This window comes from Delphinapterus leucas, chromosome 14, assembly GCF_059928025.1.
Source record: "Delphinapterus leucas isolate spDelLeu-1000000601 "Yukka" chromosome 14, BTC_Dleu_Yukka2, whole genome shotgun sequence".
Taxonomy (NCBI): Eukaryota; Metazoa; Chordata; class Mammalia; order Artiodactyla; family Monodontidae; genus Delphinapterus; species Delphinapterus leucas.
In genome coordinates, this window is record NC_143142.1 from 16,873,648 (window position 1) to 17,017,826 (window position 144,179).

General features: G+C 41.1%; 1 protein-coding gene across 8 annotated transcripts; it reads right to left on the reverse strand.

Moving 5' to 3' along the window:
- Window positions 1–1,354: 1,354 nt before the first annotated feature.
- SPPL3 (signal peptide peptidase like 3) lies at window positions 1,355–117,282 on the reverse strand. 8 transcript variants are annotated; one of them, XM_089894572.1, is made up of 13 exons: window positions 57,498–63,889; window positions 56,148–56,229; window positions 54,293–54,432; window positions 47,487–47,564; window positions 19,313–19,401; window positions 12,268–12,387; window positions 11,416–11,494; window positions 10,386–10,498; window positions 6,221–6,327; window positions 5,567–5,730; window positions 4,621–4,820; window positions 3,457–3,566; window positions 1,355–2,593 (listed from the first exon to the last, which is right to left on the reverse strand). In XM_089894572.1, the coding sequence occupies exons 3-13, from the start codon at window positions 54,343–54,345 to the stop codon at window positions 2,552–2,554; spliced, it is 1,155 nt and encodes a 384-aa protein (XP_089750698.1). In that variant the 5' UTR covers window positions 54,346–54,432; window positions 56,148–56,229; window positions 57,498–63,889; the 3' UTR covers window positions 1,355–2,551. The 8 variants fall into 8 exon arrangements, with proteins under 8 accessions (XP_089750698.1, XP_089750700.1, XP_089750699.1 ...); XM_089894574.1 differs by having other exon boundaries at window positions 1,355–2,497; window positions 3,398–3,566; XM_089894573.1 differs by having other exon boundaries at window positions 3,398–3,566.
- Between the last annotated feature and the right edge of the window lie 26,897 nt (window positions 117,283–144,179).

The window sequence follows — 144,179 nt, forward strand, 5'->3', positions numbered from 1 at the left end:
CTGAGAAACCAGGAAAAATAAGACCAGGACATAAGTATATGAAGCAGGGGAGAGAGGGAGGCTGTAGGAGAAACTGAGAGCATGTGCTTTAACTGCACACCCCACCCTCAACCTCTCCCCGTTAGAAGAGCCTGACACTTCCAGAACCGGGCAAATTCTAGCGTGTCTCCTGTGTTTAATTTAAAACAAAAGGAACATTTGCAGTTACTCTGCCGAAGTTTCAAGGGCTCTGAAGACTACAACTGGAATCCAGATTACATTCAGGAGTCCTGTATGGGTATTTTCCCCCAAAACCTGCACAAAAGCAATGACAAAAATTTACATTCTTTCTGTCTGGAATTTAGTTTTGTAATGAAAAGTTAGAAAAATTAAAATGACATACTGCCAGGATATTATTTTTAACTATTATTGGCACTTGCCGTTAATCAGTCATTCTGGAAGATTCCCCCCACCTCCTGCTCTGCTCCCTGTTTAAGCAGCCATTAGCATCCTTGAGGGCTAAGAAAGAAGTACAGCTGCTCAGCAGAGAGTATATGGGTGTACTTCTGGTCTTCACTAAACCCAGAGGCTGTTCTGAGTTCTGTGGACAGCAGAAGCCTCCGTTCTCTGACGTTTGTAGGCTGAACCAGAGCTGCAGGGGACCCCATCTGGAGACAGACAGGGGCTTCCTGAAGTCAGTCTCCTGAACAGGCAGAGCAGGTGGGAGGGGACGGGAGCTCCATTTGGTACCAACAACCAAAAGTGAAGATGAGGTAACAAAGGCTAGAAAGGAGTCATTTATTTATAAAAAAAAAAAAAACCAACAAAACAACAAAAAACATGCAGCCTTCAGCAGGATCTGAAGACATGACGGAGGAGCGCACCATCCTCACTGCCACGTGCACCACCTGTGAGTGCCACCCACCACGACCTCCAGCCATGGGGCCCACAGCGCCCCAGTTTATACACAGGTCACCTGCTTAAGGGAGAGCCCGGGAAACATGGGCCCTTCTCCAACCCCTGCTCTCAGGTGGGCAGGCCAATCCCCGGCTTCTCTCTGCCTCCAAACAACGGGCAATTTCCCCTCAGGCTGTGGACACCACTCCCACTAGTCACTGCTGGGACACTGGGTCTCCAGCCAAGGCCACAGCACACGGGCAGATTTAAGGGTCACAGCAGCTCATTCTTGCCACAATTCCTGGAACGTAGGGCCCATCTCCGGGGGTGTTTGACATTTGTCCCCAAAACCCAGTTGTCACAACAGGTAAACCAAGACTATAATCACAACAGCAAGGACAGGATCGTGTTGCTTTTTTCCTTTTTTTTTCTTAAAGGAGTGAGGGCATGGAAAATACAGCACACCAATGAAACAAAATGCCAAAAAAAAAAAAATAGAAAAATGTATTTACAAGTAGTACATTACTATGATCAGAAAGCACAAAGACACCTGCTGCTATAATACATGCACTGGTTCAAGAAGAAACTATCAAAAACCCTGCAAGGGAGAAGCCTGTAAAAATGAAAAAAGGGCCAAAAAAGTTGTAACTTTTCATCCCTAATTTGCTACACTGATCAAAAACCAAATGAGCATCCCCTAAAGTCCATGAGTATATCAGTACAAATACTATACTGTTTTTTAACTGCACGTTCAGTTGTGGAGGGAAAGACAGCCGCTTATCCATATACAAGGAAGCCAGAGTGAACTGCTCTACATGCTAAAAATTACAGCAAGCCCCTGTCTGCTATACAGCATGATCTTAGCAGGTTTTAATTTTGTTTATTCATATATATCCATGTGCATGTGTGTGTATGTACGTATAAAAACCGTGCCCTCGTTCACTGCCAACACAACATCTGGGTGGACGTGAACTCATTACAACAAATTCTTATGTGTATGTTGTAAGAAGTCACTCAGTGTCTGTGGATTTAATAAGTCACTTCACACCACAGAAAATATTTAATAAATCCAAAAAACGGAAAGAAGAATATAATGACAGAAGAGTTTCTGTCTCAGTTCTCTGAAACTGAGTCCCCCATAGGAAACTGGTCCCAAAAGTTCATGAGGGTTCACTGAGGAAACCAGGTTGCTAATGTTTTTCATCCTTTTAGTGTTCAAAGGTATAGAACGACTCCTTGCCCTTGTCAGTTTAAACAGTCACATCTCCATCCCCCAAAGGTTAACAGTCTGGTGCAGATCCATAAAAACGGGGGAGGGAGGAGTGCTGGGGAAGGCCTGTCACTTCAGGAGGGGCTCCACCTCTCCAATGGCAGGAAGAGAAGGAACCACGCAGGCTCCAGCACCTCGCTCCTGCAAATGCATAATCCGGTCACATGGCAGTCCTCAGACAGGTACATCTCCGAGTACCAGGCCAGCTCTAAGAGGAAACAAAACCACACGTGGACAGGAAAGGACTGAGAGGCCATTCTGGTCGCTCTCTGTGATCCATCATACTTCCAGGAATCGGGAGCTGCTGGACTTGGAGTGGAATGGCTCAGACCACATCCGCCGTAGGTCACCCTGGGAAAGAAGGAACTTCACTAAGTCACAGATTTCAACTCGAGGCATACATACCTACAAGTCCTTTCTGACTCCTGATCTCAGATCAGATTGCTTCTGTGGAGAATCAAAGAACATTCAAATTTTACTCACTGAAAAGTAACCCCTCATTCTTTGAAGAACTCCTAGAAGGGCTCTTAGGCCCCTTGAGTGGGTAAGGGCTTTTACCAGCTCCGCCCTGGTGGCAGTTTTATCACTTGATTCGGATGATCTAGGCAAGGTAATTAACCTCTGTGCCTGTTTCATCATCTGTAAAATGTGGATGATATAAATCTTGTAAATCAGATAATGCCCTTAGTTTTTACAATGCATTTCTTAATTATTTCCAATCTTTAATGCAGAGTATTAAAGGGCTATTAGGTGGCAACAGGGTGCTGTTCTTTTTTTTTTTTGTGGTACGCGGGCCTCTCACTGTTGTGGCCTGTCCCGTTGCGAAGCACAGGCTCCAGACGCGCAGGCCCAGTGGCCACGGCTCACGGGCCCAGACGCTCTGCAGCACGTGGGATCTTCCCAGACCGGGGCACGAACCCATGTCCCCTGCATCGGCAGGCGGACTCTCAACCACTGCGCCACCAGGGAGGCCCCAAGGTGCTGTTTTTTAAGAGAAGCAGGAAGTCTCTGTAGCGGGGCTTTAGGGATTTCAGTTAATTAATCCATGACCAGGTGGTAAGGGGTCTACTCATGAGTATTGTCAGCCAATGGCTGTAAGAACCTGAAAGAGGTTGCTAATATCAGGTTAGCAAAAAAAAGCAGGCAAACAAACAAAATCCTCCCCAAACAACAAAAACAAAAAGATCCCGCTCTCAAGATCAAGAGCTTAGGGTCTTAAGCAGAACCACCTCCAGTGAGGAGAATACATACCCAAGTCCAGGGTCAATGCCATGTTATTGCTTTCACTGGTTTATAACTGCCTCTCTCACCTTTAAATAGGCCATCGTGAGGAGTGGCAATAAGGTAAATGGCACCAAATAGAGAAGGGCGGGCTGGGCTGCTCGGTGAATTCGAGACGCCACAGTAGCAGTGAGTAGACCTGCGGGGAGACAGAAACATTCGTGAATAACTCCAAGGGGACAGCCCCGAGAGAGGAGAGCCGCTGTTACCTGGCTGCTGCTTGGCACAGTCCTGAGATTGTACAGCTGTAATGTGACACATTCCATTCAATGGTGGGGAGTGAAATGCCCAGCTTGAGCAGGTAAAGAAACAGGGAGCAGCACAGCTTTTAAAAGCGTAGGATTCTAAGGACCTGTGAGTAGCCCAAGTCCCACTCCATGCCCAGGTCCCTGGTTCCAGGCCTCATTTCAGCCCTGAGTGTGCCTGGTCTCCCTCTGTCTCCTGTGGTATATGATGACAGACTTGGAGGCAGAAGACCTGGGTTCAAGTTTCAACTCTGCTGCTTATGACAGCCATATAACCTTGGCTAAGGCCTTTCACGTCTTGAGCCTCAGCCTGCTCATCCGTCTAATGGGGATACCACAGTTGCCCTGCCCCCCTCAGAGCCAGTGGAGTTGAGTGGCAATGAACCCACACCTATGAGAGCACCATGGACTATGAGGTGCTCCTTCAGTAGGAGGCACAGAGGCAAAAAAGGTGCTCCTTTCCGTTCACTGTCATAGCTGTTGGAGTACAAACAGGTTACTAGCCCAATTACAACCGTCTCTTCCTGTCTGCCCGAATCAGAGCTGGCTAGAGAAAAGCTGGCTGAGGGAGAGTCAGAGGTGATGGAAATGTTAGAGCAGATGAAAGGAAGTATCTGTCTAATAAAGTAGGAAATAAACATGACATTCGTTAAACTCAAGCCGAAGATTTCATCGTGTGGTAGGTCTTCTCAACTTTGAGGCCTGACCACACTTTTCCTGCAATGTTCTTCAAACATATTATTGGATAGGAAACTAGGCTGCTGGCCAACACATAGAGCATCTTTCATCTCGTGGGTCAGTTTTTTTTCCTTTGTGGTTGTTTATAACAGCAACCAGAGTCACTGCTTTCCTTTCATCTGGCATCTGCAGCTAGAAGACCTGATTTAATTCCAGGGGTTGGAGGACAGCCAGAGAGGGGACTGCATGCAGTCTCTCTAGTTCTCTTACCTACGAAGTATCCAATGAGGGTGCAGTGAAAGTAGGAAACCTTCTGCATGCGTCCGGAGATGTTGGCGGGTCCAGAGGCACTGCAGGAGTCACCGTTGGCTTGCTTTTTGTAGTTGTCATAACGAAGGACAAAGCACAACAGGAGTCCAGGCATCACGATGTCTCCAATGCCCAACATAGAGAAGTGACTGCCAGTGGAGCTGGAACGTAGTGTCACATGTCAGGGGTGCCGCCTTTTACAACCCCATTTCTCCTCCTGCGCAAAGTCTGTTCACTTTCTAAGAAGTCAAAGAACTTATCTGAACGGTAGATGGCAATCTCTATGGGTTTAACAACACTAGTTTTTAAGAGTTCAGAGATTAAGAGCCACAAGAGTACTGGTGATTGAGGTCTTCAGCCCCACCCTCAGTGCTTCGGGAGAGCACCGCCTAAGTGACTGCCTGGAGCCATCTGCTTGAGCGCTGCCACCACTAGAAATGTCAAGCAGCTCACTATGTGTCACAAGTTCACTGCTAAGACTTCAAATAAGCACCTACTACTACCAGACATGGGAGATTAAAGCAGCACATTAATTTTTCCAAGATTATAGTTCCAGGAACTGTATAATTTTAGCATTAAGACATTTTTACAAATGTCTTAGAAGTAAAAAAGATCCAGATTCTCCCGTTAATTCCCTCTAGCCAACTTTAAACTACGGTAACAGGGGTAACACAGAGTTGTTTGATAACGTTATTCAATATTAAAAAGCTGCACCTGTATCACTTAATGATCAGTCTTTGCAAGTTAAGTCAGTATTCCTGACCCCATCTGTAAAATGGAGATGACTCACAACCCTTTTCCAGTCCAGCATCAGAATGCTGATGACAACAGACAAACCGGGGCACAGAGGGGCAGAGGAAGGCAGTGTCCTCACCATCATGAGATGAGGCCGACACGCCAGTCTTACCTGGGGAAGACCAGTTTTCCAGGCAGAGACAGGCGAGGAACATCGCGCCCAACATTGGGCCCCAGGTGGAGCTTCCGGGATAGAACGTCAAGGGGATTGTCAGCTGGCTGTGTGGCCACCTTCACCATGACGTTGCTATTAAAGATGTAGGCAGAGAAAAACACCTGCCGAGGGGAGAGTCACCTTTACCAGGGGAATTTGGAAGCACCAGCTGGAAGCACCCCGATCTCAGCACCAGCCCTCTTTGTTCTTAAGAGCAGAGTCTCAGTACTGCATCATCAAGCTTTTTAGACTGCACGCTTTGAGGAAAAAGAAAATCTTTGCTCCTGTGTGTACGTGCAGATTTTTTCCTCTCCACACCCACAGAGGAAGCCCTTACAGCAGAGCTGCCAGTGCTCCAGGGCAGAGAACCTAGCCTGCCTGCTCCCTTTTCCACCCCGAGAGTCACACGTGTACTCTCTAACGGGTCCCGACAAACACAGGCACGGAAAGCTGCCTGCTCACCTTTTAACAGGTACAGTGCAGGCCGGAGTGGTCTCAGACAGGAGGTACTCTGGCAAGCAAACTTTGGATATTTAGAGTTAAAATTTTCCGGAGTGAATGTTCCAATTAAACACAAAGGAGAGCAGCAGCTTTGGGGAAACAGACACTCACCCAAAAGACATCGTAGATTAAAAGCCCTGAGAGAAGCAGGCAGGAGACCTTGAGGCTGGGCAGGCGGACGAAGGCGATCATAGCGACACAGAGACCCATGGCCAGGGCTGGGGAGGAGACAGCAGTCAGTGTGGAACACAGGCTCAGCTTCTCTCCACAAGCTATTCAGCTCATAAACGTAACAGAGTTTGTAAGTCCCTCAAAAAATCAGGCAGCCCTAAACCCCAGTCTAAGATGTTTACACCCTACTAGTGCAAAGTGCCCACCGTTAGCCCACTGTGACCTGCTCGTATTTGGGGAAATCCCTTTTCTCATGCTATAGATGGTGCTCAACTGAGACCCAGGGGACTGTTCTGAATGCTAAAGCTCTAAGCCAAGCTCAGTTCCGGCCTCCCAGCTCTCATCTCCTGCCTCCCCCCATTACTTCAGATGCATCGCCCTTGCTCCTTTAAAGCCAATGCACACCCTGGATCACATCTTTTTCACTTACTTAAGGACACTGTTCCAGCCACTCATTTTATGCTCATCCTCCCCACCTGGGTCTAAACTAAACACAACTCAGAACTGCTCAATGACAGGATTCTCCATGACTCCACACAATGTCATTCTATCCCTAATCTTCCAAACAAGAAACTCTGGGTTCCTTTTCATCTTATCGTAACCTTCATCACGCACACTCAGGCTGCAACCACCCTGGGGTGCTCCTCTTGACTGTCACGGCACACCTCGGTCATGATTCCCATACTTCCTAGTGTGATGTGTGTATCCTTTCCCATTTTCTGTCTCTCTTCCCCACTTACTCTTCACTGCCATTGTCAAAAATCAGTTCACATCATTCCCTGCCTTAAATCACGAGGTCCCCTACTCTCTGATGAATCAAGTCCGACTGTAAAGGCATAACTCACACAGAATGGCGCTGCACCACACGCGCTTGGCCTCAAGCCTCTTCTTTTGCTCCTATGCCTCCACCTACTCCTTCTCTCTAAGTTGAGCGATAACCTCTTTCCAATCATGCCCACCAAGTCTCCCCACCGTACTCCATGTTTGAAGAGGCAGCATGCATCCCATCTGACTACTTCAGAGAAGGTTCTTAATACAAGCACGTTGAATGAGAATCACTCCCACCCCCAACTGAACAGTGCCACCAGCCATGTCACATCCCTGAAACACACGCTCAACTATTCATCCAGTTTGCCTCTCTTTTTCTTCATTCATCAGCTTTTGCAAACATACCCCACCACTTACTGGTCAAATTCTTTCAAGTCTTCCCAAATTTAAAAGATTAATTTGTAAGATGAAACTGAGTAGATAAAAAATTATAGATTTAGTTCAAAAAACTCTGAAGTACTTTCTTAATATTAATGCTTCTTGGTATAACTCTGAAAACATACTTCATGCCTCGCCCTTTAAAATAACCACATTTATCATTCTGTTTTCAGAAGAACATATTTCAGAATGTTACAGTCACGTGCTAGAAAGCTATCTTTTCTGTTAATAGCAGAAAACAAGTCAAACACACATCAAATACCAATCTGAGAAACAAACAACTAAAAAGCTCAAAGACTCTCTCCGTTTTTGTTTTTTTTTGAGGGAAAACTAAGCTTGGTCACAAGGGCAATGTAACTAGTGTAAACTGGTAAGAGATCCTTGGACAAGCAGATATTGGGAAGTAGCAACAATGACAGAAAACGATATAAAAGTTAAGGCCAGTAAGGGTTTGGGGAGCCTCCCTGAACACTCAATGACAGCACCACTGTAGCTGAGCCATCCTCAGAGCTGCCAGGGACACAGTGCCTGGAGAGGAGAGGAGCCCCTCAGACGTGGCACTGCCTCCAAAGAGCTCTGTTCCAAGGTCTGGATTAGCTTCATGGTTGCTTGGAATGGGTAACAGGAAAAAGTGTGATCCATACCCATAATCTCCGCTTTCCAAATTCCTCCCTTAAAAAAATTCTTTAGATAGTGTTACAAACAGTATAAAATTGACTTGTTTCAGCTTCCTTCCCTTCTGAAACACCAAGAAAGGAAAAGGTGAACAGACTTTGTGGGGCAGAGCAGTTAGATAAAATTTCATGCGATTAGTAAAGCAAACTATGAAAATAAGAGAAGTAATAAGGACTGAATGAAAAAAGAAGTGGAGATGGTTACAGGGTCTTAAATAAAAGTCTAACAATGTCTTAAGGGAGAGAACAGAAGAATAATGGCGGACTTTGAGAAATGTCCTTCTATCAAAACAACTATCAAGATGTTTTGATAGTAAGTATGAAATATACACAGGAGTTCTGTGACTGTGGTTAGTCACTTCTCAGAACCTGTTTCCTCTTCTGTAAAATAAGAACAATACTAGTACCTGCTTCAAAGAGCTGTATTCAGGATTACATGAGAAAGTCCATGTAAAACACCCAGCAGAGTGCCCAATGCATAAAAAGCACTCAATAAATGTTAGCTATTAGTACCTTTATAAAATGATATAGACATGTATTTATATTATTACACAAATCTCTATCATATACAACATATTATATGACATACATTATATATTCCACATATATTTATATATAATATGGATATTATATTACAGTATAATTCCATTTATATTAAGAAAGTATAGTCTACACAAAAATTTGTATTCCAATTTTCACAGTAGCATTATTCACAATAGCCAAAAAAGTGGAAACAACTGATGAATGGATAAATAAAATTGATGCATCTATACAATTAAACAGTATTTGGCCATAAAAAGGAATGGAGTACTGATACAAGTTACAACATGGATGAACCTTGAAAACATTATGCTGAGTGAAAGAAGGCAGACACAAAAGGTCATATGTAATTTTATTTATGCAAAATGTCCACAAGAGGCAAATTCACAGAGATAGAAAGTAGATTAGTGGATGCCTGGGGCTGGGGTGGGGGGAACGGGGAAGTGACTGCTACTGGGTGTGGGTTTTGGAGGGTGGGTGTGAAGATGCTCTAAAACTGATTGTAGGGGACATCCCTGGTGGCGCAGAGGATAAGACTCCGTGTTCCCAATGTAGGGGGCCCAGGTTCAATCCCTGGTCAGGGAACTATATCCCACATGCATGCCGCAACCAAGAGTTCACATGCCACAACTGAGGCGCCAGTGAGCCGCAACTAAGACCGAGCGCAACCGAAATAAATTTAAAAAACAAACAAACAACAAAACAAACCGGGGACTTCCCTGGGGGCACAGTGGTTAAGAAGCCACCTGCCAACGCACGGGACATGGGTTTGAGCCCTGGTCCAGGAAGATCCCACATGCCGTGGAGCAACTAAGCCCGTGCGCCACGACTACTTAGCCTGTGCTCTAGAGCCCATGAGCCACAACTACTGAGCCCACGTGCCACAACTACTGAAGCCCGCGTGCCTAGAGCCTGTGTTCTGCAACAAGAGAAGCCACCGCAATGAGAAGCCTGCACACTGCAACGAAGAGTAGCCCCCACTCAGCAACGAAGACCAGCCCCTGCTCAGCAACAAAGACCCAACGCAGCCAAAAGTAAAAAAAGAAACAATTAAAAAAACAAAAAAAAACCCAAACTGATTGTAGTGTAGGTTGCACAACTCTGCAAATATGCTAAAAACCACCGAATCGTACACTTTATTTTTTTAAAATAAGTTAATTAATTAATTTTGGCTGCACTGGGTCTTCAATGCTGCATGCAGGCTTTCTCAAGTTGCAGCGAGTGGGAGCTACTCTTCGTTGCAGTGCGCAGGCTTCTCACTATGGTGGCTTCTCTTTGTTGCAGAGCACGGCCTCTAGGCACATGGGCTTCAGTAGCTGTGGCTCGCGGGCTTCGCTGCTCCATAACATGTGGGATCTTCCCGGACCAGGGCTTGAACCGGAGTCCCCTGCATTGGCAGGCGGATTCTTAACCACTGCACCACCAGGGAAGTCCCCCGAATTGTACACTTTAAATAGGTAAATTGTATGATATGTGAATTACATCCCAAAAAAGCTGTTATTAAAAAAGATCTTAAGAATGTAGGTAAAAATAATTAAAAATTTGATACATAACACCATCTTTGGACACCTAATTTTCATGGTATCAGAGGTACCACTACTAAAACACAGAAAGTAGAGGAAGAGAGGACAAATTTAACCATAAATGATATTAAAATTTCAACTTGTCACATAGTAGTTACTTACCATCCATGAGAAGCCAATGGCCAGTGAGAACCCAGATGAGGACGAGCATGACAGACAGAGAGAATGATAGTAATTCAGCAGCAGTGAAACGCCCACAACAACCAAAGGAAATCCTGGAAAATACACAACATGTATTGGACTAATGGACAATAAATTATATTCAATAATCAAACTCTCCTTTGGTTCTTCATTATCAGAATTTGTGATGGCCAGATTAAAATAGTAGGCAATACCTAGATACCCAGAAATCCAAAATACCCAAATCTCTTTGGAAAAAACTACAGAAAGTTCAAAGGAATTATACTTCTGCATCCATTAGATAATGTACTTTTTATCCCAAGTTATCAACATGGGATGGGTATTGAGAAGTTTAAAGTGATAATGTCAATCTTTAGAAAATCTAAATGTAGGGGAAATTCTAATTCTTATGAGGAAAACAAAATGAAGAAAGTCAACAATTCAATTCATTAAGCAAAGATGAATAAAATTAAGATGGTGCTTCTATGGTTATCACTAATTCCTGGGAAAATCAGCCGCCCCAAGTGACTGATTTCCTAAGTGCATGCAGCATTCTCCATTAGCACAGCATTTTGTTTCCATGGAGCAACGGCTTTAAGAGCTAAAGTGTGAACATTGGGATTAAACCCAAGTGGCTGGTATATATTCTAGGTCATCAAAGACGAAAGGCAAAGAATGTTTGAGTCAAGCACTATTTTCATATTCCATTAACTAGTAAAGGAATGAAAACATTGCTTCAAAAGAAAACTCATCTTTCAATATAATCAAAGCAAGGAAGCATATTACAGTGACTCTGACTTCCTAAGGTTTATATTTCCTCTGCTACGAAAAGGTGCAAAAAGAAGTACTATCTTACAGTTTTAAAAAAATCAAACATTTCACTTTCCAGTCTGCTGGCATTTGTGTGCTTCAGTCAATACCAAAAATTTAGACCCTTAATACTGCTATCAAGTATGAGACAAAAACATACATATACAAGTTTACAATTTAGAGGAAAATCCCAAGTCCTTACTTGTTCTGAGGTGAACAGGGTCTTGTTAAATACTGGCACATCGGGAGAAGAAGAAAAGCAAAAGCTATCGTTGCAAGAACTAGAGAAAGAAAACGTATGGTTAATTTTTTTGTTGTTTATTATTTTACTAAGCATAAGAAAAATGGCATGACTTACGGAAACAATCATTGCCCAGAATACTTTTCTCGACAAGTGCATACAATAGTATTAATTAACTAGAGAAGAAAAGTATCTTTCTTTAGCACCGCAGAGACAACCTCTTAAAAAAAGATTACCTGATTTGAAGTATGGGTAGCATTGGTAGGTTTTCTCTTTCTCACCTATCTCAACAAGAAATGATAAACAGCGGGCCAGGGTATGATCTAACAAGTCTAGCATTTTGATGTTTCACACGTGTCCATCATCGCTCAGCTTGAAAACTGATCAGATAGCTGACAGTTGAATTGCTGTGATTAGCTATGAGTGTTTCTATCGGCAGAAACATGGGTAGGGGTTGCCAATGACTACTCTGCCAAACTGGACTTTCTGGTAACCTAGCAGACAAGGAGCCACAGCCAAAGCAATTCTGCTCTGGTGCCACAAAGCTCATGAATTTTCAACCCCTGGCCTTTCATTCAGATTGGGTTGGCAGGTCTGAATGGATGATACAGGTATCAAGTATCTTGTAGGACTGAACTGATGATACAGGTATCAAGTGGTTCAAGGAGGAGTTGGGGGAGAAAAAGCCAGACTTATGAAGAAAAACTTGCACGGTGCAGTGTATAAATCTTAATTTTTGAATGATGATTTTAAAAAAGCTTAAAAAATTTCCTTTCAGCTTAATGTTAAGATCAGATAGAGGAACTCATTTACCTGCTGTACATATTGTAAAAACTACTTGAACTGAGTCAAAGAAGAAGAACATTACTAGGAGAGAGACAGATGCTCCAATTGGAAGGAACAGGGCCTGGGTAGAGTCAATAGTTTGGATACCTGAAAGAGAAAAAGGGACATATCAACGACTTACCTAATAGACACTGTACCCATGTACTTCAGATACATTAACTATAAAATGCAGACAGTTCTAGGGATTAGTATATAAAATATAGATTATCTAGGCCCTTGGATTCTCTCCTTCCCAGTGAGACTGTGAGATCCTTGCTGTCCTCATAGTGCCTTTATTATAGTAGGTGCCCAAGAAATACTTGTTGAATTGACTTACTACCTCCTGGTGCTACCATCTGGATGACAGGGTGCCAAAACAAACAGCAAACAAGAACATTAAGAGGCAGTAAAAATTCATTTTAGTCAATTTGAGTACATCTGTGGTCCTGTATATATAGGTTTGGTAAAAGAGGTGGTTTAAACCCCCTGACTAAAATAATTTCTCATCATCTGTGGATTTAATGTACTCATGTTCATTCTTCCCCATTGTTGCTAAGAGTTGAGGACTGACTTTGGTGGGGGAGGGGGGAGAACAAGACATATCTGGAAACAGTAAATCAAAAACATTTCTTTGTGGGAACATTTTAAAGAGTAAATAGGAGATAAATGGGGGAACCAGAAGCTCTTGGGATAGAGCAGGATTTAGCACAGTGGTTCTCAAGTCTTGGCTGCTCATTAGAATCACCTGGACAGCTTTAAAAAAATCACAGTGCCCGGGCCCAACCCCAGAGCCAACTAAACTGAAATCTCAAGGGTTAGTAGGTCCAGGAAAAACTCCCCACAAGATTTTATTTTGGGGGCTTCCCTGGTGGCACAGTGGTTAAGAATCCACCTGCCAATGCAGGGGACACGGGTTCGAGCTCTGGTCCGGGAAGATCCCACATGCCGCGGAGCAACTAAGACCGTGCACCACAACTACTGAGCCTGCGCTCTAGAGCCTGTGAGCCACAACTACTGACCCCACGTGCCACAACTACTGAAGCCTGCACGCTTAGGGCCCATGCTTCCCAACAAGAGAAGCCACCACAATGAGAGGCTCGCGCACTGAAACGAAGAATAGTCCCTGCTCGCCACAGCTAGAGAAAGCCTGCGCGCATCAACGAAGACCCAGTGCAGCCAAAAATTAATAAATAAATTAAAAACAAAAACTGCTCATCAGTATTCAAATTTACCTGTCCTCAAGAAAGCTATTTAGGGATTTTTGTGAAATGAATATTAAATATTTCTACAAAACAAAATTGCTTCTTATTGGCTAGGTAGATGAGTCAAATAATTCACTAAGGAATAGGGCAATTCAATTTCAGAAGAGTGAGCCATGTGTCAAGACAAACAGAAATGATCTGGAGAAGAGTCTGACCTGAACTGCAGTCAAACCCATTCATCTTGGCCCATGGATAGGTTTTTTTTATTTTTTGGGGGGGGGGTGCATATCTTAAAGTCTTATGGGCATCTGTAAGGCAAAACTCTATGAAATCTCTAACTAAATTTCACCTAGTTTTTTTTATTTGAGTGCTCTACAATAGTTCAAAGAACTACTTGAGGAAGCTAGATTTCAGAAGCCTTTCACAACAGAAAATAACGTTTTCTCAAATAAATGATTATTTGTTATATAAGAAACAAATCTTTTTTAAAAAATCTATAAATCTGAAAATACACACCCACACCCCCCTCCTTCTGTAAAACAAAGCATCATATAGTCTACAGATTAATTATACTGGTTTAAAATATGAGAAGGAAAAAAATCAAATGACTGGCTAGAACAAAGACTGTTTACTAAGGCAGGCATATGAGAAGTATTTTTTTATAATCAATCTAAATTTTACAAGTTCAGTCTGCAATTAAAATGCGAAACAGAATACAAAGAACCTTTCTAGAATATTAGATAGACTGCACAGATTTTTGTTTTTTGAAAGCACAGATTTTAAACCAGTAAGTATTAGACGTTATTTCCATTAGTTTTACAGAAGGACTGCCCAAGAGAGTCTATCAAACAGCAATGTCACAGGGCAAGTGAAGCTCCTTTAGTTGCTTACAATATGTTACCAAAAATAATGTACACAACTTTAATACTGCACTTCCTAAAGGTCTGGAAATAATGGTCCTGAAGGGGAAGGAGCTAATTAATTAGAAATTTTAGCCAAACTCCAGTGACAAAACAAAACAGAGCAAAAGCAAAAGAGAGCAGCCATAAATGGGCGGACTTACTCAACTGCAGTGGCTTTACCTTTAAAGGCAAAATCAACGTAAGAAATAGGCATGATGAGGGAATTAAAAATTATGTACAGAGACATTATTTTTTGTATTTAGTGAACAGGTTGCAGAGCAATACACCAATGTAGTACTGATAACTGTTTATGAAAGTTACTGATTTTGCACCTCCATGAGAGAAGCAAGGATGTTTTTTTTTAAAACTCATTTCCAGAGCTTATGGGGTTTGCAGTCTAGGTGGGGAGATTAAGATGTGTTTCTCTATTAATGAAGAGAATTCTAACTGTACATCTCCATCAGTCTTCACAGTTCAAATAAATTATAGGGGAAGCCTAGTAAAGAACTTCAAGGTATCAGATAATTGGAGGTGGGGAGGGGTTGTTTTTGTTGTTGTTGTTTAAACCCTCTTAATGCTAATTAGATGAAGGAGTGGTGGGCCAGAAGGGGAAAATTTCTATATAGGTTTCCTGGGGCAGATTCAGGGATAAGATGGGAGCTAGAACAAGGTTAGGGAAAATCAGAGAGAACCTGGAAGGAACTCCCTCCCCTCCACTTTCTAACCGTCTTTACTGTAAAACATAACACACATACAGAAATGTACATGAAACAAAGATGTAGAGTTCACTGAATCATCACATGGCTAATACCACCCAGGTCAAGAAAGAGAACTTGCCAAGGCCAAAAGTCTTTCTTGTGTCCCTCCCAATCACTACTCTTTCTCTTTCCCCCAAAGGGAACTACTATTATATCCTGGCTTTTACGGTACTTTTTATTTGCTTTGTTTTCTACCAAGCATGCATCCTAAAATACTAATATTTATTTTGCCTGTTTTCTGAACTTACTATATACACTGAATTATGTAGTATGTATTTTTTTGTGTCTGGCTTCTTTCACTCAACATTGTTAGAAACATCCACGCTGTTATACATAGCTGTAGTTCACTAATTTTCATGTCTTTTTCACAAATTCCTTGATTCGTATTTTGGGAGTAGGCAACTGCAACTTTTAAAAAACATCTATCTACTTTCTTCTTCATTAATTAGTTCGTAACACTTGGCAAAATCTTAACACTAAAGTCATACCCTCCTTTTCTTAGAACTCCCCCCAATTCTTCTTGTTAATCTTCATTGTTAAGCATTTCAATCTCCTCAGCACTTACGTCATCTCATGTTTCTGTTCATTTTTCTCGCTATTATTATTTCTTTGATTTTTGATGACTGCATCCCGTTTTCCATGCCACCCCTTCAAACTGGAATGATACCATATTCCATAATCAAGTACTGGCCTTCTCTGCAATGGCCATTTCTTTCATTATGTTTTTCCTGATTATGTGGAAGTGGACTGCATTATGTCCTGGTCTGTGCTTATCCTTTTTGGTATCCATGGCCCAGATTAGGCACTGAAGAAACAACTTTTGTTGAGAATAATTTTAGCACAACACAAGAGGTAGATTCAAGGAAATTACCATTAAACAACCACCAACTACTCTTTAGATGCTGATTAACAATGAGAAATACAAAACTGATGTTACCAGGTAAATTCCTTCCACTGCACAGACTGACTTAACCATTTATTTGAGGATAAAAAGGTACTTAGATACATACTATTGATTTCTTTTAGGTTTGTGTGATGCAATGCACAACAGATTTGTAATCTGGTTTAAGTACATCATTTGTATATATGCTATATAACAGGAATTTAAAGGAGTTTCAAGTGTATGTAGTGATTTGGTTTAAACTATTGATAGAAGGTAAGCTGCTATGTAATAATTTAACCCTAAAATTGGATACTGACACTGGGTTTTACCTGGTTCCTGTGAAGTTACTGGTATGGTATTTTACTTAATATAAGGATCTGCGTCATAAGTTTTTGTGTGTGTGTGTCATAAGTTTAAGAAAAGGCTCATTATATTTAAATGATTCTACTTACTGTATTTGTCATGCCCACTTTACATTGCTGGGGACAATGAAACACATTTAACTCAGTGAAAATTGGGCAAGTATAATTTAGTTGATGGGGTATTATAATAACTAGAGAAAATGAAATAGATATTAAGTGATCTCTTTTCAATTTAGTTTCTAAGATCCTCCATCAATATTCTATTAAACTTTATGTTAGATCTCCAGTCTTTCCTCCCTATTAGGCGGTGACCTTGATTTGTCCTACAAGTCACGCTTATTCTCCTCCTCTGTGCCTGTATTATATGCTCTTCCCACCTGGAGGAACCTCTCCAGCAATCCAAGTTCACTGTTTCATGTCAAATTCACTTTCTCCAGGAGAGTCCCTTACTAAGTTGACCCACTGTTGCTCACTTTGGCTTGCCTTTCTCTTTTTTCTCTTTGTACATGGATGTCAAAATGACTTCCCTCTGGTGCTTACTCTGATCTATTGATAGTAGATTCTGAGGCTATGGTAAGGGTCCATGAGAAAAAGTACCTGCTCTAGGTATAGCGTGGAAAGTGGTATTTGCTCTGTCTTAGCACTTTATTAACACTTTGGGAAGTATTTTGGCCACACTGCCTGCGTGACAGCTTGAGTACCAGCTCTTGTACTTTCGCATCTTTCAAAATATCTAATAAATGCCAAGCGCGTGGTAGGTACCCAATATCAATCTCTTAGTATTATCAAATCAAGTCTCCTTACTTCTAAATTCAGTTCTCTTTCTATAATAAGCATTACCAATTTTCTAGTACAATTTACATACCATAAAAGTTACCCAGTTTAAGTGTGTAATTCAATACTTTTTTTTTTTGTAAGTTTACCAAGTGTGAAACCATCACTATAATCTAGTTTTAGAATATCTTCATCACCTCAAGAAGATCCCTCATGCCAGTTTACTGTTAATTCTCCTTCCCATCTCTTGCCCCAGGCAACCACGAATCTGTTTTCTGTCTCTATATAGTTGCCTTTTTGGAAATTTCATATAAATGGACTCATACAATATGTAGTTTTTCTATCTGGCTATTTTTGCTTAATTTTTTTAAAATTAATTTATTTAGTTAGTTATTTTTGGCTGCATTGGGTCTTTGTTGCTGCACGCGGGCTTTCTTTTTTCTAGTTGCGGCGAGCAGGGGCTACTCTTCCTTGCACTGCACAGGTCTCTCATTGCGGTGGCTTCTCTTGTTGTAGAGCACGGGCTCTAGGCGCACGGGCTTCATTAGTTGTGGCACGTGGGCTCAGTAGTTGTGGCTCACAGACTTTAGACCGCAGGCTCAGTAGTTGTGGCGCACGGGCTTAGTTGCTCTGCGGCATGTGGGGTCTTCCTGGACCAGGGCTCAAACCCGTGTCCCCTGCATTGGCAGGCGGATTCTTAACCACTGCGCCACCAGGGAAGCCCTACTTAACAATTTTTAAAAAAATTAATTTATTTTATTTTTGGTTGCATTGGGTCTTTGCTGCTGCGTGTGGGCTTTCTCTAGTTGCGGTGCGCGGGCTTCTCATCATGGTGGCTTCTCATCTCAGAGCACAGGCTCTAGGCACACAGGCTTCAGTAGTTGTTGCTCGCAGACTTAGTTGCTCCGCGGCACGTGGGATCTTCCCGGACCAGGGCTCGAACCTGTGTCCCCTGCGTTGGCAGGCGGATTCTTAACCACTGTGCCACCAGGGAAGCCCTTAACAGTGTTCTGAGGTTCATCTATGTTGGAGCATATTTCAGTAATTAACTTTTTTTAATGCTGAATAGTATTCCATTGTATGGACATACCATCTTTTGTTTATCCATTAACTAGTTTATTGATCTTTCAGTTGCTTCTACTTTTTGGCTATGATGAATAATGCTGCTGAATACTTGCCATATAGCACACTTCTGTTTTTTCAAAGCAAACATTCTTTAAAATCTTAAGTATCAGAAAAGATACCAATAGTTTTACTAGTACTTCAAGTAGCTATCTTTAAGAATCATTAAATGAATTTATGATCAACACCTACAAAATTATCAACCTCACCAAAGGATTTAAATGAAGTTATAAGCAGGCAGATACCCATCTATCCTGTTCGTCTTTAAGAAAATAAAGAGGGCTTCCCTGGTGGCGCAGTGGTTGGGAATCTGCCTGCCAATGCAGGGGACACAGGTTCAAGCCCTGGCCCGGGAAGATCCCACATGCCACGGAGCACCTAAGCCCGTGTGCCACAACTACTGAGCCTGTGCTCTAGAGCCCGCAAGCCACAACTAGTGAAGCCTGCGTGCCTAGAGCCCACGCTCCGCAACAAGAGAAGCCACCGCACCGCAACAAAGAGTAGCCCCCGCTCGCCACAACGAGAGAAAGCCCGCACACAGCAACGAAGACCCAACGCAGCCAAAAACAATAAATAAAGTAAAATAAATAAATTTATTTAAAAAAAGAAAATAGGGCTTCCCTGGTGACGCAGTGGTTGAGAGTCCGCCTGCCGATGCAGGGGACACGGGTTCGTGCCCTGTTCCGGGAGAATCCCACATGCCACGGAGCGGCTTGGACCTCTGAGCCATGGCCGCTGAGCCTGCGCTCCGCAGTGGGAGAGGCCACAACAGTGAGAGGCCCGCGTACCGCAAAAAAAAAAAAGAAAAAATCTTGGCAGCAAGCTTTTAGGCATGAATTAAAAGCAGTATACAAGAAATCCATAATTCAGGTTCAGAACATAAGACTTTAACAAATTATACCATACAGATTTAATTTTATTATTATACCAAACATAATCCTTGAACCCAGTAAATTATCTACTGGGGTTATAGAAAGAATCAAATTAAGACAACTACATGTAGAAAGCTAATTGTCATAAAATGCCTTACTATTATTGGTGCTGTTGCCATTGAAAGGCCCAGAAGAACTGTTACTGTCTTTCTCCTTATCTTGATTTTCAAAGTCCATATTAAGGGACCTGTGGGAAAAAATTATATAAGTAAGTTTTAGTTTTACTTAAGAAGCAGACCAGAAAAGTGAGTAATGAGACATACTTTTAAATGCTAAAGCATTAGGAAAGAAAGGAAGATCTCTTTTGAATAGCTCTGCAAAACACTTCTTGATGCCACATTTAAAAAAACAATCTACATTCCTTACAGTGTCAGTTCAAGAGTTTTCCTGACTGCAGGTAAAAGCATTCCATTGTGGCTGAATATTCCAGCCATATCTCTGTGTACAGCTTTAATTACTTCCTTATGCTAAATACCTAGGAGAAATATTGGGTCAAAAGGCAAGCACAATTTTGAGACTTTTACATACCACACAATTGCTTCCAAAAAGGGTGGACCAATTCACTCTCTGAGAACAGTGTATAAGAGCACTTGTTTCTCTACACCTTGCCAGCTCTCATTCAACAACATGGATTTGAGTTTTTGCTATATCTGGGAATATCCAAGGTATTGGAGAGACAATAAATAGTGAGTAAAATAGGCTCTCATGGATTTTACATTCGAAGAGGGGGGGAAACTGACAATAAACAAGAAAAATAAGTTAAATATAGGGTATGCTAATGGTAAGAGCTAAGGAGAAAAGGCAGGAAATGGAGAGGGTAGATCTGAAATTTTAAACAGGGTAGGCAAGGGAAGGCCGCACTGGTGTGATTTCTGAGTCAAGACCTGAAGGAAGTAGACACAGTCAATCTGGGGGACTAAAAATGCTGTCTCTGTCCTAATTTAGAATTCTTTAACTATTAAACAATTTTATGTACCTGAGCTTGCCCATTTCTCTTTCTGTGAACTAACTGTTCAAGTCCTTAGCTCATTTTCTACTACTGCGTTCCTTTAAAGTGTTTGTGCGTCCAAAAGAACTTCCTGTGATGGTGGAAATGTTCTGTACCTGCACTGACTTATTTGGTAGATATTAGCCACGTGAACACTTGAAATGTGGGAGCACAACTGAGGAACTGAATTCTACATTTTATTTCATTTTAATTAATTTAAATTTAAATAATTGGAGAGCTAAAACTATAAAACTTTAGACAAAATCTTTGTGACCTTGGATTTGGCAGTGGATTCTTACATATGACACCAAACACACAAGTGAAAATTTGATAAACTGGACTTCATCAAAATTAAAACCTTGTGTGCTGCAAAGAACACTTTCAAAAAAATGAAAACACAACCCAAAGGATGGGAGAAAATACGTGCTATTATGTATCTGATAAGGGCCTTACATTTAGAATACAGAAAGAACTCCTCCAATTCAATAAAAAAAAAGACAACCCAATTAAAAAGTGGGCAGACTCTGAATAAATATTTCTCCAAAGAAGATAAACAAATAGCCAATGAGCACATGAAAAGTTCTTTTTTTTGTTTTTTACACATATATACATGTACATGAAATATTTTTATTGTTGTTTTACAAAAACAGGGTCATACTATTCACATTTTCTGCATCTTGCTTTTTTTTTGTATTTTATTTTATTTACTTTTTTATACAGCAGGTTCTCATTAGTCATCCATTTTATACACATCAGTGTATACATGTCAATCCCAATCTCCCAATTCAGCATACCACCACACCCACCCCCTGCTGCTTTCCCCCCGTGGTGTCCATACGTTTGTCCTCTACATCTGCGTCTCTATTTCTGCCCTGCAGACCAATTCATCTGTACCATTTTTCTAGGTTCCACATATATATGTTAATATACGATATTTGTTTTCCTCTTTCTGACTTACTTCACTCTGTATGACAGTCTCTAGATTCATCCACGTCTCTACAAATGACCCAATTTCGTTCCTTTTTATGGCTGAGTAATATTCGACTGTATATATGTACCACAACTTCTTTACCCATTAGTCTGCTGATGGGCATTTAGGTTGCTTCCATGACCTGGCTATTGTAAATAGCACAGCAATGAACATAGGGGTGCATGTGTCTCTTTGAATTATGGTTTTCTCTGGGTATGTGCCCAGTAGCGGGATTGCTGGGTCATATGGTAATTCTATTTTTAGTTTTTTAAGCAACCTCCGTACTGTTCTCCATAGTGGCTGTATCAATTTACATTCCCACCAACAGTGCAAGAGGGTTCCCTTTTCTCCTCCACACCCTCTCCAGCATTTGTTGTTTGTAAATTTTCTGATGATGCCCATTCTAACTGGTGTGAGGTGATACCTCATTTTAGTTTTGATTTACATTTCTCTAATAATTAGTGATGTTGAGCAGTTTTTCATGTGCTTCTTGGCCAGCTGTATGTCCTCTCTTTGGAGAAATGTCTATTTAGGTCTTCCGCCCATTTTTGGATTGGGTTGTTTGTTTTTTTAATATTGAGCTGCATGAGCTGTTTATGTATTTTGGAGATTAATCCTTTATCCGTCGATTCATTTGCAAATACTTTTTCCCATTTTGAGGGTTGTCTTTTTTTTTTTTTTTTTTTTTTTTGCAGTACACGGGCCTCTCACTGTTGTGGCCTCTCCCGTTGCGGAGCACAGGCTCCGGACGCGCAGGCTCAGCGGCCATGGCTCACGGGCCTAGTCATTCTGTGGCATGTGGGATCTTCCCGGACCGGGGCACGAACCTGTGTCCCCTGCATCAGCAGGCGGACTCTCAACCACTGAGCCACCAGGGAAGACCTTCCTCTTTTTCTTAATGAGTCTGGCTAATGGTTTATCAATTTTGTTTATCTTCTCAAAGAACCAGCTTTTAGTTTTATTGATCTTTGCTATTGTTTTCTTTGTTTCTATTTCATTTATTTCTGCTGTGATCTTTTTCCTTCTGCCAACTTTGGGTTTTGTTTGTTCTTCGTTCTCTAGTTCCTTTATGTGTAAGGTTAGATTGTTTATTCGAGATTTTTCTTGCTTCTTGAGGTAGGCTTGTATAGCTATAAACTTCCCTCTTAGAACTGCTTTTGCTGCATCCCACAGGTTTTGGATCGTTGTGTTTTCATTGTCATTTGTCTCTAGTTATTTTTTGATTTCCTCTTTGATTTCTTCAGTGATCTCTTGGTTATTTAGTAACGTATTGTTTAGCCTCCATGTGTTTGTGTTTTTTTCCCTTGTAATTGATTTCTAATCTCATAGCACTGTGGTCAGAAAAGATGCTTGATGTGATTTCAATTTTCTTAAATTTACTGAGGCTTGATTTGTGACCCAAGATGTGATCTATCCTGGAGAATGTTCCATGCGCACTTGAGAAGAAAGTGTAATCTGCTGTTTTTGGATGGAATGTCCTATAAATATCAATTAAATCTATCTGGTCTACTTTGTGTCATTTAAAGCTTGTGTTTCCTTGTTAATTTTCGTTTTGCATGATCTGTCCATTGGTGTAAGTGAGGTGTTAAGGTCCCCCACTATTGTGTTACTGTCAATTTCCTATTTTATAGCTGTTAGCAGTTGCCTTATGTATTGAGGTGCTCCTATGTTGGGTGCATATATAATTGTTATATCTTCTTGGATTGATTCCTTGATCATTATGTAGTGTTCCTTCTTTGTCTCTTGTAATATTCTTTTTTTTTTTTTTTTGTGGTACGTGGGCCTAACTGTTGTGGCCTCTCCTGTTGCAGAGCAACAGGCTTTGGACGCGCAGGCTCAGCGGCCATGGCTCACGGGCACAGCCACTCCACGGCATGTGGGATCTTCCCGGACCAGGGCACGAACCCGTGTCCCCTGCATCGGCAGGCGGACTCTCAACCACTGCGCCACCAGGGAAGCCCTCTTGTAACATTCTTTATTTTAAAGTCTATTTTATCTGATATGAGTATTGCTACTCCAGCTTTCTTTTGATTTGCATTTGCATGGAATATCTTTTTCCATCCCCTCACTTTCTGTCTGAATGTGTCCCTAGGTCTGAAGTGGGTCTCTTGTAGACAGTATATATATGGGTCATGTTTTTGTATCCATTCAGCAAGCCTGTGTCTTTTGGTTGGAGCATTTAATCCATTCACGTTTAAGGTAATTATCGATATGTATGTTCCTATGACCATTTTCTGAATTGTTTTGGGTTTGTTTTTGTAGGTCCTTTTCTTCTCTTGTGTTTCCCACTTAGAGAAGTTCCTTTAGCATTTGTTGTAGAGCTGGTTTGGTGGTGCTGAATTCTCTAAGCTTTTGCTTGTCTGTAAAGCTTTTGATTTCTCCATCGAATCTAAATGAGATCCTTGCCGGGTAGAGTAATCTTGGTTGTAGGTTCTTCCCTTTCATCACTTTATCATGCCACTCCCTTCTGGCTTGTAGAGTTTCTGCTGAGAAACTCTGTTAACCTTATGTGAGTTCCCTTGTATGTTATTTGTTGCTTTTCCCTTGCTGCTTTCAATAATTTGTCTTTAATTTTTGCCAATTTGATTACTATGTGTCTCAGCGTGTTTCTCCTTGGGTTTATCCTGTATAGGACTCTCTGCGCTTCCTGGACTTGGGTGGCTATTTCCTTTCCCATGTTAGGGAAGTTTTCGACTATAATCTCTTGAAATATTTTCTCAGGTCCTTTCTCTCTTCTCTTTCTGGGACCCCTATAATGCGAATGTTGTTGTGTTTAATGTTGTCCCAGAGGTCTCTTAGGCTGCCTTCATTTCTTTTCGTTCTTTTTTCTTTATTCTGTTCCACAGCAGTGAATTCCACCATTCTGTCTTCCAGGTCACTTACCTGTTCTTCTGCCTCAGTTATTCTGTTATTGATTTCTTCTAGTGTATTTTTCATTTCAGTTATTGTACTATTCACCTCTATATGTTCTTTAATTCTTCTAGATCTTTGTTAAACATTTCTTGCATCTTCTTGATCTTTGCCTCCATTCTTTTTCCAAGGTCCTGGATCATCTTCACCATCATTATTCTGAATATTTTTTTTCTGGAAGGTTGCCCATCTCCACTTCATTCAGTTGTTTTTCTGGGGTTTTATCTTGTTCCTTCATCTGGTACATAGCCCTCTGCCTTTTCATCTTGTCTTTCTGTGAATGTGGTTTTTGTTCCATAGGCTGCAGGATTGTAGTTCTTCTTGCTTGTGCTGTCTGCCCTCTGGTGGATGAGGCTATCTAAGAGGCTTGTGCAAGTTTCCTGATGGGAGGGACTGGTGATGGGTAGAGCTGGCTGTTGCTTTGGTGGGCAGAGCTCAGTGAAAAGTTCTTAACAACACTAGTCATCAGGGAAATACAAATCAAAACCACAATGAGGTACCACTTCGTACCCACTAGGATGGCTGTAACCAAAAACTCAGATAATAACCAAGTGTTAGGAAGGCTGTAAAACTGAGACCATTACATGTTGCTGGTGGGAAATGCAAACTGGTGCAGCCACTTCGGAAAACAGTCTGGCAATTTTCAATTTCTTTAATAAGTATAGGGCTATTTGGGTTACCTATTTCTTCTTTTTTTTAAAAAAATTAATTAATTTATTTTTGGCTGTGTTAGGTCTTCATTGCTGTGCGCGGGCTTTTCTCTAGTTGCAGCCAGCGGGGTCTACTCTTCGTTGCAGTGTGTGGGCTTCTCATTGCAGTGGCTTCTCTTGTTGTGGAGCACGGGCTCTAGGCGCACGGGCTTCAGTAGTTGTGGTGCACAGGCTTAGTTGCTCCGTGGCATGTGGGATCTTTCCGGACCAGGGCTCGAACCCGTGTCCCGTGAATTGGCAGGCGGATTCTCAACCACTGTGCCACAAGGGTAGCCCTACCTATTTCTTCTTGAGTGAGCTTTGGTAGATTGTACCATTCAAAAAAATCTGTCCATTTCACCTAAGTCGTCAAATTTATTGGCATAAAGTTGTTTATAGTAGTCCCTTATTATCCTTTTAATATCTGTAGGCTCTAGTAATATCACCTCTCTTACCCCTGATATTAGGTTTGTGTCTTCTCTTTTTTTCCCCAGATTAGTCTGGCTAGAGGGTTACCAATTTTATTGATTCTTTAAAAAAACCAGCTTTTAGTTTCACTGATTTTTCTCCAGTAGAGGAAATCTATTTGATTTACTTTGGTTTTGATCTTTATTCTTTCCTTTTGTCTACTGAATTGGGTTTCATGTGCTCCTTTTTTCTAGTTTACTAAGAAAGGTAAAAGCTTAGATCATTGATACTTTTTGCTCTATTCTAATCCAGGCATTTGGAGCTACAGTTCCCTAAGTATTGCTTTTGCAGCATTCCATAAATTTGGTGTGTTGTGTTTTCACTTTGTTTTAATTCAAAGTATTTTCTAATTTCCTTCTTGATTTCTTATTTGATACATGGAAGTGTGTTATTTTTGTTTCCAAACATCCGGGAATTTTCCAGAGCTGTTTCTGCTCAATTCAATCGTGATTTGTTAGGAATTGAATGTTTGTGTCCCCCACAAAGTTCATTTGTTGAAGCCCTAACCCTCAACGTGATGGATGGTATCTGGTGATGGGGCCTTTGGGAGGTAATTTGGCTGAGGTCCTGAGGGAGGGGCCCTCACGATGGGATTAGTATCCTAAGAAGAGAAAGCAGAGTTTGCGTGTGCACTCTCGCGCTCTCTCCTTCTCTCTCCTGGTGCATGCACACACTGAAGAAAGACCATGTATGTGAGTACACAGTAAGAAGCAGGTCATCTGCAAGCCAGGAAGAGAATGCTCAACAGAACCCACCCATGCTGGCACCCTGACCTTGGGTTTCCAGCCTCCAGAACTTGAGAAAACAAATTTCTGTTGTTTAAGCCACCCAATCTGTGGTATTTTGTTATGGCAGCCCCAGCTGACTAACAGAAATCATACTTTGTATGCCTTGAATCCATTTACTGAGAATTTTTTTTTATGTCCCAAAATACATTCTATTCTGGTAAATGTTCCACATGCACTTGAGAAGAATGTGTATTCCACTGTTGAATGGAGTGTTCTATAAATGTCAATCAGGTCAAGCTGGTTGAGAATATTGTTTAAGTCACTATATCCTTACTGATTTTCTGACTACTTTGTTCTATCGATTACTGAGAGGTACTAAAATCTTCAGCTACATTTGTGGGTTTGTTTTACTTTTTCCTTGAAGTTATATCAGTTTTTGCTTCATGTATTTTGAAAATCTCCTATTAGATGCACAAACATTAAGGATTATTATGTCTTACTGCTTAACTGACCCCTTTATCATTATGAAACATGGTTTTTTGTCTGTGGTAATATTCCTTGCTCTGAAAGTTGCTTTGTCTGAATCAATATAGCCACTCCAGCTTTCTTTTGATGAGTATAAGGTGTATCTTCTCCCAACCTTTTACTTTAAATTTTTTCTGGCTTTATATCTATAGTGTGTTTTTTGTAAGCATCATGTAATTGGATCTTGCTTTTTAATTCAATCTGACAACTGCTGTCTTCTAACTGGAGTTTTTAGGCCAGTTTCATTTAATGTGACTATTGTTATGATCAGGTCTGAGACTATCATGTTTGTCCTATCTCTTCTGTTGTTGCTCCCCTTTACCTGCCCTCTTTTGGATTAACACAGTATTTTTTATGATTCTGTATTATTTCCTCTGTTGTCTTATTAGCTGTCTCTGCTCTTGTTTTAGTGGCTGTTGTACAGTTTATAGTATACATCTCTAATCAGCACAGCCTACCTTCAAGTTATATGGCAGTACTGCATATATAATATTAAAACCTGATAACAGTGTACATTTATTCCCCCTCAACCTTTGTACTATTATTACCATGCATTTTATTTTTACATGTTATGCTATGAACGCCATATTATATTACTGTTTTTGTTCATACAGTCAATTATCTTTTAAGGAGTTTTAAATAATAAGGGGGAAAAAACCCTTTTATATTTATCACTGTAGTCACCATTTATTTTTCTTTTCTTTTTTTTTTTTTGGCTATGTCCTGCACGGCTTGCAGGATCTTAGTTTCCTGGCCAGGGACTGAACCCAGGCCAGAGCAGTAAAAGCACTGAGCAAGCCCTAACCTCTGGACTGCCAGGGAGCTCCCATGTAGGCGTCATTTCTGGTGATCTTCATTCCTTTGTGTAGACCCAGACTTCCAACTGGTACCACTTTTAATCTGCTTGAAGTACTTCCTTTAACACTTCTTGTGGTGCAAGTTGGTTGGTGAAGAATTCTTTCAGGTTTTGTGTGTCTTAAAACATCTTTATTTTGCCTTTTCTTTGCATTGGCCATAGAATTCTATGTTGACAGTTTTTCTTTCTGTACCTTAAAGCTGTTGTTCCACTGTCTTCTCACTTATATTGTTTTCAGTGAGAAATCGGATTCCCTCCCACCTCCCATCCCCTCACCCCCTCGGCTGCTTTTTGGATTTTTTTAATCACTGGTTTTGAGCAATTTGATTATGATGTGCCTTGGTGTAGTTTTCTTCACGGTTCCTGTGCTACGGGTTTACTGAATCTGTGGGTTATAGTTTTCTTCAAGTTTGGAAAAATTTTGGCCATTCATTCTTCAAGCATTTTCCAGTCCCCCTCTTTCTTCTCTTCCTTTCAAGGATCCCAATTACCATATTAGGCCACTGGAGATTGCTCTTTGATTTCCAATGATAGCTCAATGACACTTTTCATTAAAAAAATTATTTTTTCTTCTCTAATTCTCTTTGGATAGTTTTTATTGCTGTGCCTTCAAGTTCATTCATCTTTTCTTCTGTAATGTCTAACTGCTCTTAATCTAACCCTATGTATTTTTGATCTCAGACATTGTTGTCTTCATGTCCATAAGTTTGATTTGGGTATTTAAAAATATCTTCTATGTACCTACCTAACTTCTTGTACATATGGAATAATATTACCATGGGTCACTATTACACAAAACAGAAATCTGGCTAAATGAGGTTGTGAGGCCCCATATATTTGCTCAAACATGGAAGATACATGCATTCCAGCTTTATAAAATGACATCCTGGACCTAAGTTTAGCAGATCCCAGGCTTCTATGACTGTGGTCTAGTAATGGTTACCCACACTGCATAGCTGACAGCAAACTTAAGCTGTTAAACAGAGCCTCTGTAGAAGACCCTGCCTCCTGAGCTATCCAGGGACCATTGTGAGTTATGGGCCTTTATCCCAACTTACTTGGCAATCTTTATTAACTCTCCAGATATGAAATTGCTTGGCTGGACCTAGAACAGTTTGTTCCATCTTCATAGAAGACTACCCTTCAATCCCCCAACCCCTGCCATCACAACCCTATTGTTATTACTATGCAATGACATATAATATATTTATACATCATAATGTTATTACTAGATATTCCACCCAGATTGTATCTTGGCTATCTGCTTAACAAACAGCAAGTCTAGGTTACTGAAATCAATGTTTATATGGTAACAAAAAGGTTGAGCTATGGCTGTTCCATCACAGACAACCATTTACCATTATGGAAAAAGCCATCTAAATTATAGCATATTATTTGCTATTTTCAATTTGTCTTTTCACCAACTATAACTAAACAGGAAAAAGTTACGGGTGTCAGTTGTAGGAGGCAGACAAATTTCCAATTATCGATGCTCATATAGACCTACATTAAGAACCTACTACTAAGAATCCAAGTAGAAGAGATGGTCTTCTGACTATGCAGCCGTGGATTAAAATATTTTTAATAGTTAACCTTTATTGAGCTTATACTTTCAGGCACTATGCTAGGAGCTCTGCAGTCAATATTTCTTTTGATTCATAGAATAACTATAATTAAAAATGTGACTGCATTTGGAGACAGAGCCTTCAGAGAGAGAATTAAATTAAAATGGGGTTGTTAAGGTGGACCCTAATCCAATATGACTGCTGTCCTTATAAGAAGAGGAGATTAAGACAGAGAGAGAGAGACAGATACACTAGACACATGCACACACAGAGAAAAGACCACAGGAAGGGCACCATCTACATGAGAAGATGGTCATCTATAAGCCATTTCAGAATGAAACCAACTCTGCCAATACCTCAATCTTGGACTTCTAGCCTCCAGAACTGTGAGGAAGTAAATTTCTGCTGTTTAAGTCACCCAGTCTGTGGCACTTTGTTATGGTAGCCCTAGCAAACTATACAGAGATGCTCTATTATTATCCCTATAGTAAGGAAACCAAGGTTCTTATTATACCACTCTGCCTTGGCTGTATCATCTCCCCTTACAAAACAACCAAACTTCTATATTTTTTTATGAAAAAGTAATATATATGATTATTTAAAAACTCAAACAATAGAGAATGGTACAAAAGACTCCTATAATCCCTATCTCCAGAGATATATATGTTTGGTATATATTTTGCCTTTTAAAAAAATGAGGATTAATATGTCATCTCACAAGTTAATTTTCATTCAGTAGTATGCCAAGACTACCTTTCCACATAAATACATACAACTCCTTTTCATTTAAAAACAACAACAAAAAAAGCTAAGACTATTTCTCCTTGGGTTAACTTGATCTGACATTATTTTTGGATGAACTGCATATATCCTGCCTTATTAGAAAGAAATAGTAAGAAAAGCAACCTTCTACAAGCAGATGATATGGTTTGATCTTGATGGGTGGGGTACAGCCCGACAACTGAGCCTGCTAGATAAGTAGTGTCAGAAAGAATGACAACTGATCAACATTTTTCAAATTTAAGTTGATGTATAAGTATAAACCCCAGGGTGCATTTTTTGGTCACTTTGATGTACATTTAACAAGTAGTTTATCACAGACAGTACATCAGGAAGTAGTTTAACATTCTCTGAGTGCTTTAATAAGGTTTTATTGTGGCTGAGATCTGGTTATATTTGCTCCAAATTTTTTTCAGGCTAAAACTAGTTCAGTTGTATTGTAAGGAACAGAACTTTAGGAAATCAACTATTAGTATCTTTAGGTACTAGACTGGATTATACAGGGTTTTCTGAGAAAGTCCTAGGCCCATGAGAACTTCCACTGCTTGCTGAGGACAAGGAGAAATATGGGCTTATAGTTAGGCCATTTTACGTTCCTTGGTTGTGATAAAAATGCACATGTGCTGTAAGAACAAAGAGGTCTGTATTCAGCCAGCCACGGAGTACACATCTGGACCGCTGCCCACATTTATCAAGAGATCAATATTCAGGAATAATCAGTTGAAGAATTAATAACCCATTAATTTCTCCAGGTATTGTACAATGTAACATTAGAGTAAGCTAGCAATCTAGACCACAGCTTTCTGTTGCTGGCTGTGTCTCCCCAGTTTTGGCAAAATTGCTTTTGCTGAAATCTATTTTCACAAAATGCTACCAGCTTATATTGAAGGGTACTATAATTCATTCAACAAACAATGAATGCCTATTATGGATGCTATGAAATTCAATGTTGCATCCTCTTTCTGAGGGTCTTTGGGATAAAGGTCTGTCTGATCTTAAGACCAAGAATAATTGCAATTCACCTGAACAACTGGGTTCTTTTTATTCAAGGACATTGTAAAGTTTTTCTTTCTTTCTTCTGAAGGTTGGCTGCTAGAAAGCTTACTGTGGTGTCCGTAGACCACCAGTAGTAAGGGTGCTGGCCAATATGGTATACACTTTTAGACTTATTTTTGACTCTACTTTGTCTCCACCCATACTTTTCTTTGGCCCCATTTTAATTTACCTTATCTCATCACAACTTGTAAAACTTAATAAATGGTCTGAAATCCTTTTGGACAGGGCAGAGCAAAAATAAACAACTGCAGGAAGCAAAATGGAGCTGAGAACACATTTACTGAAAGTTATACTTGTTCATCTGTTTGAATTCTGATAACAGAGTACAACTGTGAATACTGGAGGAGAAAGGAAAATTTAAATTTTTTATTTTAATATTTTAATTTAAGAGTACCATGTTTTTTGATCATTTCAGTTTTGGAAGCAAGCACAATGAAGGGGGAGAATTCACTTGGTGAAGGTAAACACTATATGGCTGAACTTGGCTTTACACTAAATGTGTGTTCCTAGAAAAGTTACAGTGATTTTTATAAATGGAACATTGAAAAAGGAACTGATAAAACTGTTAAATATATCAAGGAACTTGTCCATATACATATTTACAATGTACATAACCATTCCCTATATTATCTAATAAATTCAGATTTCTGTATGTTTTCTTAAAGTAGGACAGGTTATGAGAGGGCAAAAAGAACAATTCAAAAGATAAGCATATCACACATCAGTGTGTGATAAACACATCATGACATTCGTGAACCACAGTCAGACTTATTTTGGTTAACCTGATCTAACTTAATTACATGCATTTAGTATGAGGGGCAACACAATCATATAAAGTGCATTTCTTATCATCTCTGCGGTCTTATTAACCTGATGACTTTGTCTTCCTAGAGTAGGTTTGGGTATAAGCAAATAAACTATCCTCACCATTAAAGAAAGCACAGGTAGGTGCTTGCCTTAAAAAAAAGGTAGCAGTTACTCTATAAAAGTTCCATTATTCCTTTATATAGCAACTTCACATATACAGAGATATATGTATTATAATTATATATTATCTATTTGTCTATTGATCATAAAGTGTATCTTCCTTTTGATTTCCTTTTACATCTACTTCATTTTTTAAAAATTTAATTTATTTATTTTTGGCTGCATTGGGTCTTTGTTGCTGCGTGTGGGCTTTCTCTACTTGTGGCAAGGGGGGGCTACTCTTCATTGCAGTGCACAGGCTTCTCATTGTGGTGGCTTCTCTAGTTGTGGAGCACGGGCTCTAGGCACGCGGGCTTCAGTAGCTGTGGCACGCCGGCTCAGTAGTTGTGGTTTGCAGGCTCTAGAGCGCAGGCTCAGTAGTTGTGGTGCACGGGCTTAGTTGCTCTGCGGCATGTGGGATCTTCCCAGACCAGGGCTCGAACCCGTGTCCCCTGCATTGGCAGGCGGATTCTTAACCACTGCGCCACCAGGGAAGTCCCTACATCTACTTCCAACCTGTTATTTTTTTGTCTATGATTCCTGATGGGACAGAACTTAAGTGTCCTGACAGTAATAAGCTGCCTAAGAAATTCTAAACCATCCTCACATTGTGATTCTTGGGTCCATATGCCCATCAGGACAGTCCCTTTCTCCTCCTCTCTCCCCTCCATTAATGTTCTCCTGTTGATTTGTCAAAGGCTTTGGGGACATACATATTAGATGAGTAATTATGCTATTTTTTTTCCTGAGCAGCTGGAAAGATTGAGAGACAGCTGTCATCTTTAAGTAATATAGGAAGTCCAGCTAGCAAAGCTCAGCCAAGGGATGGCGAACGTTAAGGGTTCCTAAATCAAGGATTTGTTCTGGGCTTTAGAATCTCATTTTATTTGGCACAGTTTTCCCCTCTGTACTTTGAAATGTGAAAGCCTGGGGGTAAATAATCAGTACAATTCACAAATCTTTTATCCTGTATTTTATGATTTTCTCCATGTCATCCCAGCTCTAAACAAATAAAATGGAATAATTTAAATGAGCAAATAATATATTTTTATGGTCCCAAATCAGAGGAGATGAGAACATATTAATATTTGGCTAGGCATTTGGAGGGGCAATAGGGATAGGGCTAAACAAATTCAAGAAGCATTTTTTTGTGCATGTCCTATATGGAATGGAGCATGAAAGTGAATCATGGAAGCCAAGGGAGGAGAAATTTGCAATAGTAAGTGGTGGTAAACCATCAAGGCTTATCAAGGATGAGGACTGAGGGGAAACTTTTTTGATTTAGCAAAAAGAGAAACTCTGAGAACTTCAGGAGAACTTCAACAGAGTTGTAAAAGTTAAATAACATATCAGTGAATGGGTCAGTAAAATGCTACCAGCAATGAAGAACCAACAACTGAGTGTTAGGTAAGAGTTTATCAAAGTGTGTTGTGTAGGTCACCTGAATGAGGTGCTGGGCCCCCATCCTAAGCCTACTGAACAATCTTCCCCAGGTGATTTTTATGCACAATAAGGTCTGAGAACCACTGCTGAAGAAAAAAAATCATCAAAAAGGGGTTTTTAAGAAAGCTTCTCATTCCTTCTGACTTTACTACCAGATCAATTTATTTGCTTCATATTTAAAATTTTATTATTGTTCTCAATAGCCAGCAGCAGTAAAGTACTGCTTGAGTTTGAATCCCAGCTCTATCACTTATTACTTGGGTAAGCTACTTAACATTTCTGGGCCCTAGTTTCCTCATTTATAAAATGGGAATAACAATACCTATCCTGTTGAATTGATGTGAGGATTAGTGAGACTTTATGTAAAACACTTAGCACTGTACTTGGTACATAAATGTTCAGTAAAATGTCAGCTATTTTCTTCATCAGGTTTCTTTAATATATAGTCAAGGTCTAAGTAAAAAAAAAATTAAAATAGCCAATAAAAATCATACATCTCTACCCAATCCCCTCAGAGTAAGAAACAGAAGTCACTCACAACAATTGAGAGGCATCTAAGCTGGCAGAAGTGGTAGAAGTCAGAGAGCAAGATAGATTGGGAAGCATCATTCAGCACCCTAGGGTACCCAACTGGCTGTGTCTTAATGAAGAACTCCCTTAAGTATTTTCATCAAGGAATCCACAACCAAATAAGTAACAGATCAGTTCTTCATCTAGCTATCCCTTGTTCACATTAAAGCAAGAATCAAGGAAATTAACCTGATACCAGTTTTACCTCACTGACTACTGCAATTTTCATTTTGTTACCACAAAGAGATATTTTTGATAAGAGGCATTCCTAAAAGCCCCCACGTGATCACAGGTCAATGAGTAAAAAGAAACTATCAGTTGAACTACAATATCTAACAAGTTTTGACCTATCAAAACAGTAATTTCAGTATGGTTTGTTTATTAAATACTTAGATGTGAAAATCTGTTGTAAAACTATTTGGTTAAGTACTACTAAAACAATACACTTACAAATCACTCTGGAAAGCTTAAAGAGAGAGTGTATTACAAATCAGAATATAGTTAACACTATGCCACTATTGTTATAAATTATAGTTAAAGTACTCAAAATTAATGAAATAACAACTTTCAAGATATGGGTTCACAGAGGTTAAGTTACTTGCCCCAAATTAAACAGTGGCAAGAGCCAAACTAGAACCAATATCAGTCTCTTAACAAATTGTGTCTGCTTTGTGTATCAAGTTTCCATGAAAAATCTGCTTTTCTTAGAGCTTCCCATCTCAAAAATGGCACCATCACTGGGGGTCCAGCTGTTTCAGGCCATAAACCTTGGAGTCACCCTTGACTCTTCTCTCTCACACACTATATCCATTCCATCAGCAATCCTGTCCTAAATCTGCTGATATCTCACTCCACCATTATTAGCTTAGTTAAAGCACCATCATTTTTTGCCTATACTAGGGCAGCAGTCTCCCATGTTTCCCTTATTTCACTCTTCCCTCTTACTCAACAATCTATTTCCCATACAAAACCTAGACCAACCTTTCTAAAACACAAACCAGATAATATCACTCCCTGCTCTCAACACTCTGTTGTAGGTTGATTTTTCCAACTGCATATGGAATATTCTCCAGGACACATCATATGCTAGACCATAAAACAAGTCACAAATATTTAAAAGGATTGAAGCCATAAAAAGTATGTCTCTGAGCACAGCAGAACTGAGGCTGATGAAATTCTTTTAAATAACAGAGAGAATTTTGACAAATTCCAATTATTAGGAAAGTAAGCCACACACTTAAAAAGAACCCATAGGTCAAAGAAAAAAATCACCAGGAAAAATATCTTGAATTGAATGAAATGAAAATACAACATAACAAAATTTATGGGTTGCAGTTAAAGCAGTGTTTAGAGGGAAATTTGTAGCTTTAAATGCCTATGTTAAAAAAGAAGAAAGGAGGCTTCCCTGGTGGCACAGTGGTTGAGAGTCTGCCTGCCGATACAGGGGGACATGGGTTTGTGCCCCGGTCTGGGAAGATCCCACATGCTGCGGAATGGCTGGGCCTGTGAGCCATGGCTGCTGAGCCTGCGCATCCGGAGCCTGTGCTCCGCAACGGGAGAGGCCACAGCAGTGAGAGGCCCGCGTACCGCAAAAATAAATAAATTTTAAAAAATAAAAAAGAAGAAAGGTTTCAAATCAGAAACTTGAGCTTCTACCTTAAGGATTTAGAAAAAGAAGCAAAAATAAACTCAAAGCAAGCCGAAAGAAGGAAATGACAGACTGGAGTGGAAATCAATGAAAAGCGAAAATAGAAAAAAGAAAAAGAAAAATCAATGAAATCAAAAGTTGGTTTTTTGAAAAAGATGAAATTGACAAACCTTTAGCTAGACTAACAAAGAAAAAAAGACAGAAAACAAATGACTAAAATAGAAAATGGAAGCGGGAACATCACTACTGACGAACAGAAATTAGGAGGAGAAGGAAGGGGGGAGATCGGGAAGATGGCGTAAGAGTAAGACGCAGAGATCACCTTCCTCCCCACAGATACAACAGAAATACATCTACACGTGGAACAACTCCTACAGAAAACCTACTGAACACTGGCAGAAGACCTCAGACTTCCCAAAAGGCAAGAAACTCCTCACGTACCTGGGTAGGACAAAAGAAAAAACAGAGACAAAAGAATAGGGACGGGACCTGCACCAGTGGGAGGGAGCTGTGAAGGAGGAAAAGTTTCCACACACCGGGAAGCCCCTTCGTGGGCGGAGATTGCGGGTGGCAGAGCAGGAAGCTTCGGAGCCACAGAGGAGAGCGCAGCCACCGGGATGCAGAGGGCAAAGCGGAGAGATTCCCGCACAGAGGATCGGTGCCGACTGGCACTCACCAGCCCGAGAGGCTTGTCTGCTCAACCGCCACGGCGGTTGGGGCTGGGAGCTAGGGCTTCCGTCGGAGCGCAGGGAGAGGACTGGGGTTGGCGGCGTGAACACAGCCTGCAGGGGGTTAGTGCACCACGGCTAGCCAGGAGGGAGTCCTGGGAAAAGTCTGGAGCTGCCGAAGAGGCAAGAGACTTTTTCTTCCCTCTTTGTTTCCTGGTGCGCTAGAAGAGGGGATTAAGAGCGCTGCTTAAAGGAGCTCCAGAGACAGGCGCGAGCCGCGGCTAACAGTGCGGACCCCAGAGACGGGCATGAGACACTAAGGCTGCCGCTGCTGCCACCAAGAAGCCTGTGTGCGAGCACAGGTCACTATCCACACCTCCCTTCCGGGGAGCCTGTGCAGCCGCCACTGCCAGGTTCCCGGGATCCAGGGACAACTTCCCCGGGAGAACACTCGGCGCACCCTCAGGCTGGTGCAACGTCCTGCCGGTCTCTGCTGCCACAGGCTCGCCCCGCAACCGCAACCCTCCCTCCCCCACGTCTGAGTGAGCCAGAGTCCCCTAAGCAGCAGCTCCTTTAACCCCGTCCTGTCTGAGCGAAGAACAGACGCCCTCCGGTGACCTACACGCAGAGGCAGGGCCAAATCCAAAGTTGAGCCCAGGGAGCTGTGCGAACAAAGAAGAGAAAGGGAAATCTCTCCCAGCAGCCTCAGAAGCAGTGGATTAAAGTTCCACAATCAACTTGATGTACGCTGCATCTGTGGAATACATGAATAGACAACGAATCATCCCAAATTGAGGAGATGGACTTTGAGAGCAAGATTTATTATTTTTTCCCCTTTTCCTCTTTTTGTGAGTGTCTATGTGTATGCTTCTGTGTGAGATTTTGTCTGTATAGCTTTGCTGTCACCATTTGTCCTAGGGTTCTAGATCTATTTTTGTTTTTTTTCTTAAAAAATATTTTTCTTAATAATTCTTTTTTATTTTAATAACTTTTTAATTTTATCTTACTTTTTATTTTATCCTCTTTCCTCTTTCTTTCATTTCCTCCTTCATCCCTCCCTCCCTCCCTTTCTTTCTTTCTACTTTTTCACCCTTTTATTCTGAGCCGTGTGGATGAAAGGCTCTTGGTGCTGCAGCCAGCAGTCACTGCTGTGCCTCTGAGGTGGGAGAGCCAACTTCAGGACACTGGTCCACAAGAGACCTCCCAGCTCCACATAATATCAAACGGCAAAAATCTCCCAGAGATCTCCATCTCAACACCAGCACCCAGCTTCACTCAACAACCAGCAAGCTACAGTGCTGGACACCCTATGCCAAACAACTAGCAAGACAGGAACACAACCCCACACATTAGCAGAGAGGCTGCCTAAAATCATAATAAGTCCACAGACACCCCAAAACACACCACCAGACGTGGACCTGCCCACCAGAAAGACAAGATCCAGCCTCATCCACCAGAACACAGGCACTAGTCCCCTCCACCAGAACACAGGCACTAGTCCCCTCCACCAGGAAGCCTACACAACACACTGAAACAACTTTGGCCACTGGGGACAGACACCAAAAACAACGGGAACTACAAACCTGCAGCCTGCAAAAAGAAGACCCCAAACTCAGTAAGATAAGCAAAATGAGAAGACAGAAAAACACACAGCAGATGAAGGAGCAAGATAAAAACCCACCAGACCTAACAAATGAAGAGAAAATAGGCAGTCTATGTGAAAAAGAATTCAGAATACTGATAGTAAAGATGATCCAAAATCTTGGAAATAGAATAGAGAAAATGCAAGAAACATTTAACAAGGACCTAGAAGAACTAAAGATGAAACAAGCAACGATGAACAACACAATAAATGAAATTAAAAATTCTCTAGATGGGATCAATAGCAGAATAACTGAGGCAGAAGAACGGATAAATGACCTGGAAGATTAAATAGTGGAAATAACTACTGCAGAGCAGAATAAAGAAAAAAGAATGAAAAGAACTGAGGACAGTCTCAGAGACCTCTGGGACAACATTAAACACACCAACATTCAAATTATAGGGGTTCCAGAAGAAGAAGAGAAAAAGAAAGGGACTGAGAAGATACTTGAAGAGATTATAGTTGAAAACTTCCCTAATATGGGAAAGGAAATAGTTAATCAAGTCCAGGAAGCACAGAGAGTCCCATACAGGATAAATCCAAGGAGAAACATGCCAAGACACATATTAATCAAACTGTCAAAAATTAAATACAAAGAAAACATATTAAAAGCAGCAAAGGAAAAACAACAAATAACACACAAGGGAATCCCCATAAGGTTAACAGCTGATCTTTCAGCAGAAACTCTGCAAGCCAGAAGGGACTGGCAGGACATATTTAAACTGTGTTAAAAGGGAAAAACCTACAACCAAGATTACTCTACCCAGCAAGGATCTCATTCAGATATGACGGAGAAATTAAAACCTTTACAGACAAGCAAAAGCTGAGAGAGTTCAGCACCACCAAAACAGCTTTACAACAAATGCTAAAGGACCTTCTCTAGGCAAGAAACACAAGAGAAGGAAAAGACCTACAATAACAAACCCAAAACAATTAAAATGGGAATAGGAACATACATATCGATAATTACCTTAAATGTAAATGGATTAAATGCTCCAACCAAAAGACACAGACTGGCTGAAGGGATACAAAAACAAAACCCATATATATTCTGTCTACAAGAGACCCACTTCAGACCTACAGACACATACAGACTGAAAGGGAGGGGATGGAAAAAGATATCCCATGCAAATGGAAACCAAAAGAAAGCTGGAGTAGCAATTCTCATATCAGACAAAATAGACTTTAAGATAAAGACTATTAGAAGAGACAAAGAAGGACACTACATAATGATCAAGGGATCGATCCAAGAAGAGGATATAACAATTGTAAATATTTATGCACCCAACATAGGAGCACCTCAGTACATAAGGGAAATACTAACAGCCATAAAAGGGGAAATTGACAGTAACACATTCATAGTAGGAGACTTTAACACCCCACTTTCACCAATAGACAGATCACCCAGACAGAAAATTAATAAGGAAACACAAGCTTTAAATGATACATTAAACAAGATGGAGTTAATTGATATTTATAGGACATTCCATCCAAAAACAACAGAATACATATTCTTCTCAAGTGCTCATGGAACATTCTCCAGGATAGATCATATCTTGGGTCATAAATCAAGCCTTGGTAAATTTAAGAAAATTGAAATTGTATCAAGTATCTTTTCCAACCACAACGCTATGAGACTAGATATCAATTACAGGAAAAGATCTGTAAAAAATACAAACACATGGAGGCTAAACAATACTTAATAACGAAGTGATCACTGAAGAAATCAAAGAGGAAATAAAAAAATACCTAGAAACAAATGACAATGAAGACAAGATGACCCAAAACCTATGGGATGCAGCAAAAGCAGTTCTAAGAGGGAAGTTTATAGCAATACAATCCTACCTCAAGAAACAGGAAACATCTTGAATAAACAACCTAACCTTGCACCTAAAGCAATTAGAGAAAGAAGAACAAAAAAACACCAAAGTTATAGCACAGGGAAAGAAATCATAAAAATCAGATCAGAAATAAATGAAAAAGAAATGAAGGAAATGAGAGCAAAGATCAATAAAACTAAAAGCTGGTTCTTTGAGAAGATAAACAAAATTGATAAACCATTAGCCAGACTCATCAAGAAAAAAAGGGAGAAGACTCAAATCAACAGCATTAGAAATGAAAAAGGAGAAGTAACAACTGACACTGCAGAAATACAAAAGATCATGAGAGATTACTACAAGCAACTCTATGCCAATAAAATGGACAACTTGGAAGAAATGGACAAATTCTTAGAAAAGCACAACCTGCCAAGACTGAATCAGGAAGAAATAGAAAATATGAACAGACCAATCACAAGCACTGAAATTGAAACTGTGATTAAAAATCTTCCAACAAACAAAAGTCCAGGACCAGATGGCTTCACAGGCGAATTCTATCAAACATTTAGAGAAGAGCTAACATCTATCCTTCTCAAACTCTTCCAAAATATGGCAGAGGGAGGAACACTCCCAAACTCATTTTACGAGGCCACCATCACCCTGATACCAAAACCAGACAAGGATGTCACAAAGAAAGAAAACTACAGGCCAATATCACTGATGAACATAGATGCAAAAATCCTCAACAAAATACTAGCAAACAGAATCCAACAGCACATTAAAAGGATCATACACCATGATCAAGTGGGGTTTATTCCAGGAATGCAAGGATTCTTCAATATACGCAAATCAATCAACGTGATACACCATATTAACAAACTGAAGTAGAAAAACCATATGATCATCTCAATAGATGCAGAGAAAGCGTTCAACAAAATTCAACACCCATTTATGATAAAAACCCTGCAGAAAGCAGGCATAGAGGGAACTTTCCTCAACATAATAAAGGCCATATATGACAAACCCACAGCCAACGTCATCCTCAATGGTGAAAAACTGAAAGCATTTCCACTAAGATCAGGAAGAAGACAAGGTTGCCCACTCTCACCACTCTTATTCAACATAGTTTTGGAAGTTTTAGCCACAGCAATCAGAGAAGAAAAGGAAATAAAAGGAATCCAAATCAGAAAAGAAGAAGTAAAGCTGTCACTGTTTGCAGATGACATGATACTATACATAGAGAATCCTGAAGATGCTACCAGAAAACTACTAGAGCTAATCAATGAATTTGGTAAAGTAGCAGATACAAAATTAATGCACAGAAATCTCTGGCATTCCTATAAACTAATGATGAAAAATCTGAAAGTGAAATCAAGAAAACACTCCCATTTACCATTGCAACAAAAAGAATAAAATATCTAGGAATAAACCTACCTAAGGAGACAAAAGACCTGTATGCAGAAAATTATAAGACACTGATGAAAGAAATTAAAGATGATACAAATAGATGGAAAGATATACCATGTTCTTGGATTGGAAGAATCAACATTGTGAAAATGACTCTACTACCCAAAGCAACCTATAGATTCAATGCAATCCCTATCAAACTACCACTGGCATTTTTCACAGAACTAGAACAAAAAATTTCACAATTTGTATGGAAACACAAAAGACCCCGAATAGCCAAAGCAATCTTGAGAAAGAAAAACGGAGCTGGAGGAATCAGGCTCCCTGACTTCAGACTATACTACAGAACTACAGTAATCAAGACAGTATGTTACTGGTACAAAAACAGAAATATAGATCAATGGAACAAGATAGAAAGCCCAGGGATAAACCCACACACATACAGACACCCTATTTTTGATAAAGGAGGCAGGAATGTACAGTGGAGAAAAGACAGCCTCTTCAATAAGTGGTGCTGGGAAAACTGGACAGCTACATGTAAAAGAATGAAATTAGAACACTCCCTAACACTATATATAAAAATAAACTCAAAATGGATTAAAGACCTAAATGTAAGGCCAGACACTATCAAACTCTTAGAGGAAAACATAGGCAGAACACTCTATGACATAAATCACAGCAAGATCCTTTTTGACCCACCTCCTAGAGAAGTGGAAATAAAAACAAAAATAAACAAATGGGACCTAATGAAACTTCAAAGCTTTTGCACAGCAAAGGAAACCATAAACAAGACCAAAAGACAACCCACAGAATGGGAGAAAATATTTGCAAATGAAGCAACTGACAAAGGATTAATCTCCAAAATTTACAAGCAGCTCAATAACAAAAACACAAACAACCCAATCCAAAAATGGGCAGAAGACCTAAATAGACATTTCTCCAAAGAAGACATACAGACTGCCAACAAACACATGAAAGAATGCTCAACATCATTAATCATTAGAGAAATGCAAATCAAAACTACAATGAGATATCATCTCACACCAGTCAGAATGGCCACCATCAAAAAATCTAGAAACAATAAATGCTGGAGAGGGTGTGGAGAAAAGGGAACACTCTTGCACTGCTGGTGGGAATGTGAATTGGTACAGTCACTATGGAGAACAGTATGGAGGTTCCTTAAAAATCTACAAATAGAACTACCATATGCCCCAGCAATCCCACTACTGGGCATATACCCTGAGAAAACCAAAATTCAAAAAGAGTCATGTACCAAAATGTTCACTGCAGCTCTATTTACAATAGCTAGGAGATGGAAACACTCTAAGTGCCCATCATCGGATGAATGGATAAAGAAGATGTGGCACATATATACAATGGAATATTACTCAGCCATAAAAAGAAACGAAATTGAGCTATTTGTAATGAGGTGGATGGACCCAGAGTCTGTCATACAGAGTGAAGTAAGTCAGAAAGAGAAAGACAAATACTGTATGCTAAGACATATATATGGAATTTAAGAAAAAAAAATGTCATGAAGAACTCAGGGGTAAGACAGGAATAAAGACACAGACCTACTAGAGAATGGACTTGAGGATATGGGGAGGGGGAAGGGTAAGCTGTGACAGAGCGAGAGAGTGGCATGGACATATATACACTACCAAATGTAAAATAGATAGCTAGTGGGAAGCAGCTGCATAGCACAGGGAGATCAGCTTGGTGCTTTGTGACCACCTAGAGGGGTGGGATAGGGAGGGTGGGAGGGAGGGAGATGCAAGAGGGAAAAGACATGGGAACATATGTATATGTATAACTGATTCACTTTGTTATAAAGCAGAAACTAGCACACCACTGTAAAGCAATTATACTCCAATAAAGATGTAAAAAAAAAAAAAAGAGGAGGAGAAGGAGGAGGAAAGATTAAAGGCAGTCAGATTTTTTTTTTCCCAGAAAAAAAAATGTACTTATCTTTATCACACACGAAGAATGACAGAAAGCAACGGTAAAATGCTAACATTTGAGGAATCTGGGTAAAGAGTATATGAGAATTTTTTGTGCTAATTTTAAAACTTTTATGTCTGAAATTGTTTCAAAATAAATGTTTTAAAGAAATTAAAAATGAAATACCATCAAAAGAAAGCAGGTATAGCAATATTAATGTCAGACAAAGTAAAACTCAAAGCAAAAAGCATAAAACAGAAGAAAAAGGGCTACTGGATAATAATTTGAAAATACAGTCTACCAAGATATAATATCATAAACCTTTTTGTACTTAACAAAATAACTTTAAAAATGAATCAACAAAAATGTAAGGGAAAACAAATTCCAATCACAGTTGAATACTTTCAGCTATCCTAGAAATTAACAGATAAAATAAAAGGCATTCAGATTTGAAAGGAAGAAGCAAAGCTGTCTTTACTTGCAGGCTGCATTATCCTGCATGTAGGGAACTCCAAGAAATCCATACACAAAAAACTACTAGCACTAATAAATGAGTTCAGCAAAGCTATAGGATACCAGGTTAATATTTTAAAATCATTCATAGTTCTATATACTTAGCAATGAAAAATCTAAAAATAAATCAAGGAAAAATTCCATCAACAATAACATCGAAAATAATAAAATACTTAGGAATAAGTTTAACAGAAGTGGTGCAAACCTTGTACACTGAAAATTACAAAACATTAGTAAGAAAAATTAAAGATTATCTAAATAAATGGAGAGACATTCCAGGTCCCTGGATTGAAAGACTCAATATTATTAAGATAGCAATTCTCCCCAAACTGATCTATAGATACACAATACCTATCAAAATCCCAGAAGAATTTTTGTAGAAACAGACCAGCTGAACCTAAACTTAATATGGAAATACAGAGGATCCATAATAGCCATTATAACCATATAAATGTATAGCCATATAAGTGTTATCCATAATAACACTTTTGAAAAAGAAAAGAGCTGTAGGACTTAAACTACTAGATTTCAACATTTACTATAAAAGCAGTAGCAATTGGACTTCCCTGGTGGCGCAGCGGTTAAGAATCCACCTGCCAATGCAGTGGACATGGGTTCGAGCCCTGGTCCAGGAAGATCCCACATGCCACGGATCAACTAAGTCTGTATGCCACAACTACTGAGCCTGTGATCTAGAGCCTGCGAGCCACAACTACTGAAGCCCATGCACCTAGAGCCCATGCTCCTCAACAAGAGAAGCCACCACAACGAGAAGCCTGTGCACCACAACAAAGAGTAGCCCCCACTCACCGCAACTAGAGAAAGCCCGCGTGCAGCAATGAGACCCAACACAGCCAAAAATAAATAACTAAAATAAATAAATTTATTAAAAAAAGAAATGGGGAGTCCCGTGACAAATCTTTACACTTATGGAGAACTGATTTTTGACAATGGGTGAAGGACTGTCTTTTCACCAAATGGTGCTGGGACAACTGGATAGTCATATTCATAAAGACGAATTTAGATTTGTACTTCAGTTGTATTTCACAAAAGTCAACTCAAAATGAATTATAGACTTAAATGTAAAACGTAAAAATATAGGAGAAAAACTGTGCTCGTGGATAAGGCAAAGAGTTCTCTGGTACACCACCAAAAGCATACTCCACAAGACAAAAAGTTGGTAAGCTGGACTTTATCAAAATAAAATATGTTTACACTTTGAAAGACACTGTTAAGAAAATGAAAAGGCAAGCTAGATACTGGAAGAAAATATTTGCAAATCATGTGACTGAGCGAGAACCTGGATCTAGAATATTTAAAGAACTGTTACAATTTGGTATAAGACAACCCAATTTTATAATGGGCAAAGATTTGAATAGACATTTCACCAAAGAAGAAAAACACATGCCTAACAAGTACATTAAATGATGCTCAACATCTTTTCAACCTGATCTCAGTTATCAGGGAAATGCAATCAAAGCACAATGAGATATTTCATACCCTAGCACTAGAATGGCTATAATAAAAAGATAGTGGGCTTCCCTGGTGGCACAGTGGTTAAGAATCCTCCTGCCAATGCAGGGGACACGGGTTCGAGCCCTGGTCCGGGAAGATCCCACATGCTGCAGAGCAACTAAGCCCATGAGCCACAACTACTGAGGATGCGCTCCAGAGCCCACGAGCCACAACTACTGAGCCCGCATGCCACAACTACTGAGACCCATGCGCCTAGAGCCCGTGCTCCACAACAAGAGAAGCCACTGCAGTGAAAAACCCACGCACCACAATGAAGAATAGCCCCTGCTTACAGCAACTAGAGAAAGCCCGCGTGCAGCAATGAAGACCCAATGCAGCCAAAAATAATAAATAAAATAAAATTTAAAAATAAAAGATAGTAACATGTGTTTTAAAAAGCCCTTACCAGCTACTGAACTGTATGCTTAGAAATGGGTTAAAATATTAAATTTTATGTTATGTATATTTTACCGCACACACACACAAAGCCTTTACCAATTCTTAAAAAAAAAAAGATGAATAAAGCAGGAAAAACCAAAGCCAAACCCCCCAAAATCTTCCATCTTTAGATGGCTTCTCTGGTGATTTCTATCAAATATTTAAAAAAGAAGTAACACAATTTCACGTAATCTTTTCCAGAAAACAGAAGAGGAGGAAATACTTGCAAATTTACTTAAAATGAGGTAAATTTAAATGTATAATAAAGGCATCATGATTTATTTTTTGCAGAAAGTGCATTACTAAAGTATAAAAGACATATAGTATTGGACCACAAGTCTTAAGAACTGGGTTCCAATCCAGATTTTGTTACCAACTAGTTGTATAATCTTTAGCAAGTTACCTCATCTTGCTGGGCCTCGGTTTCCTCATTTGTAAAATAAAGAGAAGTACCAGAGAAATCCTTTCCATCCACATAATATAATTCTATGGTATATTTATTACATAAAATTTTGTTTAAAACTTGCCCAATTCTAAGTTGGTATAACCCTTCTGGAAAACAACATGGCAATATGTAGTAAGAGCCAGTTCATACGCTTTGGAGAAGTTTTTCAATTTTTGGATATTTATCCTAGGGATATTTTTCAGCCAAAGCAAAAGAATACATAAAAAGATGGTCACTTTAACAACTCACATGTCCAAAAAGAGTGGAATAAGACAGTAATACAAAGAAATATCAAATTACTAAAAATTAGTATGAAGATAATGAAAAATATTTTTGTTAGATAATAATCAGAATATAAATGATTTAAAATATAAAGATGTACACAGTATATAAGTATGTGCCAAAGAAAATGTCATATGAGCTAATGAAAGGAGTATTAGAGTTGTGAGTCTAAAGGTTTTTTTTAATCATAAAGAGTTTTTTTTTTTTCTTTTTTTCTTTTTGCGTTACGCGGGCCTCTCACTGTTGTGGCCTCTCCCATTGTGGAGCACAGGCTCTGGACGCGCAGGCTCAGCGGCCATGGCTCACAGGCCCAGCCGCTCCGCAGCATGTGGGATCTTCCCAGACCGGGGCATGAACCCGTGTCCCCTGCATCAGCAGGCGGACTCTCAACCACTGCGTCACCAGTGAAGCCCTAAAGACTTTTGAAATGTTGAAACATTATATACTCAAAAAGAAAAAAAACAAAAACTTGTCCAAAGGACAGAGATACAAAATATCAGGATTATGTTGATGAGGTTCTAAATTGCCCTGGCTTGACTAATGCTTCCTAAGAGTGGTTATGAACCTAGGGCTCCCAGCTGAAGTCTCAATGATTAAAACTTTTATCAACTGATACTGGAATTATCAACAGTATTTTACTTGTCCTACTCAGTGTTGAGATAAAGCCTGGAAGTCTTATGATTTTACCAAATACCCATTAAAATCCAGATATAATACTGGAGAGTTCAAAATCCTTATGCCTGATTATTTCGTTTATCACTGTTGCTCCCTTTCAAGTTCTCAATTTAAAATTTCTCAGGCAGCCGTCATTTTTAAATGTATCAGCCACAAAACTATTTGAGTTATACAACCACCAAATTTCCTCCAAAGTAAGAATAGTGAAAAGAAGGGAGTATCTAGCTTCCTGATTTTCCTTTGTATTTCTATAGCTGTTTGCTAGGATGGGAACTTCGAGAAGGTCAGCAGAGGGAATACTTGGTAAATGCTACCGTGCACAATCCTCATAAAAGTAGGTGGAACCATATGAAATTATTTGTGTAGATCAAAAATTTGACTATCAGCAGTCTCATATGGCTCAACGTAGGTCAGTGCCTTTTTTTTAATTAAGAAAAACTTTATGTCCCCTTTGAGACTCTGTAGAATCACTGTCAAGGACTCTCCTTAACCCTCTCAATGAGTGTATTTACGTGAATCCTTTTTTTCAGAACCAGAATTTAAGCAATTAGTTTTTGCTTGTTTGCATTAAAATGCCAAAGCCATAAGCAAAACCAAGAAGTGTTTTAACAGAAGCCAACCAAAGAATAAATATAAGAATTATCCTGTTCAACTCAATTCCTGTCAAAGTCATGTTTTTCCTCACAGAAGCAATAAGTTTTGGTGCCAACATTTTCAGAGCAACGCTTCTTCCAACAGAAATCAATCCCATTTTGAGAGCATCTTACCTGAAACTACCATAGACTATAAGTAGAATGGAAATCAGAAATGTAGACACTTGACTGGAATCCACCAGGGAATAGGCCCTAGAGAAATAAGAGGAAAAAAATTTTAATCACATGGCAGCAAGTCCTCATGGAGTTTACAGTCTGATGGATTTTTATAAACCCCACTAAGTTTTATTTTTGTCTTTAGGAAGGAAAACAGGTATAAATTAGCATTAACAAAATACATAATTAAAACACAGATCTGCTAGCTTAACATAAAGAGTAAACATATAGCTTCACAGCTATTATTAGTTAACATTCACAGGATGTTAAATGACATTAATGTAAAAAATGCCATCTCCATATGACAGGCAATATGTGCTTCCACTCCCAAGTTAAAAAGTACCAAAACATCTACCAACTCTGTACACTTGAATTATCAATAGTATTTTACTGGTTTTGCTCAGTGATGAAGTAAAGCCTGTGTCTCTCTCCTGGATTCTAGTTTTATTTTTATAACTGCCTATTGGTTCTCTCCATCTAGGTGTCCCACAGAAGGTTCTTTCAAGTCAACACGTCCAAAACTAAAGTCATTATTCTTCCCTTCATACCCAAATGTCTTAAGGAATGATATCATGATTCCCTCAGCATTCTCGACACTCTGTTCTCTTACTTCCCAAATGTGACGACAGTCAGTAAGTCTCACAACTTCCACTTCTGCAAATACCCTACTTCTCTCAATCCTACTGCCAATTCCTTAGCTCCCTTCTATGGCTTGACTATCAGAGATCTTTTTTTTTTTTTTTGGGGGGGGGGGCACATCACTCGGCTTGTGGGATCTTAGTTTCCGGACCAAGGATCGAACCCAGGCCCCCTGCAGTAGAAGCACAGAGTCCCAGGGAATTCCCAGCACCAAGGAATTCCCAATGTTTGCAAGTCTGTCTTCAGGAATTCACCGTTCACACTATCCATTCATGTTATGGATTTTCCTAAAACAAATTTCTCTTCATTTTTTCCCTCAGTAAATATTTAATGATGCTTCTGTGCCCGGCACTCTGCTAGCCCCCAGGGACGTAATAAAAACCAAGACTGTCTTCGTCTTCTCCCTGAATGTCTTTTCTAAAGGAATTTAAAAATTAAATTTTGTTCTAAAGCAACGAAAAGTTAACATAAGCAAGTGAATATAATTGTTGAAAATGTTACAAATTTTCAACAAGTACAGGGTACCTTGAGAATGTATAATTCTCAAATCTTAGGATTCTACCTAAGAACTACGGGTGGGGGGGCTTCCTTAGGGGGGCAGATGAATGAGAGAGATACAAGACTCAACAAAATAGGATTTGGTGATTGTTTATGAGGCTAAGAGAGGATCCCCAGGTTTCTGCTAAGCAGCTGGTGGATGCCTATACCATTTGGCAAAAAAAACAGGAGGAGGAGATTTGAAGTTTTGGATGTGCTGAGGAAACAGCTGGCTATGTGGGTCTAGAGTTCAGAAGCAGCTCTAAGCTAAGGATACATATTGGGAGCTCATAACCTTCCACATGGTAATTGAAGCCACGGGTGTGGGTGAGAAGAGGACCCAGAATGAAAGCCTGAAAATTCAGAAATTTAAAGATCAGAAAGGAGGAGGAGCTGCAAAGAAAACAAAATGAAACAGACAAAGAGGAAGAAAACCCAGGATAGCAGGTAACTGATGAAGTGTCTTCAAAGAGCAGCAGGATCACATGAGATGCTGCCTGAACTTAAACTGCTCTACCCCTTACCAGCAGTTAGTTTTCATTTGAGGTAATTACTTTTCTGATGTAATTAATTTTAAAGTGAATTACAGTGAGATTCAGCAGCTTTTCATATAATTAAGGGCCAATAGGCATTTTTTTTAAAAGCAATTTAAAAGTTTTTCAGAGTCCTGATCTATAAAATATGAAGGGAGCCTGTTTTTGTGGGGGGGGCACTTTTCTTTTGATGGTGTTTTATTTAGATGACTTAGCTTTTCTATACCCTTCATGTTCTGAAGCATATTGCCATTCCCTAAAAAGTAGATTAAACATTTAAACTTCCCAAACTCAGTGTCTTAAGGTTTGGTACTATTGTTTTTTTCTTTTGCTATAAGTCTCAAATCAATGGAGACCCTCCAGAGATATCACTTACGACTTCTAGAAGCCTGGGTTGAATTTTGGTTAAACCAGCTCTACCTCCTCCAGTTTCTCTATGCTGTGCTCTACTCTGTGTGACTAACCATACTTAGTCACTGCCTTTCCTCACAATCTGTTTTTCAAGGTGCAGTCTTGGCCATGTGTTAAATACCTTACGAAGAGGCTGATTAGCACTACCTGTTCTCATCTCCATTTTCTGGCGATAAGCATGCTACCCACCCACTGCAGAGCAAAATGCATGGTTTCAGACAAAATGTTCTGATGTTTCATTTAATGGTTTCTTCTATACTGGACCAGTTTATTTTTCAAATAAATCTGTATCAAGAAAATCTGGTTAAAACTGACTCCTAATATAGCTCATGGTATTTTATAATTTACAGTAAAACTTTTAAAAAAGTTTGAACAACTTTGAAAACTACCAAATATCACATAATTAGAAGTTCTAATTCATTTCAGTGTTATTTGAAATTTCATATATTTCAACTCAAACTACCATTATGGAAGTTTTACAAAAAGCCTTTTAACAAAAAGAATTTATTATAAGCTACAGAACATGGATTAAAATCAAAGGCCAGGGGCTTCCCTGGTGGCGCAGTGGTTGAGAGTCCACCTGCTGATGCAGGGGACACGGGTTCGTGCCCTGGTCCGGGAAGATCCCACATGCCGTGGAGCGGCTGGGCCCGTGAGCCATGGCCGCCGAGCCTGCGCGTCTGGAGCCTGTGCTCCCCAACAGGAGAGGCCACAACAGTGAGAGGCCTGCGTACCACAAAAAAAAAAAAAAAATTAAAGGCCAGCAATCTTATTTTACAGCCCCTCTGTATCCTTTACTTCAGACTCTACCAAAGCATCAACAGAAATGTATCATCTCTCAGGCCCTCCCATTGAGGTGACTGTTTCCAGAGACGCTGGATTCACGATAAAGAAAGGAGGAATTACTCTACACTCTGAAGTAAAGGAATTCTTACAGAAATGCAAAAAGAAACTACATACATGCACTTGAGACACGCAGAAAGCAGGTTAGCCAAACGCACTAAAAACAGACTTGAAGACTGCCAAATAATGTATTAGTATAGGTCAGCTGTTGAGTTGAAACATTTTATATGGTCATTATGAAAACCATTAATTCTTTAACTACATTCTCCCATGTCTTAATAGACAAAGAGCTACCAGAAAGTTCTCTCATATATAAGGTTATATTTCACACCCTAAGATTTTTAGAACCATGCTCGATTTTAGGAGCTGCTCTACAGTCAAGCATCTATTTCTAGCTGCTTTACCAGCAAGTGCTTAGACACATATCCTGCTAAAAATCATGCCAAACTGAGACAGACAGAGTTCTGTTCTATAACGTGTTCTATGTGTCAGCCTGCCAGCTATACAATGAAAGCATTCTTGTCCACCCAACAAACCAAGCAGCTACTATTCCAACCCTGCACACTGACCTAGAATAGCACTTGGCAAACTTTTTGGTCTTGAGACCATCTATACTCTCAAGGACCCTGAGGGCTTTTTTCCTGTGGGTTACAGCTATTGATATTTACAATACTAGAAATTAAAAGTGAGAAAAAATTTAAATGCTTATTTACTAATTCATTTAAATATAATAAAACCATTACACTAGCACATAAATTACATTTTTAAAGGAAAGGTAACTGTTTTCCAAAACAAAAAATTTAGATGAGGGGCATCCTTCTACATTTTTGCAAACCTCTTTAATTTCTGGCTTAAACAGAAGATAGCCAGATTCTCATAACTGCTCCTGTATTCAATCTGTTGCTGTATGTTACTTTAGTTGAACTTTGTGGGGGGAAAAAAATCTGGCCTTACACAGATGTATAGCTGGAAATGGGAGGAATATTTCAATAACCTTTTCAGATAACTGAGGATATTCTTCTTTGATACTACACTAAAATTCAACAAGTGGCAATTTCTTAAAGGTTACTTGCAGTGTGGAATCTGAAACCTTATCGGTGAATTAAAAAAAAAAACTATATTACATTAAAATCCCATGGACTATATTATAGTTGAATGGATCTTTTACCCATGGATGATTTTGTAACATCATGCATTGGTCACCTGGAAGACACTGGTCACTGAGTTATGCAGCTCTTCCAGATGTTGTTACATTTCATTACACAATATCTGAAAAACCACATTTGTTAATTTCACTTTTTAAAAAATTTTTATTTTATTTATTTATTTTTGTCTGCATTGGGTCTTCGTTGCTGTGCATGGACTTTCTCTAGTTGTGGCGAGCGGGGGCTACTCTTCGTTGCAGTGTGGGGTCTTCTCACTGTGGTGGCTTCTCTTGTTGCAGAGCACAGGCTCTAGGCATGCAGGCTTCAGTAGCTGTGGCACGTGGGCTCAATAGTTGCAGCTCACGGGCTCCAGAGCGCAGGCTCAGTAGTTGTGGCACATGGGCTTAGTTGCTCTGCAGCATGTGGGATCTTCCTGGACCGGGGCTCGAACCCATGCCCCCTGCATTGGCAGGCAGATTCTTAACCACTGTGCCACCAGGGAAGCCCTGTTAATTTCACTCTTGAGGCTAATGATAATGGGCACAAAATTTCCAAAATTCCTATTTTCATGCAAATTTTATCACTGGCAAATATAACTCTTTTCCCCCTTGAAGTAACAGGCTCACTTCATTCATTTTTGAGAAACTGTCTGCCACACACCCAAGTGTGAATAATTCCATAGTTTGTCCACTAGTCATCCTTCAAGTAAAAATGGAAGGTTCCAAGAAAGAAGTAGCTAGTTCAGCTAGCATTTTAAATGACTGCACAATTGTTTTTCTTAAGAAAACCAATGGTATTTTATTATATAGCAGAAGTGCTTAATAAGAACTTTTTAAAATTTAATTGAAGTATAGTTGACTTACAATATATTGGTTTCAGGTGTACAACATAGTGATTCAGTATTTTTATAGATTACACACCATATAAAGTTATAAAATACTGACTACACTCCCTTTGCTATACATTACATCTCTGTGACTTATTTATAACTGCCGGTTTGTACATCTTAATTCCCTTCACCTATTTCGCCCTTTTCTCCCCTGTGGTAACCACTAGTTTGTTCTCTGTACCTGTTTGTTTTGTTATATTCATTTGTTTGTTTGGTTTTTTAGATGCCACATACAGTATTTGTCTTCCTCTGTCTCACTTATTTTACTAAGCAAAACACCCCCAGCAGGTCCATCCTTGTTGTCACAAATGGCAAGATTTCATTCTTTTTTATGGCTGAGTAATATTCCACAGTGTGTGTGTCTATGTATACATACACATGCCCCCACATCTTCTTTATCCATTCATCTGTCAGTGGGCACTTAGGTTACTTCACATCTTGGCTATTGTAAATAATGCTGCTATGACATTAGGGTGCATTACCTTGTCGAATTAGTGTTTTTGTTTTCTTCAGATAAATACCCAAAAGTGGAACTGCTGGATCATATGATAGTTCTATTTTTAATTTTTTGAGGAACTTCCATACTGTTTTCCACAGTGGCTGCATCAATTTACATTCCCACTGACAGTGCACAAGGGTTCCTTTTTCGCCACATCCTCACCAACTCTTGTTATTTCTTGTCTTTTTGATGATAGCCACTCTGACAGGGGTGAGGGATACCTCACTGTGGTTTTGATTTGTATTTTCCTGATGATTAATGACACTGAGCATCTCTTCATGTGCCTGTTGGCCATCTGTATATCTTCTTTGGAAAAGAAGGTCCTCTGCCTATTTTTTAATCGGGGGCAGAGGACCTTCGTTTTATTAGAAAAAAACAAGTGCGCTCAAGGATTGAGATTTAATAAAAGCAATTTTCACTGCTTTGCTCTAAGTGAGACTGCCTTTCTTTTTTTTTTAAGCAGTGTGTGCATGGTGGTGAAGAATACAATGATTATTAGTTCAAGTGTGGTGCCACTGCGTTGATTCATGTTACAGCAGCACAGCAATGGTTTTTTTAAATGCGCCACTGCTTTTCACTGCAAGAAAAAAAATGTCAAAATGAAAAAGGCAAATAACTTTATTAGCATTATGAAAATAGTATGACCTTGTAGACTCCCTGAAAGGGTCTGAGTAAACCCCAGTGATCCACAGGCCACAATTTGAGAACTGCTGCCTTATACATTTCCCCCACAAGCCCTGGCTATATAAACTGCTAGTATTTTCTCACATGCAATTCTAACACATCACAAAACACCAAGTGTAGCTACAATTTTTTTGTGCTTTGCAAAATACTTGGCTTCAAATACAATATGCAGAAAATGACATATTCCAGGCCTAAGAAATGTTACAATCTTTCTCTTCATGGTGGAATATATTGAAACAGAATTTAATTTGTATTTTTATCAAAAATATTGTCTATCATAAGGTCCACAATAATTCTCTTCCACATTTTTTCTTATTTTAAGGGAAAAAAACAAGTATGTATTCTAAGCATAGTAATGGAATAGGTGTCTCATCAAATAAAATTTTAATAAATTAAATCCATGTTTAAGATACAAAAAGACAAAAAGTAAGACAGACATTTAAGAAGGTTACAATCTAGTAAAGACACACTGTACAAGGCGGCAGAATGTAATGTTTAATAGAGAAACAAAGTGCTATGGGACCTAATCAAACTTATAAGCTTTTGCACAGAAAAGGAAACCATAAATAAAACGAAAAACTAACCTATGGACTAAGTCCCCAGTACAATCAAGGCAGCTATGAAGCAAACACTGCATTTCTTCCTACAAGAGATTACGCGGTGCAAGCTCAGGAGCAGACGTTGGGTTGCTTTCCAAATGAGGGTGGGATGGGGTTTGGGGAACCTGGAATTTAAATATGACCTGTGTTATAGTAGCTGCTTAAAATTTTTTTAGCTGCCTTTTGATGAATTAAGGTACGGAAGTTTGCTGCTGTTTCCTATGTGAAAAGCTGCATCAGTAATCAGAATAGCAATATTTACCTGCAACAGTATACCTGCAATATGATGCACTATGTATGTACTATGTATGGATGAATCTCAAATGCATTATGCTCAGAGAAAGAAGGCAGACTCAAAACACTACAAATATGTCCCATTTATATGACATTCTAGGAAAGGCAAAACTAAAGGGAGAAAAAAGAGACTAACTGCCAGGGGTTGGGGGTGGGAGGAGGGATGATTACAAAAGGGCATAAGGGAACTTTGGGGGGCAATGGAAATGTTCTATTTCTTGACTAAGATGGTCGGTCCAAGACTATGTGTGTTGTCAAAATTCACAGAACTCTACTCCTAAAAAGAGTGAATTTTACTGTTTGTAAATTATACCTTAAGAAATCTGACTTTTAGAAAAGTAGGGGGAAAAGGGATGACTGGCTGATGTATTAAGAACATATTCTGACTTCCCTGGCAGTCCAGCGGTTAAGACTTCACCTTCCAATGCAGGGGGTGAGGGTTCGATCCCTGGTTGGGGAGCTAAGATCCCATGTGCCTCGCGGCCAAAAAACCAAAACATAGAACAGAAGCAATGTTGTAACAAATTCAATAAAGACATTAAAAACGGTCCACATCAAAAAAAAAATCTTAAAAAAAAAAGAACAGATTATAGAAGCAACGTAAGTGTTCAATGACAGATGAATGGATAAAGAAAATGTGGAACATATATATAAAATATATTTCATATAAAAATATATAAAAATAAAATGGACTACTCAGCCATAAAAAAAGAATGAAATTTTGCCATTTGCAACAACATGGATGGACTTGAAGGGTATTATGCTAAGTGAAATAAGTCAGACAGAGAAAGACAAATATTGTATGATACCACTTATATGTGGAATCTAAAAAATACAACTAGTGAATATAACAAAAAAGAAACACAGATATAGAGAACAAACTAGTGGTTAACAGTGGGGAGAGGGAAGGGGAAGAGGGTAAAGGATTAAGAGGTACAAACTACTATGTGTAATATAACTAAGCTACAAGGATATATAGTACAACACGGAATATAGGAATACAGTCAAAATTTATACTAATTATAAGTGGAATATAACCTTTAAAACTGTGAATCACTATGTTGTACACCTAAAACTTATGTAATATTATACGTCAACTATACTAAATAAGTAAATAAATAAATATCAACCTTGGGGTGGGGGAAAGAACAGATTATAGTGCAGTAACGCAGAAGCAAAGAGAACAGGCTACTGTGATAATTCAGGCACAAGATGACAGATGACAGATGACAGATGATGGCTGGCACTGGGGTAAAAGTCATGGTAACGTTGAGAAGGGATCTGATTCTAGTTATATTTTGAAGATAAAGCTCTGCAGAATTTCCTGATAGACTGAACATGGAGCACGAGAGAAAGAGGAGCAAAGGATGACTACCATGGTTTTAGCCCAATCAAGTGGAAAGATGGAGCCACCACCAGCAGAGACGGGAAGGCTACAGATGGAACAAGTGGGGGGTGGGGAGGAAGGGGGGTTGGGGAGTGGGGATCAGGAACTCAGTTCTAAGTTCTAGTCTGCTGTAAAACAGAGGTTATGCCATTACTTAACTCATAGTTTGTTTTGTTTCGGTAAACATCACTGCATTCTCCATTTCAGTTGGAAGTCCTACTATGCAGACTTTGCTGGGACCCTAGAAGGAAGCCCAGGCATAATATAGTTCTGCTCACTGCAGCTTGATGGGTCTACCAGCTCTCACCCCCAAGTTAAACATGTTCCTCTTTTACAAAAGGGAAAAATGTGTTCACTATCTTTGGCTCCTTTAATCAGGTTCCACTTACACCCCTCTTGAAGAAATTCCTACATGTTACTATTTCTATATTTCACTCCTTATGTTCAATGTTTATCCCACTAGTTTATGCGAAGGAGAGGTTGTATACTTTGGGAATTCATGTCTGAATCACTTATATTTCTGATACAGCTTTTCCTTCCTATTATGGAGTTTTTCATTTCTACTAGTAAAGTGCGTGCTTAATAGAAAAAAAAAACAAAACCTTTTTGTTCTCATTTCTCCCATCTGTTAGCAGTTCCTCCTAAGTTCTGTAGCTCCTGATCCTTTTTGCAGAGTCTCTCTATTCTCTCCTTTACATTGACTATCATTTTAATCTGAGAGTTGAGAAGAAAGAAAAAGCTACTATAGATTCCCACTGAAAGGTTTTCTTCTCTTAAGAGAATGCCAGTGCTGTTTCCTACGGTAGCACTGTCACCTAGAAACCAAAATTCTCAGCTGACATAACATTTCAGGGCTAATCTAATTCCTGGGAAACTACTTGGCACAGTTCAATACATAAAAACCAGCAGTACACTTGCCTTTATACCACCAACAATCTTAACTCTCAAATTGTAAATTCCTAATAGTAATTATAGCTCCTTGGCTTTATTGACCATTTAATATGTGTGGGGTGCTGTGCTATGTGCTTTATTTATTTAACAACTTCATTGGAGTACAACTGCTTTACAATGATGTGTTAGTTTCTGCTTTATAACAGAGTGAATCAGCTGTACATATACATATATCCCCATATCTCCTCCCTCTTGCGGCTCCCTCCCACCCTCCCTATCCCACCCTCCCTATCCCACCCTCCCTATCCCACCCTCCTATCCCACCCTCCTATCCCACCCTCCCTATCCCACCCCTCCAGGTGCTCACAAAGCACGGAGCTAATCGCCCTGTGCTATGTGGCTGCTTCCCACTAGCTATCGATTTTACATTTGGTGGTGTATATATGCCCATGCCACTCTCTCACTTCGTCCCAGCTTACCCTTCCCCCTCCCCGTGTCCTCAAGTCCATTCTCTACATCTGCATCTTTATTCCTGTCCTGCCCCTAGGTTCTTCAGAACCTTTTTTTTTAGATTCCACATATACGTGTTAGCATACGGTATCTGTTTTTCTGACTTACTTGCTGTATGACAGACTCTAGGTCCATCCACCTCACTACAAATAACTCAGTTTCGTTTCTTTTTATAGCTGAGTAATATTCCACTGTATATATGTGCCACATCTTCTTTATCCATTCATCTGTTGATGGACACTTAGGTTGCTTCCATGTCCTGGCTATTGTAAATAGAGCTGCAATGAACATTGTGGTACATGACTCCTTTGGAATTATGGTTTTCTCAGGGTATATGCCCAGTAGTGGGATTGCTGGGTCATATGGTTAGTTCTATTTTTAGTTTTTAGTGATGTTGAGCATCCTTTCATGTGTTTGTTGGCAATCTGTATATATTCTTTGGAGAAATGTCTATTTAGGTCTTCTGCCCATTTTTGGATTGGGTTGTTTGGTTTTTTTTGATATTGAGCTGCATGAGCTGCTTGTATATTTTGAAGATTAATCCTCTGTCAGTTGCTTCATTTGCAAATATTTTCTCCCATTCTGAGGGTTGTTTTTTCATCTTGTTTTCCTTTGCTGTGCAAAAGCTTTGAAGTTTCATTAGGTCCCATTTGTTTATTTTTGTTTTTATTTCCACTTCTCTAGGAGGTGTGTCAAAAGGATCTTGCTGTGATTTATGTCATAGAGTGTTCTGCCTATGTTTTCCTCTAAGAGTCTGATAGTGTCTGGCCTTACATTTAGGTCTTTTATCCATTTTGAGTTTATTTTTGTGTATGGTGTTAGGGAGTGTTCTAATTTCATTCTTTTACATGTAGCTGTCCAGTTTTCCCAGCACCACTTATTGAAGAGGCTGTCTTTTCTCCACTGTACATTCCTGCCTCCTTTATCAAAAATAGGGTGTCTGTATGTGTGTGGGTTTATCTCTGGGCTTTCTATCTTGTTCCATTGATCTATATTTCTGTTTTTGTACCAGTAACATACTGTCTTGATTACTGTAGTTCTATAGTATAGTCTGAAGTCCAGGAGCCTGATTTCTCCAGCTCCGTTTTTCTTTCTCAAGATTGCTTTGGCTATTCAGGGTCTTTTGTGTTTCCATACAAATTGTGAAATTTTTTGTTCTAGTTCTGTGAAAAATGCCACTGGTAGTTTGACAGGGATTGCACTGAATCTCTAGACTGCTTTGGGTAATAGAGTCATTTTCACAATGTTGATTCTTCCAATCCAAGAACATGGTATATCTTTCCATCTATTTGTATCATCTTTAATTTCTTTTATCAGTGTCTTACAGTTTTCTGCATACATACTTTTGTCTCCTTAGATAGGTTTACTCCTAGGTATTTTATTCTTTTTGTTGCAATGGTAAATGGGAGTGTTTTCTTAATTTCTCCTTCAGATTTTTCATCATTAGTGTATAGGAATGCAAGAGACTTCTGTGCATTAATTTTGTATCCTGCCACTTTACCAAATTCATTGATTAGCTCTAGCAGTTTTCTGGTAGCATCTTTAGGATTCTCTACGTATAGTATCATGTCATCTGCAAACAGTGACAGCTTTACTTCTTCTTTTCCGATTTGGATTCCTTTTATTTCTTTTTCTTCTCTGATTGATGTGGCTAAAACTTCCAAAACTATGTTGAATAAGAGTGGTGAGAGTGGACAACCTTGTCTTTTTTCTGATTTTAGAGGAAACGGTTTCAGTTTTTCACCATTGAGAACAATGTTGGCTGTGGGTTTGTCATATATGGCCTTCACTATGTTGAGGTAAGTCCCCTCTATGCCTACTTTCTGGAGGGTCTTTATCATAAATGGATGCTGAATTTTGTCAAAAGCTCCTTCTGCATTTATTGAGATGATCATATGGTTTTTCTCCTTCAATTTGTTAACATGGTTTATCACATTGATTGATTTGCATATATTGAAGAATCCTTGCATTCCTAGGATAAACCCCACTTGATCATGGTATATGATCCTTTTAATGTGCTGTTGGATTCTGTTTGCTAGTATTTTGTTGAGGATTTTTGCATCTATGTTCATCAGTGATATTGGCCTGTAGTTTTCTTTCTTTGTGACATCCTTGTCTGGTTTTGGTATCAGGGTGATGGTGGTCTCGTAAAATGAGTTTGGGAGTGTTCCTCCCTCTGCCATATTTTGGAAGAGTTTGAGAAGGATAGATGTTAGCTCTTCTCTAAATGTTTGATAGAATTCGCCTGTGAAGCCATCTGGTCCTGGACTTTTGTTTGTTGGAAGATTTTTAATCACAGTTTCAATTTCAGTGCTTGTGATTGGTCTGTTCATATTTTCTATTTCTTCCTGATTCAGTCTTGGCAGGTTGTGCTTTTCTAAGAATTTGTCCATTTCTTCCAAGTTGTCCATTTTATTGGCATAGAGTTGCTTGTAGTAATCTCTCATGATCTTTTGTATTTCTGCAGTGTCAGTTGTTACTTCTCCTTTTTCATTTCTAATGCTGTTGATTTGAGTCTTCTCCCTTTTTTTCTTGATGAGTCTGGCTAATGGTTTATCAATTTTGTTTATCTTCTCAAAGAACCAGCTTTTAGTTTTATTGATCTTTGCTATCATTTCTTTCATTTCTTTTTCACTTATTTCTGATCTGATCTTTATGATTTCTTTCCCTGTGCTAACTTTGGTGTTTTTTTGTTCTTCTTTCTCTATTGCTTTAGGTGTAAGGTTAGGTTGTTTGAGATTTTTCTTTTCTTGAGGTAGGATTGTATTGCTATTAACTTCCCTCTTAGAACTGCTTTTGCTGCGTCCCATAGGTTTTGGGTCATCGTATTTTCATTGTCATTTGTTTCTAGGTATTTTTTTATTTCCTCTTTGATTTCTTCAGTGATCTCTTGGTTACACAGTAGCGTAGTTTAGCCTCCATGTGTTTGTATTTTTTACAGTTTTTTTCCTGTAACTGATATCTAGTCTCATAGTGTTGTGGTCGGAAAAGATACTTGATAAGATCTCAATTTTCTTAAATTTACCAAGGCTTGATTTGTGACCCAAGGTATGATCTATCCTGGAGAATGTTGCATGAGCACTGAGAAGAAAGTGTATTCTGTTGTTTCTGGATGGAATGTCCTATAAATATCAATTAAGTCCATCTTGTTTAATGTATCATTTAAAGCTTGTGTTTCCTTATTAATTTTCTGTCTGGGTGATCTGTCTATTGGTGAAAGTGGGGTGTTAAAGTCTCCTACTATGATTGTGTTACTGTCAATTTCCCCTTTTATGGCTGTTAGCATTTGCCTTATGTATTGAGGTACTCCTATGTTGGATGCATAAATATTTACAATTGTTATATCTTCTTCTTGGATTGATCCCTTGATCATCATGTAGTGTCCTTCTTTGTCTCTTATAATAGTCTTTGAAGTCTATTTTGTCTGATATGAGAATTGCTACTCCAGCTTTCTTTTGATTTCCATTTGCATGGAATATCTTTTTCCATCCCCTCCCTTTCAGTCTGTATGTGTCCCTAGGTCTGAAGTGGGTCTCTTGTAGACAGTGTATATATGGGTCTTGTTTTTGTATCCATTCAGCCAGTCTATGTCTTTTGGTTGGAGCATTTAATCCATTTACGTTTAAGGTAGTTATCGATATGTATGTTCCTATTACCATTTTCTTAATTGTTTTGGGTTTGTTATTATAGGTCTTTTCCTTCTCTTGTGTTTCTTGCCTAGAGAAGTTCCTTTGGCATTTGCTGTAAAGCTGTTTTGGTGGTGCTGAACTCTCTCAGCTTTTGCTTGTCTGTAAAGGTTTTAATTTCTCCGTCATATCTGAATGAGATCCTTGCTGGGTAGAGTAATCTTGGTTGTAGGTTTTTCCCTTTTAACACAGTTTAAATATGTCCTGCCAGTCCCTTCTGGCTTGCAGAGTTTCTGCTGAAAGATCAGCTGTTAACCTTACAGGGATTCCCTTGTATGTTATTTGTTGTTTTTCCCTTGCTGCTTTTAATATTTTTTCTTTAATTTTTGATAGTTTGATTAATATGTTTCTTGGCGTGTTTTTCCTTGGATTTATCCTGTATGGGACTCTCTGTGCTTCCTGGACTTGATTAACTATTTCCTTTCCCATATTAGGGAAGTTTTCAACTATAATCTCTTCAAATATTTCCTCATTCCCTTTCGTTTTCTCTTCTTCTGGGACCCCTATAATTCGAATGTTGGTGCGTTTAATGTTGTCCCAGAGTCTCTGAGACTGTCCTCAATTCTTTTCATTCTTTTTTCTTTGTTTTGCTCTAGAGTAGTTATTTCCACTATTTAATTTTCCAGGTCACTTATACGTTCTTCTGCCTCAGTTATTCTGCTCTTGATTCCTTCTACAGAATTTTTAATTTCATTTATCGTGTTGCTCATCATTGTTTGCTTGCTCTTTAGTTCTTCTAGGTCCTTGTTAAATGTTTCTTGTATTTCCTCCATTCTATTTCCAAGATTCTGGATCATCTTTACTATCATTACTCTGAATTCTTTTTCAGGTAGACTGCCTATTTCCTCTTCATTTGTTAGGTCTGGTGGGTTTTTACCTTGCTCCTTCGTCTGCTGTGTGCTTCTCTGTCTTCTCATTTTGCTTAACTTACTGTGTTTGGGGTCTCCTTTTTGCAGGCTGCAGGTTTGTCGTTCCCATTGTTTTTGGTGTCTGCCTCCAGTGGCTAAGCTTGGTTCAGGGGGTTGTGTAGGCTTCCTGGTGGAGGGGACCGGTGCCTGTGTTCTGGTGGACAAGGCTGGATCTTGTCTTTCTGAAGGCCAGGACCACATCTGGTGGTATGTTTTGGGGTGTCTGTGACCTTATTATGATTTTAGGCAGCCTCTGTGCTAATGGGTGGGGTTGTGTTCCTGTCTTGCTAGTTGTTTGACATAGGGTGTCCAGCACTGGAGCTTGCTGGTCATTGAGTGGAGGTGGGTCTTAGCGTTGAGATGGAGTTCTCTGGGAGAGCTTTTGCCATTTGATATTATGTGGTAATAGGAGGTCTCTGGTGGACCACTGTCCTGAACTCAGCTCTCCCACCTCAGAGGCACAGGTCTGACACCTGGCCAGAGCACCAAGACCCTGTCAGCCACACGGCTCAGAAGAAAAGGGAGAAAAAAAAGAAAGAAAAAAAAAAAAGAAAAGTTATTAAAATAAAAAATTAAAAAATCATTAAAAAAATAAAGAGAGCAACCAAACCAAAAAACAAATCTACCAATGATATCAAGCACTAAAAACTATACAAAAAAAAAGACAGCCAGAACGCTAGGACAAATGGTAAAAGCAAAGCTATACAGACAAAAATCACACAAAGAAGCATACACATACACACTCACAAAAAGAGAAAAAGGAAAAAATATCTATATAAAAAAAAAGTGAGCAACCAAATCAATAAACAAATCTACCAATGATAATAAACTCCAAATACTAAACTAAGATAAACATAAAACCAGAACCAAATTAGATGCAGAAAGCAAACCCCAAGTCCACAGTTGCTCCCAAAGTCCACTGCCTCTATTTTGGGATGATTCGTTGTCTACTCAGGTATTCCACAGATGCAGGTACATCAAGTTGATTGCTGAGATTTAATCTGCTGCTCCTGAGGCTGCTGGGAGAGATTTCCCTTTCTCTTCTTTGTTCGCACAGCTCCTGGGGTTCAGCTTTGGATTTGGCCCCTCCTCTGTGTGTAGGTCGCCTTTTGCCATCTGTTCTTCGCTCAGACAGGACGGGGTTAAAGGAGCAGCTGATTAAGTGGCTCTGGCTCACTCTGGCGGGGGGAGGGAGGGGTACGGAGTGCGGGGGGAGTCTGCAGCGGCAGAGGCCAGCTTGACGTTGCAACAGCCTGAGGCATACCATGTGTTCTCCTGGGGAAGCTGTCCCTGGATCACGGGACCCTGGCAGTGGTGGGCTGCACAGGCTCCCAGGAGGGGAGGTGTGGATAGTGACCTGTGCATGCACACAGGCTTCTTGGTGGCTGCAGAAGCAGCCTTAGCGTCTCATGCCCGTCTCTGAATTCTCTCTCCTCACACACCCAGAAACAACATTCTCTTGCCTCTTGGGTAGGTCCAGACTTTTTCCTGGACTCCCTCCCGGCTAGCTGTGGTGCACTAGGCCCCTTCAGGCTGTGTTCACGCAGCCAACCCCAGTCCTCTCCCTGGGGTCTGACCTCCGAAGCCTGAGCCTCAGCTCCCAGCCCCCACCCGTCCCGGCAGGTGAGTAGACAAGCCTCTCAGGCTGGTGAGAGCTGGTTGGCAGCGATCCTCTGTGCGGGAATCTCTCCGCTTTGCCCTCTGCACCCCGGTGGCTGCACTCTCCTCTGTGACTCCGAAGCTTCCCCCCCTCCGCACCCACACCCCCGCCCCTGTCTCCGCCAGTGAAGGGGCTTCCTAGTGTGTGGAGACCTTTCCTCCTTCACAGCTCCCTCCCACTGGTGCAGGTCCCATCCCTATTCTTTCGTCTCTGTTTTTTCTTTTTTCTTTTGCCCTACCCAGGTGCTTGGGGAGTTTCTTGCCTTTTGGGAAGTCTGAGGTTTTCTGCCAGCGTTCAGTAGGTGTTCTGTAGGAGCTGTTCCACATGTAGATGTATTTCTGATGCATTTGTGGGGAGGAAGGTGATCTCCACGTCTTACTACTCCGTCATCTTGAAGGTCTCCCCTGTGCTATGTGCTTTAAATAAATCAGCCCATTTAATACTCAAAATAATCCTGTGACAAAGTTATCATTACTGTTATTCCTATTTTACACATGCAAAGATAGCATTCAATTTAAGGTAACATTCATAAAAACGGGAGGTATTATGTCAACCTTAGAAATAAAATAAGCAAGCACCAAGTACCTAAAATTTGGTTTGAATGTCCAATATTTAGGCAGTATACTAAGGAGTATGGCATTTAATTAATCCCCAAAGGATCATGAGAGATCGGTTTCTGCCTTATACTATTATTTCCCGGCTCTAACATTAAAAAAAAAAAAAGAAAAAAAAATAGAGGCATGCCCCTCTTAAAGAAAGTGGATCATATGAAAATGTCAAGTTGCTCTCATAGCAGTTCAGAGCTCACTATACTATAGAGGCAACTTGTTGCCACGCTGTTGTTTAATATTAGATATCTGAACTACAAGGAAGACTCTTTTAAAAGTGTTCGGGACAGATGTTTTACTGAGCCCTTCCAAAGTATAAGGAATGCTTTATGCACTACATCAGCCCTATGGGGATATGGTGATAACTCACAGCTCCTGACCTCAAGATTACAATCTAAGCGGGAAGAGAAAACACACATAAACAACTCTAAATGAACCAGAAAGACATCTAAAATTCAGTAAAAGGAACAGACAGCTACAGGAGAGGAGGAAGAGACTACTTCCAATTGCAGAGTTCAAATTAGCCTCTTCTGAAGACGTGACATTTGAGTTGTTCTTGAAAGATGAGTAGGATCTGGATATGTGGAATCCAACAGGGAGAACATTCACAAGCAAAGGATACAAGACGAATGATGGCATAATGACAAAGAAGTATGGGGTGTGCTAAGTACTTGGAGGTTACTTGGAGCACGGGGACCAGAAAGGAAATAGAGGAAAAGAAGCCTGGTCAGGTTGGTTAGGCTGGGCGCAGACAGGCCTTAAAAAAGGGAGAGAGACTAGGAGAGAGTCTAGACAGGAAGAATATCCGAATCATTTTAAGAGGTAGAAGAGAAGTAGAATGGACAACATTTGGCAGCTGACTTGGTATAGCAGAGCAAGAGAGAAATAGGAGTGAAGCTGGGTAAATAAGAAGGTGGTAGTACAGTAACAAAAATAATAAGAGTGTGGTGCAAAGGAGGAGAAACGAATGCATGCGAGAAGGGACAGGGAAAAGAGTTGCTCTTTATATACTGAGCTTCAAGTGATAGAGATATATAAGCGGTGAGATCCACTTTTGTTTTAAACAACTAAAGTGGGCTGCAAACGTGGGGCCAGAGCTCAGGATTGAGATTTCATTTTAACATACACACAAGTATGAAAGGTGACTGTAAATCTGCACAGCACTGACCTTCTAAGACTCAGAATAAATGTGTCAAGGATCAGACACTTTCACTTATATTCTCCTTTAATCCTAATGAGATAATACTTATTTCACAAGATTACTTATCACCATTTCCTGAAATTTTAATATTTGGCCTATAAATTCTTCCTAGCTAATTAGTTCACTAGTTGTGATTAACATAACCAGTTTATGTTAATCACAATCTGGAATGCAGAAACAAAGGAAACTTCACCAGACTGAGTTTTAAAAGTCTTCAGTTCATAACAGGCAACGAAGCTAGCATGAGAATCTTTCTGTTCATTTTCAGCACAATCACCTGTGCTAACCAATTTCAAGGCAACTCTGCCAAGGTTAATAAGGGGGCCACAGAGCAGTGAGAGGGGCTCAGTGGTCCAGAAGTCTTCTCAGTCATCTCCAACAGGGGTTGTGAGTGGGGTGGTGGGTGAGGATCCTGCCCTCTGAAGCACCCTTTGAGAGACTGCCTGAAAGACGGACAGATGGGCCATGACAGCTTCCTCCTGGACACCTAACATTCAGGAGGCGGGAAGCAAAAGAGGACCATGGATGTTGCCTAAGAAGGAGAAGTTAGAAATGTCTACTAAAACAAGGAAAGACATTTTCCCCCATTGTCTATGTCTTGATACTTCTTTCTGCAATTTTAAATTCATTCTCCTTTCCTATCACAGTGAATATGGATCAGCTGAGCTATTCTCACCGTTATGAATGGTATGAAAAGCACTAAATGAAGGTCTTGAACCACTCTGGTTTAACCAAAGATAAAAACAACCTTTGTGCTTCCCTTTCTGTAATTCTATATTTCATTAACAAATAATAAAACAAGTGTTCACCTGTGTGCATCGTGGGTAAAATGTGCCAAAAATACGCAGTAATAAATCTTCCACACCATCACATGGAATCTGATGCATCTTATTAAAAAAGTGTAAGCCTCTAATAACTGAAACCTATGTTTCAGAATCACAATACTTTAGAGGTGGAAGAGAACCCATCCACATTTATTTTACAGCTATAGAAAAATGAGGTTCGGGCAGCTTACCTAGCTTGCTGTCTGTAACATTCTCTCCTTATTTTGAACTTCTGTGTTATCACCTTGGTATTACAAAACAGCTATTTGTGAACATCTTATTAGCCCCGTGGGACCACAATCTCCTGGAAAATAGGGACCCTGTTCTAACTTTCTTTTAATGATGTCTAACAGAGTGTCCCATGTATAGAGAGTGCATAGTAAATGTCTATGAAATCAGTTACCACTCAGAAAGGAAGAAGGAAAGGAAACTCTCAGCCAAATAACATATTGTTCTAAAGCTCAGAGTGAAAGGTCATTTCTATATTGGCAACCACACTATACCTAATCATCCCCATGATTTACTAAAGGCTCTCTAAGCATGTAGCCCTCACTGAGCACTAGCTCTTGAGTTACCTCTCATTCCACAAATTCTATGAAAGCTCATTCCTTACAATATAATAGATGATCAAGAATTTTTCCGCCAAAGTTCAGAATCTCTAACCTTTAACCCATTCTACTGCCACTCTCAAACAAAACAAAGGAAATGTAACATTTGATAGTCAAAAAAGTCTTAAGAGAAAAATGCTCTTCTGGTTTCAAATCCTTAGCTGAAATGAGTATCTCTTTCCTTCTACAATCTTATTCCCTCTTAAGAGATCTTTTCTATGAAGTTGAAAATATCTTGAAAAACAATATCCTTACACCCTACCTAAAAAAGCTTAATGAAAGGAGGAAAATCTGTACGGTCTCTTAAAGTTAGTAATATAGAAAGCTGGAACTATGTATACAAAGCCCCTGCTATTGTAAGATCACGAGAAAACAGCTAGCCTGGGAAAATAAAAGAGAGGTGAACCATTCCTAACATCTTAACAGACACTTCAAGCAACCACTTGTTCTACAAATACCACAGGCCCCTTGGGAATCCTCAGATCTGGTTGCTAACTTGAACTCAGCAACTTGCCTTGCAAAGGAACTGTTCTCTGCACACACCTGCTGCTCCTCCCATCAAGACGCAGAGTCTGTTTCCCCTCTCCCTCGAACCTTGGTTACCCCTGTGATTGCTCCAACCAACAGACTACTACAGGAGTAAGGCTGTGCCAGTTCTGGGCCTAGGTCAAAAGAGACTCGGCAGCTTCCATTTGTGCCTTCTTGGAACCCTGAGCTGGCATGTAAAAAAAAGAGAAGTCCAGGCTCTACTGCTAGAAGTAAGAGGCCACGTGGAGAGAGAGGCCCTGGAGGAGAAGAGACTATACGAGAGAGGCCGTGGGGAGGAGCACTTCGACACCCTAATGGAAAGCCAGCACCGAGGCTCCAGGCACGCGACGTGAGACTACACTGGATTCTCCAGTCCCAGTAGAGTCCAGCAGATACTACATGGAGCAAAGACAAACAATCCCAACTGAGCCTTGCCCCAACTGCAGATCCACAGACAAATACACATGAGCAAATACACTATTTCTGAAAGGAGAGAATTTAGAAATGGCAGGCAGTGGCTGCCTGTCGTTAGGAATGAGACTGGCAGCTCAGCATGGAGAGGAAGGTGGGTATGGAGTACGCTCAAAAAAGGGCAATATGAGGGGTACTTTTAGTGTTAGTCCTGCTCACTACCTTGACTTGGTGGTGGATGCAAACACACACAGGTGATAAAACTGTACACACCTTAACACACACACGTGCACACACACCCGTGCAAGTAAAATTGGTGAAATCTGAATAAGATCAGTGGATTATATCAATGCCAATATCCTGTGATATTACATTAGAGTTTTGCAAACCTTACCAGTGGGCAAAGGATACACAGCAATCTCTCCATATTACTTTCTTTTCTTTCTTTCTTTCTTTCTTTTTTTAACCACTGCATGCGAATCTACAATTATCTCAATTAAATTTAATGTCAATTAAAAATGGTTATTTTAAGCTATGAGATTTTGAGGTAGGCTGTTATACAGTAATAGATGTGACACAGAGTAGTAATACTTTAATGTAACTAACAGCTCAGCTTCATAAGAGAAGACTTATTGGGTATATAATTAATGTTAACAAGTGCTATTAGTAGTGGTACGGTGCGTTATTTTTACCTAGTTTATTTGCATGTGAACAAACAGCTCTCAATTACACACAGTAAAGACACCTCCAACAGGCTAGTTAGAGAGAAATGGGAGGAGACAAAAGCCAGACATGAAAATGTTTAATACTGTCAATGACACACTTTCCCACATTTTAACATCTCTGAAATTGAAGTGTGTTTTACAATTGACAGTATATTTTTTTCTTTTTTAGTGGCACAAAATAATGAGCCATTTTAAATTAGCAGTCTAGGTTAGCTGAAATACATTATATTAAAATATGAGCTTTTTTAAGTAAGTCCAAATATTTATTTAGCTGCATTTTAAAAAAAAACATTTTTGTTTTTTTATATTTGTTTCCTGTATAAGCCACTATTACCTTGAGTTTTTATTACATATAGTTAAACCTAATCCTAATAAATAAATATGGCCTACAACAGTATTATCCAAAATGTACCTCATGGAAGCTTAGTTTTTCAAATTTCCTTTTCTTGTGGAAAAGAGTTCCATAGTTCAATTAGTAGGGAAAATACTGTCCTAGCCATTAAAACCTAGATTCCTCAAAGTCTACAAAAGTCACTTCTCTGCCAGCATTGGAAACTCTCAAAAAAGACAAAAACAAATTTATAATTCTTTCTATGGGAACTACATACAATGTTCCTGAAATGTTCCTTAGATGACCTAGATGTTTCTAAATATAATTTTAAATGCCTCACCTTTTCACTGCTTCTATATTCTAGCTGTTATGAAAGTCTTATAACAGCTGATGTAAAAACTGACCAATTAGTAGTTTGCTAAGTTTTAGAGAAAGAATGGGAATAAGAATTGGTTAATAATTTAAGACTGACCACAGGCTGGCATTTCAGGCCCTATTACAATTTACACAAGAGGGGACTTCCCTGGTGGCACAGTGGTTAAGAATCCGCCTGCCAATGCAGGGGACACGGGTTTGAACCCTGGTCTGGGAAAGATCCGACATGCCGCAGAGCAACTAAGTCCGTGCGCCACAACTACTGAGCCTGCGCTCTAGAGCCCACGAGCCACAACTACTGAGCCCGCGAGCCACAACTACTGAGCCACAAGCCACAACTACTGAAGTCCACGCACCTAGAGCCCGTGCACCGCAACGAAAAGTAGCCCCCTCTCGCCGCAACTAGAGAAAGCCCGCGTGCAGCAACGAAGACCCAACACAGCCAAAAATAAAATAAATTTAAAAAAAAATTTACGCAAGAGGCTAGTATTAAAAATTGCTAAGCAATTTAGCAAGGGTCTTCCGACAGTGAGGTGAGGAACTGAACACGGTACCACCATGGTTGCTTTCTCAGACATAGCAGTAAACAAAGCATCATTTATTAATTTATTGTGAACATTACTAATCATTTTAATCAGATTATTAAAATGTACCCAAGTATATTCTTACATAATTCTAATCTCCTCACTCTACAGAGAAATCTGCTTTTGTCACACATAGTTTTATGCACCTTTATTCCTAGGATAATACCTATGGCTAAGTAGATTATCATTCCCAATTCTTCACTCCATCCTTATTAGAATTATACACCCATGTTGTGTGTCTTTGCAGTCTCCCACTGTGGGAGCAGTATTTTCCTGGCTCCATTGATACTGGGCTTAGCCATATAATTTACTTTGTCTATTAAAACTGGGAGAAAGTTATCAATATGCTAGTTCCCAGATGAAGCCTTAAGAGACAATGCATGTTTCTACTCACCCTTCTTAAACTCCTGCAAATCTATATGATATCATGTAGCCACGTGCCCAGGGAGCCACTGCTTCTCAGCCTAGGCTCCAGAATACAAACTCATGAAAGAGAACTGAACCTGGCCAGAAGTTTAAGCCCAGCCTGGCCTAGACTAGAAAAGCCTAGATCAGCAGAACTACACCAACCTGAATACCCATAAACAAAAATAAATGTTGTTGGTTCTAATTCACTGTGAGGTTTTTGAGGTTGTTACCCAGCAGGGGGAAAAAAAGGCCAACAGAGCTATACAAGGAAAGTTATTAAATTGGATACAATTCACATGATATGCCGAAACTCACCTAATGCTCATCTCATTCTCCTCACTGATGCCCAGAGGGGGATGTTTAAAGCTACCTAATTCAGTATTATTATTATTTTTTTTTTTTTACTTCTTTACAGGAATTTACAAGGTATTTTCACACATAAAACCTTTGAGCCTCACAAATCTCTTATAAGATTGATGGAACAGCGGGTATTATCCTCATTTTACAGCTAGAACAATTAAAGCTGAGAGAGACTGTTCTGTCAGCCAACTCAACCAGTAATGACAAATCTGTTAATAAAATCAGGAAACCGGGGCTTAGACTTGAGGTACCCTAGGATAGGGGGCAATCAGATGGGCTGGTAGGGCAGTGACAAGACCTGGCTGGGCACAATAAAAACTAGGGCCAGGGCCAGGAAGTAGATTAGAATTGCAGGTGATCAGGCTCTGAGATTCCGGATCCCAGGCAGGAAAGCAACACAGGTCAGGAAACCTAGAAGGGGTCCTCAGCACAGGTGGAGACCACAGCTGTACTTCCGGTCAAGAGCAAGGTGGTAGTTAATACCTAAAAGCCAAATAACACTGTGGTACTCTTTCTACAGTGGGGGTGAACATAGAACTACCACTACAACACAAAAAAATCAGCACCTAGTCGGTCACTGACATGTAATAACCAAAGTACAACTAGTACTGTGCATCCCATCTTAAGACCGCAATTTACTGTAAATTAGCATTGCTTAATCATTTGTAATCCACCCACTTCTTTGTCCTGTTACTTATTAGAATTAACTGGAAGGGTCATGTAGAAAAGCTGCTTCAGATAAAACTCAAGTTGCACTGGTCACTAAAAGCCCAACCCTTGTGTCAAACAAGACTATCGCTGAGCAAAAGTAATAAAAACATTCTTCACTGTCTCTTTAGAATTAAATCTCAGACACAGTGATTATGAATACAGCCCACACTTACCACTTAAAACAAAGGAACCAGTTTTGTTTAACAAAGCTATAAAATACTTTACCAAACAAATACTTAAGAATAAAAAGGCATAGACATCCAAAGGATCTGCAGGAGACCCTAGAAAAAGAAAAGGGTTGGTCTTTTGAGGAAAGATGGGCTTTCTGAACTCAGTAGGTTATCAGATACAGACTCAAGTGCAGTGAATACGTACTTATTTTTTCCTTATCAGCTCTACAGAAAAAGAGGTGTGACTCTGCAGTGCACCCTTATTGGTATTTTTCCAGCACACATTCCTCCTTCCTTTACTAACAGAACACTGACATGGATTGTACCCATTCCCAGCTCTAGCTTACTCCAAATCCTGACCAAAGATAAGCACACAACCCAAGATAGATCAACAGGGCGAATAAGATTCAACTGGGCCTTCTGTTTAAGCCACCAGGGAACTCTAAGAGTGAAGGAACAAGTCTTGCCCAAAGCCAGCGCTACCTGGACTTTTCAGTTATTGTTCTAGAAAAGCCTCATTACTGCTTAAGCCATTGGGCTTTCTATTTTATTATTTGCTTCCAAACATTCAACTGATAAAATTTTTAGAGTTACCAAGGAGCAAATGTGAAATGAGAATTAGAGTACCAAAGTACTATACATAAGCTATCATTCCAAGAAAGCGAGCAGACTTGAAAAACCCAATGAGCTACCTTCAACTCACCTTTAATTTAAGTCTTTCTCTTTAAATAACCAAAGATGGAAAATAGTATAATAATACCCCTAGCCACAGGGTTAAATTATTTTTTCACTATGTAGATACATCTGGTAATTTAATTCAATGGACTCGACAACTATATTACTTAACAATAAGACAGACTATAAAATGGAGCAATTCTATTCCTAGGTATATACTCAAGAGAATTGAAAACACATGTTCACACACAGAAAAAACATGTACGTAGATATTCATTATCACTCAAAAGTGGAAACAAAGTCCACCACTGAGGAATGGATAAACAAATTGTGGTATATCCATGTGAAGGATAATGTGGGCCATAAAATGGAATGAAGTACTGACACATGCTACAACGTGGATGAATCCTGAAAACACTATGCTAAGTGAAAGAAGTCAGACACATAAGGCCACATATTGTATGATTCCAATTACATGACATGTCAGAAGAGGCAAATCAACAGAGACAGAAAGTAGATTAGTGGTTGCTTAGGGCTGGGGTGGGGGATGGGGGATAGGAGAATGGAGAGTGATTGTACATACGAGTTTCTTATGGGGGGAATAAAAGTAAGATCATGATGATGGCGACACAACTAAAAACCACAGAACTGTGTACTATGAAAGGATGAATTTTATGATATGTTAATTACATCTCGATAAAGCTGTTATTTTAAAAAAGAAACAATAAAAGCTTTGAATTGTTCATATCTTTATTATCCACTGGTTTTCTCTGCTATGCACTTTTTTTTTTTTTTTTTTTTGCGGTACGCAGGCCTCTCACTGTTGTGGCCTCTCCCGTTGCGGAGCACAGGCTCCAGATGCGCAGGCTCAGTGGCCATGGCTCACGGGCCTAGCCACTCCGCGGCATGTGGGATCTTCCCGGACCAGGGCACGAACGCGCGTCCCCTGCATTGGCAGGCGGACTCTCAACCACTGCACCACCAGGAAAGCCCTCTGCTATGTACTTTTAAGTGAAAAGAATACTTATATGCAAAACATCTGGGTTGTCTCCTTCCTGCAACTCAGTTTTTCATTATTATAGATTTCTGAAACCTTCATGTTGTAAGAGGATGGAAAATAAAAGGCTAAGTTACATATTTTCCTTAAAAGAGTGAAAAGAGAAAACTGCCTCAGTTTGTTCCTTCATGTGAATTAGGTTAAATTACTTGACTGTATAAGTCAGAAGTTCTGGAATATGAAACAAAATGTGTTAACTGGGCAAGTCCCGGTCTGTGCTTTATACAATTAGCCCAATGTTACAGAAACAACTACCCTTTGTTATCCAAATCTATTCAGTTTCTGAGTTTGGAAAGTGAAAGGTCAGACACAAGAGTGATAACTGAATTTTCCTTCCGTTAGACAGTCTCAGTATCTGACTACCTAGCAATTAGAACTTCTTTCTTCAAAGCAAAATAAGCATCAACATAACTTATCTTTCTCCTATTACTATGAATCAATAGCCTGAATCACAGAACTACTGGCTTGCACATTTAAATGTGCACCAGTACTGTTAGGGATTTAAGGCAAAATATGACATAATAACTATTACATTCTAAGCTTCTATCACACCACAATACTAGCTTACTATCTGGAATAGCAAATCTAAGGATCTGCAGGCTGAATTTATTTTGATCACCAACACAGACTGTCTTGTATCTCTTCTGCTGGACTATCTCAGTACAGATAGAAAATAAAAGTGCAGCTATAAGCTGTGATGGCAAACAGAAAAGAATAGCTCAATTTTTGAAATGATGGGTCAGAAGCACACACAAGAAGTTGATACTTTTTAGGTAGAGTAATAAGAGAAAATAGTCATAAAAGTTCTCTGATGGTCTACTTGATTGATAAAAGTAATAATGCCAACGGGCACCACAAAGTTAAAGACATCTGCAAACAAATATCAGAAACTCTTGTTCCTCAACCTAAGATAGTGGCAGAGCATTACACTACTCTCCAAGTTACAGAGAGTGGGGGGAACCTTACCAATAGCTTAGAAGATGTTCCTATGTAAAAAGGTCCCTGAACAAATTATTTTTCAAAAATACTGGAAAAGAAAAAATATAGTATTAAAGACAGAGCTCTAACAAACATTCAGCTAATGGAAAAAAACACCAAGAAGGCATTTTTTAAAATGCAAAACAGGACCTGATCAGTGATCTGGAGGCAGTACACACACACATACATACACACACACACACACCTTCCAACTATGCATTTTGCACTATTTCTAGCGTGAAATATATTGAATTACAGCCTCAAACTAGTAGAGTGAGTTCCTTAGCACATCCCCAGAGTGCAGCTACACGAAGGACCACTGTGCCGGTGCTCCATTCAACAGCATTCACACCATGAGAGTTTACAGTTCTAATCTGTGTCTGGGTCCCCAGGTGGCGGATACACATGTATAAATTATATAGTGATATTTCTGTTGATTTGCATTAGGAACACAGTATATGTTTGCTATCCCTGTTCTCTCTTAGAAAACATAATTACCTGTTATATCTACTCTTGATATAATCCTTTGTGATTCAAGAGTTGTGTATAATCACTGTCTCCTTCCTCACATCTATTCTCTCCTTGACTCCACTGAGAATGCTGGTGTCAAGATCATGAGTGATTCTCAAAACCAATGTCTCTGTCGTTCTTATTTAACTTGATCTCTGAGTAGCATGTTGGTTTCTAGGCCTCCTTCTTGAAACTTTCAACTTTCGGTTTCTCTGATGCCACAATCCACTGGCTTCCTCCCACCTCAATGGTCATTCCTCCTCAGTCACCTTTGCTGGCTCTTTCTCCTGAAGTCCCCAGGGTCACCTACAAATTGGCACTGGCCATTTACCTCTACAAGGATTAAATTATGAGCCGCTGCAGCTGCTGACCTTCAACAACCAACCCCTGAAAGGAGTTCAGGGCAGAGATCAGAAATGAGGCCCTCTGTGCTCTGCGAAAAACCGGCAGAACAGGTCTTCAAACAGGTATTTTTAGGAGACGATTTTAGGAGCCCAATTCTTGCATCTCCTCATATCTAGAAAAGCACTAAAATCCTTCATGGTGACATCTGCTCCTCGTGACTACCAGAAAACTTCTCCACAACTATGTGCTTGATTACATGTACTACACCCTTCACCAAAATCACATATATACTGACCTTCTCCCCTACCTTTTTGGAGCATGGAGCAGTTTCTCAGAGCTATCTGAAATTCTGTCTCCCGGGCTACAGTCCTCATTTTGCTCCAAATAAAACTTAACTCACAACTCTCGCGTTGTGCGTTTTTTGTTTTTTTTTTAGTCGGCAGTACTAGGTCTTCTCCTCTTCTCAATCTACACAATTGCCCTCATGATTTATAAAGTCTAACAGTTTTCAATAGCACCTGCTCTCTACTGCTTAATCCTAAATCTATACCCATAGACCTGGCCTCTCCTGGGAACTCCTGAGTTCAAATTAGCAATATTCAATTGCTAATTTGAGATCTCCAGTTGCCTATCTAATGATAGGTATCTTGAGCTTAAAATGGACAAAACAGAAACTCTTGATTTTTCCCAAAAAGCTGCTCTTCCCCCCGTTTTACCATATCAGTAAAGACACCAGCCATCCTGGTACTCAGGTCAAAATCTACAACACAAGTAAATCAACCGTACCTCCAAAACCTATCCCAAATCCTGCCAGTTCAATCTCCAATATAAGCATCCTAATTCAAGTCACCACCATCTCTACGCTAAACTACTGCAATGGCCTCCAAACTGGTCTTACTTCCATTCTTTATGCCTCTGTTAAAATCTTCCAATGGCATCTCACTGTACCAATAAAATCCTAGCTCCTGTCTGCCTATCTGACATCAAACTTACCCTTATTCCCTAAAAACATCCCCTCCCTCACCCCATGCTATACACAAACACTTTCAGCCTCAGCGACCATACTTCTGTTTTGAATACCCAACTCATTTCCACCGTAGGACTAGGCCCTCTGCTTAGAATATGGCTGCCTCTGATCTTTGCATGGCTGGCTCTTGCTAATAAGACATCAGCTTAAATGTCACCTTCTCAGACAGGCACTTCCTGCCCACCCAATTTCAGGGCCATCCCAATCACTATATATCATTCTCTATTCATGCTCTGCTTAGAATTCCTTCCTGGTACCTTCTTTACTTGTTTACTGCTCCCCATGAGACAGTAAGCTCCACTAGAGCAGGGGCTTTGACACCTTGGTCACTGCTGTAACCCTACCACCTACAACAGTGCCTGGCACATAACCGGAGTTCAGTAAATATTTTACATGACTGAAAAACTGAAAAGTAGGGCCACACTAAGGGGACTGATAAAATAATTTTATAATTTCATAACGCCATTTGCAGCAACATGGATGGACCTAGCGATTGTCATACTGAGTGAAGTTAAGTCAGACAGAGAGAGACTAATATCATATATTGCTTATATGTGGAATCTAAAAAAAAAGTACAAATGAACTTATTTACAGAACAGAAATAGAGTCACAGATGTAGAAAACAAACTTATGGTTACTAAGGGGGAAAGCGGAGGGGGTGAGGGATAAACTGGGAAAGTGGGATTGACATATACACACTATATATAAAATAGATAACTAATAACGGTCTACTGTACAGCACAGGGAACTCTTCTCAATACTTTGTAATGACCTATATGGGAAAATAATCTAAAAGAGTGGATATATAAATGTGTTAACTGATACACTTTGCTGTACAGCAGAAACTAATGCAACATTGTAAATCAACTATACTCTAATAAAAATTTAAAAACAAAAAAATAAAGCGTCTGAAGTGAAAAAATTTCTAATTTCATGAATTCATTTCAAACGCATGCACAGTATGGCACATTTGTTTAGTGTGTCACTTAATTTTTATCAAAGGTATATGTCGAGCTCTTCAAATAGATTTTTAATTATAGTAAAAGCAAAATTTTACTGTTTTGGGACTTCCCTGGTGGCTCAGTGGTTAAGAATCCGCCTGCCAATGCAGGGACTGAACCCGTGTTCGATCTCTGGTCCGGGAAGATCCTACATGCTACGGAGCAACTAGCCCACGTGCCACAACTACTGAAGCCCACGCACCTAGAGCCCGAGCTCCGCAACAAGAGAAGCCCCCGCTTGCCACAACTAGAAAAAGCCTGCACGCAGCAATGAAGACCCAACACAGCCAAAAACAAATAAATAATAAATTTATTTTTTTTTTAAATTTACTGTTTTAAGATGATGAAATATCCTAGTTTCTGGTTTACTCACACAGCTGCTATTTCACTTTAAAGTAGTTGTGTGAGAATCCTAAAGACTGAACATGTTTTATCCTATAAAGGCTTTGGAGAGTAAAATAGTGAGCCAGGGCTGTTTTGCTTATTTAGTGTATGCTACTTAAGACCAAAAAGAGAAACAAGTTTTAAAACTGGAGTTTTAAAAACTTGCAGCAGGGACTTCCCTGGTGGTGCAGTGGTTAAGACTTCGCAATCCCAGTGCAGTGTGCTGGGGTTCGATGGCTGGTCTGGGAACTAGATCCCATATGCATGCCGCAACTAAGAGTTCATGTGCCACAACTAAGGAGCCCACGAGCCACAACTAAGGAGCCTGCCTGCTGCAACTAAGACCCAATGCAACCAAATAAATAAGTAAATATTTTTTAAAAATCCTTGCAGCAAATTAGGTAAAATACAGTAGGTTTTCAAGAAAAATAACCATTTTTTTAAAAAATAAAACAAAATGGCTTGGAGAAAGCTGGCAAAACAGAAAGGAAGTAGTAGAGTTTTGAGCATTTAGTTGAGCCATTTATAAGGCTTCTAAACCAGCTTCACAGAAGCTCTTGGATTGGATTTCATATTTTTGTTTGCCAGACAGAGGGCAGGATTAGAAAACCCACCAGAGTTCACGGGGGTGGAAGTGTGGAGGCTTTTCTCAGGCTTTCATCTGGGTATTTATATTGTGACAGCAAACTCTGTGGTTAAGCTTGTGCAGTAATTAAGCAGCGTGTTTATAACTTAAATCTCAATGGACTTTTCTAAGATTTCCCCTCAGGCTCAGGAATAAGTGAAATAGGATTCTGACTTATAAACACAAATAAATTGAAGTTTTATGTCACTGAATACCCACACCAACAGCCTCAAGCTTCACTATGCACAGAACCAAACATCAGGAAAAAGGAGATTCAAACAAAGGAGATCCTCCACCAAAAAAAAAAGATACAACACTGATTTCAACACTAACCAGAGAGAAAGAAAACAAGAAAAAAGAGTGGGGGGGGAAACTAGTTAGTCTCTCTGGGGAGGCTGGAAATACAGATTAGGTTTATTTTTAAAGTAGCCATTTGACCGGCTTTTAAACTAATTTAAAAAATAATGCCAATATTCATAATTAATGTTCCATAGCAAAGCACTGGTTTTCCTGTTCTTCTGTACCTACATACCATAATCAGCTTGGGTGTGTACCCCTACTTTATAAATGCCACAGTGAATATGAACCTGTGTTCACCTGAACTGCTCAGAAAAAGGGGAAAACCTCTATTTGGACAGAGTCAAAATTTTTATAAGCAGTTGAACGTCTGGTGACAGAAAAGGAGAAGTACGGCATTATGCAACAAAACAAAACTAGTCTTGTTCACCAACACTGGAGTGGGATGAGAAGGTGGTATATGTGTACAAGAGTAGATTCTGACCTAGACTATAAACCACTTCCTGATGAAAAGAGCAGCCAGAATCCATTAGAGAGAAGGAACAATTAAAGAACAGAGAAACTCAAGGCTGTTCTAGTTGGTACTGTAAGCAAAGTCGAACTTGCAATGTCTAACCTCATTTTCTCCAATGGCTTCTTTCTAATATACCAGGATCAGGATGTAAATCTCAAGGAAAGAGTCTCAGAAAACAGGCCAAACCACAGCCACTGGATCCTAAAATCCTGGAGCGGGCTGAGGACTACAGGGATGCATATGGGTCTAGAATTATTGTCATACACACAGAACCTCAAATTAAATTCTCCCAACAGGAGGGGCGCAAGGAAGGTGGGACATGAGCACTGCTACTTCTTGTCCAGTCTGAATGACTGAGAGTAGTGATGCCATTGAGAGAATGGCAAGAGTTTAACTAATTTACCTGCCCCCACTCCCCCCACCCAAGTGAGCTCGCTTAACAAGTATTATTTTAGAATTGCTACACTACTTCCATCATCTGCACGTCTCACATACAGATTAGCTGTGGAATTAGTCTATATATTTAAGATAAAAGGAAGCCAAATTTATAATTTTTATAACTACTTTCTAATGGTTTCATTTCCAAACATCAACCTTTAACCCAGAAGGCTACAAAGGGAAAGGCTAGGTTTTTCACAGGTATTTTAAGATACTGCTCTTGTAGCATATCTTATTATATCTAAAGAATAAGGAAATAATGAAGAAAGTAAGCAAACAATCAGGAAAAGAATTCCCAAAGAATCTGCATATAAACTATTCTTTATCACCTCTGTGATATATAACACCAATGACAAAAAAATGAGCATGCTGGAGATGATCTGTATGACATTCAATTATTTATTTATTTATTTATTTATTTATTTATTTATTTATAACCATCTTTCGGGGCCCAGGATGTAATGCAAACTTGATTAGTGTATGTAAATATTTTTACATTAATGAAAGTAGAATGAAACTTACATATACCACCCCCGCAATACTCTCCCTTCCCTCTAACAAAGTTACCAGAGATGGGATCATCAACTCTAAAAAGCTTTCTTGTATATCAAACCATCTAAGTCAGTTTTCTAAAGGTAAAAAAATTCATGTAATTTGTACCAACTTCTACAAAGTTGTAGCCAACTGGCAGAACATTTCCTAAACTATTGTTTAAGTAGCTACTAATGGATTAATGGGTCACCACAGAGGCAGATGAAATGGGTGATCTGTTTACAACAGTAACTGTTTAAAAAATCATGAGTTTTACTTAGAAAATCAAAGCTGCTCTAAAAAACAGCGACCAACATATTCTGTGATTTTTGCATGTGCCATCTGAGAATATCTCCAAGAAAATATCTGGCTTTGTCCCAGGCATTCTAGTTAGCTGTGAGTAATACATGTGGTCTATACCTTTTGGGACTGGGCAAATCCTATTTAGCTGAGATTCCTGAAAACAACTCTGGGTTATAGGCTCCTAATCTTCTCACACATACCCTCGGCCTCCCCCTAAAGTTTTCATGTCCTCAAGCCTCACCACTTCTTTATGATAGCCTCTGCTTTATAAATCCATAACTCTAGTGTAAAATATTTTCATTGGAAAAGTTAAGACTGAAAAAATGTGGACAAGGATTCAGTAAAAATAACCATTCCTAACAGTGTAACAGATACATTTAGGCAGATGCTGGTCAGATGCTTCCCTCAGCTGAATCACCAGGCCATGCAAAACCCCAAGTTTGCACTCAGAGAGGTTCTGAAATACTACCCTCTGGTGTGCAAACTTAAAGTATATTAAGCTTGGAGAAACTGTTCTAAAGTAAGTTACTGGACCAAGCTAGATTTGGAAATATGATGGATGATCAGTAAAGGATCAGCTCCAGAAGCTACCAAGGGAACTCAGTTCTTAGAACCTTTTCCATTAAATTAAAGCCTTCTGGAGACACTCTATCTCAGATGTACCAGAGGCTAATGAGTCCTCCCCACTGCCCCTTTCAAATCTACTTACTTACTCAGTCTCTAGAGCCACCTGAGTGTTAAGGCCAAAGGAAATCACCAACATGCCCACACCATGGAAGTTTATGCCATAGTGCAGGGAAGTCTAAAAAGCCAACTGCTGCTATTCCAGACTTCACACTATGAAAAAGAATGCTGGATAATGAACTAATGGTTTCTTAAAGAAAATTTCCCCATTTCAACTTGAGTAAATACCCTATTTTAGTTTTCTATTACTCCTGTAACAAACTACCACAAACTAAGTGACTTAAAACAACACAAACTTATTCTAGAGGTCATAAACCTACAACAAGCCTTACGGGGCTAAAAATCAAGGTGCTGGCAGGGCTGGTTCCTTCTGGAGGCTCTGAGGGGAAAATTAGTTTCCTTGCCTTCTTCAGCTTCTAGAGGCCTGCCTGTACTCTTAAGGTCACCTACTCTTCATCACATCACTCCAACCTCTCGCTTCCATCATCAAATCTACTATGCACTCTGATCTCCTGCCTCCCTTTTCTAAGGACCCTTGTGATTATATTGGGCCCACCTGGATAATCCAGGCTAATTCTCCCATCCCAAGATCCTTAACTTAATTACATCTGCAAAGTCTCTTTTTACCATATTCACAAGTAACAGAAATTAGGATATGGACATCTTTGAGGGGCCATTATTCAGCCTACCACACACCTGTATAGAGATTTTTAATTCTATAAAGCATATTTATCTATCTCATTTAAACCTCATGCAGTATTATCATTACTTTTTTATTAATGATCAAGTAGGTCTAGAAAAGTTAATTTCTCAGGCATCATAAAGTTAGCCAAAGAACTAAGACTCAAAACCAGAACCACATACTGCCTTCTCCTCCACAGTGCTGTTTATAATTCCCTGGCCTTTCTCCCTTGCTTTTTTCTTGAACAACTTCTTAACACACTGAAAGTCCAAAATTCAAGTCACCAAAAAAACTTAGACCACACCAGAGGTTCCTAAACCTTCTCAGGTCACTGCTCTCTTAGAATGTAGGTCACTTCCTCATGGCACGCCCTAGGCCAAAAGGAATGCCTAATAGTCTGTTAGGTCCAAACTTAATAAGCATTTATGGCCTAACAACTTAACTTCGCACCTTTTGGGTACTCCACAGCTTCTCAACTTCTGATTCTAATAACTTATGAAGCAGACTTTCCCAGTAGAAGAGCTTCCAGATAGCACAATAAATGAACAGAAATAACACAGATTAATGGTATTTTTCAACACCCAACTAGAAACTGGCAAACATATATAAACAAATTTTTATCAAGTACATCATAGGTCCCTGCTATTTAGCATTATGACTTAAAAGCTTTATTTTCTTTTTTTATAAATTTTTTTAAAATTTATTTTTGGCTGCATTGGGTCTTTGTTGCTGTGCCCGGGTTTTCTCTAGTTGTGGCGAGCAGGAGCTACTCTTCATTGCAGTGCGCGGGCTTCTCATTGCGGTGGCTTCTCTTGTTGCGGAGCATGGGCTCTAGGCACGTGGGCTTCAGCAGTTGTGGCACATGGGCATAGTTGCTCTGCGACATGTGGTATCTTCCCAAACCAGGGCTTGAACCTGTGTTCCCTGCATTGGCAGGCAGATTCTTAACCACTGTGCCACGAGGAAAGTCCAAGTCTTTATTTTCAAAAAAAGTTATTGGTCTCAAGTAAAATAATACTTGCTTCAGAAATGTGCTGTCTTCTTTCCAGCAGTAAAACAACCTTACTCTTTTTCATACATGGAGAAAATGTCACTCCTCCAAGGAGTGGAGGTGTACCTGAAGCCCAAGAGCCACACCAGGATGTTATCATTGTCAGATACTGTGCCTCTCCACCACATAGATGTCCCTGGAAGGCAGCTGAGAGAATTCCAGTCTTAAGAGTGAGTGGAATTCTGAAAGGCCCAAAGGGTGACTCATGATTAATGTAATCCAGCACTGTCTAACAGAACTTTCTGTGATGATGAAAACGTTCTATATCTGCACTGTCCAATAAGTTAGCACTTGAAAAGTGGTGAGTGCGACTGAGGACCTGAAACTGTAATTTTATTTTAATGAATTTAAATTTAAATAGCCATGTGCAGCTAGTGGCTACCTTACTGGACAGCACAGACCTAAGAAAATCCTGGGGATTCCAGTCCCCTTGGCAGTGATCTGGCTTAGGCGTTTGATGCAATTCTGACCAATGAGATAAGGGGAAAAGGTTTCTCTTGTACCAGGAAAAAAAAAAAAGGACACACCACAAGGCAGAGAAGTTTCTTTTTTCTGCCTCTGGATGTGGTCTTGAGATGTAATGTCTAGGAAATGCTGCAGCCATCTTGCAAATAGTAGCACAGCAAACCTACAGGTGAGACAAATACGCTGAAGAGAGCAGAACAGAAGAATGCAAAGAACACAACCCCTTGAAACTATCAATGAGCTAGCTGCCTGACCACTGCTGAAGAAATAACATTTTAATCTATTTATTTAAGATATTTTAGATATTTCCATTTATTCAGATATTTCCTAAGCACTGACTAGAGATACAGCAACGAGCCTAATAGATAAAAATTCCTGTCCATAAGAATTAAACAAATTCTTACTGTTTAAGTCAGCCAAATCAGGATTTTTTTGGTTAACCATAGCTGAAGATATACTAATTCACAAGACACACGAAGTAAAAGTAGATGAAGTAAACTGTCCTCCTTGGAGCAGTAGTGAAATAAACCTAGGTATTTAAAGATCAGATACTGATGTCAATTCCAAAGAGAGTAATTCCAGAACAAATATATCCCAAATAATGGATCCTAAGTACTTTGCTAAAGATCATTTGTTAGCAAATATTAAGGCCAGACTACTAAGGAACATAAATAAATAAATATGGTTAACAGTAAACTAACCACCTGTACACTACCATCCAAGGACTCATTTAAAGTTATCACTATTAAGATGTAGGTACAGGGCTTCCCTGGTGGCACAGTGGTTAAGAATCCGCCTTCCAATGCAGGGGACACGTGTTTGAGCCCTGGGCCGGGAAGATCCCACATGCCGCGGAGCATCTAAGCCCATGCACCACAACTACTGAGCCTGCGCTCTAGAGCCCGTGAGCCACAACTACTGAGCCTGCATGCCACAACTACTGAAGCCCGCATGCCTAGAGCACATGCTGTGCAACAAAAGAAGCCACCGCAGTGAGAAGCCCGTGCACCAAAACAAAGAGTAGCCCCCACTCGCCCCAACTAGAGAAAGACTGCACAGCTACGAAGACCCAGAGCAGCCAAAAATAAATAAAAATTTATTAAAAAAAAAAGATGTAGGTACAAAACAAAAATTTTCTAACTTACTTCCTCCTCCATTCAACTCCCTCTCTACCATTTTAAACAATTACAAAACATGCATTATTTAAATTCTCTAACTGTTCTCAAACCAAATAATAGTCCAATAACACATTATGAATTTTACTAATCATGTAAACACAGACTAAATCATGTTTTCAAAGTGAAATAATTGAAATCTGTTTGGTACCCCTAATGGATCAAGTAAGTGTATCACACCAGAGCTTTTCCACCATATTGTGTTAAACAGACTACACGCACATTTGAAATTAAAAAACAAAACCAAAACACTATTGCCCTCAATTTTTGCCACTTTTCTGCTTAAAAATAAAAATTGAAGAAATTTAATTATGGGACAGGATTCTAGAATGATGGCAGCAGCCAGGGCACAGTTGTTTTTGAATCCTCCTGAATTCTCCCATAAAAAACACATGGAGCAATCTGGATAGCAAAACTGAAAGCCTGCATTTACAACAATACTAAGTGATAAGGTATTCTCATGAAACCCAGAATACAACTGGGTGGGGACAAACTACTGACTGCTAAAGACTCATGTGGAACTACCATCTGTGTGAGAAAAAGCAGAGGGAAGCAACAGGGTATTTGAGGAACCTGAACTTAGGAAAACCCCGAAGAGACAACAGACACTCACTGGAAAGTGCACTGGGCCAAACTGAGAACAGCAGTTGAAAAGGAAAGGAGTTTTGCACATTTCAACTTATGCGTGAGCACAGGGAGACTGGCAGTCTGAAGGGGATGAAGTAATCTGGGCCCTATAAACTCAAAGTTAACCATCTGAAGCTCCTTTCAGAACAGTCTTGTGCTGAGGAAAAACTACTGGGAACAGAATCCAAATTAAGCAGAATAGAGACAAGAGCGGTAAAGCAAGAAGGCAGCCCAGATACGGAACTGGGAGGAGAAAGGGCCAGGAAATGTATGAAAGTACAAGGTTCCCACAAAAAAACTCAGAAGAGGGAGCTCTAGAACCATGAAGCTAGATAAACTTTCACGACTCACCTCTTTTTTCTAATAGTTTAGAAAAATTAATCTAACTTTGAAATGAGCACGGGAAAGCAGTGTGGTTACACCTAAAAGTCATTATAAAGAAAACAAAAAAGGGGGGATGGGGGGTACAGACAGTATTCCTAAAAACAATGAAAGCATACTAGAAAAACAATACTTTAAAACACATGAATATAATTTTATATTTCAAAATCAGCTTTAAAAATTTAAGAAAATGACATAATAATGCCAATAATGCCCCAAAGGGGGGAAAAAATCAAAGCAATGTGACGTAAGAAATACTAAAAAATCACAATTTAAGAAAAATTTCATGAAAAAAAATTCTATATTGAATCAATCAATCCCTAATGACCAACTCTGAGAAACAGTCTAGTATAATTACTGGATCTTTTAAAAAGCAGAATTCCCGGCATCCTGGCAAAAAGTCCAAGTCACTTGTAATGTTAAGACTATCAGAATATCATTAGTCTTTGACAGCAATGCTACACGGCAGAAGACGACAGAGGAAACCAAACGTGAGCCAAGAACTTACAGGCAGTCAAACTAGTAGGAGTGAAACTGTAGGGTCATATGGTATATTTGTTTAACTTCTTAGAGCCAGTTTCTTTTTAGAATCTATTAGTGTTCCCCTTATTTATTAACTGTATTTAGGATCCTTATAGTACAGAGTTATATTTTCATTTTTTATCCTGTCTCATCATGTTTCTCAGAGACACAGTAAAACAACTTTCCAATGGGGAGATTTTATGTATAAATTTATAGCGTGCTACAAGCAAAATATAAAGATAAGTGCTAACATGTCACCTAAATAAGATAAAGACTGCCGAATCTAAATGTTTTTATAAAGCAGTAACTGAGGTTAAAATTGTGATAGTATAGTATACATACTATATATAATATTGTGTGTGTGTATGTAGTTTACTTTGCCCTCCCGCCAAAAACAAAACAAAACAAAAAAAAACAAAACAAAAAAAACAAAACAGGGGCTTTCCTGGTGGCACAGTGGTTAAGAATCGGCCTGCCAATGCAGAGGACACGGGTTCGAGCCCTGGTCCTGGAAGATCCCACATGCCGTGGAGCAGCTAAGCCCGTGCGCCACAACTACTGAACCTGCGCTCTAGAGCCTGTGAGCCACAACTACTGAGCCCACATGCCACAACTACTGAAGCCCATGCGCCTAGAGCCCATGCTCCACAACAAGAGAAGCCACTGCAAATGAGAAGCCCGCACACCACAAGGAAGAGTAGCCCCCACTCACCGCAACTAGAGAAAGCCCACGTGCAGCAACAAAGACCCAACTCAGCCAAAAATAAATAAATAAATTTTTTTAAAATTAAAAAAAAAAGAACCTACTAAATTCTTTAAAAAAAAAAAAACCCCACCAACAGTACCTGAAACAGAAATTCTTTAAGAACCACTGATTTAAAAGAATTCTTTGAACACTTATGCCTACAGTCATATTGTCCCTATTAATAAGGAAGCTATGTTAAGTTTCAACATAATAGAAAAACATACAGAGTCCAAAAGTCCTCTCAATCACTGAGGTGATAAAAGTATACATCAAATGACCTAGGAAGGATCTGGCTCACCACTGGAAGAGTCACATCACTTTCATGATATATATTCATCATACTTAACCACAAGTGTATATAACGTATAATATACCTGGTCTACAAAAATACTTGCATGAAAGGGGTGAATAAATTGTATAAATGTCAAAGTTTTCTAGTAATACACTGACTACTAAAACAGGACTATTCAAAGGGTGGTTCAGCCCTGGTGTTGGTCCACGAACCATTCATTGGTAACCGATCCACTTCAAGTTAAGTTAAAAAAAAAAAAGGAAAACAATAAATGTTTCAAAACCTTTACAGCAATTTGGTAATTTTATGCCTGTTGACCCTGATAATGAAAATTTGGGGCATGCGTTTTGTAAGGTTTTTTAATCTGGTAATTTATTTTTGGTGTATTTTAACAAAAAAATCTGTCTGTGACAAACTGGGAGGAGGGAAGAAGGAGGAACTGGTACATTACCAGAAATAGTTTGAGAAGCAGAAGCCAGCAAACTTCTTCTGTAAAGGGCCAGATAGTAAATATTTTAGGCGTTACAAGCCATACAGTCTCTGCTGCAACTGCTCTACTCTGCCATTACAGCATGAAAGAAGCCATAGATGACATGTAAACAAAATGGGTATGGCTGTGTTAAAAGAAAACTTTACAAAAACAGGCGGTGGGTCAGATTTGGCTTGCAGGTCACAGTTTGCTGATTCCCGTACTGTAACATTCAAGAAAAATAGAATAAGAAAGGAGACAAAGCACAGAATGTTCCAAAAGAACAGAACCTTGGAAAGGGTTTTGGCAATAAAGTAAAAGGAAAAGAGTAAGATTTTTGGAAACCAATCCTGAAGAGACTGCTATCAATGTGGTCTAGATCTCATTCAGCTATGCGATCAGCCATGTTTCTAGTCATATGTTAAACAGGTTGTGGTGGATTCTTGCTTTGTTATAATAAACTACAGTGCCCTATGATGATACTACACAGGTAAGATGTCTTTGTTTATATACTTCTTAGCAAAGGACTGAATCCTGGTTTAACTGGCAGGGAAGAACACTGTCTGACATTACACTTATATAATCAAATCTCTGGTTGATTAAAAAAAAATCACATCCTTGAAATCATAACATATAAAACAATCCAATCTCCTAACAGATTAGTTCTGTCCCTCATTATTTCTGTTTTGAAATAGCTTTTGTGCCTACGAGTTGCAAAGCTCTGCTGGTGGTATGCATTATTATGGGTATAAAAAGAAGATTTTGCCTTCAAAAAAGTTATATTCTAGTGATTAAAGTAAGATACATCCATAAATACCCAAAATGCAATGCAAAAATGACACTACTTTTCCTACTAGACCCTAAGTTACTTGAGAGCAGGATTCATGCCCGAGTCTTCTTTCCATCTCTTCTAACAAGCACATAAAATCAACCAACCAACCAACCAACCAACCATTTGCTGAATGAGTAAGGTGTGAGTAAGGGTGAGTAATTGCTACCTGCCTTTCACAGATGAGGAAGCTAAGGGAACAAAAATTTTATAGCTGGTTAAAAGCAGATTCAAGACCACAATCCAGATTTCCTAACCCCTATTATTCAGTTTCCCACCAGACCCTGATTGCTTCAATATATGTAAAGAACAAAATCCCACCAGCAGCAGACTTCCAACCATCTTAAATAAAATTATGAAACTTAAAAGATACCTAAAATATCTCTGAAGAACAATCTCTCAACTGTAAACTGTAGGCCAATAACTATACTACAGGAGTAACACAGGTAATCGATGTGGCAGAGAAGGAGGGAAGAGCAGAAAGTACCCTTCAAAATATGACCCGGATCCCTGATACCCAAGAGTTCCCAGATACCAAAGAACAAGAGGGCTACAAGAGAGTTAGGGGTAAGAGATAACTCTCAAAGGATTGAGACCACAGCTTTGGGTGGTAGCTCTCAACATTTTCATGTTTTCCTCATGGTTTCAATTCTAGAATTTTGGGCAACGTACTTGAAGGGACTAAGACTCAAAAACAACAATGATTTAATCAACAATAAGTATAATGCAATCAGTGCTACTGTAAAATAATGTCCATAATGTCTAAAGTAGCTAGCTGTTCTCAAACTTTTGTTTATGTACATTATATCTATTGATATTTATGTTAGAATTAAAACTGTGAACGTTAAAAATATTTATTTTGAAAAAAAGTATTACATATTACATAAATCACATGTTTTAATGAAACATAACTTTTCCAAGACAAACAAAAAATAGAAGAATGGCACTGTTTTACATTTTCGCAAATATCTTTAATGCCTACTTTAACAGAAGTGCATTCTCATATCTACTTCTGCATTTAATCTGACGTGATCATTTGTTTTCGTTGAAGTATATGAAGAAGATCCAGCCTCACCCAAATCTGTAGTTTAAAAGGGGAGTATTGGGACTTCCCTGGTGATCCAGTGGTAAAGAATCTGCCTTACAGTGCAGGGAACGTGGGTTTGATCCCTGGTCAGGGAACTAAGATCCCACGTGCCGCAGGGCAAGTAAACCGCGCGCCACAATTACTGAGCTCGCCCGCCTCAACTAGAGCCCACATGCCCTGGAGCCTGTGTGCCACAACTAGAGAAGAGAAAACCCGCAGGCTGCAAGTAGAAAGAAGCCCGTGCGCCACAAAGAAAGATCCCGCATGCCTCAATGAAGATCCTGCGGGCCGCAACTAAGACCCGACACAGCCAAAAATAAAATAAAAGAAAGAGGAATTTTTTTTTTTTTTTTTGCGGTACGTGGGCCTCTCACTGTTGTGGCCTCTCCCGTTGCGGAGCACCGGCTCCGGACGCGCAGGCTCAGCGGCCATGGCTCACGGGCCCAGCTGCTCCGCAGCATGTGGGATCTTCCCCGACCGGGGCACAAACCCGTGTCCCCTGCATCGGCAGGCGGACTCTCAACCACTGAGCCACCAAGGAAGCCCTGAAAGGGAAGTATTTTAATAGCCTTTCAGATAACTGGATATTCTTCAATACTGCAACAAAACTCAACAGATGGGGACTTCCCTGGTGGCGCAGCCGTTAGGAATCCACCTGCCAATGCAAGGGACACGGGTTCAAGCCCTGGTCTGGGAAGACCCCACATGTCGCAGAGCAACTAAGCCCGTGCGCCACAACTACTGAGTCTGCGCTCTGGAGCCCGCGAGCCACAACTACTGAGCCCACATGCTGCAACTACTGAAGCCCACATGCCTACAGCACGTGCTCCACAACGAGAAGCCACCGCAATGAGAAGTCCGCGCACCACAATGAAGAGTAGCCCCCGCTGCTGCAACCAGAGAAAGCAACGAAGACCCAAAACAGCCAAAAATAAATATATATTAAAATAATAATTAAAAAATTAAAAAAAAAACTCAACAGATGGTAGTTTCTTAAAGGTTACATGCAGTGTGGAATCTGAAACCCTACCAATGAACTTTTTGTACCCTGTTACATTAAAAACCATCAGTCTATTTTGCACTTTGCATGAATCTTTCCTTAGCAAATAGTTCACTAGTGTTGTGTGACTCCTAAAACATTGATACACTTCATTATTCAATACCAAAAATCCATATTTAACATCACCACTGATCTCATCAGAGAAGTCTTTAAATAGTGGTAATTTGTCAAACTCAAATTTTATCATTGGCAACAAATACTACCAGCTCCTTCATTTTTGAGAAAATGTTGCCAAATATTCAAATCTGAATAACAACAGTTTTTCTGTCAATTATTCTCTCAAGTAAAAATGGTATCCCATGAAAAATGTTGCTAGGTCAGCGTGCAACTCAAACAATCCTCCATGTTAAAACCACCACGGAACTTCAACTTGCAGAAGAAGTAAGTGCCTTATAATTTAAGGTACTTATAAGAAGTTATAAGCGCCTTATAACTTCCCATTACATCACACAGACTATTAAAAAGAGGTGTGCTCTAGTATCCACCTGTTAGTCACTTACTAGCCAGCCATCTAGCTCTGTCGAGGTATCACAGTGCTTGTATTTAAGTAACCCTTATTTTACTTAATAATAGCTCCAAAGCACAGGAGTAGTGATGTTGGCAATTCGGACACGTCAAAGACAAGCTGCAAACTGCTTCCTTTAAGTGAAAAGGTGAAAGTTTTCAACTTCATAAGAAAAACAATCATATGCTGAGGTTGCTAAGATCTACAGTAAGAATGAATTTTTGAAATTGTACAGAAAGAAAAAGAAATTCATGCTCATTTTGACATCACACCTCAAACTGCAAAAGTTACAGCTACAGGGAATGATAAGTGCTTAGCTAAGGTGGAAAAAACATTAAATTTATAAAATAAGGTATTTTGAGAGAGGGACCACATTCACATAACTTTTATTACAATAATCTCTTACGGTGCCTAATTTATAAACTTTATCATGGGTATGTACATATAGGAAAAAACATTTAAAAAAAAAGTATATACAGGTTTCGGTACTACCATGGTTTCAGGCATCCACTGGGGATCTTGGAACAGATAAAAGGAGACTATACTATATCTCTACAACAAAAGTAGACTCTGGAACAAGGAATATTAGGAGAGCTATTACATAATGAAGGAGGGGTCGATTAATCAAAAGGACATAATCCTAAATATGTATATACCTAATAAGGGGTTCAATACTCACAGAACTGAAAGGAGAAACATGCAAAGCTGGAAACTTCAACGCACCTTTCTCAGTAATTGATAGAATTTTTAAAAATCACCAACGATCTGAACATTATCAATCAACTTGACCTAATAGATATTTATATGCATTTCAACACATGTAAAGATGCTCAATATAATCGGTCACCATGGAAATACAAATGTAAACCAACAATGAGATGCCATTACACACCACTAGAATGGCTAGAAAATGAAGCAACTAAAACTCTCCACTATGAGAATGGAGCAACTGGAACTTACACATTGCAGGTGGGAATGCAAAATGCTACAGGCTTTGAAGAACAGTTTGACAGTTTCTTTAAAACTTCAACATATACTTACAATATGACCCAATATTCCCACTCTCAGGTTTTATACAAGAGAAATAAAATCATGTGTCCAGAGAAAGACCTGTATTTGAATGTTCATAGCAGCTTTATTTATAATAGCCAAAAAAAAAAAATGAGAAAGAGCGTCCATCAACTAACTGGTGAATGGTAAACAAATTGTGATATATCCACACAGCAATTAAGAACAAACTTCTGGGGAATTTCCTGGAGGTCCAGTGGTTAGAACTCAGCACTTTCACTGAGGACCTGGGTTCAATCCCTGGTAGGGGAACTAAGATCCTGCAAGCCTTGAGGCAGGGGGGAAAAAAAAAACACAAGAAATTTCTGATACACCCAACAAAATACATGATTTCAAAAACATTATCCTAAGTGAAAGAAGCCAGAATCAAGACTATTGCTGGACTTCTCTGGTGGCGCAGTGGTTGAGAGTCCACCTGCCGATGCAGGGTACACGGGTTCGTGCCCTGGTCCGGGAGGATCCCACATGCTGCAGAGCGGCTGGGCCCATGAGCCATGGCCGCTGAGCCTGCATGTCCGGAGCCTGTGCTCCGCAACGGGAGAGGCCACAACAGTGAGAGGCCCACGTACCGCAAAAAAAAAAAAAAAAAAGACTATTGCTGTATGACTCCAGTTATATGAAATACTAGAGAAAGCAAAATTATATATAGAGAGAGAGACAAAATGCAATCAGTGGTTGCTAAGGGCCTAGGAGTGAGAGGAGAAAATTAACTGTAAAGGGGCACACGGGAATTTTTTGGAGTGATGGAAAGAATTGTCCTATTCTTGACTGGGACTGTAGTCTCCCAATAATAGCATGTATTTGTCCAAAACTCACAAATTATTACTTTAAAATGAGTGAATTTTACTGTAGGCAAATATACCTCAGAAAGTCGATTAAAATTTTAAAACTTAAATGGGAAAAGAAAAATCTCAAAGCTGGAAGTGGGAAAGAAATCATAAGAGCCAAAATAAAAGAGCTCAGAATTATTAGAGAATACCATACACATTTACATGCTAATAAATTTTAAAACTTAAGTTCAATGAGTAGTATGCTAGTAAAATGTTAAATACCAAAACTGATACAAGAAAACATGAAACAAATCCATAACAGAAGACGCTGACCAATGTAACAAAAAATTACACAAGCATCCCTTCTTTACCCCCACGAGAGCACTAAAACCCAACAGCATTACACGAAAATTTAAAGATTTCTAACAAAAATGTGGCAGGTATATTCACCTCCAAGTGCTGTGGAGGAAACAGGTCCTTAAATTGATAAGATAAAATGAAAAAATAAAACTATATGACAATCTTGTTTACAAATAATGATGTGAAAATCTTAGATAAAACTCAAACAATTAAAGCAATACCTCAGGAGATTTACTAAATACTACTAAACAGGTTTTGTTCTAAGAATGCAAGGGTTTTAAATAAGTATAACTATTGATATCATACAAGCAAAAGATTCATGCAAAATGTCATGACAGGACTTCCCTGGTGGAAGAAGAGAAGAAGTAGATAAGAATCCGCCTGCCAATGCAGGGGACACGGGTTCAATCCCTGGTCTGGGACGATCCCACATGCCATGGAGCAACTGAGCCCATGTGTCACAACTACTGAGACTGCGCTCTAGAGCCTGTGAGCCACAACTACTGAGCCCGTGTGCCACAACTACTGAAGCCCACGCACCTAGAGCCCATGCTCTGCAACAAGAGAAGCCACCACAATGAGAAGCCCGCGCACCACAACAAGATAAAGCCCACGTGGCAGCAACGAAGACCCGTCACAGCCAAAAATAAATAAATAAATTTATTTTTTAAAAAAAAGTCATGACAGCAAGACTTTTAGGGACTTCCCTGGGGGTGCAGTGGTTAAGAATCCGCCTGCCAATGCAGGGGACACGGGTTCGATACCTGGTCCGGGAAGATCCCACATGCCCCAGAGCAACTAAGGCCATGACCCATAACTACTGAGCCTGTGCTCTAGAGCCTGCGAGCCACAACTACTGAAGCCCGTGCACCTAGAGCCCCTGCTCCGCAATGAGAAGCCACCGCAATGAGAAGCCTGCGCACCGCAACGAAGAGTAGCCCCCGCTCGCCACAACTAGAGAAAGCCCACGTGCAGCAACAACAACCCAACGCAGCCATAAAAAAAAAATAAATTTATTTTTAAAAAAGACTAACTTTTATAAAATTCAATGAATCCCACACTTTTTAAATTTATTTTTATTTATTTATTTTTTTTGCGGTACATGGGCCTCTCACTGTTGTGGCCTCTCCCGTTGCGCAGCACAGGCTCCGGACGCGCAGGCTCAGCGGCCATGGCTCACGGGCCCAGCCGCTCCGCGGCATGTGGGATCTTCCCAGACTGGGGCACGAACCCGTGTCCCCTGCATCGGCAGGCAGACTCTCAACCACTGCGCCACCAGGGAAGCCCCTACACTTTTTTTTTAAAAAAGAAATGTGATTCATAATTTTTATTGGCTCCTCTCCCTTTTTTTTAAAAAATTATCTATTTATTTATTTATGGCTGTGTTGGGTCGTTTCTGTGCGTGGGCTTTCTCTAGTTGCGGCGAGCGGGGGCCACTCTTCATCGCAGTGCGCGGGCCTGTCACTGTCGCGGTCTCTCTCGTTGCGGAGCACAAGCTCCAGACGCGCAGGCTCAGTAGTTGTGGTTCACGGGCCTAGTTGCTCTGCGGCATGTGGGATCTTCCCAGACTAGGGCTCGAACCCGTGTCCGCTGCATTGGCAGGCAGATTCTCAACCACTGCGTCACCAGGGAAGCCCCTCCTCTTCCTTTTTATAAAAAGCAATAAAAAACTTTTCTTTTTAAATATAATTAAAACAATCCACATTACAAATATGATGCTTAAACATTAGGGGTCTTCCACTTAAAAGACCAAGGGACACCTGATTCAATTAGTTATAACAGTATATTACAGATTTTTTACTCGAGTAATTTTTTTTGAAGGGACAGATAAAACAAGAGAATTACAAAAATTACTGAAAAATATATATCACTACTTGATTCTATATAAAATTTAAGCAAAGAACCATTAGAATAATTTCTCTACTATAGTTGTTGGATATAAAGCAAATCTGCAAAAATCAATGCTATTTCTATACAGCAGTGATAACCACCTAGAAAAAGAATAGGGAAATGTCTCCATTAAAACAGCAACAAAGGGTCTTCCCTGGTGGCGCAGTGGTTGAGAGTCCGCCTGCCGATGCAGGGTACACGGGTTCGTGCCCCGGTGCGGGAAGATCCCACGTGCCGCGGAGCAGCTAGGCTCGTGAGCCAGGGCCGCTGGGCCTGCGCGTCCGGAGCCTGTGCTCCACAACAGGAGAGGCCACAACAGTGAGAGGCCCGCGTACCGAAAAAACAAAAACAAAAAAAAAACCAGCAATAAAAAGTATAAAATACTTGGTAATTAGTGTAGTGAATGTAAATTTAGTGTAGTAAACTTTAACGGGAGAAAAACTTGGTTAGTTGCAGAGAAGAAACATACTATAACATCATGAAGGAGACAATTTTGCACAAGTTAAAAAACAGATGTGCGGCGGAGCAATAAATTAGGAATTTGGGATTAACAGATACAAACCACTGTATATAAAATAGGTAAACAACAAGGATCTACGACAGCACAAGGAACTAAATTCAGCATCTTGTAATAACCTATAATGGAAAAGAATCTGAAAAAATACATATATGTATAACTGAATCACTTTGCTGTATACCTGAAACATTGTAAATCAATTATACTTCAATAAATAAATACACAAAACTTAGAAAAACAGATGTAATGTACTCCCAATTAAAAACACTAACAAGGGACTTCCCTGGTGGTCCAGTGGGTAAGACTCCGTGCTCCCAAAACTGGGGACCCAGGTTCAGTCCCTGGTCAGGGAACTAGATCTCGCATGCTGCATCTAGGAGTCCGCATGCTGCAACTGAGAGGTCCACGTGCCAAAGCTGAGAAGTCCGCTTGCTGAAACCAGGAAGCCCACATGCTGCAGTTAGGACCCGGTGCAGCAAAAATAAATAAATAAATGTTCTTTTTAAATTTAAATAAATAAATAAATAAAAATAAAAACACTAACAAGGGAATTCCCTGGCAGTCTAGTGGTTAGGACTCCACACTCTCACTGCCGAAGGCCCAGGTTCAATCCCTGGCCGGGGAACTAAGATCCACAAGCAAGGTGAGGCAAAAAACACAAAAAGCAAAAACAACAAACATTAACAAGATACTTTACAGAGCTTGAGAACTTGGAAAAATAAATGGGAAAAAAAATCAAAGAGCAATCAGTGAAAAAAAATAGGATTAGCCCTTTGGAATACTAAAAGCAATGCCTAATCAAGGGGTTGGGTCTCAAACTCATAAATGACTTTCTCTTACAAAATAAATGCAAATAGATGGCTGATTCATTCATTTGCTGACCGTCTCTAACACTAGTTTCTGTCCAGTGTTTAAATGTTACCCTCATAATAGACACAATCTTTCATTTCCTAAATCATAGCTTATGCTACCTGTGGTACAGCTAAAATGAACAATTCATGACCAAGACAGAATCTTTAACACAAAGCTCATGTGTAAGAAGCACTGCAGGTCAAATGTTATTTTTTCTTAAATATCTCTAAATGAATGTCTTAGGTCATTTTGTTGTATTATAGTTTTATCATATCATACACACTGAAATAAAGCTAGAACTTAATGCTTGTCATGTGGACAAGAAAAGTTGTAGTCACATGCAATTCACCTCTGGAAGAGCACCTGTCCTTCTGAGTTACCTCACAGTAGACTCTGGGGTATAAGCTGACCCTCACTCTCCAAAAAGCTTATAAGCCTGGTCTGTGTTTGGTAATTCTATAGGCTGTTCCTTTTCACCAAGTTAGGATTTAATTTCCTGTCCTTAGCCTTTCAGATTTGATACAAGAGAACACAACTGTGAGTGGCACTTCCCAAAATAGTGTTAAGGGAGAACTGTTCCAGGTACTGTTAAGATGCCAAGCAAACCCCTCCCTTGAGCAAGTGTCTTTTAACATTTAAAATAAAATTAAACAGGTTTCTTTTTTACTATCCAACTTACCAGAGCTCATAATATGCTAATTCAAACTATGAATTTCCAAAAGAGGGATTTAACAAGCAGCCTTTCTCAAGCTTACTTGATTAAAGGTTCCCTTTATTCTCAGAGAATCACTAATGGCAAAGAGCCTTGGCTTTAGAGTTAAAAATACTTGTGTTCAAATTCTAGCTCTGCCACCCAGTAACTATATAATCTTGAGTAATCAGTTTTTTCAACTGTAAAATGGGGGAAACAATACTTAAACTTCAGAGGACTTGACTTAAGGGTAGGTTATACACACAGAGAGTGTTAACAAATGTACATGATAAATTTTCAACAATACTGCAATCTGTCCTCCTGAGAACAAAAGCTGATGATACTTATTCCCATACACTCCCTCTCTCCTCACTTTTGTCTTTTCCTTTCAGTGGTCATTCCTGGGCTTAACATTCCTATTTGATTTTCTTTTAATTTAACTATTAAAGTCATACCCAAAAGCTCTCCTATGTATTGACTCACACCTTTCAACTGAATACTAGAGTACAGAACAAAAGGAAACAAGTTAGTGGGGCTGAGATACACTATTAAGTGGAAAAAACAAGATACAGCATCATAGTGTATAGTATGCTATCATTCTGTCAAAAAGGCATTACACAAAAGAATGAAGTTGAACGCTTACTACCATCTACAAAAATGGACTCAAAACAGATCAAAGTGTAAAAAGCCAAAACAATAAAACTCTTAGAAGAAAACATACGAAAAAGCTTCATGGCTTTGGATTTAGCAAGATTTCTTAGATATGATACCAAAAGCACAGGAAACAAAAGGAAAAATAAATTGAGACCTCATCAAAATTCAAAACTTTTGTGCACCAATGGATACTATTAACAGAATGAAAAGGCAACCTATGGAATGGGAAAAAATATTTGCAAATCATACAACTGAGAAGGGATTGATATCCAGAATATGTAAAGAACTCCCACAACTCAACAACAAAACTAAACAACCGGAATAAAAAATGGACAAAGAACTTGAATACACACTTCTCCAAACATATACAAATAGCAAAATAAGCACATAAAAAGATGCTCAACATCAATAGTCATCAGGAAAATGCAAATCAAAACCACAGTAGATACCACTTCACACCCATCTGGACAGCTATTATTTTTAAAAAAACAACCAAACAAACAAACAAAAAACCAGAAAATAACAAGTGTTAGAGAAGATATGGAGAAACTGGAACCCTTGTGCATTGCTGGTGGGACTGTAAAATGGTACAGCTACTATGAAAAATGGTGTAACTTCTCAAAAAATTAAACAGAGAATTACCATACGACCTAGCAATCCCACTTGAGTATGCATCCAAAAAATTTGAAAGCAAAGTCTTTAAGAGGGCTTCCCTGGTGGCGCAGTGGTTGAGAGTCTGCCTGCCGATGCAGGGGACACGGGTTCGTGCCCTGGTCCAGGAAGATCCCACATGCCACGGAGCAACTAAGCCCGTGCGCCACAACTACTGAGCCTGCGCTCTAGAGCCCACGAGCCACAACTACTGAAGCCCACACACCTAGAGCCCGTGCTCCACAACAGGAGAAGCCACCACAATGAGAAGCCCGCGCACCACAACGAAGAGCAGCCCCCACTCGCTGCAACTAGAGAAAGCCCGCATGCAGCAGGCTGATGCAGCCAAAAATAAAATAAATTTATTTTAAAAAATGGCTAAAATGAAAAACTATGTTTTGTATATTTTACAATAATAAAAAAACAGGGTTATACACATACATGCCTATATGCATATATTTCTAGAAGAATGGAGAGAAAACACATGTTATAAATTTTCTTGTAGAGGGAGGCTGTAGGATCAGGAATGAACACAATAAAGAGGGGTTGAATACAGTGGTCTACTCTGTATGCACTAAAAACCGATCTATAAAATATTAATGGTATGAAGATGTTCATGATATATTAAGCAGATAACAAAATACTATTTACCATTTAACCTTACACTTACATACACACACACACACCTGCCCAGAAAGAGTCTAAGAAGTGACATTAAAGATCATTAGGGAAAGATGGGACTATGCAGTAAATGGTGCTGGGACAACCGGATTCCTAACTCACCCACAGACAAATTAAACTTTATTCTAGACGTCTTAATTTAGTCTTATCTAAAGCCATCTCAATTTAGACTAAATTCTAAGTTTGTGAAAGGCAAAGTATTAACCCTAACCCATTCCTACTTAAAGAAAAATATAGGAGAATATCTTTAAGACCCCAGGCCAGAAAAGGATTTCTTATGACACAAAAGCACTTGCCATAAAAGAGACTGATAAATTCTAGCCCTAGGTATAAACCCATGAACACAAACACCAGGAATACATACAAGAATGCTCACAGCAGAACTCTTTGCAATAGCCCCAAACTAGAGGCCTAAATATCCATCAACAGAAGAATAGATAAATAAAGTATGGGATATGCACAGGATGGAACAATATACAGCAGTGGAAATGAGTACTGTAACTCAGACAAGTCTTGGGAACAATATTTATTAAAAAAGCAAATTATAAAAGATAATATATATCTTTATAATACGCAAGTTTATAAAAACAGAGCAAAACTAAACATTACGTTGTACAGTAAAACATAAAAACACAGTAAACGTAAAACTCATTTTTTTAAAAAGCAAAGAAATGGTAAACACAAAATCACAACAGAGGTTACCCTGCAGGGGTAGGGGACAGAGGCAGGAGGAGGGACCAAGGAGTACATAGAGAACTTCAAGAGTATTCGTAATCCCATAGTTATTTAGTTATTTGGTGATGTTCCTGAGTTTTGATTATGCTTCATAACTTACATACACAGAACACATTCTTCTGTAGATAATAAACATCATATAAAAATGAAAACACAGTATGAAGCTGTTCCTATTTTTGTGTAAAAAATGATCTACCCCAGGGGCTTCCCTGGTGGCACAGTGGCTGAGAGTCCGCCTGCCAATGCAGGGGACATGGGTTCGTGCCCCGGTCCGGGAAGATCCCACATACTGCGGAGAGGCTGGGCCCGTGAGCCATGGCCGCTGAGCCTGTGTGTCCAGAGCCTGTGCTCTGCAACAGGAGAGGCCACAACAGTGAGAGGCCCGCGTACTGAAAAAAAGAAAAGATCTACCCCAAAGGATAATATGAAATGTTACCATGAGTTTTCTAGGCAATTTAAATTTTAGGTAGCTATAATTTTTAAATTACTCCTTATCTGGGATTTCTGATTGTCAGTGAACTTTTGTGTAAATTTTTAAAAAGGGGGGGGTCACAAGCATATGCATTTTTTTTACAGAACTGAAAGACAAGCAACAAATTTAATGAAGGATTTCTGTGGGTTGGTGGGACTCTGAGTAGTGTTCTTACCGTTTTCTGTTTATCTACATTTTTCAAATCTGTACCAATAAAATACGTATTACAGTTCCATAATTCCTTATCTGATATTCCTGCAACTAAAGATGTCTCAGAATCCTGATTTTTTCACTTTAAGAAAGGCAACACAGTACATACATTAGCATTGCCCAACATCCCGAGAAGGGTTTCAGGCAGTACTCCACAATCAAACACAAACATTCCTGGGAATTCCCTGGCGATCCAGCAGTCAGGACTCGGTGCTTTCACTGCCAGGGCCGGTTCAATCCCTGGTGGGGGAACTAAGATCCTGCAAGCCGCGCGCCATGGCGAAAAAAAGCAAAAACAAAAACATTCCTGCAGCAAAGTGAAGAGTTACACTAAGTGTGATAAATAGGTCATATAACTAACTTCACATCAGTTAAGGTCTTGTGTTTTTACTACCAGAAGAGATCTAAATTAGGTTTTACTACCAGAGTAGTGGAATTATTTAGTATACAAGACCAGAGAAGAAGTAAGCCTTCCAATTCTGTCCACACTGGTCCAACAAACTTGAAGCTTAGCCACTTGCATACTGTGCATTCAGCTGAGAACAAGTAAAATAGCCCTTAAATTAATATTTCATCCCTCCAACAAACCAAAGCATTTAAAACTCAACAACTAAAAAACATTATTATTTCTCTCTTTGGCTAAAGCTTTCAAGCCCATTTCAAAAAATGAAGTTAACGAACAAGAGACAAACTTTATTTGGAAATTATCAAAATCATAATGTATATCAAAAACACAACAAAGCCACCAAATAAACTGTTGACCAAAAGAAATAGTACCACTCACAGTATTCTTTAATCCCACAATTGTGCACTGAGGACCTATAATACACAAGGATTTCACGTGGCCTTCAAATTCAAATCCATAAACTCACAAACGGGCCCTGGGTCCACACTATCAAAAATGCCAAGAGCTCAAAGATGAGTGCATTAGGCTATTCCATGTAAATTAAGTACTGATCTTTGTTTTCTTGGTCAGGATACCATTCATAGAGCCCAATCCAAAGGCATGTGAATTCCACTTAGAATAACTGCATGTTAACACTTAGAAAACCAGAACAATGGCCGATGGAACATTTGTTAGAACATTAAGGTATCCGACTGTCAGTGATACTTAATGCAGTGGTCAAATTTGGTGAAAGTATTTGTGTCTTCAATATGCAAGTGCCCATATCCAGCGTCACTGGGGTACTGATCGCTATCTCCTTATCCCTAGCCCATCCTTGAGGCAACGAATTGATCACAGGGGGCCACAACCTGATTGCCTTTAGGGGCCAGGTAAATAATATAAACTAGTGACGTAGAGACTCAGTGTACAGGAACAGAATGTGGTAGGGACTGAGGCAAATTAGAAAATGTACTCCATGGGGGACTTCTCTGGTGGTCCAGTGGTTAAGACTCTGCAGTTCCACCACAGGGGGCGCAGGTTCGATCCCTGGTCAGGGAACTAAGATCCCACAGGCTGCAAGGTGCAGCCAAAAAAAAAAAAAAAGAAAATGTACACTATGAGTAAAGGCACTCAAATATTAAGACACTTTTGACCAAATTCAGTCCTTCCAGTAATCAATGATTGGGACACACAGTCTATATAATGGCCCACCCTGAAATCTCCTTTCTCTCAAAATTGTCTTAATTACATTTGCTGGCATTTAACCCAGCAAATGCCAAACAGTCTCTAACAACACCGCAAACTCATGGAAGAGAGAGGATCCTGTTTATTCTGCTTTAGTTACTATGCTGGAGTCCCAGCAGGCATAAACTCATTCATTAATTATAGAAATCAAATCTACAACTTTTTCTGTCTAACCAAGTGAGTTATGTGGTCAAACAGTACAAGTAGTGCATAACTATCTAAATAACAGGCCAAAGCAGACCCTGAACATACAGAACAATTAGAATTACGACCAAACAACAGCAGATCCAACAGATTTCTTTCATTTGCTAAGAACAATGGAACCTCATACACCCTTAATGATGAGGGAGACCAATGTTTTTCTTCCTCTTGCTAACTAATCTCTACTCATCATAAAAATCTGACCTGTAAGGAGCTTGCCTCTCTGTACCCTTCTAAAGACTGTCTTCCACATTAAAAAAGGGGGGGGGGAGGGGTCAGTAACAACATAAAATTAAAGAACCAGAAATACAGGCTGATAAAGCACTCATCTGTTTTTCCTAACGATACACAAACATCATACATGTGAGCAGAAATCTAGATCATAAACTCTTAGACCTCCAGGACTGTATTGTAAAATATGGTAGCTGCTAGCCACATGTAGCTACTGAGCTCTTGAAATGTGGCTAGTCTGAACTGAGAAGACTTTGTGCTAAAAATATAACATAAAATATTTCATTAATAATTTTTGTATTGATTATATACAATAAATGATATGATAAATATTTCTGATATACTGAGTTAAATGACATTATTAAAATTAATTTCACTTGCTGCTTTTAATGTGGCTACTAGAAAACTTTAAATTATATATGTTCCTCACATTATATTTCTACTGGACAGTGCTTCCCCAGAGAAGGTCATATTTTACAACTAATTCCTCTAGTGATACCTTCCTGGCAAAAAGAGATATGGAGCCCCCCCCCGCAACAAAACCACAACAACTTCAGTCATTAAACCAGTCCCAGGACTACTGATGATGCAGCAGGTTGCCAGAGCAATCTGGTCATTCACTTACCCAAAGGGAAGTAACAGTCATCTGAGGCTAATTTCTTCCTAAATGATTCTAGCATGTAAAAAATACAAGGAGTAGTCTGAAGAAAAATCTGTGAGCCAAAAGATTATATTTTTTCCCTCAATGCTGGATTTTTAGGTAACTAAAACTGAGGTTCAACTTTGGTACTACACTGTTAAGAACAAACAGATCTAACCTTCTAAAACCACTGCTTTTTTCCTCTTTTATAAACTCTAAGATATAAACATTACACAAAAACTACTCACACCCACTAGGATGTCTATAATTAAAAAGATGGACAATGACAAGAATTGGTGGGCATTTGGAGAGATCAGAACCCTCAGACATTGCTGTGGGAATACAAAATGGTGCAGCCATTCTGGAAAACAGCTTGGCAGTTCTTCAAAATGTTAAACACAGAAACCCTAAGAGCCAGCAATTCCATTCCTAGGTATCTACCCAAGAGAAATGTAAACATATCTGCACAAAAACTTTTACATAAATGTTCATAGCAACATTATTATACATAATAGCCAAAAAGTGAAAACCCAAACAACCATGGACAAATGTGTATAAATAGACTAATGTGGTATATACATACAACTGAATATTTGGCAATAAAAAGGAATGAAGCACTAATACATGCTACAACATGATGGACCCTGAAAACATTATGCAAAGTGAAATAAGTCAAAAGACCACATATTTTATTACTCCATTTATATGAAATAGACAAGTCCACAGAAACCATAAGCACATTAGCAGCTGCCAGGGCTGGGGAAAAGGGGGAAACGAAACAGGTACAGGGTTTCCTTTGGGATGGAAAAAATGCTCTAAAATTGACTGTAGTGATAGTTGCACAACTTTGTGAATGTAATAAAAACCACTGGATTGTATATTTTAAATTAGTGAGTTGTACAGTATGTGAATTATATCTCAAAAAAGCTATTTTAAAAACATAAACCATTAGAATGAAAATCGTAATGTTATAGAAAGGGACCTATATGAAATCCTTCATTTTAGATAGAACAGAATGAACAAGTGAAAGCTAGCCATATGAAAAGGAAGAGAGAATTTCAACTATGGTTGTCTGCATTACTGGCCCGAATTCCTCACCCCGCCCCAAATATGCTCCTTAGCCCTGTGATTCTGCAGCTCCTCCCACAAAAACGGCAAGGTTTAGTTTTGTGGCTCCTTGTCTTTGGGTTCCACCACATGACTTGTTTTGGCCGAAAGAATGAAGCATAAATGGTAGTGTGCCAGTTCTGAGCCTGAGCTTCAAGAAGCCTTGCATGTTCCCACTTGCCCTCTTGTGCTTCTACCACTGTCATGAGAAGAACTTCCCTTGGGTAGCTGCTGCCCATTCAGCCTGGGCTGCAAAATGCACACACATGAAGCAGTCACCCAGCTGACTTATAGATATGAAGCAAGAAGCAAAGTTGTCCCAGCCAACGTGAAGATCAATTGATATTTTAAGCACTGAGTTATGGGGCAATTTGTTATGCAGTATTATGGTGGCAATAGTTAACCAATACAGTAGCCAATTCTCCCACTGTATTTTGAAAAGGTTCCAAGAATGAAAGTGATTATCAAGGTAAGTCCAGCTTAGCACCTTGAATAAAAAGTTTCATTTACTCAGCTTAAGAGAGCGATCTATGTATCTCAAAAGATATTTAATGCTTGTCCCTTTAAGCTCTTAAACTAAAGGTTGAGAGCAATTTAAGATATTACATACTCTTCCATCTTACTAATTTTATTATTTTAAGATTATTTTAAAAAATTAAAGACAGAATAATACTAATTTAAATAAACTAGGTACCAAACCACTGAAGATAAAGACATGAACAAACTATAACTCATGTCCTCAAAACTTTACGGGGAGATAAACAAGGAAACAAACAACTGAAAGAGGCAAGTGCAGTGTACTAAGAGAACAAAAAGAAGGGTCATCCAGGAGCAAAGATGAGAAAGAATGAAGAGGTTACCTGTTATTCCCTTTTTCCTAAGTTGGTTGATAACCTTTAGTTTGGCTTTTAGAATTTCTGCTATCCATGAATACCAGCCTAATACATCATCCTCAGGCCTGCAGGTTATTTTCACCATCGTGCAGCATGCAAAGGTTCAAAAACAAACTCCTAATTCCCCAAACTTCTGGTTTATGCCTATTCCAGATGACTAGGTTATTTAATTAATTTATTTGTTTATTTATTTGGCTGCGTTGGGTCTTCGTTGCTGCATGTGGGCTTTCTCTAGTTGCAGCGAGTGGGAGCTACTCTTCGTTGCTGTACACGGGCTTCTCATTGCAGTGGCTTCTCTTGTTGCGGAGCACTGGCTCTAGGCACGCGGGCTTCAGGAGTTGCAGCACTCGGGCTCAGTAGTTGTGGCTCACGGGCTCTAGAGCGCAGGCTCAGTAGTTGCGGCGCACGGGCTTAGCTGCTCTGCGGCAAGTGGGATCTTCCCAGACCAGGGCTTGAACCTGTGTCCCCTGCATTGGCAGGCAGATTCTTAACCACTGCGCCACCAGGGAAGTCCCAACTAGGTTACTTAATTCTGACCTAAGACTGAATCAGTACTGTATCTATGAAATTTAAAATATGCACACACCAGGGCTTCCGTGGTGGCACAGTGGTTGAGAGTCCGCCTGCTGATGCAGGGGACACGCGTTCGTGCCCCGGTCCGGGAAGATCCCACATGCCGCGGAGCGGCTGGGCCCGTGAGCCATGGCCGCTGAGCCTGCGTGTCCGGAGCCTGTGCTCCGCAACGGGAGAGGCCACAACAGTGAGAGGCCCGCATACCGCAAAAACAAAACAAACAAACAAACAAAAATAATATGCACACACCAAGCCATATATTTTTAAATTGCCCTTTCTGACAAATATATGATATCGCTTGTACATGGAATCTAAAAAAATGGTACAAATGAACTTATTTACAAAACAGAAATAGAGTCACAAATATAGAAAACAAACTTATGGTTACCAGAGGGGAAGTGGGGGAGGAATAAACTGGGAGATTGGGATTGACATATACACAATAATATATATATAAAATAGATAACTAATAAGGATCTATTGCATAGCACAGGGAACTCTTCTCAAAACTCTGTAATGACTTATATGGGAGAAGAACCTAAAAAAGAGTGAATATATGTATACGTATAACTGATTCACTTTGCTGTACAGCAGAAACTAACACAACATTTTCAATCAACTATGCTCCAATAAAAAATTTTTAAATTTAAATTTAAATTAAAAAAAATTTAATTTCCCTTTCTGAATATTAATTATTAAACAAGAGACCAAAAAAATGAGTCAAAAGAGAAAACAGTGTTTTAGAAACAGGAAAAAAATGAAATGTAAGTTTCTACTTTTAAAAATGTTAACTTTTTAAACAGAAGCTTAAATACAAAAAAATATGAATTTCTTAAATAGAAGCAAAAGAGAGAAAACGTTAAATTCTTCAAAAGCTAGTTTCCATATAGCTTATAGCTCTCCTCACACCTCAAAGGAAGTTTCCTGCAAAATATTTTCATTTGAAAAAAATTTCCCTAAAACTGTTTTGCTAATTGCAGAAACAAAATAGCAGAGCTTCTCCACTTACATAGGTGTCATATATGTCACATATTTAACCAGAGCCTGTTTGGGAGATAAATTATAAATAGTTAGCAGTCAGTCTGTGGGCAGCTGAAGAAGACTGGAGATAAATGGAGATGACTACTCTAAAGGGCCTGTGGTCCTTTGTAAATGTCTCCCTTAGGAGTTCAGTTCCCAGGCTGAGCCACTTTCATTCTCTAGGTGCTGTATGGATATTAAGAAGTTAGGGGAATCTGGCCACAACACATGACCCAATTTAACAGTAACAATTTTACTTTTGTATTTTCTTCAAAGAGGAATGAGACGTTATGCAAGTTATTATTTTCTCTCTTCTATGTGCCCTGTCATTTTATTTTTAAGGAGACATTCTATTCTAAAATCCTGCACCTGGCAAACTTCACCTCTAAAGTATTCATTCTATAAAAGAAAAAAAAAAAAAGGGACTTCCCTGGTGGCACAGTGGTTAAGTGGTTAAGAATCCACCTGCCAATGCAGGGGACATGGGTTTGAGCCCTGGTCTGGGAAGATCCCACATGCCGCGGAGCAACTAAGCCCGTGCACCACAACTACTGAGCCTGTGTTCTGGAGCCTGCAAGCCACAATTACTGAAGCCCATGCGCCTAGAGCCCGTGCTCCACAACAAGAGAAGCCACTGCAATGAAAAGCCCATGCACTGCAACGAAGAGTAGCCCCCGCTCGCCGCAACTACAGAAAGCTCGCACTCAGCAACGAAGACCCAATGCAGCCATAAATAAATAAATAAATAAATAAAATTTTTTTAAAAATCTTGAGTCTCTATTATGCATATAGGTCGTTAAACCATGAAATTAATGCCTTTGATCCTACCTTTACAGAGTTCACTGCCAACATGGGAAAAGAGCCACATAAATACATTCAATACAAGGTCAGAAAACCGTAAAAGCACTGCCATCTGACAGGATCAGATAAAGAACTACAGGCATCAGAAGAATATTTCTCCTGGGCCAATCAGAAGGCTCTGTAGCAAGAGGACAGCATTTCAGCTGGACCTTGAAAAGACAGGTAGGACTCACATATTTCAGAGGCTTGGGAGAAAGGCTAACCAGGTATACCAGCCAGCTTAAAGAAAAGGGGAAACAGCGAGTAATCCAGTTTGGCTGAAATAACAAATTTTAAAAGAAAAGTAGGGTTACAAGGCCAGATTATTTTGAAAAGCAGACCGAAGATTGGATTTTATACTGTAGGCAATTAAAAAAGCCCTAAGAATGCAAATGTAATACAATCCAAACTAGTGACAATGTAAAGATCAAAAGAAACAAAGACTGAATGTACACTACATAGCACTCATTCCCCATTAAGTCCTCTTCACAACTCCTAACTGAAATCCAGGACTTAAAAAAAAAAGTAGAAATCTCTAAGACTTAAACTACAGTAAAAAACCAATTTCTTTCCAAGATCAATTTCCCCTCCTTGGCTTCAAATACACAGTTCTCTCCCTTATATAAAATAAATAAAAACAAAAGATCCTTATGACTCTGCTGTCTATATCAACCATCCTCCTTCCTTATGTCTTTCACATCCCATCTCTCAAACAAATGGCCAGTACCCAAAGGACACCTTTATTTCTTCACTACCCATCCCTAATTTGCGTTTCACCCTCACTCCTCTGATCTTTATTAGAGCACTTTCAGTAACGACTTCCTTTGCAAAGTCAATAGCCTGTATTTTCTTCATTCTCTTTGAATCCTGAAGCTTTTTACACTACTGCCCCTAAAAATTCTCTGTGCCTTTTCTTTAATCACCATTGATTGCACTTTCCTAATTATCCTACCTCTGATGGAGCTTCCCTTGACTCCTCCTCTTCCTCCCATTTCTCAACTGTGAGTTTCCCAGGCCTCAACTCTAGTCCTCCATTCTGTCCTCTCTACACTCTCCCTCTTGGTTAACTGACCTCATCTCAAATCTTTAACTAACTTTAGCTAACCTAGCTGTGGTCCCAGGATGTATTCCTGTAATAAGACTAGATTGAACCCTATGAAGTTAGGTTTGAAAATGCTTTTTAAGATATTAGGCCTTAATATTTTTAAGGTATCAGTGCTTGTGCTAATCAGTAGCATAAGTAAGAGCATTCACTCTCTAAAACTAGCTTTTACTTCTAACAGTAGTATTTTTGCAAGCACTTTCGAGAAATGAATGTAAATTTCTGGGCATTTATAAAATCAGAGTGTACAGTCAAAGGTTTAAAAGTTAAGGCTGTCAGGCAAGGCATGAAGATTTAGTCAAGTTTGGAAGGTCAAGCTAGACAATTCTGGGCAAAAATTAAGACAAGGAAATAACAAAAGGTCAAGCACTGTACTTAGGCCAAAATGTGTGTATAACCAGGTTGAAGAAACAATTAACAAAACTTTGCTACACATGTCTTATTTAGGTCAAGAGTGAAGCCCAAGCCTGAAGCCCTCAGATAAAGGGAAGTGAGCGTGCCTGGCAGACTTGGTGTGCAGTAAGAAAAACAGATAACCCACCACTAACAGCCCCTCCTCAGGCATTTTAAGGTAGAAAATTTTCCTGTGCATTTAAAAACAAAACAAAAACGAGACAATGACTAGGATTATCCACGATTATGAGGGAAACTGCCTTCAAAAGATCAAAATACAGTTATTACGAAAAATTTTAGCCTTTATTCAAGTCACAATTTTTCTTGTTTTGTGGTAAGCAGCACTGGACTATGAAACTTGTGACTAAACGGAGATGACCTTATAACACATTTCAAAGGCAACAACAGAAATCAATGACAACTTGCAAACTAATATTTCTATTTCTTTTTATATGGCATTATTCAAACATCTCCATAGAATTCTTACTAGGATATCTCAAAGTTTAAATGCTGTTTAAATTGTGAAACAAGAAAAATCTTTTTTGTGGGGGAGGGGAAAGATAGGGATAGGGGATTAAGAAGTACAAGCTACTATGCATAAAATAAATAAGCTACAAGGATATACTGCACAGCACAGGGAATAAAGCCAATATTTTGCAACAACTTTAAATGGAATATAATCTCTAAAAAATACTGAATCACTATGTTGTAGAGCGGAAGCTAACATAATGTTGTAAATCAACTACACTTCAATTTTTTTTAATATTTAAAAAAAAAAGAAAAATCTTATCTGCAGTGAGGAACTCTGCCTGGAACTGGTCTGGGTCTAAAAATGTAGAGAACAAATAACTTGCTTCTATATTGCATGTAGCAATTTTCAAAGCATTTTCACATATATTACCTCACTGAATCCTTAGAGCAACCCTGTGGAGTATGACAGGCATAATAACCATTGTACAAAATTCAACACTGGGACTAAGACAAGACTAGGTCACAGTTAATCAGAGATGAAAATCACCTTCAAACTAAAGACTTCTCAATTTAAAGAAACCAGAACATGGGACTTTGCTGGTGGTACAGTGGTTAAGAATCCACCTGCCAATGCAGGGGACACGGGTTCGATCCCTGGTCCGTGAAGATCCCACAGGCTGCGGAGCAACTAAGCCCGTGTGCCACAACTACTGAACCTATGCTCTAGAACCTGTGAGCCACAACTAATGAGCTCACGTGCTGCAACAACTGAAGTCCACGCACCTAAAGCCCATGCTCCACAACAAGAGAAGCCACTGCAAGGAGAAGCCCATGCACTGCAATGAAGAGTAGCCCCCGCTCGCCGCAACTAGAGGAAGCCCGCGCACAGCAACAAAGACCCAACACAGCCAAAAATAAATTAATTTAATAAATAGAAAGGAAAAGAAAAAAAATAAATCAGAACAGAATTAGATCCTATCTTAGGATTTCAAATAAAATTTAATGAGTGGTACTGACAGAACTGAATACTTTGAGTGATCACTTATATTCAGTATAATTTATAAACATGTAAAAAGCAATTAAAACACACTTCTACTTTAGTGCATTTTTAAAAAATCCTTTAGTGGTTCTTCATTATCAAACCTGGAACTCCAAAACAGAGATAATCAAGTTTTCTTACCAAGTTAGGGTGAACCGGACCAATCAAGAAATGGGATTTTCTCTTAGGTCTCTATTTGGCTGCTACATATTCATCGGTCTAATGCCTTAAAAGTATTTTCAAACCTAACTTTTTCATAGGAGCTCAATCTAGTCTTATCACAGCAAATGAGTGGGTCTGATTTATTTTAAGCTGTGGCCCTAATGAGATCTACTAACAAAATCTGAGAGGTAATTCATTGTGAGCATCATGGGAACTAACTGTAGATTTTCCCTGTAAAACTGAATTTGGTCACATGGAGCCCCTCTAGACATCTAAGAGGTTAAAATTCCAGAAAAGTAGCACTCTGCCTCTAACTCTTTAAGTGAGGATTAGAAAATATGCTATAGAAACTCAAAAGTTGCAAACGTTTCTTGATTTATACATACAACAAATAAAACCACTCTTTTCCTTTAACTCCTAAGAAGGAACCATTAAACTCCAGAAAATATAGAATTTTGAAAATAAAATTATACTTATGGCTCTATTGTCAAGGACAGCCATCACATTAAGTTTCAGGTACTAAATGTAGCCAACTAAAACAGCACTTCATTAGACGTTTTCTTCTTAGGGCATCCTTGATTTTTCATGAGATGCTTTGATGAAACAGGTAAGAATGATGAAAACTAAATAAGTTATTAATGTTGAAGTAAAATACAATTATACAGAACTACATAACACCTCAATTCAGTGGCATTTATCATCTCTAAAATAAATGATCACAGAAATCTATTTTGAGAAATGCATGAACATTAGGCATTTTAATTCGTTGTACTACTTGATAAATTACAGGCTGATATGGTTACCAAGTCCCCAGATCCCCAACGCTGAGGAAACATAAGAAACACTGAGGAAGGTTATTTCAATACAAATTCATGGTCTTATCTTTGGCTAATTTTAGCTTGAATCATGTATTGCCAAAACATTATTATCTTTTTTTTTTTAATTTACTTATTTTGGTTGCGCCAGGTCTTAGTTGTGGCAGAAGGACTCCTTAGTTGCAGCATGCAAACTCTTAGTTGTGGCATGCATGTGGGATCTAGTTCCCCGACCAGGGATCGAACCCATGTCCCCTGCATTGCAAAGCGGATTCTTAACCATGCCACCAGGAAGTCCCCAAAACATTACTATCATAGCACTTTACAGGCAAAACATGTTTTAAAAATAATAAGCAAATCTAAAGTCTATAATGCTAGACACACATTTTCAAGTAAATAGTTTCTCTCTGAAAAACTTTCACCAGATGCAATGATCACAAGACAATCAGATATGATCATAACAGATACAGTGATACATAACAGAAATCCAAAACCAGATATAACTTCCATTCATTCTAGAGATCTGCTTTGCTTTTCATTCTCCAGTTTAGCATTATTTGCAAATACCTGACATTGACAATGTTCACTGTCACACAACATATCACCTCAATATAATGCAGTCCTTAGAACAGATCTTCAGACAGGCAGCCCAGGGGGAGGCATGTTCATTCACTGTTCAGTAAATATTTGCCAAACCACCTATTATATGCCAAGCACTGGACAGAGCACCAAAAGAGAAAAACTTTTACCTCTGTGTAACCTGTAGTTTGTTTACTATCTGTCATCCCTCAAAAACACATACAAAATGAGGCCATGAAGAGCCCCACTAATGAATTTGGATTTTATTCTAAATGTGGCCAAAAGCCATTAAAGAGTTTTAAACAGAGGACTGACATGACCTGAGTTAGGCTGTCAGAAGACTACTCAGGAGAATGGATGGCCACTGTGCGGAGAATGGAGGGAACCAGTGAGGAGGCTAACAAGGAACTCAAGCGAAAGAGGGCTGGCTTAGAGTAGTGACTGTGGACAAGGAAGCAGACAGATTCAGTGTTGGAATCTTGGTGTGCAACGGTCTTGACTTTGAACCGTTTTTCTATTTATATCCTTGGGCAAGTCACTTACACTCTCTGAGCCTCAGTTTCCTTACTGAGCAATGATTGTAAAGCCCCAGCACACAGAAAACACACAATAAATTATGATGATTACTACTTTGGTAATGAAATTCATGTGAATGAGGTTCACATGGACTGACTTCCTTTTCCCCCTACACAGCAACATTCACCCTAATATAAGTAATTTTTACCAAGATCCAAGTGCAAGTATATACAAGTACTGCACTGACTCCAAGAAGAGAGAAGGTACTATTTCTCACAGAACTTACGCTAAAACAACTGCTCATAAATATACATTGAGCAAGGTGTTTCTCTCAAATTCATAAAAGTCTAGTTTGCACCTTCAATGTGTGTTTTCATATGCATGCTTTTATTTCCTCAGTTTTTATGAATAAAAAGGATACAAGCAGAATCTTGTGGTTAATCGTGACCCTTGATAAAGACTGTGGTGTTACTACCAATTATTTTAATTTCTTCTGTCAATTGCTTTTATTTAAAACTATTAAGGGATGGTACCCTTCACTCTTACAACACTGAGACACCAGGAAACTAAGTTACCAAAAGCTCTCTTTTGTAAGTATATGTATTACAAACACTCATCTATCTGTAGCTTCCTCTTACACTTAATATTCTTTCAACAAAGGACGAACCACACTGAAAACCTATCATATTCAATTGTTCAGTATTTACTAAGCAGGAGCTATGGGCAAGACAATGTGCTAGGCACTAGAGGAGGACAAAGGTTAGTGTAACTGCATCCTTACCCTCAAAAAACTTACCATCCAGTGAGGAGACTAGGTATTTACACTTGAAAAGGAAGAAGTGAGGCAGACAAAACAAGTGTCAAAAACAAAGAGCTGGGACTTCCCTGGTGGTGCAGTGGTTAAGAATCCGCCTGCCAATGAAGGGGAGGCCTTCCTGGTCCGGAAAGATCCCACAGGCCGCGGAGCAACTAAGCCCGTGCACCACAACTACCGAGCCTGTGCTCTAGAGCCCTCGAGCCACAACTACTGAAGCCTGCGCACCTAGAGTCCCGTGCTCTGCAACAAGAGAAACCACCGCAATGAGAAGCCCGCGCACCACAACAAAGAGTAGCCCCGGCTCGCTGGAACTAGAGAAAGCCCATGCACAGCAACGAAGGCCCAACGCAGCCAAAAATAAATAAATTTTAAAAAAAACAACAAAGAGCTTACTTTCAGTTGGGGTGGTCAGAAAATGCTTCACAGCTGGGTAACAGAACTTTGATAGAATTTGCTAGGAAAAAAGCAGGCACAAGAAACCAGAGAACAGCATGAACTTCTGTGTAGCGGCTTTTTTTTTTAATCTATTATGAAAATGTTTAACACGTAAAAGTATACAGAATAAATGGACTCACCACTGAGATTCAACAATAATCAACTCATGGCCAATCCTGTTTTATAATTTACATGTCTTACTCCACAAAAATCCTAAAGGAACCTATTTTCATATGTTCCTACCTTCTTCACTGACTCCACCTCAGACATATCCATACCACCACAGTAGTCTCCACAAGGTTGATTTTCCTAAAGACCACATACAAATAAAGTGCAAACCTATTTTCAAAAAAATCAACTCTTGACTGTTGATCAAACCAAGGGAACAGTGACAAAGATACTGCAAAATGACAGACAATCCAAAACGGTTTACATGTACTTTGGGCATACCCTTTCCATACTTATATTTCAATGAGAATGAATAAAATCATGGAGAATTCATGCCAAACAACAACAACAAGAAAAATCACCACAGTTGAAGTATCTGGGACAAATCATTTGGGCTCCTGAGCCTAAGTTTCCTCCTCTATAAAATAGGGAAAGATCACCTACCTCAGGGACTTGTGAGAATCAAGTAGGTGTATATATTAAATGTCACATGGATAGTTCTTTATATTATTGCCTGGTTGTCCTGGGAAGAACTACTCAGGAAGAAAGCTGCCTGGCTTCCCAATCCTTTCCCTCCATACACCACCCTCTTCCAAGATGCTGTAAAAACTTTCTCCATCTCAAAACATGCTAAAGGTGAGGAGCTAAGCATTCTGATTTCAAGAAGCTTCTTTCTTTACCTGTAAAGCAAACTAAGGGACCTGAGATTGAAGGAAGTATTTCCGGAGGATAAATCTTATAAACTGTCAAACTTCACTAAACAACCCTCCTTTAAGTAGCAGAGCCATCCAACATCACACAGTGTGTGGCCAACCTACCTAGTAAAACACTCTCATTATCCCCAATTCTTGGCCACTGTGCTTACTCTTTGAACCATCCACGGCCTCTCTACAGCACAGTACAAACAGAAGGATCATCATCAGGACTCTCAGCTGGGCCAGAGCGTTAAGACGCTCAAGATGAGTGAGTTAGCACAAGGCACGCAGGGGCACCTTCACTTCCTTTCTTATTCTGTCCATAAGAAAGCTCTAATTCTTTCGAAACATTCTAATCCTGTGTTCCGAATCACCTGCTATAGAGAGGCAGCTCACTGTTGCTCAAAACAAAGTAGTTTAAACGTCTTTTAAAAATACATATGTTGTCACAACTGTTCACTAAGATTTTAATTCTTGCTTTAGCATTGCTTTCTCTCAATCTCTCAGTTATCTTCTTTTTGAGATTGTATATACATCACTGAAGTTCCCTTTTGAATTATCGTCTTCAATCACCAATCCTCTTCCCCTATGTGAAGACACAATGAGTTCCTGACTTCTCATAACCCCAACCACCACAAATCATCCACTCAGTTAAAGCCTTCTACCCAAGGCCATTCCTTATTTTCAGCTATTACCCATTTCTTTGCTGTTTCCCTAAGATAATTATAATATACTAAAACATGGCACCTTACAGTTTACCCTGTGCTTTGTAAAGTTATTCATTTAATCCTTACAGCTTATGAAAAAGGTAATCGCCCTATTTTATAGGTAAGGAGAAAAGAATGGAAAACTTACTATCTTGTCTAGTTGTAAAGCGAGTTAAGTGCTGAACCCGACATCCAAACCAACTCTAAACGCCATGCTCTTCCCACTCTACTATGCTCTTTTCTAAGAAGGGAAAGCCTCTAGTTCTATCCCAAACCACATTGGCTTCACAGAGTAAACCATCTTCGAACAATCGCTCTAGACTGCAACCAGATTTTCCATCCCTGCACCTACCATCATCCCATTTCTTGCTTCCTCCCCACTCCACTCCTCAACGATACTATCGCCATTCCTTCAACTCCCTCCTGCAAATATTCCACCTCTGCCTGCTAAAGGGAGGTGTCTCATCCCCCTTTCCCCAAACCGCAGCACTCCCTTCTCAAGATAGGTATGTTCTCATTCCATAAACTACATAGTACGCTTCTCAGTCCTTAACAAGGTATTTTATAACTTTAAAAAGTCCCATTAAAATGGACATAACTTGTAGATCCTCCATCCCCATATGTGACCCAGGGCACCGGGCCACTTCATATTCTACAGAACAGGATACCAACCCTTACAAAGATTCTGCCCAGGCCCCACTGTCATCAATGACTTCCTGTCCAGAATCTAGTTATCCAAACAGTCTCCCCTTCCAATCTCTTCACCAGGGTGTCCCTCCAGGGTTCCCAAGACTCTCTCCTTCCGCAGCTTTCCTCCGCTCACACCTGGGCCTCTGCCCACCTTACCAACTCCCCATTCACTCCCCATCCCAAGGCTAAGCAGCAGCCCCAGTAGAGGTGGCTCCTCCTCTCTCACAACTTCCAAGTTCGGCCTCTTATCACCTGTTCTCAGAAGATGCCTCTTAGCTGCGTGGCCCACCTTTGCCCCAGCCCACCCCTCTCCACCTTTTCCATTGCTCCTGCCCATCAGCCACCCCCTCAGGCCAGTTCCGGGGTGCCCGCGGAAATCCACTTCCCTTCCGTGGGCTTCCCACCCCGGAGTCAAGCTCCCCTTCCCCATCACCTGCTCCGCCCATGACCAGATGACATCCGCCGCGGAGGCCTCCTCCTCCTCCAACCCCCTCCTCGGACGCTGGGTCCCCGGCCGCTCAACGCCTTCCCCGAGCGCCTGCCGCCCCCTCCGGTGGGGGTGAGGGGGGCGTGCACCCCTATCCCGCGGCCCCCCCAACAGGCACCTGTTCCTTCTCCTCTTCCCCCAGGGCTGGCCTCGCCGGCGCCCCGACCCCCACCCTCGCCGCGCCCCGGTCTCCCGGAGCCCCGCACTCACCACGAGTAGGTCTGCTCCGCCATGGCGCTGACTCTGGAGGGCTCCGCTGCAGGATATGACCGGGCCCGGCGGCGGGGGAACGAACGGACGGCGGGCTCGCTGAGGCCGGGAACGGAAGGCGCGGCCGCGGCCCGGCGCTCGCTCGCTCGCTCACACCGCGGGCGGGCGGGCCGGGAAGGCGGCTGGCGGGGAGAGGCCGGGCTCCGAGACGGCCCCGCTCCCTGGGCCCCGGGGCGGGGCGGGCTCCGCTCTCGGCCTCCCTCACCGGCGGCGGCGGCGGCGGCTCCGCTGCGGCTCTGAACCCAACATGGCGGCGGCGGCGGCGCTGAGAACAAGGGGGCCCCGGGGCGGGCGAACGGCAAGAGGGCCCCGCTCTCACTGCGCGCTGGGCCGCGGGAGCCCCGCGCTCGTGCGGCGGCGGCGGCGGCCGGAGGGCATGGCCAGCGGGCAGAGGCGGACGGCGGCGGCGGCGGCGGCGGCGGCGGCAGCGGCTGAGGGGGGCGCTAAGCGGTGAGCCGAGGCCGCTCGGCTCACACCCGCGAAGGGGAGGTGAGGAGGGGGCGGGGACGAGCCTTGGCCCTGCGCGGGTCACGTGTCCAAAACACGCTCACGTGATGCGCGCGCCCCGCCCCTCGCGCCGGGCCCATGCGCGGAGACGTCGGTTCCTTAGTTCGAGGCGACAGTTGCTCTCTCGGCTTCTGACTGTTCGGCCGCCTCCCGCCGCTTGGTGCCGCACCCTCCCAACGCGGAGCGGTCGCCTGGGACCCCCCCCACCTCCCCTTACCCTTTCTGAGGGCTGCTGCAGCCAGCCAATCAGGGGCCCCGATGCGCGTCTGTTGGCTGCCACTCAGCTGTCACCCATCAATCAAGAGTCTGCTGGCCGTGGGTTCCCAGCTGTCAGTCAACTTGTCAGTCAGCAGGCGGAACGCTGCATGCCTTCGTTCGTATGTTCGTTGGTTCATTCATTCGTTTAGCAAATATTCCACGCAGCCAGCTTTTATTGCGCCGACTCTGTGCCAAGTCCTCTGGGGCCAAGTCGAATACGCCACACTTGCCTATAATCAGTCAGCAGATATTTACGGGGTGCCAACTATGTATCAACTCATTCTGCTGGGTCTCTGCCCTCTGAGAGCTTACATTCTAGAGGAAACGGCATAGATAACCCAAGCCGACAAATAAGTGAAGATCATTTCAGATGCTGCTAAGTTTTATGAAGATTTTAACACAAGGTAATGGGACAAAGAGTGTGTAGGGGTGGGGACTAGTTTCTATAGGATGGTGAAGGAAGGCCTGGTGGAGGAGGTGACATCTGAGGATGAGGAGGAGCTGACCACGCAAAAGCAAATCTCAGGGAACAGCCCATCTGGAGGACTGGAGGCAGGCAAAGAAGTAAACTTAATAGAGCTAGACCCAGAGACCAACAGAGTGAATCTGGGGCTTAGGAGGAGAGAAGAGGCAGAGATGAACTGAGCCCAGGGGCTGCGGAATACTTTTCCAGGACCTGATGAGGCAGTCTGAAAGAGTGAGCGGCTTACTAGGAGAAATGACATTATAGAAAAAGAATGACATGAGGAAAGGCCCAAAGATGTGAAGGCTTGGAGTGAGCTTGGATCCAGGAGAGGGATGGATGATTCCTGCTGGAGAGTGTTGAGAGACTGAAAAAGTGCTCTGAGGCCAGAGTTTGAAGGACCTAGCTAAGCCTCCCTGCCACTTACTATGTTCACGAATGAAAATGAGCAGTGCAGCTCCAGGTTCTAGAAGCATGCCTGGGCAACAGACACACTAGACTTCCCAGACCCCCGTTCTCCACAGGGAGCAGAGCTGGCACACCTGAAAGCAGCATACTCAAGATCCTCTGCAGCTGGACCAATTTCAGGCCAGGATCTAGCGCTGCTCCAGTTTCCCAAGACCTGCCCAGCCTTACACCACAGAACACCAGGGAACACCACGCCCTGAATCTATCTCCAAATGAATCAGTTAGCCATTGCCCATACATCTGCCACTTGCCCATTCCCCAGGGGGAACCCTTTCATGAGAAAACCAAGTACACTTTTCCTTCAGAAGCCATCTCTCCTTCTTCCTCCTTCCCCCACTGCCAGGGGCTAGGACCAGTCAGGTTCAATGTGTTTCCTGAAGCTCCACCAGAGAGCCCTGGAAAAGGGCAAGATGATAAGATCAATGTTTCCCCAGAGGGTTAGAGGCAGGGCCCCAAGAATATACCAGATCACCAAGGGCCACTCCCCTGCCCATTCACAGAAAGGTACCAGCCTGCAAATATCTGCCCAGCTCTAAATGGCACTGGATGTGGAGATATCATGGGAGACAGGAAAGCAAAGAGCCTAAATTTTTTATTTCATTTAGTTCTTACAGCTTTTCCAGGTGCTCTTACAGAATGTCAACTGTACGCTTGAATGTGATATACAGTCATTCTGAGTCTCAAATGGGTGAGGCTTCAGGCCCCATGAGAAAGGCCAGAAACTATTGGCACAAATGGCTTTGGGAGGTGCAGAGTCTCCTTCCCTGGAGAGCTAAGAACAAAACAGACCAGACATGTCACTAATGAAACAAAAAGACACACTGAGGCCCTGGGCAATTCACCTGGGCTTTCGTTCCCAGTGAGTCAGAGAAGGCAAAGCCAAGCGCAAACTTGGTATTGGAGGGATGGAACAGGAGGTGCTGAGGAAAGAAAGTCAAGGCCTTCCCAGAAGCAAAGGGACCATTTTTTGCACCGAGAAAAATCTGGTGGAAGAAAGGAGGGAGAAGGGGTCTGGGTGAAGGTATGGGGTCCGAAATGAGAAGTAATGTTTTCTTCTCTCCGTGTAAACCAGAGGCCCTCCAAGCATCTCTTGGGAAGACATGTGAACGCAGACCGTATAAGAAGCCAAACAGCATTTGGCAGAGCTGGGAGGTATCCAGGCCATGGAAAGCCTATGTGCGTGGTCCAGGTGGATGGAGTGTGAGCCCAGAAACTGGTGGCTTAAGTGTCTCAGGCTAAGGTTGCCCAGATGTAGAAGGCACCTCCAGGTCCTGGTCAGGACCTCTGCAAGCTTGAAGTCCCCTGGAGAAGGCCAGGCTGAAATAAATCTCAAGTCTGTCCATTGGCTGGAGGCCACCCAGCCTGGGGTACTTGGGGAGTGACTTTCAGTCCCTCTGCCAGCAGCACTCAGCTCCAGGCTGGAGCGGTCCCAGGTGGTATCTATGGCACCTCTGGGCCCCAGCCGGGGAGTCAGGTGTGCTTGGCAGGAGACACAGGCACAGGCTCCCCCCGGGAGGGGTGCCTGGCTCCCCCCACTAACCCCCAACCGCCACACAGGTGGGAGGGCCACAGCTTGTGAAATATTTGTTGAAAGAGGCGATGGAAGTTCCTCTAATTATCACCACAGTAATTATAGGACTGCTCCTTCTACCAAGTGTGTTCAAAAGAGACTTGGTGAGTCTCCCCAGGACGTGTCATCTGCCTCAGGTGCAGGCTCCAGGGAGCAGGCATTGCCAGGTTTGACTGGGCTGCTTAGGTGCTGCTTCTGAGAGGGTCAAAGGCTCAGGTCTGACTGGTCCCCACCTGCCTCTGCAGCCCATTTCTCACCTCTATGCAATACTCCCAACACACACACACACACACACAAACACGCATTGAGCCGCTTGCAGCTTCCAATGGGCTATGCTCTTCTTTGCTTCAAAATCTCTGCTTCTCAACTGCTGCTCATTAAGTTTGAAGCTTGGCTTCTATGTCCCCTCCTTCAGTAAGTCTCACTTGACCAAACCTAGGCTGGGTTAGGTACTCCTCCCCCACGCTCCCACAGACCCCTGAATTTCCCGGTGTCTTAGCACTTAGCACAGAGAATGGTCACTGCCTGTTTACTTGTCATCTTCTCCCTCTGGATTGCGAATGCCTTGTGGGAAGGCACTGTGGCTTGTTGCCAGTTCCATCTTCTGTGTCCAGCGCAGAACTCAGCTCAGAGAAGCTCAAAGTTTGTGGAATGAATGCTTGAGTGAGCGAGAAGGCAAACCAGGTTTCGGAACAACTGGTTCTGCCTGATAGTCCCATGATTCTGTCCATGATCTCAAATTCAGCACCCCCTCCCATCCCCCACGGCCTCCTCCCGGCTGAGAAAGAGAATCCTTAGGGGCAGAGAAATCTCTGTTAGAGACATTATAGGAAGAAAGATGATTGGAGGTAAGGTACATGGTAAGCTTATCAGGTATCAGCTCACTTGCAGTCTTTGATCATGAGGGGTTTTTTTTTTCCAAAAAAAATACTTTACTTTTTAAGAGCAGTTTTTTTTTTAATATTTATTTATTTTGGCTGCACCTGGTTTTCATTGTGGTATGTGGGCTTCTTAGTTGCGGCATGTGGGATCTAGTTCCCCGACCAGGGATGGAACTCAGGCCCCCTGCATTGGGAGTGCAGAGTCTTACCCACTGGACCACCAGGGAAGTCCCTTAAGAGCAGTTTTAGGTTTACAGAAAAATTGATGGGAAAGTACAGAGAGTTCCCACATACTCCCTCTTCCCCAACAAGGTTTCCCTTATTATTTACATCTTGCATTAGTATGGTACATTCCGTACAATTGATGAGCCAATAATGGTATATTCTTATTAACTAAAGTCCATAGTTTACATTAGGGTTCACTCTTTGTGTTGTACATTCTATGGGTTTTGACAAATGTATGATATGTATCTACTTCCACAGTATCATGCAGAATAGTTTCTCTGCCCTAAAATTCCCCTTTGTTCCCCCTATTCATCCCTCCCTCCCACTAAACCTCTGGCAACCACCAGTCTTTTCACTGTCTCCATAGGCTTGCCTTTTCTAGAATGTCATATGGTTGGAATCATACAATATGTAGACTTTTCAGATTGGCTTTTTTTTCACTTAGCAATATGCTTTTAAGTCTTCTCTGTGGGACTTCCCTGGTGGTCCAGTGGTAAAGAATCTACCTTGCAATGCAGGGGACACGGGTTCTATCCCTGGTTAGGGAACTAAGATCCCACATGCCGCGGGGCAACTAAGCCCACATGCCACAACTACTGAGCTCACGCGCCTCAACTAGAGCCTGCGTGCCGCAAACTACAGAGCCCATGCACCCTGGAGCCTGTGTGCCACAACTAGAGAAGAGAAAACCCACAGGCCACAACTAGAGAGAAGCCTGCGCACCAAAACGAAGAGCTCGCGTGCCGCAATGAAAGATCCTGCATGCCTCAACGAAGATCCTGCGTGCCACAACTAAGACCCGATGCAGCCAAAGGAAAAAAAAAATCTCTGTCTTTTCGTGGCTTGATACCTTGTTGTTGTTTTTTAATCACTGAATTATATTCCATTGTATGAATGTACCAGAGTTTGCTTATCCATTCACCTATTGAAGGACAGCTTGGATGCTTCCAGGTTTTGGCAAGTGTGAATAAAACAGCTATAAATATTCATGTGCAAGTTTTTGCATGGACATAACTTTCAATTTATTTTGGAATACCATGGGATTTTTTTTTTTTGGTCTGTGTTGGGTCTTCGTTGCTGCGCATTGGCTTTCTCTAGTTGCAGCGAGTGGAGGCTACTCTTCGTTGTGGTGTGTGGGCTTCTCATTGCGGTGGCTTCTCTTGTTGCGGAGCACAGGCTCTAGGAGCATGGGCTTCAGTAGTTGTGGCATGCAGCCTCAGTAGTTGTGGCGCACGGGCTTGGTTCCTCCATGATATGGGATCTTCCCGGAATAGGGATCGAACCCATGTCCCCTACGTTGGCAGGCGGATTCTTAACCACTGAGCCACGAGGGAAGTCCCACCATGGGATTTTTAGAAGAGTGTTGTTTAATTTCCAAATATTTGGGGCTTTCCCAGCTATCTTATTGTTATTAATTTCTAATTTAATTCTGCTGTGGTCAGAGAACATATTGTGTAAGATTTCAACCTTCTGAAATTTGTTAAACTTGTTTATGGCCCAGCATATGACTTATTTTGGTGAATATTCTATGTATACCTGACAAGGATTTGTATTCCATTATTTTGGGATGTAGTGTTTTATAAATGTCAATTAAGTCAAGGTGGTTGCTAATGTTGTTTAGGTCTTCTATGTCCTTACTTTTTCTTTTTTTTATATACAGCAGGTTCTTATTAGTTATCCATTTTATACATATTAGTGTATATATGTCAATCCCAATCTCCCAATTCATCCCACCACCACCACCCCTGCCATGGGTTTTTTATCTAATAGTTGTATCAATTATTGAGAGAAAGGTATTAAAATCTCTAATCATGATTGTGAGTTTGTTACTTCTTCCTTTAATTCTATCTGGATTTCATGTGTGAAGCTCTATGATTAGGTTAATACACACCTAAAACTGTTATATCTTCCTGACGAATTGCCTCTTCTATTGTTGTAAAATACCTCTGTTACAGTCTTTATTTTGAAGTCTACTTTATTGGATATTAATAGAATCACTCCAGCTTTCTTATGATTTGTGGTTGTATTTTTCTATTCCTTTACTTTCAACCTAAACGTGGCTTTGTATTTAAGGTATGTGTCGTGGTTGGACCTAGATATTATCATACTAAGCGATTATCATACTAAGGAAAGTAAGTCACAAAGGGGAAGATAAATACCATATGATACTGATATCACTTACATGTGGAATATAAAATACGACACAAATGAACATATCTACAAAACAGAAACAGACTCACAGACATAGAGAGCAGACTTGTGGTTGCCAAGGGGGAGGGGAAGTAGGGGTGGGAAGGATTAGGAGTGGGAAGGATTAGGAGTTTGGGATTAGCAGATGCAAACTATTATATATATAATGGTTAAACAACAAGGTCCTACTGTATAGCACAGGGAACTATATTCAATATCCTGTGACAAACCATAATGGAAAAGAACATGAAAATGAATGTGTATATGGGGACCTCCCTGGTGGTCCGGTGGGTAAGGCTCCATGCTGCCTACGCATGCCGCAACTAAGAGTATGCATGCCGCAACAAGGATCCCACATGCCACAGTGAAGACCCAGCGTGGCGAAAATAGATAGATAAATACTTTTTAAAAAAAGAATATATATATATGTGTAACTGAATCACTTTGCTGTATAGCAGAAATTAACACTATATTGTAAATCAACTATACTTCAATAAAATTAAAAAATAAATAAATAAATAAAGTGTGTGTCTTGTGGACAGCATATCTGGGGATCTCGCTTCTCTGCCTTGTCTGACAATTTCAGTTGTTGTAATTAGAATGCTTAGCTCACTTACCTTTGATGTAATTATTGATATGTTTAGGTTTAGTTCTACAATTTTGCTATTTGCTTTTTACTTCTTCCATCTTTTTTTGTTGTTGTTCCTCTGTTCCACCTTTCCTGCTTTCTTTTGGGTGAACTGAATACTTCTTAATAGTGTTTTTTTTAATTTTATTTATTTATTTATTTTTGGCTGCGTTGGGTCTTTGTTGCTGTGCACGGGCTTTCTCTAGTTGCGGCGAGTGGGGGCTACTCTTGGTTGCAGTGCACGGGCTTCTCATTGAGGTGGCTTCTCTCGTTGCGGAGCACGGACTCTAGGCACGTGGGCTTCGGAGGTTGTGGAACGTGGGCTCCGGTAGTTGTGGAACGTGGGCTCAGTAGTTGTGGCTTGCAGGCTCTAGAGCACAGGCTCAGTAGTTGTGGCGCATGGTCTTAGCTGCTCCACGGCATGTGGGATCTTCCCAGACCAGGGCTTGAACCCGTCTCCCCTGCACTGGCAGGCGGATTCTTAACCACTGCACCACCAGGGAAGCCCCGAATTGAATACTTTTTAGTATTGCATTTTAATTCCTCTCCTGGCTTTTTTAGCTCTACCTTCTTTGAATTGTATTTGTGATGGTTGATCTAGTGATTACAACATGAGTCTTTAACTTATCACAATCTACTTAAAATTAGTATTTTACTACTTCACATAAGATGTAGGAATTTCACAACAATATAGCTCCACTTATCCCCACTCTCACCCTGTATGCTACTGTTATTATAGAAATTACATCTCTCTATGTTATAAACCCCACAATACAAAGTCATAATTTTAGCTTTTAAACAGTCCTATGGGGACTTCCCTGGTGGTCCGGTGGCTAAGACTCCACGCACCCAATGCAGGGGGGCCCAGGTTTGATACCTGGTTAGGGAACTAGATCCCATATGCCACAACTAAAGATCCCACACGCGGCAACGAAGATCCCACGTGCCACAACTAAGAGCCGGCACAGCCAAATAAATAAATAAATATTAAAAATAAACAGTCCTATGTCTCTTAAAGGAATCAAGAGGACAACAAGGACCTACTGCATAGCACAAGGAACTATATTCAATATCTTGTAATAACCTATAAAGGAAAAGAATCATATATATATATATTCATACATATATGAATCACTTTGCCATATATCTGAAACTAACACATTATAAATCAACTATACTTCAATTTTAAAAATTAAAATTAAAAAAACAGAAGAAAAAAATAAAGTGTTTTATATTCACTCACATATTTACCATTTCAAGTCCTTTTTATTCCTTTCGATAGATCTGAGTGTCCATCTGGTGTCATTTCCCTTCAGCCAGATGAACTTTCTTTGGCATTTCTCATAATACAAGGTTGCTGGTGACAAATTTAGTTTTTGTTTATCTGAAAATGTGTCTAGTTTGCCTTCATGTTTAAAACATATCTTCACTGGATGTAGAAATCTGGTTTGAGAGGGTCTTTTTTCTCTTTCAGTACGTTAAAGATGTTGATCTATTAGGCTCTATCCTCTGTTGTTTGCAATGAGAAGTCAGCTGTCGTTTGTATCATAGTTCTCCTGTTTATAATGTGCCATTTTTCTCTAGCTGTTTCCAAGATTCTTCTCTTTATCTTTGGATTTCAGTAGTTTGACTACACCATGCCTGGGCCTGGTTTTCTTTGCATTTATCCTACTTGGACTTCACGGAGCTTTTTGAATCTGTAAATTTATCTTGGATTAAATTTGAGAAATCATCAGGAAATATATCTTCGATTTTTTTTTTTTTTTTTTTTTTTTTTTTTTTTGGCTGTGCCGCATGGCTTGCTCCATCTCAGTTCCCCGACCAGGGATTGAACCCAGGCCATGGAAATGAAAGCCTGGAATCCTAACCACCAGGCCACCAGGGAACTCCCTATCTTCGAATATTTTTATGTCCCATTCTCCCGTTTTTCTTTTTCTGAAATTTGAATTGCATGTGGTGTGTAAATCTTTGAATGTTGTCCCACCGGTCCATGAAGCTCTGCTTAACTTTTTCCAGTTATTTCTTTTTCTCTCTGGTCTTAAGGATAGATAATTTCTATTGATTGATCTTCAAATTCAGTATTTCCTTTGTCATCTTCATTCTGCTCTTGAACCTATCAAGTTAATTCTTCATTTCAGTTATTGTACTTTTTAGTTCTAGAATGTCCATTTGACTTTTTTTTATAGTTTCAGTTTTCTGCTGAGGTTCCCCATCTGTTCCTTCATTATGACTATATTTGCAGGGAGGGGCCTTGAAAATATTTATGAGTTGCTTTTAAATTCTTGATGCTAATTCCAACATCTGGGTAATCACTTTTTCTCTTTGAAATTCAGTCAGTTTTCTGTCTCTTCCTATGTCTAGCACTTGATTTTTGTGTGCTGGTCATTGTCAATGATACATTGTAGAGACCCTGGATTCTATTATGTTTCTCTCAAGAGTGTTAATCTTATTCTAGCAGTCAATTAACTTGGCTGGATTCAAACTCCAAACTTTGTATCGCTTGTAAAGGGCAGCAGCTGAAATTTCCACTCAGTTCTTTCAGCTTCCAGCCACTGATTTCACTGGGATCCCTGGAGCTTCCTGTGCATATGTGTAGTTCCGTGTACAGGGATGGATTTAGACAGAGTTTATATACAGATTTTGGTGTTCCTCTACAGCTAATTTTTTCCCCTGGGATTTCCTGCTTAATTTTCCAGCAATTAGCTTGGAATTCTGTACTCTTGACACCTCAAACCAGTAAGATGAAAGCTTTCTACACATCCCCACCTCCCACACAGATTAGAGAGTGCCAGAGGTAAGAGGCCACAAAAACTCAAATCTCATCCAATGCAGCTCTTATCTTTCAAGTGTTGACTTCCTTCACATTTCTGCCTCCTATTGGATGTTGTCTCAGTGCCTTCAAATAATTGGGGTTTTCTGGTACATATTTTGTTCAGATTTTATCATTATTTGAGGGAAGGTTAATTCTGCTATTACCACCCCTTATATTCTTTAACCCTTCATTCATCAGGGTACCCCCTTAAGGTCAGTATAATTAACCCCCATTATTAAGTGGAGGAAACTGAGGCTTTGAAAAAAGTGAAGCCATTTGCCCAAGGTCACATACCTAGTTCATGGCAGAGTCACAATTTGAAACCAACCAAATGACATAACCGTATCCTTGCTGCACTTCATAACCATTCCCAAACATCTTCAAGGTGGTTTGGATTCTAGCCTAGAGCCCACTGGAAAATATCCAAGGATGGGAAGAGGTGAGATCCCTCAAAACCCCTATTCAGGCTAGGGCGGTAGTTTTCAACCCCCATCATCAGAATCATTTGCAAAACTATGCAAAATAGAGATGCTAGGCCCCATTTAGTGGATTAGTATCTCCAACAGTAGGGACTAAGGATCTACATTTTATACTGTTTCCTGATGATTCTAATGCCCAGTCAGGGTTAAAAGTCCCTCTGGTAAAGGCAAAGTACCTCCCACCAGTATTCCTCTGTCTACTGTAGCTCAGGACTCTCACTTTTCCATCATGCTTCACCTAGGTAGTGATACCAGTGCTGGGGTTAAGGCTGAAGATTCTAAAGTCACTCCACTTAGATCCACATCCTGGCTCTATCACTTGTTAGCTAGGTGGCCTTGGGCAGGTGACCAGACCTCTCTGAAACTTTTGTCTTCTTTCCTCTTAAATGGAGATAATAATAGCAGTAACCTCACAGGGCTGTTGTAAAGATTCCATGAGATAACGCACATGATGCATTTTGTACAGCACCTGACACCTGTAAGCACTCCACAGACAGTAGCTATTATTATTAACACATCCTCAGCTTTTCTGCCGCCTTGAACTCTGTTCTGTCTCCTACCTAAATCTGACTTGCAGAATTAAACCAGACCTACGTTTTCTAAGGTATTTCAAAATCCCTCTCTCCCAAAAGTTAACCCAACCTCTATCTTTGCCACTGATCCATCCCCACCAACCCCCTCTGCCCTGGAGCAAGAAGCATTTATAATTGAGCCCAGAGCCTGGAAGAGCTTCTTAGAAGTGACTCAGATGCCCTTGGCCTCAGCTTGTGCTCCTTCTTGCCTGTGTTTGGGACCTTCTAGGCCACACCCTCAGTGAAGCCCTGAGTGGCAACTCTGAATACCAGAATGGGGTGTGAAAATCACAAAACCAGACTTAAATTGTTGAAACTAACCACCTCTGTTACTGAGAGTCAGGCCTGAGTCAGACTCAGGGGAACCTGGGCCCAACTAAGGGAACCCACAGAAGGGATTTCCCTGGCGGTCCAGTGGTTAAGACTCGTGCTCCCAATGAAGGGGGCACGGGTTCCATCCCTGATCAGGGAACTAAGATCCCGCATACCACACAGTATGGCCAAAAATTTTTTAAAAAGGACCCACAGAAGGCAAGCTCCTAACACCTCATTTCTAGAAGCCGGATAGGCAGCTCGGGGGATATGAAAGGACTCACCACCACCCTCGGAGCTGGCCCTCCATCTGCCAGACTTCTCCTCAGGACTCCTCCCCAGGGAAACCTTTACTGGGTGGCACATGGCCCACCCCAAGGTGACTAGACCCTCCTGGGACTCTACTGCCATCCAGAAGCATCCCTCAGCCTCCATCCCGTGTCAGGTCTATAGGTTTTGGTGAACCCTGAGGACCAGAGGCATGCTCAGAGCTGGGAATTCTCCTGGGAAAGAAGGCAGGAGGATCCCCCTATTTATTGGGGGTCCTCTATGTGTCAGATCCTGCACATCCTTTATCTTACCTCAGCCACTGTAATGTTGGCTGTTTTCCTCACCACTGAATCCCCAACACCTAGCAGAAGAGACACTTGCTATTTAATTACGATAATAGTGAAATAGCTACCATTTATTGAACGCTTATTACATGCCAGGCACTGTTCAAAGTGCTTTGGGTCTCTTAACACACGATATTTGCTGGATGAAAAATCTGATAACTACCCTATGAGGCTAGATTCTTTCTTCCTATTTTACAGAAGAGGAAACTGAAAATGCAGAGAGGGAAATAAGATGTGGTCGAAGGGCAGACAGGTAATAAATGGACAGGGGCCAGGATTTGAATCCAAGGAAAGGTGATGACCTGGGAGTGAAAGATCTGGGGGTGGGGGGGTCTGGCTTTGAGGAATGAGATGGGGGTGCAAAGGCAGAAACAGAGTGGACTTTGGAGGAGGCGCTTCTGAGGGAGAAGGAGCAAGCAGGGGGTGGGTGGGCGCTGTGTGGGACAGCCGGCTGGCCGCCTCCTAGAGCAAGTGCTCTGAATGCTGCAAGACAGCCCAGTCCACTCCCCTAAGAAATGCTGACATCATGTCCTCAAGGACCACACCCCCTGCCCACAGGAAGGGGTGGAAATGAACTTCAAATTTCATCATGGCCACTATGGGGTCTGCAGGGCTGTAGGGTACGGCTGCTGTCCCAGCGATCATAAACCCCTATTGCCGTAAGCATCTCTGGTCACATCCCCTCCTAGAAGCCCAAAGCCGGGGCAGAGTTTCTGTGTGTGTGTGTGTGTGTGTGTGTGTGTGTGTGTGTGTGTGTGTGTGTGTGTGTTTGGTGGGCGGGCAGTGGGGGTGCAGCAGGCGGCTCCGCAAGTGCCACCTGAGATGAGTCACAGGTGATGCCCCAGCCCTGGAGCCTGAGCCTACCTGGGCAGGTAGGAGCACATTGCCAACCCCACCAGTGGTTCTGAGGACATCCACCCAGTTGGTCTCATTCCTAAAATGAGACAGCCGGGGTTGGCCTGTTGAGAAGGCTGCAGGGTTGACCTGCCCTCCTGGGCAGGTCATTCCATGGACCTGAGTTCTCAGGAGAGATAGGGGCCCCCGCAATGCAGGACCTGGGAGGAAACAGAGGTGGCCCCTCTGCCCCTACCTAGCTCATCCCACAGTGACACAAAGGATCAAGTCTGCCCTGGACACTCAGCCCCACCTACCTCAGCCACTGGGACTCATCACAACACATATCACTTCCATGTTTCCTTGACTCATCTGGTCACTTGCTTGTTATCTCCCCCACTGCCCTGAAGCTCTCGCCCATTGCTCCCACTGTACACCTGGGACGGAGCCTAACACAGAGCAGGTGGTGAATAGGTGGAGATGAGCCGCAAATATAATAGGGACCACGGATACAGCCACACCTCTACCTATAGTCTTGGCCCCCCAAACCCCCCCGCACCCCACCCCCACCCTAAGCTGGGCCAGCAGGAAGTCCTGTCCTGGACATGGGTCCCCTTCACCAAGCATCCCAGTGATGCTCCGGGTTCTGACAGGCGCTGTGGCTCTTTCCGAGGTCCCGGAAGGGAGGAGTTGCCTCAGGTGTGACTCAAGCTGCTGTTTGCTGTCTGGGGTTCTCAGGCCCTGCCCCCCTTGCCGGCCTCCCCCGGCCTGTCGACGGAGGAGGCTATTTGCTGACCCTGCAATGTTTCCTGTGGAGCTTCTACAGGGAGGGGGATCCCTTGGCAGAGCTGTTTGGGCTCCACGTGAGCCCCTTCTAGTCTTCATACCACAGGCTTCTCCATCCGGAGCAAGCAAGGACCACGTGGGCATGAAGGAGGGCAAACACAGCCTCAGATTGTTCCTTGAACATCTGTTCTCTCCAATCTCAGGCCCAGCCCTCTGTCAGGCCCTCTCTGCCAGTTATCTTCCTCCTGTGATTTCCCCTTGGGCCCCATTCCTCCCTCTATCCAGCTTCCTTCTGCCCTGCCAAGACGGTTGGGCTGGTTTGAACCTGTCTGAATCCCAGGTTCACACACCTGGACAGGATATCAGTTCTTTCCCAAGAAGCCCTCGGGTCCCATGCAAATCAGGGGGTGTGGCTGGCCGTACCTCATACCTAATGTCCCAAAGTTATTCAGGGACTGGTTTATTTCCAGCCCACAAAACTCCACTGGAGGGCACCGTGGCCTGATTGCCCAAGCCTCTCTCAGCCAAATCATCCTTACCCAGTGTCTCTGCCCAGCAATCAAGAAGCTGGGGGAAGAGAAAGCACATTTTCAAAGCACCCACTCTGAGTCTGGGCCCTACTGGACCCTTCCAAATTTAAGATCTCAGAATCCCCTAACTCTTCCATAAACTTTTTTTTTTTAAATAAAGTTATTTATTTATTTATGTTTGGCTGCGTTGGGTCTTCGTTGCTGCGTGCGGGCTTTCTCTAGTTGCAGCAAACGGGGGCTACTCTTCTTTGTGGTGCGCGGGCTTCTCACTGCGGTGGCTTCTCTTGTTGTAGAGCACAGGCTGTAGGCGTGCAGGCTTCAGTAGTTGTGGCACGTGAGCTCAGTAGTTGTGGCTCGCAGGCTCTAGAGCACAGGCTCAGTAGTTGTGGCACACGGGCTTAGTTGCTCTGCGGCATGTGGGATCTTCCCAGGCCAGGGTTCGAACCCATGTCCCCTGAATTGGCAGGCGGATTCTTAACCACTGCACCACGAGGGAAGTCCCTCTTCCGTAAACTTTAAATGAACACGTCCTCTGTGTCAGGCTTTATCACTTATCTTTTTTACAACATTCTTGTGAACTATTATTTCCATTTGAGAGTTGAAGGGACTGAGGGTCAGAGAGGTTAAGGGACTTTCCCAGGGTTATACAGCTAGTAAATGACTCCAAGGTCTGTGCTGATCTCACACCGCCACATTTTATCCCCAGCTGTGGCCTTAAAGACATGCTCAAGGAAAACAAGGTCGGAATTACAGCATTCTACCCACCTAAACAAGGGATGCAAACTCCAGTGCCTCCTGGACTCCAATAGATCATTTAAATGAGTGAAGCCGTCCAGGTGTAACAGAAAAGGGATGAGTGGAGACTGTGGATAACTGGAGAAGTCACACTCCATCCAAAGGGTGTAGGTGCTACTCAGCTCTAATCAAATGCTGCCATGTGGGACCTCGGGTCAGTGTGGACACATCTTCCGATTTTCTGAGAAAATCTGGAAATCTGAAACTTTTGTGTGAAATTTGCAAACAAAGGGTATCCACATGCTGGCTGTTATCGGGTTGACAATTTGGTCCCCTAGAAGATGCTCCACGATCTTTGGAAGGATTCCATGTCTCTGAACCACCTGGTTTGGAGTTTTGCACTACTTTGGGACCCTCAAGATACCCCTCTATCTGGGGAGGGGAAGCTGGGGGCGGTGAGATGTAAATCATACACATTCAAAAGGCAAGACAGTTGGGGCTTCCCTGGTGGCGCAGTGGTTGAGGGTCCGCCTGCCGATGCAGGGGACGCGGGTTCGTGCCCCAGTCCGGGAAGATCCCACATGCCGCGGAGCGGCTGGGCCCGTGAGCCATGGCCGCTGAGCCTGCGCGTCCGGAGCCTGTGCTGCACAATGGGAGAGGCCACAGCAGTGAGAGGTCCGCGTACCGCAAAATAAAAATAAAATAAAATTTAAAAAAAGGCGAGACACTTAAGAAAATACACATGGGGGAATTCCATGGTGGTCCAGTGGTTAGGACTCGGTGCTTTCACTGCTGGGGCCCAGGTTCGATCCCTGGTCAGGGAACTAAGATCCTGCAAGCTGCACAATGTGGCCAATAAATACGTTAATTAATTAATTAATTAAAATGATTGGGTTTTTTTTTAAAGACATATGCTTATGTCACAGGATCACTTGAAGGTCTGAGCCCAACAGTTGCCAACAACAGCATCCAATTCTAGGTAACTTAGGCAGAAAGGAGTTTGTTGGAAGGATGTCTGGAGGCTTAGAGAATTGATGGGTGGGACAGGATCTGAGAATTGGCAGAAACCCTCAGGAGCAGGATGGCTGGAACCACAGCTAAGGATTTCCCCACAAACAGCCTGCTGCCTCTTCTGGACACTGGCGGCCACCTGAAGTCCCGACCACCTCTCCTCCTGTGTAGCCTTCAGCCTGTGCTTCGAGGGGTTCCCTCCAAATGATCCAGCTTGGTGAGAACAGTATTTGATATTTTTGTTCCACACAAAATCTGATTTGATCTACAAGATGGATCCTCCAAACACAGGAATGAGGTTCCCATGCTGGAAAGACAAAGACACACACACACACACACACACACACACACACACACACACACGCACACACACAAGGTCCAATCCATGGTCTAAGCTGGAAGGGGTTTTGAAGAGCCTCTTATCTTTCAGTTTCGGAATGGAGAAACTGAGGCACAGGCCAATGACTTGCTCAAGGTCACAGAGAGAGCTTGTGGTCAATCCACATGTTGAACACAGACTTCCTGACTCAGGTTTTCCAACTGAGCTGTAAAGCACTTCAGAACTCATGAGAAAGGAGACAAATGTGAGGTATGGCAGGCAGGAAGCCCTCTTGACAGAGGAGGATGGAGAAAGATGGAGAGATCTCTTTTTTTTTTTTTCAGGCTGCACCTTGCAGCATGCAGGATCTTATTTCCCTGACCAGGGATTGAACCTGCACCCCCTGCAGTGGAAGTGCGAAGTCTTAACCACTGGACCGCCAGGGAAGTCCAGGAGAGACCTCTTAAGATGGCTAAAGCTGGGGTAGGCCATAATAAAGAAATGAAAATAATAATATGAAAGCCATATCTTTGTTGTTGGAAATGCAAAGCCTGAGGCCTGGCTTCCATTTCGACCAGATTACCAGGGGATTCCAGAGCACATTAAAGTTTGAAAAGCAATGTCTATTCAGTGTGGGGAAAGCAATGCAAAAAAAATAAAAATAAAAATAATAGCTCCACAAGAGATAATGTTCTAGGTCATAAATTAGGAGGTGGGTTCCCGGAAGATGTTTATTTTGTGATCAAGTTTTATAACATATTTCAGGGTTTTGCTCAAAAATTACCTCCTCAGTGAAGCTTTTAAAGGTCATGCTCTGTAAAATTATACCCCCTATCGCCCGCTCTGTGCTCCTTTACTTCGTCCCTACTTAATATTTTTCTGGAACGCTTATTACCATGTGAGAGATGAAAATGTTAGTTGTTGTTTGTATATCGTCTATAGCTCTTCCTACAAAGTAAGCTCTGCAAAAGCAGCAATGAAATCTCAGTCCCTGCTGTACCCCCAGCATCTACAACAGGGTCTGGTACCCAGCAGGTCCTTCATAAATGGTTTCGGAATAAATATGTTATATGGTATGTGTTGAATATTATATAGTAAACAGTTATTGGGGTTGCTGTGTACCATGTTGTGTGTTGAACACCTTATGTACAGTAAGATCTCCTTGAATCCTCACACGTCCTCGTTATGCAGATGGTGAAACCGGGGTTCGAGAGCCTGGTCTTTGCCCAAGCTCATAGCTAGGACGCGGCAGAAGCGGGATTTGAACACAGCAACAAAGACAAGGGCCTGGAGTAATCTGGAGGTGGACTGGGGACAAGCCTGGGCTCAAGAAGCTGTGGAACTGAGGTGTGGTCCTGGAGGGGGAAACGCTCTCCTAACGCAGAGCTCTGTTGTTTAAGAGCTGGGGTTGGCCAGGCGAGCTCAGGTATTTACCTGGGGACTCTGAAGCCACTCGGAGGAGGCAGGCGGTGGCGTGGGGACTCCTGCCATTGTCAGCACAGCCTGGGGCTTGTCATGATGCGCTCAGAGTACAACGTGCTGCGTAATGCTGAGAAGGCAGCTCAGAGCCTCACAGCCTCATCTCCTGCAGTCCATCCAGAGGCTCAGAGGCCCAGAGAGGGCAAGCTATTTGCAGAAGGATATACAGCCAATAAGCCGTTGAGGGGAGGCATCAAAATCTGAGTCCCAACGCTGCAAGGTCTCTCCATACCCCAAGCAGCTCACACTGGGGAGCGAGCGACTCTGCTACAGGCTCCACAGTTGCGGCTGCTTCTGCTTTGCTCCCAATAAGTTTTTTTTTTTTTAATAAATAAATTTATTTATTTTTTTATGGCTGCATTGGGTCTCCATTGCTGCGCACGGGCTTTCTCTAGTTGCGGAGAGCGGGGGTTACTCTTCGTTGCGGTGCACGGGCTTCTCATTGTGGTGGCTTCTCTTGTTGTGGAGCACAGGCTCTAGGTGCACGGGCTTCAGTAGTTGTAGTGCATGGGCTCAGTAGTTGTGGCACACGGGCTCTAGAGTGCAGGCTCAGTAGTTGTGGCGCACAGGCTTAGTTGCTCCACAGCATGTGGGATCTTCCCTGACCAGGGCCTGAACCCGTGTCCCCTGCATTGGCAGGCAGATTCTTAACCACTGCACCACCAGGGAAGCCCCCCAATAACAGTTTGAGGGAAGCAGGGACTCATACAGGGCCATCCCCTGCTCTTCCCTGTCCCCCTAAGTCACCTATCTTCAAAATACAACCCCAGTTCAACCACTGTCCTCTGTTGGGTCCTCCATTGGCTTTCTGCATCATGTCCACAGTTCTTTGGTTTCTAGAATGTGCCTTGCTCCTGTGTGCCTCTGGGTTTTCTACTCTGCCTTCCACTCCACCACCCCACCCCCTTCCTTTGCTCACCAGCACTTCCTCAGGAAAGTCCCTTTCTCTGACTCCCCAAACGTAGACAGGGTTCCACTTCCCTAGGTTTGCATAACTCCCCAAGGTTTTCCTCCACGGAGATGATAGAAATTTGTAATTTGATATCAGTCTCTCTCACCAGACTGTCAGCCCAGGAGGGTTGCTTTATTTTTCTCATCTGTAAAATGAGGATGGGAACTGCTATGGGCCGAATGTTTGTGCTCCCTCGCCACCACTACCACCAAATTCACTTGTTGAAGCCTTAACCCCCAATGGATGGTATTTGGAGATAGGGCCTTTATGGAAATAATTAAGGTTAAACAAGGTCATGAGGGTGGGGCTCTGATCCAATAGGATTAGTGACCTTAAAAGGAGAGACAACTGAGAGCTCACCTTCTCTGTCTCCCAGAGCACGAAGAGGCCCTGTGGGCACACAGTAAGAAGGCAGCCACCTCTAAGCCAAGAAGAGAGATCTCAGAATGAAATCTAACTTGTTGACACCTTGATCTTGGACTCCCAGCCTCCAGAACTGTGAGAAATAAAATTCCTGTTGTTTAAGTCACTCAGTCAATGGTTATTTTGTTATGGAAGGCCAAACGGACTAAGGCATAACAGAATCCAGCTAAATAATTGTTTTTTCAGGACTAATTTTTTTTTTTTTTTCGGTACGCGGGCCTCTCACTGTTGTGGCCTCTCCCGTTGTGGAGCACAGGCTCCAGACACGCAGGCTCAGCGGCCATGGCTCATGGGCCTAGCCGCTCCGCGGCATGTGGGATCTTCCCGGACCAGGGCATGAACCCGTGTCCCCTGCATTGGCAGGCAGACTCTCAACCACTGCGCCACCAGGGAAGCTCCCAGGACTAATTTTTAACACCTGTAAAGCACTTAAAACTGAGCCTGGCGCGTAGTTAGCCCATCATCTGTTAAGATTGTCACACACCAGGTGTATTTGCAGAATGAATAAACAAGTCTATTTTGCAGTTTACATTCTTACGTAATGGTTTTGGGGTTTTTTGTGGGGGAATCCTATCCTTTTGTGTGATGAATGGTGCTATAATCTGTATGTTCATGGGCCCCTCAAAAGCACATGTTGGAAATCCTAACATCCAATAGGATGATGTTAGGAGATGGGGCCTTTGGGAGGCAGAGCCCTTGTGAGTAGGATTAATACCCTTAAGTTTCTCCCGCCAGTTTTCTTGAGATATAATTGATACACAGCACTGTACAAGTTTAAGGTGTACAGCACAATGATTTGACTTGCATACATCATGAAATGATGACCACAATAAGTACAGTGAACATCCATCATCTCCTATAGATACAAGAGTAAAGAAATAGAAAAAGGGACTTCCCTGGTGGCGCAGTGGTTAAGAATCCGCCTGCCAAGGCAAGGGGCACGGGTTCGAGCCCTGGTCAGGGAAGATCCCACATGCCACGGAGCAACTAAGCCCGTGTGCCAAACTACTGAGCCTGTGCTCTAGAGCCCACAAGCCACAACTACTGAGCCCACGTGCCACAACTACTGAAGCTCGCGCGCCTAGAGCCTGTGCTCCGCAACAAGAGGAGCCACCGCAATGAGAAGCCTGCACACCACAGCGAAGAGTAGCTCCTGCTCGCCGCAACTAGAGAAAGCCCGCACGCAGCGATGAAGACCCATCGCAGCCAAAAATAAATAAATTAAATAAAAATAAATAAATTTAAAAAAAGAAATAGAAAAAAAAATTTTTTCTTGTGATGAGAACTCTTAGGATGTACTCTTAACAACTTTCATATGTAACATACAGCAGTGTTAATCATATTTATTGTATTGTACATTATATCCCTAGTACTTATTTATCTTATAACTGAGGTTTGTACCTCTTTTTTTTTTTTTTTTTGGCCACGCCCTGCGACTTGAGGGATCCTAGTTCTGCCACCAGGGTTCTGGGTCCTCAGCAGTGAAAGCGTGGAGTCCTAACCACTGAACTGCCAGGGAATTCCCTGAGGTTTGTACCTTATAACTGCCTTCATCCAACTCCTCCTCTCCCTACCCCCACCTCTGATAACCACAAATATGATCTCTTTTTCTATGAGTTTGTTTTTGCAGTGTAATTGACTTACAACACTATGTTAGTTCCTGTTACACAACTTAGTGATTCAATGTTTCTATACATTTAAAAATGATCACAATGATAAGTCTGGGTACCTGGCACCATATAAAGATATTACATAATTACTGACCATATATAATAGTTTTCTTAAAGTGAACTTACCTGCATTATATCCTAGGATATTCACAGATGAACTCCTTATAAAAGGAGTGTATTTAAAAAAAAAAAAATTGGAGTCCTAACAGGCAGTGCGTTTTCAACTCTTTTTTTCCTGGAACGTCCACCAGAGGGCTTCTTGAGCTCTTTCTCCTTCCAAAATATCCTCAGCCCCTGAGGTGACCACCATGGGAAGGAAGAGACAGTGGAGTTTTATCCACAGGAGTAAACAAAGCTAATACAATCATAGTTGTAGCTGGGTGGGGAAAAAACTCAAGCTGGGGTGAGACGCAGCAAGGGGGTGTCTTGGTTTCACTGGCCCTGGGTGGGAGTCTTGGTGACTTCTCTGAACATCAATTTCCTCATCTAGAAGTGGAGATAATCCTCTCAAGCATACAGCGTTGTTGGGAGGACAAAATATTGATAAAAGCATTTTGTAAGATGTCACCTGTTGCTATCGAATCACTAAATTTCATGGACCTACTGGATCTGAGGTATCTTGTCTTAGGGATAGTGCAGGGACCGCCCCCCCAACCCCAAACTTGCCCAGTTCAGCCCACCAATGTCTGTTGTTTAACACTTAGAACTTGGATGCATTTGGACTGGACATAAATTATTTTTGCCATGGTCTCTGCCATATATGCTTGTCTCACTCTTGCTTTAACTCACCTGCCTGGCCCCTAAGGTTCTCTGAGCTTGCAACTTCTGGTCTAAATAGAGAATTCTGTGCCGGTCAGATGATACCTGGAATGCTGCATTAATAATTCCAATCACTGCTATTTATTGAGCCAGGAACCAGGCTTTCTCCATAATATATGTAAACCAAATATACCCAGGGCTTCTGGTGGCCTTGTCTCTGCATGGTGACTTATTTGTCAGAAAAATGGAATTAAAATCTTCTCCCAATCTCTCAAAGAATGCAAAGGGGTGAGTACATTTTAACAAAAGCTTTGTTGCAGTATAATTGACATACAATAAACTGCACATATTTAAGGTGTATAATTTGACAAGTTTTGACATAAGTATACACCTGTGAAATATACACAATCAAGATAATGAATATACCTGTAACATCCAAAAGTTTCCTCCTGTGCTTTGTAATCCTTTCCTCCTGCCTCTGCCACCCTCCCTCCATACTCAATAACCACTAGATTGTCTTCTATCACTGTGGATTACCTTGCATTTTCTAGACTTTTATCTAAGTGAAATCACACAGTATGTTCTCTTTTTTTTTTTTTGGCCGCGCTGTGCAGCATGCAGGATCTTAGTTCCCCAATCAGGGATCGAACCCGTGGCCCCTGCATTGGGTTCGATCCCTGGTCAGGGAACTAAGATCCTGCATGCCCCGCAGCCAAAAAAAGAAAGAAAGAAAGAAAAGAAACTACAAACTCCAAAGTATTTGCACCACTTTACATTTCTTGTGTGTATGTGTCTGTGTGTGTGTTTGGCCGCGCAGGGTCCCTGGCAGTGGCAGCACAGATCCCTAACTACAGGACACCAGGGAATTCCCCTACTTTACATTTCTAACAGCAGGGCATGAGAGTTCCACCTGCTTCACATCCTTGCCAGGGCTTGATTAGGTCAGTCTTTTTCATTGTAGCCATTCTTATAGGTGTGGTTTTGGAGGGAGCTCATTTTCGATGCAGAGTAAGACTTCTCCAAAACACTCCTTCTTCCCTTACAGAGGTCTCCCTGGGAAAAGCAGTCCCTTGGACCCATACTCAGATCTCAAACCCCCTGACCACTTTTCTCCCAGGCTGTAAACCGTGGCTGGGATCTTGCAAAACAAAGGGAAGGTATCATGGAGCTGAGTTGGCAAGAATCCTCTCCCCTTAGAGGGTGGGGAGGGAAAGAGTATGAATAATCACACCTAGATAAAAATAAGTTAGCTCATCTGATCCTCATATTAATCCCAAAAGATTATAAAGATCCTTAATCAAATTGTAGAGATGAGGAAACAGGCTCAGAGAGAAAATGACCTGCCCGAGGTCACATGGCCACATCCTGGATTTGCATCCTGGCACACCTGATTCTAAAACTTGTGTTCGCTCTCCTCTCCTGCCAAATCCTCCATTCTGGATGCCACAATCTTAGAAGATCTCCTCTAGGCTCCAGGAGTGACACTGGGCAAGTGGACTGTCTGGAATGCGTCAGCTGAGGAGTAGCGAGGAAGAGAGAACTCTCAGCAGTGGCATGAAATAGTCTTCAGACATTTGAATAATTGTACTCGACCCAGAATAGACCGTCTTTAACACGCTCCTCCTCTAGGTGATAAAAATATTTTTCAATATTAATCATGTAACAATCAATCATCATCATCATTTTCTTTCATTTTAAAACCACTAACAATTAGGAAGTAGGTATATATTTCAATTTTAAAGATATTATTGATGGGCTTCCCTGGTGGCGCAGTGGTTGAGAGTCCGCCTGCCGATGCAGGGAACGCGGGTTCGTGCCCCGGTCGGGGAAGATCCCACGTGCCGCGGAGCGGCTGGGCCCGTGAGCCATGGCCGCTGAGCCTGCGTGTCCGGAACCTGTGCTCCGCAACGAGAGGCCACAGCAGTGAGAGGCCCGCGTACCGCAAACAAAAAACAAAACAAACAAACAAAAAAAAACGGTATTATTGAAAGTCAGTAAAATATTTCATGCATGAACCACAATTAGCATTGACTGACCGAAAGTATGACACTTTGTCACTTACATGCTGTTTCACTGTTTTAAATTTTAAACACAAATAAAAACTCCAAGTGGCCATATAGATTGACAGAACTGAAGTAGGCTAGGTTCTGTTTCTTCATCTTTACAATCACTGTATTATTATTTGTTTTTAATCTACTGTTTAAATGAGGAATATGAAGTACCATAGGGGTTGGAGTCATAAACCAGGTCCAGTGATTTCATATTATTATAAACTTACTTTTGAAACCAAGATAATTGAGACCAGCTGTGTCAGGGACCAGCTGTATAACTGAGAATTCTCTGAATTAACTTCTTACATGGAGACTACAATGTTTATTAAAAGAGGAGTTATTAAAAAGTGCTCGTTTTTAATTTGTATTATTTGTGTTATATTTTAACTTCTATCATTATATTATCTTTTTTTCTTCTTTCTTTCTTTCTTTTTTTCTCGCCATGCGGCTTGTGGGATCTTAGTTCCCCAACCAGGGATTGGACCCCAACCCTAGGCAGTGAGATTGTGGAGTCCTAATCACTGGACCACCAGGGAATTCCCTATATCATCATTTCTATTATTAAAACTCAACAGCAACCACAGAAATTGTTTAGAACCCAAATTGTTTAGAACCCAAACCAACTCAGGGGAGAGAGTCTTGTCACTGTCATTGTTTAGAATTGCTATTGCATTTTTTTTTGCTTTTATTATTTTTCCCCAGTTTTATTGAGAAATAATTAGAATTGCTATTGCATTTTGATCTTTAAAATTGCCATTACACTTTCACAATAAAGGACTTTTAGCCTGTTTTATTACTGTTTTAAAATTCTCTACACAAAATGTTCCCCTTTGCTGCCTGACCGCTCCCACTGCCCCACCATTGTTACATCACACGGACAAGAGATTGGACATCTCACGTGGAATGAGTGGCTGTGTGTAGCCATGTAGCAGCGACTTCCCTGAACCTCAGTTTCCTCATCACTAAAATGAGAATTTAATAATATCCCTTCTAGAGGATAGCAGAGAGGTCAAATGACATAATATGCATGTAGATTTTCGGGTTTTTTTCCTGTCCGTTGGGCTTTTCCTTTTCCTCTGGGGTGGGGGGTGGTGGTCTTAAGAGGAGACTTTAGTCTTGCTGTCTCCTTACCGCAGATGAGGACTTCTGGGTCCACTTTGTCCCTGTCATCACACTATCGACAGCGGGAGCTGCACTGCCCACTGAAGAGGGCATTCTTCCCATCCCCCACCCTCAGCCCTCCTCACCTACCTTCGTCCAAAGTCATCCTCACGCACAGACCTTGAGAGCAGTTTAAGAAGACCTTTACCTAAGGCAGGGGTTGGTGCATCAGAATCCCCGGAGAGCTTGTGAAAATCCAGCCCGCTGGGTCCCACCCCTAGCGTTTGTGATCCAGCACGTGTGAGATGAGGCTGAAGGACCTGCATTTCTAACAAGTTCCCAGGTGACGCTGATGCTGCTGGTCCTGGGACCACACTGAGAACAGCTGGCCTAACTTAACCACGGCAATTCCATCTTGCTTTTCTAGTGAGTGATTCAGAGTGGGCCTGAACTGGTGGACCAATGAGGTGCAAGGAGGGGCGTGGTCTGAGCTAATGGGCGTGAGCAGCTCCTCCCTCTCCTCCCCGCCCACCCTCCGCAAAACCAAGATGCCTCAGTGAGTGGTGGCAGCCACTTTGCGACCATCAGGGGAGTTGGCCTTCAGGGAAGCTGATGCTGTGGACTGCTGAGAGGGAGGGTGGAGAGAACCTGGGATCCTAATGTTACCTCAAGCCCACCCAACTCTGTGATTGATGATGGTGATGATGATTGGAATCTGCGAACATCACTTAAGTTTTCTGAAATCAAATTATTCCTGACCCATGACTTCCACGTGTTAGGGGGGTGGTATTTAGGCTTAGTTGTAACTCAGGGCTTCCTATTTCTTGTCTTGTACAGGGGTGGTAGGATTCCTATCCAGGCAAAAAGATTTGGGGGAAGCCTTCTGGCCTTTGGTCTACACTGGTTACCCTGATGTGCTCTCTGATCAAGCCTGTGGATCCCCTGAAGGCTGGTAACATCGCTATTTCTGTGCCAAGTGTTGGCACAGGGGTCTTCGTTCAGACTGGCTACTCGTATTTCAGATCCAGTCTCCCCAGATGCTCAGGAACCCCAAACCTGTCTCTAGTCCTGGGGTATCTCCCACTACTTCAGCCTCTAACCCTCCAACTGTTTTTCTAAGCCCCTGGCCCCACCCCCTAGGTCCTGTGGAATCTCCTTTCAATAAGCCTTTAGAACCACTGTCGTCCTCTGTTCTCTGTGGGTGGGTGTTACCCTGGAGTTGTGCAAAATGGCAGCCCTGTGATGCTCCCTTCCTCTCTGAACTGCCTACTTCTGTCTCTGACCTTTTCACTACTCGTGAAACATCACCCTTCTCTGTAAAAATGTCAAAGTCCCCATGAAGCCCCTTTTTGTAAATTGCTAAGTACACAGTTCCCAGAGTCTGCTGACTGTTAAAAGTCTTTCTTCTCCGAGTTTCTGCTGACGCGCAGAGGGGGACAGAGGGACTTTGGTCTCATCGTTTGTTGACTCCTCTGGGGGCAGGTGTGGGGAGGATGGGGTGGGCTGGAGGAGAGGGGGTTTCCATTGCCAGGTAGTGGCTGGTTCTCTCTCGATGTATTTAAAATCAAACACATCTCAAACCACAAAGATTAATTTCCTTTTGAAAACATCCCTCCCCCCTATCTTTTACATGGAACACTCATATGCTTCCTGGTACAGATTTTGATTTAATTTCATGAGAACCAGTAATCCTGACCTTATTATGCTAAGGGAATATTACCCCTCCCTCTCTACTGGGTCACAAAGTCTTCTCACGTCAATGGCTCACAGTGAAGGGGCCATGTCCAAGAGGCGTGTGTGTGTGTGTGTGTGTGTGTGTGTGTGTGTGTCTTCCTGGCTACAAGAGGGCAATCTTGTTTGACCAGACCACACTAATTAAGTGCTCAGCACTGGGTCTGCCACATAGTAAGTGCTCAATGAGATGCTATTATTATGATTTGTAGCCAGTTACATTCCTAATATACATTCTTCCCATGTTTTCTTTAGTAGAACCCAGCTCTCATTGCCTAGAATAAAGACACTTCCCAGCCTCTCTCAAACCTAGGCAAGGCCATGTGACTGCATTTAGTTCAATGAACCGTAGGTAGAAGTATTGCACGAGACTTTTTTTTTGGCCGCGCTGTGCAGCTTGTGGGATCTTAGTTCCCCGACCAGGGATCGAACCCAGGACACAGCAGTGAAAGCGCCGATTCCTAACCATTGGACCGCCAGGGAATTCCCTGCATGAGACTTTTAGAAGCCTCAGCCTTTAATTCAGTTCTGACACTAACCCCCCGGGGTTCACGCAGACCCAACAGGTTAGGGGTTTCATATCACAAGATGGTCCCCACCTCAGACGCCAGTCACAAGTATTGGGTTCACAGGTACTGGGGCATTGATGCTTCTGTGCAACTTGGCTACAAATCAGGGTCTCCCCTGACCCCCTCCTCACATTGGATGATCTGCTATAACAGCTCACAGAACTCAGGGAAACACTTTACGTACTGTTACCGGTTTATTGTTGTTGTCGTTGTTTTTGGCTGCATCTCGCGGCATGCAGGATCTTAGTTGCCTGACCAGGGATCGAACCCGCTCCCTCTGCAACAGAAGTGAGGAGTCTTAACCACTGGACTGCCAGGGAAGTCCCAATTAGCAGTTTATTATAAAGGATATTATAAAGGACACAAATGACCAGCCAGAGGAAGGGGTACATAGGTGAGTTCCAGAAGAGTTCCACGTGCAGGAGTTTCTATCCCCGTGGAGTAGGGGTGTACCACCCTCCGGGCTCATGAA

What these genes read in the sequence shown, in the direction of transcription:
- SPPL3 (XM_089894571.1), bottom strand. Translation starts at nt 54,345, where the DNA reads ATGCAGTGTTTGCTTCATAGCTGCCTTGATTGTACTGGGGACTTAGTC. An exon ending in ACTGGGGACTTAGTCCATAG is followed by an intron (nt 47,565 to 54,292) that starts GTTAGTTTTTCG and finishes TTATTTCTCTAG; the next exon opens with GGCCTATTCCCTGGTGGATT. An exon ending in CCATTGGCTTCTCATGGATG is followed by an intron (nt 6,328 to 10,385) that starts GTAAGTAACTAC and finishes TCTCCTCCCCAG; the next exon opens with CCCTGGCCATGGGTCTCTGT.